Source organism: Nyctereutes procyonoides, unplaced genomic scaffold (genome assembly GCF_905146905.1).
Source record: "Nyctereutes procyonoides isolate TBG_1078 unplaced genomic scaffold, NYPRO_anot_genome, whole genome shotgun sequence".
Taxonomy (NCBI): domain Eukaryota; kingdom Metazoa; phylum Chordata; class Mammalia; order Carnivora; family Canidae; genus Nyctereutes; species Nyctereutes procyonoides.
Genome location: NW_026575019.1, coordinates 113,465 through 257,643, shown reverse-complemented (window position 1 = coordinate 257,643; position 144,179 = coordinate 113,465). Strand labels below are relative to the sequence as shown.

General features: G+C 41.6%; 2 protein-coding genes and 1 pseudogene across 2 annotated transcripts; 2 read left to right on the top strand and 1 right to left on the bottom strand.

The window, feature by feature from the left end:
* The first annotated feature begins 16,694 nt into the window (after positions 1 to 16,694).
* Positions 16,695 to 18,298, top strand: LOC129521219 (olfactory receptor 2H2-like; annotated as a pseudogene).
* A 6,415-nt stretch (positions 18,299 to 24,713) lies between these two features.
* Positions 24,714 to 27,276, top strand: LOC129521922 (nucleolar RNA helicase 2-like). The gene is given in 3 exon segments (XM_055343888.1): positions 24,714 to 24,783; positions 25,005 to 25,196; positions 25,199 to 27,276. Coding segments are annotated over 2 exon segments (2,154 nt in total). The 5' UTR covers positions 24,714 to 24,783; positions 25,005 to 25,120.
* Positions 27,277 to 39,298: 12,022 nt separating this feature from the next.
* NLRP3 (NLR family pyrin domain containing 3) lies at positions 39,299 to 117,334 on the bottom strand. Its single transcript, XM_055343376.1, has 10 exons — positions 117,172 to 117,334; positions 116,692 to 117,020; positions 113,277 to 113,375; positions 111,019 to 112,792; positions 108,803 to 108,976; positions 106,665 to 106,835; positions 105,154 to 105,324; positions 49,482 to 49,652; positions 48,851 to 49,021; positions 39,299 to 39,825 (listed from the first exon to the last, which is right to left on the bottom strand). The coding sequence occupies exons 2-10, from the start codon at positions 116,966 to 116,968 to the stop codon at positions 39,636 to 39,638; spliced, it is 3,198 nt and encodes a 1,065-aa protein (XP_055199351.1). The 5' UTR covers positions 116,969 to 117,020; positions 117,172 to 117,334; the 3' UTR covers positions 39,299 to 39,635.
* Between the last annotated feature and the right edge of the window lie 26,845 nt (positions 117,335 to 144,179).

Sequence of the window (144,179 nt, the reverse complement as noted above, 5' to 3'; positions counted from 1 at the left end):
ATTTCTTGCAGAGCTGGTTTGGAGGTCACATATTCTTTCAGTTCCTGCCTGTCTTGGAAGCTCTTTATCTCTCCTTCCATTCTGAATGAGAGCCTTGCTGGATAAAGAATTCTTGGTTGCATGTTTTCTCACTTAGGACCCTGAATATATCCTGCCAGCCCTTTCTGGCCTGCCAGGTCTCTGTGGAGAGGTCTGCTGTTACCCTAATACTCCTCCCCATAGAGTCAGGGATTTCTTGTCTCTTGCTGCTCTAAGGATCTTCTCTTTATCCTTGGAATTTGCAAGCTTCACTATTAAATGTCGAGGTGTTGAACTGTCTTTATTGATTTTAGGGGGGGGATCTCTCTATTTCCTGGATCTGAATGCCTGTTTCCCTTCCCAGATTGGGAAAGTTTTCAACTATGATTTGTTCAAATACATATTATGGACCTCTGTCCCTTTCGGCGCCCTCGGGAACCCCAATTAAACGTAGGTTTTTCTTCCTCAGTCTGTCTTTATTTCCCTTAATCTCTCCTCATGGTCTTTTAATTGTCTCTTTTTTCCTCAGTTTCCCTCTTTGCATCAACTTGTCTTCTATGTCACTCACTCGTTCTTCCACCTCGTTAACCCTCGTCGTTAGGACTTCTAGTTTGGATTGCATCTCATTCAATTGATTTTTAATTTCTGCCTGATTGGATCTAAATTCTGCAGTCATGAAGTCTCTTGAGTCCTTTATGCTTTTTTCTAGAGCCACCAGTAGCTGTATAATAGTGCTTCTGAATTGGCTTTCTGACATTGAATTGTAATCCAAATTTTGTAACTCTGTGGGAGAGAGGACTGTTTCTGAATCTTTCTTTTGAGGTGATGTTTTCCTTCTAGTCATTTTGCTCAGTGCAGAGTGGACAAAAACAAGTTGTATTGGGAAAAGGAGAAAGAGAGAGGAGAGAAAGAAGGAAAGAAAAGAGAAAAAAGAAAAAAAGGAAGAGAAAGAAAAAGAAAAAGAAAGAAAGGAGAAAAAAGGGTGGGGGAAGCAAACAGAAATCAAAAAGAAAAAGAAAAAAAAACACGGGGGAGTATCTTCTGATTCTGTATACTTTAAGTCCCTTGACTTCCCCTGGAACTTGTCCTCTAGCTGGTCTTCTGGGGAGGGGCCTGTTGTGCTGATTTTCAGGTGTTAGCACTTGGGGGAGCTGCTCTGCCCCTGCCTGGTGCAGGGCTCAGTGGGGGTTGTTTACCCCGTGAGGCCCCAGGAGGAACAACACAGTAGAGGCGGCAGCTCTGGAAGCCTGGATTCAGCCTCCTGCAGTAACTCTCGGAGCTCTCCTGTCTGCAGGGCCTGGAGGCTCCGGGGCGGGGCCGCTGATCTGCTCAGCTCGGGGCAGGAGCGTCCTTGCTGTCCTGGGCCCTCCCGGCCTCTGCCTGTCCCAGGGGGAGGCCGGATCCTGGGCTGTGTCCCGGCGCCCTGTGCTCCGGGGCCTGCGCTGTTGGATTTGCGCTCCCGGCCAAGCAGCCCCCTCCGCGGAGCCGCCGCCCGAGCCCCTCCAAGCTGCTCCCAGGTCAATGCGTGCGCGCTGCAGCCCTTAGGGAGCTCGGCGCACTCTCCCGGGGCGCAGGTGTCTGTTAGTGTCCCAGGGAGCCCGAGGGCATCCCCGCCCTCCTGGGTCCTGCTCTAACTCCCTGCGAGCGCCTTTCCACCCGGGAAGGTTGGTGCAGCTCCTGCTCCTCCGGGACGGGGCTCTCCTGTCCTGGGGACACTCGCCCCGGCCTCAGCCCGGCTCCTCGCGGGGCCCCTCCCCCTCGGAGGCCTTTTGTTTCTTTATTTCTTTTTCCCCGTCTTCCTACCTTGATAGAAGCGGGAACTCTTCTCACTGTAGCATTCCAGCTGGTCTCTCTTTAAATCTCAGGCCGAAATCGTAGATTTTCAGGATGATTTGAACGTTATCGAGGTAATTTGGTGGGGACAGGTGACTTGGGGACCCTACTCTTCCGCCATCTTGCCCCTCCTCGCAAACCTCATTCTCAATGGGGAAACACTGGGAGCCTTTCCCCTAACATCAGGAACAGGACAGGAATGTCCACTCTCACCACTGCTATTCAACATAGTAGAAGACGTCCTAGCCTCAGTATTGAGGCAACAAAAAGAAATAAAAGGCATTCAAATTGGCAAAGATGAAGTCAAGCTCTCCCTCTCTGTAGATGACATGATACTGTACCTAGAAAACCCAAAAGCCTACACCCCAGGATTGCTACAACTCATACAGCAATTCGGTAGTGTGGCAGGATACAAAATCAATGCCCAGAAATCAGTGGCATTTCTAGACACTAAGACTGAAGAAAGAGAAATTAAGGAGTCAATCCCATTTACAATTGTACCCAAAAACATAGAATAGCTAGGAATAAACCTAACCAAAGAGGTAAAGAATCTATGCCCTAAAAATTACAGAACACTTCTGAAAGAAATGGAGGAAGACACAAAGAGATGGAAAACCATTCCATGCTCATGGATTGGAAGAATTAATAATTTGAAAATGTCAATGCTATCCAGGGCAATTTACACTTTTAATGCAATCTCTATCAAAATACCATGGACTTTCTTTAGAGAGTCGGAACAAATCATCTTAAGGATTGTGTGGAATCAGAAAAGTCCCTGAAAGTCAGAGGAATATTGTAAAAGAAAACTGTGGAGGGTCCTCAAAGAGTAAAAAAAATAGCTACCCTATGACCCAGCAATTGCACTACTGGGTATTTACCCCAAAGATACAGATGTAGGTAAATGTTGAGATACTTGCACCCCGATGTTTATAGCAGCAATGTTCACAATAGCTAAATTGTGGAAGGATCCTCAATATACATCGAAAGATTAATGGATAAAGAAGATGTGGTTTATGTATACAATGGAATATTACTCAGCCTTTAGAAATGAAAAATACCCACCATTTGCTTTGGTGGATGGAACTGGAGTTAATTATGCTCAGTGAAATAAGTCAACCGGAGAAAGACAAACGTTATATGGTCTCATTCATTTGGGGAATATAAAAAATAGTGACAGGGAATAAAGGGGAAAGGAGAAAAAATCAGTGGGAAATATCAGAAAGGGAGACAGAACATGAGACACTCCTAACTCTGGGAAACTAACTAGGGGTGGTGGAAGGGGAGATGGGTGGGGGGTGGGGTGACTGGGTGTCAGGCACTGAGGGGGGCACTTGATGGGATGAGCACTGGGTGTTATTCTATATGTTGGCAAATTGAACACCAATAATAACAAGTTTTTAAGAAATACATAAAAATCCTTTCCCTTGGATCTCAGTGCCTTAAGGATTTTATCTATTTATTCATGAGAGGCACAGAGAGAGAGGCAGAGACACAGGCAGAGGGAGAAGCAGGCTTCATGCAGGGAGCCCAACGTGGAACTCGATTCTGGGTCTCCAGAATCACGCCCTGGTCGGAAGGCGGCACTAAACCGCTGAGCCTCCCGAGCTGCCCTCAGTGTCTTTTCTGAGCATCATTGTCTTTTGTCTATGGGGACGAAAGAACTACATTCTCAATGTAGACATGCAGCAAGAGGAAAGCACAAGGATGGGAGCCAGGCTGAGGACAAGACTCAAAAGAGCAATAGGATGTATTGAGCCTTCTTTTGCCAGAATGGGTTCGTGACAAAAAAGTCTGAATTAAGCAGCTTGTGAGAGAAGAAGGGCAGTCGTTCATAGTGAACCCCCAAAAGCACCCATCCTTAACCACTCAGAGTAGGCACAGATTAGCACCAGGATGATAGAGAGCTTGCCACAGAAGACACTCGGTGAAAGGCTAATTTTCACCTGGGAAGAGGTCCCAGTGGCCTCATCAGCAAGTAGAGTCTTCTTGGGATAGGCAGGAAATTTCCAGGGCACTTTGGTCTCCCTGATTCTGGCAACAAGATGCTAATAAAAGCAGATTCCTAACCCCAGCGCCTCTTCAACAACCACGGTGTTCTGGAGGTAAGTCCTTCACCCCACTGTTCACACTGGACCAAACCTGGGCCAAACACCATACAATAGATCCTATGAGGAGGAGGTGGGAACCTAGGTGATGCCTTTGGGAATGTCTATGATTTGATAGACTGAGGGAGAAAGGGGACAGGAAAACATTCCAGGCGCATACTCAAAAGGGACTGAGATTAGTATGTGTCTTTTCTGTGGCCAATAGTTCTCTGCATTTTCGGAAACTTCAGAAATCAATATCTGCAGTTAAGGGCAGAGTAATCCAGTATTTACTCAGAGTGGCCAATGCCAGGCTCTTGTCATAGCATGTCAAAATGTAGCTTAGCCATTGGTCGGAGGACATAGACTACTGTCACATATGAATGAAAATGGGGTCAGGCAGGAAATTAGATGAATATAAATGAAATGGTAAGATGTATTTGTTTTGTTATTAATATTCAATATCAATTTAATTAATATGCTAAAGTAATTAAGATATTAATAGTTTTAAATATTAATAAACAAAAAACTACATTAGATATATATTGACAATACAAACCGAAAACAGTTGCCGATTCAAGTATTTAGAGGTAGACAGGGAGAGAAATGTTAAGAATCACTAGGTAGCAGCTAAGGGAACATTTTCTTAAATTCCAAGTAGCTGTTGTAAAACCAACTTCTGTAAGTCCTACAAGTGACAGGAGCCATGTCTTGACCATCTGAGCTGCTGGACAGCATTGGGGGCAGGTGGGAGCACCTGGACGTGGACCGTCAGAGCTTCTGGAGGGCATTGGGGACAGGTGGGAGCCCCTGAACGTGGACCACCAGAGCTGCTGGAAGGCTGGGCGCAGGTGGGAGCACTTGCACATGCATGTGGACAGGCTCAATGAGGTCAGAAAGCATGTCTGAGGAATTGTCAGAAGTTAGGGAGCGTCCAAAGATCCCTGTGCAGGGGGCCCTGGGGGACTGAGTTGTATCATGAAGTCCATGATGTCCACCACAGAAATACTTGTTAGACCCCCCAAATGTGAACAAAGTCTACGTGAGACATTGCTCTTTCGTCAATCATCCTTCCATTGTAACTCTATTTTAGATTTGCCCAGCCTCCCCAAACATATACCCAGATCCTGTATTGTTCATAACCACCTATAACTACAATGAGGGTTTTACATGAATTACCAAGACTGGATAGGTAGAAAGATGGGGCAGGAAAGGCGAGCATCAGGACCAATTTCCTGAGGAGAAAGCACAAAGCCATTGCCTTGGGGTATTGGCAGAGATCCTGTCCAGAGCACAGTCAGCTGGACTACCCAGTGCTGGTTGCATAGGAAAGACTTGTGATGAATGGAGTGAGGTGTCCTTAGCCCCACTGTAACACCGCTCCCTCAAGCAAGACCATCAGGAAAGACACTGAAGTCGTGATAACACCTCATAGCAGCACAGAGTCTCACACAGGGTCACAGGACATCAAAGGCAGTGGTATAGTCAGCTCTGCCTTATAAACATTTTGAGAATGTCCCTGGGACGATTTTGATATTCAATCACACAAGAAGTTGCAACTTGCAAACAGGTATTATTAGGGAAAAAACACAGCCAACTCCGTGAAGTGAGGGCCAAATGGGACAAGCATGTCTAGTAAATCAACATGCTCCAAGATGAACTAGTCAGGCTAGATGTGGGAAGAGAGTAGCTAAGTGGCTGTTTGCTGCCAACCTCTGCCACCACATCAAATAGAAGAGCACTGAGCACGCACTGTCATAAAGTACATCATTAGTTCTCAAAATCATGGTGGCTTCATCAATGATCCATGGAAATACCACTCAGATTCACTTTAGATGTCAAATTCTGCTCTTTAGGAAAAAGGCAGATATGACTCAGGATGGGTACAAAAGTGAATTTGTTTGGGGTTCCCCCCGCCAGATAGAAAACACAAATTTTGACCTAAAATAACTTAAGCAGAAGCAAAAGGGTAGACTTAATTCTAAAGAAAAAGGTAGAAGAATAAAATGACTCTATTTTCCAAAGGATGACAAAGTAGGTGGGTTTTTGTTCAGTTTACCAAGATATAGTCAACATGCATCACAGTATATTACAGCTGTACAGCATAACGGTTTGACTTACATATATTATGAAATGATCACACCGATTTCTCATATGGATCCAATAATAAAAGGAAAAAAAAGAGAAAAAAATTTCTTGTTACAAGAACTCTTAGGATCCACTCTTTTAGCAAATTTCATTATACACCCTACAGCAGCACCAGAGACCATTATGTCTCCAGTGCTTAGTTATTTTATAACTGGAAATTTGTGACTTTTGACCACCTTCCTGCAATACCCCCAACCACAAGTCCAGAGTAACCACAAAACTTTTTCGAGTTTTTTCTGTTTCTTTTTACATTTCACATATAAGTGAGATCAACAGTATTTGTCTTTCCCTAATTTCACTTAATATAAGATCCTCAGGCCCCATCAATCTTGAAATAAATGACAAGATTTCCTCCTTTGATGGCTTAATAATATTCCATTCATGTCTACATATTGTAAATTCTATTTTTTTTAATTTTTATTTATTTATGATAGTCACACACAGAGAGAGAGAGGCAGAGACACAGGCAGAGGGAGAAGCAGGCTCCATGCACCGGGAGCCCGACGTGAGATTCGATCCCGGGTCTCCAGGATCGCGCCCTGGGCCAAAGGCAGGCGCTAAACTGCTGCACCACCCAGGGATCCCTGTAAATTCTATTTTTAAAAAATTATTTCACGTGAGTACAGTTGGCACATAATGTTACACTAGTTTCAAGTGTACAACTTGGTGATCTGACAAGTTTATGTGTTGTGTTGTCCTCACCACACGTGTGGCTACCCTCTGTCACTGCAGGATACCATTTCATTACCACTGACCATATTCCCTTCAGTTGTATCTTTCAGTCCCACTACTGGAGGCCTGTACCACCCACCCCCCCTTCTCCTACTGTGAACACCCTCACCCCACCCCACCCAGCAACCATCGCTGTGTTCTCTGAATTTATAGGTCAGATTCCGCTATTGTTTGTTTATTAGATTTTTCTTAATTCCACATGTGAGTAAAATCATATGATATTTGTCTTTCTCAGTTTGACTTACTTCACTTAGCATAATACCCTTTAGGTTCATCCATGTGGCTGCAAATGGCACAGTGTCTTTTTTTTGTCTGTGTAATATTCCATTACACACACACTCACACCTGCACATACCACCTCTTCCTTATTCATTCATCTATCAGTGGACATGGGCTGCTTCCATATTTTGGCTATTGTAAATAATTCTGCAATAAATATAGGGGTCATGTTTCCTTTCAAATAAGTGTTTTTGTTTTCCTTGGGTAAATACACAATAGTGGAATTATTGGATCATATGGTATTCCTATTTTTAATTTTTTGAGGTGACTCCTTACTGTTTTCCATGGTGGCTGCGCCAATTTACATTCCCACCAACAGTGTCTAAGGAGGGTTCCCCTTTCTCCACATCCTTGCCAACACTTGTTATTTCTTATGTTGTTGATTTTTGCCTTTCTGACAGGTGTAAAATGATGAGTGATATTGAGCATCTTTTCATGTGTCTGTTGGCCATTTATGTTTTCCACTTTTGAAAGAATGTCCATTCACTTTTTCTGCCCTTTTTTAATTGTATCTAATTGTTTTGACATTGAATGGTATAAGTTCTATATATATTTTGGATATTAACTCTTTATTGACTATACCACTTGCAAATATATTCTCCCATTTAGTAGGTTGCCTTTTAGTTTTATTGATTGTCTCCTTCATTATGCAGAAGCTTTTTATTTTGAGGAAGTACCAAGAGTTTATTTGTATTTTTTTTCCTCAGGAGACACATCTAGAAAAATGTTGTTATGGCTGATGTCAGAGAAGTTACTGCCCATGTTCTCTTCTAGGATTTTTATAGTTTCAGGTGTTACTTTTATTTTTATTTTTTTTTAAGATTTTATTTATTTAATTGAGAGGGCACAGATGGAAAGGGAGAATCAGACCCTCACTAAGCAGGGAGCCTGATGCTGGGCTCCATCCCAGGACCCTGGGATCAGGACCTGACCTGAAGGCAGACGCTTAATTGACAGAGCCACCCAGGTGACCCTCAGGTGTTACCTGTAGGTCTTTAACCCAATTTGAGTTTGTTTTTGTGTGTGGTATAAGAAAATGGTCCAGTTTCATTGCTTTGCATGTAGCTGTCTACTCCCAACACTAATTGTTGAAGAGACTGACTTTGTATATTCTTGCCTACTTTGTCAGAGATTAATTGATTATAAAAATTTGGGTTTATTTCTGGACCTTCTATTCTGTTCCATTGATCTATGGATCTAATGTGCCAGCATAGCACTGTTTATATTACCACAGCCTTGTATTACATCTTGAAATCTGAAATTGTGATACCTCCAGCTCTATTTTTTTCCTTCTCAAGATTCCTTTGGTTATATAGGATCCTTTTTAGTTCCATACAAATTTTAGGATTATTTGTTCTAGCTCTGTGAAAAATCCTGTTGGTATTTTGATAGGGATTGCATTAAATGTACAGATTGCTTTGAGGCATTTTAACAATATTAGTTCTTCTACTTCATGAGGATGGAAAAGTTTTCTGTTTGTGCCATCTTCAATACCTTTCATCAATTTTTTTGTATAGTTTTGAGAGTACAGGTCTTTCACTTCCTTGGTTATGTTTATTCCTAGATATTGTATTATTTTGGTGCAATCATATACGGAAATGTTTTCTTAATTTCTGTTTCTGGACTTCATTATCAGTATATAGAAATGCAACCTGTTTCTTTATGTTAATTTTATATCCAACAACTTTACTGAATTCATTTATTACTCCTAGTAGTTTTTGGTGGAGTCTTAAGGATTTTCTATGTATAGTATTATGTCATCTGCAAATAATGATTATTTATTTCCCTCTTTACTAGTATGGATGCCTCTCGTGTCTTTATCTTTTCCGATTTCTGTAGCTAGGATTTCCCATACTGTTGAGGAAAAGTGATAAGAATGGACATCCTTGTTTTCTCCTGATCTTAAAGGAAAAGCTGTTAGTTTTTCACCACTATGATGTTAGCTATAGACTTTTCATATATGGCTGTAATTATATTGAACTATGTTCCCTCTAAAACCACTTTGTTGAGAGTTTTCATTGTGAATGGCCATTGGATTTTGTAAACACTTTCTCTACATCTTTTGAGATGATCATATGATTTTTATCCTTGTTTTGTTGATGTGGTGTAGGACACTGATTCGAATACTGAACCATTTCTTCAGTTTCCTAATACTTTGTTGAGGATTTTTACATCTATGTTCATCAAGGATATTGATCTGTAGTTTACTTTGTGAAGTCTGTCTGATTTTGGTGTCACGGTTATACTGGCCTCAAAGAATGAATTTGGAAGTTTTTCTTCCTCATTTACTTCTTTGGAATAATTTGAGACAAATAGGCATTAACTCTTCTTTAAATGTTGGTAAAACTCACTGTGAAGCTATCTAGGACTTTTATTTTTTGGTCGTTTTTTTATTACCGATTCAATTTTGTTACTAGTGGTCTGCTCATATTTTCTATTTCTACTCAGTTTTGGAAAATTGCATGTTTCTAGGAATTTATCCATTTTTTTCTAGGTTGCCCAAACTGTTGGCATGCAATTTTGGATAGGTAATTTGTCGTTTTGACTTGTGTTTCTCTAACAACTAGTGAAGTGAGCATCTTTTCATGTACCTGTTGGTATTTTGTATATTTTTGTTGGAAAAAATTATATTCAAATCCTTTGCTCATCTTTTAGTTAAGTGTGTGTGTGTGTGTGTGTGTGTGTGTGTGTTGAGTTGTAGGAGTTCTTTCTATATTATGGATATTTACCCTTTATCAGATATAAGAATTGCCAATATTTTCTCCCATTTCATACATTTACTTTTCATTTTGTTACTATTTTTTTAGTTTTATGTGTGCTACTTATATTTTATTATGTTGCTTGTGCTTCATGTATCATATTCAAAAAACATTGCCACCCTATTCAAAAGAAACTATGACAAGGGATTTTTTTCTATTTTTTCCTTTTAAGATTTTTATGGTTTCTGACCTTACACTTAATTTTTTAAACCATTTTGAGTTAACTTTTGTGAGTGATACAAGACAAGGGTCTAGTTTCATGCTATTATATACAATCTTGCTAGCATGATTTATTGAAGAAACCATTTTTTGTTTATTAGTTTTTGGACTCCCTCATCAAATATTAGTTGACTACATATGTATGGGTTTATTCTGGGTTCTCTATACCATTCCACTGTATTAGTTAACTATTTTTAGGTTAATACCACACTATTTTGATTACTATGACTTTATAGTATAGCTTCAAATCAGGAATGTAATGTCTCTTGCTTTATTCTTCTTTTTCAAAATTACTTGGCAATTCAGGGTCATTTGTGGTTCCAATAAATCTTAAAATTGATTTTTCTACTCTTATAAAAACACCATTGAACTCTTGCTAGGATTCCATTGTACCTAAACATGGCTTTTTGTGTATTGACATTACAAGAATATTAATTCTTTTAATTCAAAAACACAAAATACCTATCCATTTATTTGTGTATTACACAATTTCTTACATCAAGGTGTTACAGTTTTTAGAGATTTTTCACCTCTTTGGTTAAGTTTTTCTTAAGTATTTTACTGTTTTGATGACATTGCCATTTATTATGTATATACAACAAAGGGTTAATATCCAAAATATTTGAAGAACTTCTACAACTCAACACCAAAAAAACAAATAACCAGTCTGATTTAAAAACGGAGAGAAAATGTGAACAGATATTTTTTAGCAATGAAGACATACAAATGGCCAACAAGCACATGAAAAGATGCTGAACAGAAGATGGCTGAAGAGTAGGGACCCCAAGTCACCCGTCCCCACCAAATTACCTAGATAACCTTCAAATAATCCTGAAAATCTACGAATTTGGCCTGAGATTTAAAGAGAGAACAGCTGGAATGCTACAGTGAGAAGAGTTCCCGCCTCTATCAAGGTAGGAAGACCAGGAAAAAAGAAATAAAGAAACAAAAGGCATCCAAGGGGGAGGGGCCCCGCGAGGAGCCGGGCTGAGGCCGGGGCGAGTGTCCCCAGGACAGGAGAGCCCCGTCCCGGAGAAGCAGGAGCTGCACCAACCTTCCCGGGTGGAAAGGCGCCCGCAGGGAGTTAGAGCAGGACCCAGGAGGGCGGGGATGCCCTCGGGCTCCCTGGGACACTAACAGACACCTGCGCCCCGGGAGAGTGCGCCGAGCTCCCTAAGGGCTGCAGCGCACACGGCGGGGCGGGAGCAGCTCAGAGGGGCTCGGGAGCGGCTCCGCGGAGGGGGCTGCGGGGCGGGAGCGCGAATCCAACAGTGCAGGCCCCGGAGCACAGGGCGCCGGGACACAGCCCAGGATCCGGCCTCCCCCGGGAAAGGCAGAGGCCGGGAGGGCCCAGGACACCGAGGACGCTCCTACCCCGAGCTGAGCAGATCAGCGGCCCCGCCCTGGAGCCTCCAGGCCCTGCAGACTGAGAGCTCCAGAGTTACTGCGGGGGCTGACTCCAGGGCTGCAGAGCTGGCACCGCCACTGGGGTTGTTCCTCCTGGGGCCTCACAGGGTAAACAACCCCACTGAGCCCTGCACCAGGCAGGGGCAGAGCAGCTCCCCCAAGTGCTAACACCTGAAAATCAGCACAGCAGGCCCCTCCTCCAGAAGACCAGCTAGACGGACAGGGAAAAAACAAATTATTGACCAAGCAGCACTGGAAAGTTCCAGGGGAAGTCAAAGGATTTACAGTATATAGAATCAGAGGATACTCCCCCTTATTTTATGTATTTTGATTTCTGTTTGATTCCCCCCTTTTTTTCTTCTCTTTCTTTTCTTCTTTTTTTTTCTTTTTTTTTTTTTATTCCTTCTTTCTCTTCTCTCTTTTTCTCCTTTTCCCAATACAACTTGTTTTTGGCCAATCTGCACTGAGCAAAATGACTAGAAGGAAAACCTCACGTCAAGAAAAGAATCAGAAAGTCCTCTCTCCCACAGTGTTACAAAATTTGGATTACAATTCAGTGTCAGAAAGCCATTTCAGAAGCACTATTATTAAGCTACTGGTGGCTCTACAAAAAAGCATAAAGGACTCAAGAGACTTCATGACGACAGAATTTAGATCTAATCAGGCAGAAATTAAAAATAAATTGAATGAGATGCAATCCAAACTAGAAGTCCTAACACCGAAGGTTAACGAGGTGGAAGAAGGAGTGAGTGACATACAAGACAAGTTGATGGCAAAGAGGGAAACTGAGGAAAAAAGAGACAAACAATCAAAAGACCATGAGGATAGATTAAGGGAAATAAAGGACAGCCTGAGGAAGAAAAACCTACATTTAATTGGGGTTCCCGAGGGCGCTGAAAAGGGACAGAGGTCTAGAATATGTATTTGAATAAATCATAGCTGAAAACTTTCCTAATCTGGGAAGGGAAACAGACATTCAGATCCAGGAAAAAGATCCCCCCTAAAATCAATAAAAACCGTTCAACACCTCGACATCTAATAGTAAACCTTGCAAATTCCAAAGGTAAAGAGAAGATCCTTAAAGCAGCAAGAGACAAGAAATCCCTGACTTTTATGGGGAGGAGTATTAGGGTAACAGCAGACCTCTCCACAGAGACCTGGCAGGCCAGAAAGGGCTGGCAGGATATATTCACGGTCCTAAATGAGAAAAACATGCAACCACGAATACTTTATACAGCAAGGCTCTCATTCAAAATTGAAGGAGAGATAAAGAGCTTCCAAGTCAGGCAGGAACTAAAAGAATATGTGACCTCCAAACCAGCTCTGCAAGAAATTTTAAGGGGGACTCTCAAAATTCCCCTTTAAGAAGAAGTTCAGTGGAACAATCCACAAAAACAGGGACTGAATAGGTATCATGATGACACTAAACTCATATCTCTCAACAGTAACTCTGAACGTGAATGGGCTTAATGACCCCATCTAAAGGCGCAGGGTGTCAGACTGGATAAAAAAGCAAGACCCATCTATTTGCTGTCTACAAGAGACTCATTTTAGACAGAAGGACACCTACAGCATGAAAATAAAAGGTTGGAGAACAATTTACCATTCAAATGGTCCTCAAAAGAAAGCAGGGGTAGCCATCCTTATATCAGATAAACTAAAATTTACCCCGAAGAATGTAATGAGAGATGAAGAGGGACACTATATCATACTTAAAGGATCTATCCAAGAAGAGGACTCAACAATCATCAATATATATGCCCGAAATGTGGGAGTTGCCAAATACATTAATCAATTAATAACCAAAGTTAAGACATACTTAGATAATAATACATTTATACTTGGTGACTTCAATCTAGCACTTTCTACACTCGATAGGTCTTCTAAACAGAACATCTCCAAAGAAACAAGTGCTTTAAATGATACACTGGACCAGATGGATTTCACAGATATCTACAGAACTTTACATCCAAACTCAACTGAATACATATTCTTCTCAAGTGCACATGGAACTTTCTCCAGAATAGACCACATACTGGGTCACAAATCGGGTCTGAACCAATACCAAAAGATTGGGATCGACCCCTGCATATTCTCAGACCATAACACCTTGAAATTAGAACTCAATCACAACAATAAGTTTGGAAAGACTTCAAACACGTGGACGTTAAGGACCGTCCTGCTAAAAGATGAAAGGGTCAACCAGGAAATTAAGGAAAAATTAAAAAGATTCATAGAAACTAATGAGAATGAAGATACAACCGTTCAAAATCCAGTCCTGAGGGGGAAGTTCATCACAATACAAGCATCCATCCAAAAACTGGAAAGAACTCAAATACAAAAGTTAACCTTACACCTAAAGGAGCTAGGGAAAAAACAGCAAATAGATCCTACACCCAGCAGAAGAAGAGAGTTAATAAAGATTCGAGCAGAACTCAATGAAATCTGGACCAGAAGAACTGTGGAACAGATCAACCAAACCAGGAGTTGGTTCCTTGAAAGAATTAATAAGATAGATAAACCATTAGCCAGCCTTATTCAAAAGAAGAGAGAGAAGACTCAAATTAATAAAATCATGAATGAGAAAGGAGAGATCACTACCAACACCAATGAAAAACAAACGTTTTTAAAAGCATATTATGAACAGCTATACGCCAATAAATTAGGCAATCTAGAAGAAATGGACGATGCCAGATTTCAGGTCGTACTACAAAGCTGTGGTCATCAAGACAGTGTGGTACTGGCACAAAAACAGACACATAGATCAATGGAACAGAATAGAGAATCTAGAAGTGGACCCTCAACTTTATGGTCAACTAATATTCTATAAAGGAGGAAAGACTATCCACTGGAAGAAAGACAGTCTCTTCAATAAATTGTGCTGGGAAAATTCGACATCCACATGCAGACGAAGGAAACTAGACCACTCTCTTGCACCATACACAAAGATAAACTCAAAATGGATGAAAGATCTAAATGTGAGACAAGATCCATCAAAATCCTAGAGGAGAACACAGGCAACACCCTTTTTGAACTCAGCCACAGTAACTTCTTGCAAGATACATCCACGAAAGCAAAAGAAACAAAAGAAAAAATGAACTATTGGGACTTCATCAAGATAAGAAGCTTTTGCACAGCAAAGGATACAGTTAACAAAACTCAAAGACAACCTACAGAATGGGAGAAGATATTTGCAAATGACCTATCAGATAAAGGGCTAGTATCCAAGATCCATAAAGAACTTATTAAACTCAGCAGCATAGAATCAAACAATCCAATCATGAAATGGGCAAAAGACATGAACAGAAATCTCACAGAGGAAGGTACAGTTATGGCCAACAAGCACATGAGAAAATGCTCCCACCACTTGCCATCAGGGAAATACAAATCAAAACCACAATGAGATACCACCTCACACCAGTCAGAATGGGGAAAATTAACAAGCAGGAAGCCACAAATGTTGGAGAGGATGCGGAGAAAAGAGAACCCTCTTACACTGTTGGTGGGAATGTGAACTGGTGCAGCCACTCTGGAAAACTGTGTGGGGGTTTCTCAAATAGTTAAAAATAGACCTGCCCTACAACCCCGCAATTGCACTGTTGGGGATTTACCCCAAAGATACAGATGCAAAGAAACGCTGGGACACCTGCACCCCGATGTTTCTAGGAGCAATATCCACAATAGCCAAACTGTGGAAGGAGCCTCGGTGTCCATCGAAAGATGAATGGATAAAGAAGATGTGGTTTATGTATAGAAATGACAAATACCCACCATCTGCTTCAACGTGGATGGAACTGGAGGGTATTATGCTGCGTGAAATAAGTCAATCAGAGAAGGACAAACATTATATGTTCTCATTCATTTGGGGAATATGAATAATATTGAAAGGGAATAGAAGGGAAGGGAGAATAAATGAGTAGGAAATATCAGAAAGGGAGACAGAACATGAAAGACTCCTAACTCTAGGAAACAAACTAGTTGTGGTGGAAGGGGAGGAGGGCTGGAGGTTGGGGTGACTGGGTGATGGACACTGAGGTGAGCATTTGACGGGATGAGCAGTGGGTGTTATTCTGTATGTTGGCAAATTGAACAGCAATAAAGATAAATTTATTAAAAACAAATAAATTAATTAAGTATTAAAAATGCAGAGAAAAAAGTAAAGATGCTGAACACCTCTAATCATCAAAGAAATGCAAATTAAAGCCACAGTGAGGTATCACCTCACATCTATCAGAATGACAAAAATCAAAATATAAGAAATAACAAGTTTTATTGAAGATGTGAAGAAGAAGGAACTGTTATACACTACTGGTGGGAATACAAACTGTTATAGCCACTGTGGAAAGCAGTATGGAGGTTCCTTAAATATTAAAAATATAATTACCATATGATCCGATAATTCCACAACTGGGTATTTACTCAAAGGGCGGGGGAGGGAAGCACTAATTCGAAAATATATGTGTAAGAGCCTCTACACTTATCAGTTTATTATTTAGATTAGCCAAGATATGGAAGAAACCCAGGTGTCCATGGATTAGGTGAATGGATAAGGAAGATATAATACATATACAGTGGAATACTATGCAGACATAAAAAACATTGAGTAGTGCCATTTGAGACAACATGGATGGACCTGGAATATACCATGCTAAGTGAAATAAGTCAGACTGAGAAAGAAAAATACCAATGATTTTACTCACGTGTAGAATCTTAAAAATAAAAAAAAAAGGAACAAACAAATAAAAAGCAGAATCCGACCTATAAGTACACAGAACCAACTGATGGTTGCTAGAGGGAGGCAGGTAGGGGAATGGGTAAAATGGGTAAAAGAGAGTGGGTAGTACATGCTTCCTGTTAAGGACTGAATAAGTCATGGACATAAAAGGCAGAGATAGGGAATACTGTCAATGATATTATAATAGTGATGTATGGGGACAGGTTGGAGCTGCACTTGTGCTGAGCACAGCATAATGTTTGTAAACTTGTTAAATGACTATGTTGTACAGTCTGAAACTAATGTAACATTGTCAACTATACTCAAAATTTTTAAAAAGGGATTTTCATCATTAACAGATATTGAATTTTGTCAAATATTTATTCCATTTGTAGTGAAATTATTGTATAATTTTTTTTCATTGTATTAATGTAATGGGTCACACAGGTTGATTTGCATATAATAAACCACCATTGCATCAGGGATAAGCTCTCCTTGACCATGGGGCAAGATCCTTTACTGTGCTGCTGGATTCGGTGTGCCGGCATTTTACTAAGAATTACTTCTATATTACTCAGGGATATTGGTCTGTCGTTCTCTTTCCTAGTGGTGTCCTTATCTGGAGTTTGTATTAACGTAATACTGCCATTGTTAAATGAGTTTATGGGTGTTCCTTCCTACGATTTCTTTTGGAAGAATTTGAGGAGGTTTGGTGTCATTTTTTTATAAATGTTTGGTAAAATTCACCAGTGAAGACCTCTAGTCCTAGGCTTTTCTTTGTTGGGAGATTTTGTTTTTATATTGCTGATTCACTCTCTAAAATAGTAATTGATCTATTCAGATTTTCTGTCACCTTGATTCAATTTTGGTAGTTTGTATGTTTCTAAAATTTGTCTCCATTTTACCTAAGCTGTCCAGTTTGTTGGCATAGCTTATTCATAGTGACAAGGGTTAGTTTTAATAGTAACCTACCAAGATCTCCTGTTCTAGGAGTTTGCTAGAATCATCTAAATTTAAAGAAAGTAAAAGATGAAAATGTCCAAAGGGGGACAGAGATGAAAGAAAAGCCAATAAATGCTTAGAGAAAACATTAACGAAGAAAGGGCAATTTTCTAGGTGGTATTCTAATTGACATGCTGCTCCTTTAGTTCCAGGTGGACGTTGGACAGATGCGCCAATGGCACCGTCCCAGATGGCTTCATCCTCTTGGGTTTCTTGGGTAACCCCAGGCTGGAAATGACCCTGTTTGTGGTTGTGTCTGTGTTTTACACAGTCACCCTCATGGGCAACAGCACCGTCATACTCCTGTCACCTGGATCTCCACCTCCACACCCCCATGTACTTCTTCCTCACCCACCTCTCCATCCTGGACCTCTGCTTTACCACCAGCTGCATCCCTCAGATGCTGGTCAATTTCTGGGGTTCAGACAAGACCATAAGCTAGCTGGGATGCGCAGCCCAGCTCTACATCTTCCTGGGACTGGGAGCTGCAGAGTGCGTGCTGCTGCTGGTCATGGCCTTTGATCACTACTTGGTGGTGTGCCGCCCTCTTCACTATGCAGTTATTGTGCACCCACCTCTGTCACAAGTTGGCATCTCTGGTCTGGGTCAGTGGGGTTTTTGGCACATTGGTGCAGTCTCCCACTACCACAAAACTCCCCTTTTGCCTTCATCGCCAGGTTGGCGACTTTGTCTGTGAGGTTCCTGCGCTGATACGCCTGGCCTGTGGAGACACCCACGTCAATGAGCTCCAGATCTCGGTGATTGGTGTCACCTTCCTGATGGGGCCACTGCTGCTCATCCTTGTTTCATACAGCCACATTGCCCAGGCAGTGCTGGCCATCCAGTCCCAGGAAGGCAGGAGCAAGGCCTTCCACACCTGCTCTTCCCACCTGGCAGTCATCTTTCTCTTCTACTGCAGGGTCACTGCTGTCTACATCCAACCTCAGAGTCACTTTTCACAGAAGGGAGGGAAGTTCCTAAATCTTTTCTACACCATGGTGACCCCCACTCTCAACCCCCTCATCTATACTTTGAGGAACAAGGACATGAAGGAAGCTTTCAAGAGGCTCTTTGGGAAAGACAGAAGGGCCAGTGAAGAATGAGGGAGAGGCTCAGCCTCACGTGGAGGTCAGCTTCTGTGCAGCTTGTTGGCTCACAGGTATGTGGTATCTCATGCATGAGGACTCTCCACTGTCACCTCTAGTGGAGGGACCAATAGCCTGCTTTGTACACATGGTGGACTGACGAAAAGTATATTTGATGCACCCAGCAATGTTATTCTTACATTGAAATGTAGGAGTAGCAGTGGTCCTAGTCAGGCTATCATCAGGAAATAGACACTACTTCCATTATTTTTTTTTAAAAAAAGGCATTTGTTACAAGAATTGCTAGATAGATATTGAAGGAAGGAAAAGGCAAAAAGAAGCACCCCTAGCACTAGGGGGACACCAAAAAAGAACAGGAATTCTACAAATGATTGCCCAGGGAAGAGAGTTCTGAGAGCAAGTATTTTCAGACCTCCTACTTCTGAGTCAGGAGCATTACTGTCTCGGCTGATGTCACTGAGGAAATGCTGGTTTTCCTCACCACCCAATGGAGAATATTCATTCAATTGTTTTTACCTAATATACTGCCCTGAGGATGAAATGAACATGAAAGAAACCAAACAAGAATCAAAGAAGGAAGAACTAGCCTCCTTCCCAACACCAGCCCACATGCAGCCCACCTGCCTGTATTACACCGTATTCATGAGGCCTAATAGGAAATGAGGGAGCAAAGCAGAAATATGACCCACATACATGCTCCCAGCACCAACCTCACAATGCACCCGGGTCAGCTGGGTGTGGGTTCAGAGCTGTAAGACACTTGCTCCACAATTGGCACATCTCATCACCCTGGACACCACGGAAGGAATCCACAAAACAAATCTAATCAAGAGGAAGGCACAACCATGGTCATCTTACAGATTACACTCTTGCTTTGAGCAAGAGTCTGTGTATGACCAGAATAACGACAAGAAGCAAGTATAGGAGTTCTCATTCTTGAAATATTCTAAAGAAAACAATAATCTCAAAACTGTTACAATCTCACAACTCTAAAGGCATTCTTACTGCACCTGCTGCTGGATTTATTTTAAATGAAAGATTGTATTTTGAGGTAATTGTAGATGTTTTGCAGCTGTAAGAATTAACAGGTAATCCATAGACCCATTACCCATGGTCCACTAATGGTAACATCTTGCAAAACTATACTGCAATATAATAAGCATATTGACATTGGTATAAGAAGATACAGAGTATTTCCCTCCCCCAAGGGCCCTTCCCTTTGTCTGGGACAGCCACACTTGCTTCTCTCACAGCCCCATCACACCTGCTTAAATCTTGGCATCAACCCATCTATGCTGTGTTTCTACATTCTGGTTAATTTGAGAATTTTATCCAAATGGAATTACATAGAAACTACCCTTTTGGGATTGGCATTTATCATTCAGCCTAATTCTTCTGAAATTCATCCAAGTTGTTGTGCGCATCAATAGTTTTTTTCCCCCTTATTGCCAAATACTATTCCAGGGCATTGATACAGCAGTTTGTCTAATCATTCACCCATTGAAAAATTCTGAGCTGTCTCCAGGTCAAGGCTACCAGAATAAAGCTGCAATGAACATTTATGAACGGGCTTTGTGTGATCATGAGAATTGTGTTTCTCTGGGATAAATGCCTAAAAGTGCAACTGCTGAGTCATATAGTAAACACCCATCTAATTTTGTAAGAAACTTCCATAAACTTCCCCAGGGCAGGTATACAACTTTCCATTTCCACCAACAGCATGTGAGCAGTCCGGTTTCTCTGCATCCTTGCAAGCATTTGGTATTATCATAATTTTTTAAAATTTTACCCATTCTGATAGATGTTTAAGGATATCTCACTATGATTTTAACTTGAAATTTTCTAATGGTATCAATGATGAACATTCTTCATCATTCATCAGTGCATCTTCCTCAATTCATCTGGCCTTATGAGTCTTTTCTAATTGTTTTCTCTCATTAAATTTGAGATTTCCTTAAATATTCTACATGGAAGTTTTTTGTGAGACAAAGGATTTCGAAATACCCCCCTGTAGCTTCTTTTTTTTTTCAACATTTCAACAAAATCTTTCATGCAGCGAACACTTTTAAACTGTTTTTTTAAAAAGATTTTATTTATTTATTCATGAGAGACACAGAGAGAGGCAGAGACATAGGCAGAGGAAGAAGCAGGCTCCCTGCAGGGAACCTGATATGGGACTCAATCCTGGGACCCCAGGGTCATGACCTGAGCCAAAGGCAAATGCTCAACCACTGAGCCACCCAACCGTCACCACTTTAAACTTTTTAAAAGATTTATGTACCTTAGGGAGAGAGTAGGAGAGAGGGGAGGGGCAGAGGGAGAGAATCTCAAGTAGATTCCACAATGAGCCGAGTCTGATGCAAGATTTGATCTCATGACCCTGATATCACAACCTGAACGGAAACCAAGAGTCTGATGCCCAACTGACTGATCCACCCAGGCACCTCTAAACAATTCAATATGAATGAAATTCAATTTGCCAATTTTTCCTTTAATGGATCATGCATTTGGTATCATTTCCCAAATCTCACCATGCTGAGGTCCAAGCTGTAGAAATTTTCTCCTATGTTGTTTTTTTAAAGCTTTGTGGTTTTTCATTTTACATAAAGTCTACAATCCATTTTTAAAATATATTATTTTTAAGTAATTTGTACACCCAACATGGGGCTTGAAAGTAAACCCTCAGAACAGGAGTTGCATGTGCACTGATTGAGCCAGCCAGCTATCCCATTTTGAGTCGACTTTTACACAAAATGTTAAGGTTGAGCCAAGGTTTATTTACTTATTTAGCCTGTGGATAGCCAATTGCTCCAGAACCATTTGTTGGAAAGAGTTTCTTCAAGCTCCAAGTCTGTGACAGAAGAATAAAAAACAAGCAAAGAAACAAAGAACCCAGAGACCTCACCACAGTGTCATTCCTTGTGTCCCAAGGACTCCAGCTAGTCTCTTTTCTCTTCCTCTAGTTGCTTTATATAGAATTTGCTTTATATAGAATTTGTTTTATATGCAATGTGAAAGGTTTCAGTTGGAAAATCTGATCCACCTTCAGAGACATGGCATTCCACAGAACGATTTTTAAGCTAAGTGTTGTTATAAAAAGTCGACAAAAGCATAATCTGCTAATGCAGGCCCCTCTGTCCAGCAGTAAACAAGAACCATGTACTTACCTGCACACAGCCGATCTATCCTTGATTCACAGACAAACGCATGTGTCTCTGGGCCTGGAGACCCCCGGCTCCAGGGTGGGATAAGCCATGCCAGAATCACCCAGGTCATGACAGAAATGCAGAATCCCAGGTTCTAACCCAGACCCACTGGGCCTGAATCTGTGTCTCTCCCAATTCCTAGGTGACATACATGTGCAGAACAACTGAGAAGCACAGTTCCACACACGGTCACCCTGACAGGGATCCTCCTCACTGGAACACATCCTGTAAACACTTGGCATTGCCTCAGGGCCTACTGATCATGCTCCCTGACTGCTCAATCTCTGTGCCTGGTCTGCTTCAGTCCTGGGAACTGCTGGTTTGGCTCAGGAGACTTGAGAGGTGGCCAATCACTCCCCTTATGGAATGCATGACATTTCTGATGACCTATAATCTTTATAGGTACAACTATTAGGAGCCCTTCCTTTTGCATTCTTCATCCCACTTTTTCCTCTGCCAACTATCCTTGTCTTTCTTTCTTCTTAAACAGTTCATCAATTTATTGTATAACTTTGTTTCTGATGTTTGTTTCATGGCTTGGTTTTGGAAAGGTTGTGTGTGGAATTCAATACAGTAAAATTGAATTAACAGTAAAACATTCCACTGATAAAGCAAAGATTTTTCCCATTTTAGTTTAATAAGGAACCACTTGGGGCATCTAGGTGACTCAGTGGGTGGAGCATCTGCCTTCAGCTCAGGTCATGATCTCAGGGTCCTGGGATCAAGCCCCCAGGGGACTCCCTGCTCAGTGGGGAGTCTGCTTCTCCCTCTCCCTCTGCTGCTCCCCCTGCTTGTTTTCTCTCTCTTTCTCTCTCTCTCTCTCTCAAATAAATAAGATCTTTAAATATATATCTGCTGGTGAAAACAGAAGAGAATTACAGAAAGTTAAGTAGCAAAGTCAAAGGGACTCATGGGTTAGAAAAAGACACAGGCATAGAAGACCATCACTGTCCTTTTACACAAAATTATCACTAAAGAAAGCAGACTAAAACAAAACACCTGGAAATTACTGAAACATAAGATGTTCCTGAAATAAAAGAGAATTGAATCTTGACAAAGTTACTTAGCTTCAAAGATAAAAAAAATAGAATCTAAAGTTACCCAGTCAGGAAAGTCAGAACAGCTTCAATCTCAGCATAAAGTGGTGAGATCTCTACCAAGCTTTACAGCCTTGACATGCCACCAAACCATACTGTCACTGTACAACCTAGAGGGAAATTTCAGACAAAAACAACCATGAATAAATCTTAAAATGCATTTACTGTCCTTGAATTTTTGTGTCATTATTTTGAAATTATTTATATAGAGTGATAGATAATGGGATAAAGTAAATATATAAGGATGTAAATGTGCTTAGGAACCAAGATTTTTTATATAAAATAAAGATATAAAGCCAAGGAAGTTAAGTAAAAACGCTTTAATCTTAGTTTGGAACAAGAAATATCACTATCAAGTACTGACTTCTTTATTTTTTTAAGATTTTATTATTTATTCATGAGAGACACAGGGAGAGGCAGAGACACAGGCAGAGGGAGAAGCAGGCTCCCTGAAGGAAGCCCAATGTGGGACTCCATCCCAGAACCCCAGGTTCACACCTTGAGCTGAAGGCAAACTGCTGAGCCACCCAGGGGTCCCCTGACTTCCTTATTTATAAAAATAACCCAGTAGGAACCCGGGAACCACAGTCCTAATCATAAACTATAAATAGCATTTCACTCTAAAAGAAACCAAAAATTGTGAATCTTAGGTCGATTCCTACTAAATCATGGAGCATTACAGAGATTCCACTACCAAGTAGCAAAAACTATACAATGTAACAAAGTAAGAAGGAAAAATAAGATATAGGAGAATGAGAAAGGAAGATGCAACATTATTATTTAAAGGTGTTAGCTGCACAGGAAAAATGCACAGATCCACTAGGTGAATCCACTAGAGAAACCACTAGAATATTAAGACATCTCAGTATAACTGACTATAGACAAATAGTAAATATTTATTTTTTTAGTTCTTTAAGGATATTTATTTATTTATTTATTTATTCATGAGAGACCCAGAGAGAGAGGCAGAGACACAGGCAGAGGGAGAAGCAGGCTCCCTGTGGGGAGCCCGATGCAGGACTCAATCCCAGGACCCCAGGATTATGCTCTGAGCCAAAGGCAGATGCTCAACCTCTGAGCCACCTGAACATCCCTAAATAGTAAATATTTAAATAGTAGCTGACTAGTTTATATTTACAAATATATATATATATATATATATATATATATATATATATATATATATATATATAAACACCTTCACAATCCATCAGTAACATTACTCAGTCACCCATCTCAGCAGAAGCCAGGAACACAGATGTGGTGACATGGTAAAAAATCTAGGAAGGACTCTCCTCTTTTGATGGTTTGGGCCCTTATGAACTGCACAAGAGACCAACAAAATTTTTGTGAATGTTCTATCAGCAGAAACACAGACAGTTGGGAAATGTAAAAAGATAGGTACAGAATGAAGTGAGGACTGTCAGTATAAGATTCCATAGGCAGGAAAAGGGCCAACTGAGCTATATACTGGAAATACACATTATGCTTAGGAAAAGGAAAGAATGCTGGAGATGGTCAAGGTTTGACAAGGCTGCCTTTGGCATGAGGACCCAGCAGGCATAGATCCAGGAGTGGACTGTCTCTTCCTCAGTTCCAGGGGGTGGACAAGGGGGCGGAGCACAGCTCTTGCTTGGGACCAATGACTCCCATCTTCCTTGATTTCTCTCCCTTAGAATGGGAGTGTCTGTCCTAGGCCTGACCCACCATTGTATTTGGGAAGGACATGGCACAAATGGAGAGGATGAAGCATCCCTCATCTCACCTAGACCTAATTTAAAGGATATGCAGAGGAAATTGGATGTTGAAATGCGTTAAGACTTTGGGGATGTTGGGAGACAGTGGACATATTTCACATGTGAGAAGAACATGAATTTGGGGAGAGAGCACATTTATAAGTTTAATTGTGTTTTCCAGAATTCATATATTGAAATCCAAATCCCTATGACCTCATAAAGATGAAAGTTTTGGAACATAGGTGAAGCCCAGAGCCGACAACCAAGAAAGAATTCTTAAAACATCTTTGGTGGAGTCTTCCTCTCTATGCGGTGGACCTGACCGGTCGGCCAGAATTGCTTGAGGTGAACACTGCCGGGGAAACTCCTTAGTGACGCGGGTTTGGACTCTGAGACCGCCACAGAAAAAGTGGAGACACCACGGAAGCAGAATGAGAAGAAAGGTAGAGGGATCCCTGGGTGGCGCAGCGGTTTGGTGCCTGCCTTTGGCCCAGGGCGCGATCCTGGAGACTCAGGATCGAATCCCACATCGGGCTCCCGGTGCATGGAGCCTGCTTCTCCCTCTGCCTATGTCTCTGTGCCTCTCTCTCTCTCTCTCTCTCTCTCTCTCTCTCTCTCTCTGACTATCATAAATAAATAAAAATTAAAAAAAAATAGAAGAAAGGTAGAAAGGAGAAACCAAAATCTATTAAGACTGAAGAGGCAACAGAAGTAAAAGAAGAAATTCCTTCCCCTAAAGCTAAAAAAGTTAAAAAGAAAGCCGAGTCTAATGAGGCTGACATGAATTCTCCTAAATCTAAAAAGGCAAAAAAGAAAGAGGAGCCATCTCAGGATGACATAATTTCTCCTAAAACCAAAGTGTGAAAAAAACAAAGGAGTCCTTTGAAAAGAAAGTTGTTTCTCCTAAAACAAAAAAAAAAAAAGTAATAAAAAGTGAAGAACCTTCTGAAGAAGAGATAAGTGTTCCTAAGCCCAAGAAGATGAAGAAAGAAAAGGAAATGAATGAAGAAATTGGAGAGAAAAGCTCCAAACTGAAGAATGGATTCCCTTATTCTGGACTTGTCTCTAACACCAGTGAAACCCTAGGGGAAGAAAGTAACAGTGAGTTAGAGCAGGAAATACCTGTGGAACAGAAAGAAGGAGCTTTCTCTAATTTTCCCATACCTGAAGAGACTATTAAACTTCTCAAAGCCTGTGGGGTGACCTTCCTGTTTCCTATACAAGCAAAGACATTTTACCATGTCTATACTGGAAAGGACTTAATTGCACAGGCGGGGACAGGAACTGGGAAGACGTTCTCCTTTGCCATCCCTTTGATTGTGAAGCTCTAGGGAGAACTGCAAGACAGGAAAAGAGGTCGTGCCCCTCAGGTACTGGTTCTTGCACCCACAAGGGAGTTGGCAAATCAAGTAAGCAGAGACTTCAGTGACATCACAAGAAAGCTGGCGGTGGCTTGTTTTTATGGTGGAACTCCCTATGGAGGTCAAATTGAACGCATGCAGATTGGGATTGATATCCTGGTTCGGACCCCAGGTCGTATCAAAGACCACCTTCAGAATGGCAAGCTAGATCTCACCAAACTTAAGCATGTTGTCCTGGATGAAGTTGACCAGATGTTAGATATGGGGTTTGCTGATCAAGTGGAAGAGATTTTAAGTGTGGCATACAAAAAAGATTCAGAAGACAATCCCCAAACATTGCTTTTTTCTGCAACTTGCCCTCATTGGGTATATGATGTTGCTAAGAAATACATGAAATCTACATATGAACAGGTGGACCTGATTGGTAAAAAGATCCAGAAAACGGCAATAACCGTGGAGCACCTGGCTATCAAGTGCCACTGGACTCAAAGGGCAGCAGTTATTGGGGATGTGATCCGAGTATACAGTGGTTTTCACGGGCGTACCATCATCTTCTGCGAAACCAAGAAAGAAGCCCAGGAGTTGTCACAGAATATGTCCATAAGGCAGGATGCCCAGTCATTGCATGGAGATATTCCTCAGAAGCAGAGAGCAATCACTCTGAAAGGTTTTAGAAATGGTGATTTGGGAGTTTTGGTTGCAACTAATGTTGCTGCTCGTGGGTTAGACATCCCTGAGGTTGATCAGGTGATACAGAGTTCTCCACCAAAGGATGTGGAGTCCTATATTCATCGCTCTGGGAGGGCGGGCAGAGCTGGAAGGACAGGGATTTGCATCTGCTTTTATCAGCACATGGAGGAGTTTCAGTTAGCACAAGTGGAGCAAAAAGCGGGAATTAAATTTAAACGAATAGGTGTTCCTTCTGCAACAGAGATCATAAAGGCTTCCAGCAAAGATGCCATCAGGCTTTTGGATTCTGTGCCTCCCACTGCCATTAGTCATTTCAAGCAGTCAGCGGAGAAACTAATAGAGGAGAAAGGAGCCGTGGAAGCCCTGGCAGCAGCCTTGGCCCATATTTCAGGTGCCACATCAGTAGACCAGCGCTCTCTGATCAACTCAGATGCGGGCTTTGTGACCATGATCTTACGATGCTCAATTGAAATGCCAAACATTAGTTATGCTTGGAAAGAACTTAAAGAGCAGCTGGGAGAGGATATTGATTCCAAAGTGAAAGGAATGGTGTTTCTCAAAGGAAAGCAGGGAGTTTGCTTCGATGTCCCTACTGCAGCAGTAACAGAAATACAGGAAAAATGGCATGATGCACGTCGCTGGCAGCTCTCTGTGGCCACGGAGCAACCAGAGCTGGAAGGACCTCGGGAAGGATATCGAAACTTCCGTGGACAGCAGGAAGGCAGTCGAGGCTTCCGGGGACAACGGGAAGGCAGTCTAGGCTTTAGAGGACAGCAGGAGGGAAATCGAAGCTTCAGAGGACAGCGATCAGGAGGTGGCAACAAAAATAACAGATTCCAAAACAAAGGCCAGAAGCGGAGTTTCAGTAAAGCATTTGGGGAGTAATTTGAAGTGGAGAGTTTATGCAGTAACATGGAACTGAGCACTGATTTTCCTGCAAGGTTAAAAGCACACTGTTTCCTTCCTGACCACTTGCCTTGTCCCCATCTCTTCCAGACAGACAAGCTTCATGGAAATTATTTCATCCGATGATTATGATTTGTAACTATTGCTACTTCTGTATCAGGTTTACCTTTTGAAAATATGTATGAATTTATTAAATTATGTTCTGATATACTGTGGGTTGTAAGATAAAATCAAGCATGATTTTGCCCATACTTTTTAAGTTGATCTGTCTTTATACTTAAATAGTGTCCTTCCCTCAATACCTATGGGGAAGATAGCGTTCTCTGGAGAGGCACTCTGCACAGTCCAGGCTGGGGTCTGTAATTAGCATTCCTCAGCCATCTGCCTAACAGTCACTCACATGGTCCTATAACATGTCTTCTGAGAATTAGTACTGAGCAATGTTTTGAAGCAAGGTTTCAAACTTAGCTGGGAGGTAATACATTTTATGGCAGCATATGCTCTAGGTTTGGAGGATGGTGACACAAATGGAGACATTATATAGATTTGCCATTGTTATGTACATTTTGATACATTTTTAACTTTTTAAGGTGATGGATGCTTCCGTGAATTCTTCACAGATTTTATCTATTTATGTATAAAGAAGTATTTTAATAGAAAGCAAGTGTCTTTAAGGAATTGCAAATGTGTAAGATGTCCCCATAACTTTCTTTGTAAGTAAGGAGGCTGAAAATGGGTGCTTGACGATGATGTACTCCACTTCCTATTGGAAGATTAACATTGGAGGAGGGGCAAGATGGCGGAAGAGTAGGGTCCCCAAATCACCTGTCCCCACCAAATTACCTAGATAACCTTCAAATCATCCTGAAAATTTACGAATTCGGCCTGAGATTTAAAGAGAGACCAGCTGGAATGCTACAGTGAGAGGAGTTCGCGCTTCTATCAAGGTAGGAAGACGGGGAAAAAGAAATAAAGGAACAAAAGGCCTCCAAGGGGGAGGGGCCCCGCGAGGAGCCGGGCTGAGGCCGGGGCGAGTGTCCCCAGGACAGGAGAGCCCCGTCCCGGAGGAGCAGGAGCTGCACCAACCTTCCCGGGGGAAAGGGACTCGCAGGGAGTTAGAGCAGGACCCAGGAGGGCGGGGATGCCCTCGGGCTCCCTGGGACACTAACAGACACCTGCGAGCCCAGGGGAGTGCTCCGAGCTCCCTAAGGGCTGCAGCGCGCACCGGAGCAGTTCGGAGGGTCTCCGGAGCGGCTCCAGGGAGGGAGCTGCGGGGCGGGAGCGCAAATCCAACAGCGCAGGCCCCGGAGCACAGGGCGCCAGGACACAGCCCAGGATCCGGCCTCCCCCCGGGACAGGCAGAGGCCGGGAGGGCCCAGGACAGCAAGGACGCTCCTGCCCCGAGCTGAGCACATCAGCGGCCCCGCCCGGGAGCCTCCAGGCCCTGCAGACGGAGAGCCGAGAGCCCGAGCCCCTAGTTCCTGCGGAGGCTGAATCCAGGCTTCCAGAGTTGCCATAGCAACTGCAACTGTTCCTCCTGACACCTCACGGGGTAAACAACCCCGCTGAGCCCTCCGGCAGGCAGGGGCAGAGCAGCTCCCCCAAGTGCTAACACCTGAAAATCAGCACAGCAGGCCCCTCCCCCGGAAGACCAGCTGGACGGACCAGTTCCAGGGGAAGTCAAGGGACTTAAAGTCTACAGAAATACTCCCCCGTGGTTTTTTTTTTCTTTTTGTTTCTTTGTTCTTTTCTTTTTGATTTCTGATTGCTTCCCCCACCCCCGTTTTTTCACCTTTCTTTCTTTTTCTTTCCCTTTTTCTTCTCTTCTTTCCTTTTTCTTTTCTTTTTCTTTTTTCTTTTTCTCTTTTCTTTCCTTCTCTCTCTTTCTCTCCTTTTCCCAATACAACTTGTTTTTGGCCACTCCGCACTGAGCAAAAGGACTAGAAGGAAAACCTCACCTCAAAAGAAAGAATCAGAAACAGCCCTCTCTCCCACAGAGCTACAAAATCTGGATTACAATTCAATGTCAGAAAGCCAATTCAGAAGCACTATTATACAGCTACTGGTGGCTCTAGAAAAGAGCATTAAGGACTCACGAGACTTCATGACTGCAGAATTTAGATCCAATCAGGCAGAAATTAAAAATCAACTGAATGAGATGCAATCCAAACTAGAAGTCCTAACGACGAGGGTTAACGAGGTGGAAGAACGAGTGAGTGACATAGAAGACAAGTTAATGGCAAAGAGGGAAACTGAGGAAAAAAGAGACAAACAATTAAAGGACCATGAAGACAGATTAAGGGAAATAAATGACAATCTAAGGAAGAAAAACCTACGTTTAATTGGGGTTCCCGAGGGCGCCAAAAGGGACAGAGGGCCAGAATATGTATTTGAACAAATACTAGCTGAAAACTTTCCCAATCTGGGAAGGGAAACAGGCATTCAGATCCAGGAAATAGAGAGATCCCCCCCTAAAATCAATAAAAACCGTTCAACACCTCGACATCTAATAGTGAAGCTTGCAAATTCCAAAGATAAAGAGAAGATCCTTAAAGCAGCAAGAGACAAGAAGTCCCTGACTTTCATGGGGAGGAATATTAGGGTAACAGCAGACCTCTCCACAGAGACCTGGCAGGCCAGAAAGGGCTGGCAGGATATATTCAGGGTCCTAAATGAGAAAAACATGCAACCAAGAATACTTTATCCAGCAAGGCTCTCATTCAAAATGGAAGGAGAGATAAAGAGCTTCCAAGACAGGCAGGAACTGAAAGAATATGTGACCTCCAAACCAGCTCTGCAAGAAATTTTAAGGGGGACTCTTAAAATTCCCCTTTAAGAAGAAGTTCAGTGGAACAATCCACAAAAACAAGGACTAAATAGAAATCATGATGACACTAAACTCATATCTGTCAATAGTAACTCTGAACGTGAACGGGCTTAATGACCCATCAAAAGGCGCAGGGTTTCAGACTGGATAAAAAAGCAGGACCCATCTATTTGCTGTCTACAAGAGACTCATTTTAGACAGAAGGACACCTACAACCTGAAAATAAAAGGTTGGAGAACCATTTACCATTCAAATGGTTCTCAAAAGAAAGCAGGGGTAGCCATCCTTATATCAGATAAACTAAAATTCACTCCGAAGACAGTAGTGAGAGACGAAGAGGGACACTATATCATACTTAAAGGATCTATCCAACAAGAGGACTTAACAATCCTCAATATATATGCCCCGAATGTGGGAGCTGCCAAATACTTAAACGAATTATTAACCAAAGTAAAGAAATAGTTAGATAATAATACACTTATACTTGGTGACTTCAATCTAGCTCTCTCTACCCTTGATAGGTCTTCTAAACACAACATCTCCAAAGAAACGAGAGCTTTAAATGATACACTGGACCAGATAGATTTCACAGATATCTACAGAACTTTACATCCAAACTCAACTGAATACACATTCTTCTCAAGTGCACATGGAACTTTTTCCAGAATAGACCACATACTGGGTCACAAATCGGGTCTGAACCGATACCAAAAGATTGGGATTGTCCCCTGCATATTCTCAAACCATAACGCCTTGAAATTAGAACTCAATCACAAGAAGAAGTTTGGAAGGACCTCAAACACGTGGAGGTTAAGGACCATCCTGCTAAAAGATAAAAGGGTCAACCAGGAAATTAAGGAAGAATTAAAAAGATTCATGGAAACTAATGAGAATGAAGATACAACTGTTCAAAATCTTTGGGATGCAGCAAAAGCAGTCCTGAGGGGGAAATACATCGCAATACAAGCATCCATTCAAAAACTGGAAAGAACTCAAATACAAAAGCTAACCTTACACATAAAGGAGCTAGAGAAGAAGCAGCAAATCTACCCGACGCCCAGCAGAAGAAGAGAGTTAATTAAAATTCGAGCAGAAATCAACGAAATTGAGACCAGAAGAACTGTGGAACAGATCAATAGAACCAGGAGTTGGTTCTTTGAAAGAATTAATAAGATAGATAAACCATTAGCCAACCTTATTAAAAAGAAGAGAGAGAAGACTCAAATTAATAAAATCATGAATGAGAAAGGAGAGATCACTACCAACACCAAGGAAATACAAACGATTTTAAAAACATATTATGAACAGCTCTACGCCAATAAATTAGGCAATCTAGAAGAAATGGACGCATTCCTGGAAAGCCACAAACTACCAAAACTGGAGCAGGAAGAAATAGAAAACCTGAACAGGCCAATAACCAGGGAGAAAATTGAAGAAGTCATTAAATACTTCCCAAGACACAAGAGTCCAGGGCCAGATGGCTTCCCAGGGGAATTCTATCAAACGTTTAAAGAAGAAATCATACCTATTCTACTAAAGCTGTTTGGAAAGATAGAAAGAGATGGAGTACTTCCAAATTCATTCTATGAGGCCAGCATCACCTTAATTCCAAAACCAGACAAAGACCCCACCAAAAAGGAGAATTACAGACCAATATCCCTGATGAACATGGATGCAAAAATTCTCAACAAGATACTAGCCAATAGGATCCAACAACACATTAAGAAAATTATTCACCATGACCAAGTAGGATTTATCCCCGGGGCACAAGGCTGGTTCAACACTCGTAAAACAATCAATGTGATTCATCATATCAGCAAGAGAAAAACCAAGAACCATATGATCCTCTCATTAGATGCAGAGAAAGCATTTGACAAAATACAGCATCCATTCCTGATCAAAACTCTTCAGAGTGTAGGGATAGAGGGAACTTTCCTCGATATCTTAAAAGCCATCTACGAAAAGCCCACAGCAAATATCATTCTCAATGGGGAAGCACTGGGAGCCTTTCCCCTAAGATCAGGAACCAGACAGGGATGTCCACTCTCACCACTGCTATTCAACATAGTATTGGAAGTCCTAGCCTCAGCAATCAGACAACAAAAAGACATTGAAGGCATTCAAATTGGCAAAGAAGAAGTCAAACTCTCCCTCTTCGCCGATGACATGATACTCTACATAGAAAACCCAAAAGCCTCCACCCCAAGATTGCTAGAACTCATACAGCAATTTGGTAGCGTGGCAGGATACAAAATCAATGCCCAGAAATCAATGGCATTCCTATACACTAACAATGAGACTGAAGAAAGAGAATTTAAGGAGTCAATCCCATTTACAATTGCACCCAAAAGCATAAGATACCTAGGAATAAACCTAACCAAAGAGGTAAAGGATCTATACCCTAAAAACTACAGAACACTTCTGAAAGAAATTGAGGAAGACACAAAGAGATGGAAAAATATTCCATGCTCATGGATTGGCAGAATTAATATTGTGAAAATGTCAATGCTACCCAGGGCAATTTACACGTTCAATGCAATCCCTATCAAAATACCATGGACTTTCTTCAGAGACTTAGAACAAATTATTTTAAGATTTGTGTGGAATCAGAAAAGACCTCGAATAGCCAGGGGAATTTTAAAAAAGAAAACCATATCTGGGGGCATCACAATGCCAGATTTCAGGTTGTACTACAAAGCTGTGGTCATCAAGACAGTGTGGTACTGGCACAAAAACAGACACATAGACCAATGGAACAGAATAGAGAACCCAGAAATGGACCCTGAACTTTATGGTCAACTAATATTCGACAAAGGAGGAAAGACGATCCACTGGAAGAAAGACAGTCTCTTCAATAAATGGTGCTGGGAAAATTGGTCATCCACATGCAGAAGAATGAAACTAGACCACTCTCTTGCACCATACACAAAGATAAACTCAAAATGGATGAAAGATTTAAATGTGAGACAAGACTCCATCAAAATCCTAGAGGAGAACACAGGCAACACCCTTTTTGAACTTGGCCACAGTAACTTCTTGCAAGATACATCCACGAAAACAAAAGAAACAAAAGCAAAAATGAACTATTGGGACTTCACCAAGATAAGAAGCTTTTGCACAGCAAAGGATACAGTCAACAGAACTCAAAGACAACCTACAGAATGGGAGAAGATATTTGCAAATGACATATCAGATAAAGGGCTAGTTTCCAAAATCTATAAAGAACTTCTTAAACTCAACACCAAAGAAACAAACAATCCAATCATGAAATGGGCAAAAGACATGAAGAGAAATCTCACAGAGGAAGACATAGACATGGCCAACATGCACATGAGAAAATGCTCTGCATCACTTGCCATCAGGGAAATACAAATCAAAACCACAATGAGATACCACCTCACACCAGTGAGAATGGGGAAAATTAACAAGGCAGGAAACAACAAATGTTGGAGAGGATGCGGAGAAAAGGGAACACTCTTACACTGTTGGTGGGAATGTGAACTGGTGCAGCCACTCTGGAAAACTGTGTGGAGGTTCCTCAAAGAATTAAAAATAGACCTGCCCTACGACCCAGCAATTGCACTGTTAGGGATTTACCCCGAAGATTCAGATGCAATGAAACGCCGGGACACCTGCACCCCGATGTTTCTAGCAGCAATGTCCACAATAGCCAAACTGTGGAAGGAGCCTCGGTGCCCATCGAAAGATGAATGGATAAAGAAGATGTGGCCTATGTATACAATGGAATATTCCTCAGCCATTAGAAACGACAAATACCCACCATTTGCTTCAACGTGGATGGAACTGGAGGGTATTATGCTGAGTGAAGTAAGTCAATCGGAGAAGGACAAACAGTGTATGTTCTCACTCATTTGGGGAATATGAATAATAGTGAAGGGGAATATAAGGGAAGGGAGAAGAAATGTGTGGGAGATATCAGAAAGGGACACAGAACATAACTTAGATAATTTGCTCTATTTTCTTCTAAATGGTTTATGCCTTTATTTTCCCCCATAGGAAACATTATGCTTTTGTTGTAATTCTATTCTGTTAATTTAGTGATCTTTGTCGATATGCTTACATGACATGCGATGAAATTTGTCTTTCTTATCTAGATTTATATATGGTATATAATGTGATCCTACAGAACACAGGTAACAACCTCTGTGATGGCAGCCCCAGCAACTTCTTGCAAGACACGTCTCCAAAGGCAAGGGATACAAAAGCAAAAATGAATTATTGGGACTTCATCAAGATAAAAAGCCTCTTCAGGGTGCCTGGGGACTCAGTTAAGTGTCTACCTTCACCTCAAATCATGATTCTGGAGCCCTGGGATCAGGATTGAGCCCCACAAGCGGCTCCGTGGAGAGTTTGCTTCTCCATCTCCCTCTAAACCCCCACCCTACTCATGTTCTCTTTCTCTTGCCTCAAATAAATAAATAATTTTAAATAAATAAATAAATAAATAAATAAATAAATAAATAAATAGCTTATGCCCAGTGAAGGAAACTAAAAGACAACCTACAAAATAGGAGAAGATATTTGTAAATGACATATCAGATAAAGGGCTAGTATCCAAGATCTATAAAGAACTTATTAAACTTAACACTCTCTCCAAAGTAGTCAAGTTAAGAAATGGGTAGCAGGCATGAACAGAAATTTCTCCATAGAAGACACATGAATGGCCAACATCATCATCAGGGAAATACAGATGAAAACCACAATGAGATACCACCTCACACCAGTGAGAATGGTAAGAACTAACAAGACAGGAAACAACAAATGTTGGAGAGGATGTGGAGAAAGGGGAACTCTCTTGCACTGTTGGTGGGAATGTGAACTGGTACAGTCACTCTGGAAAACTGTGTGAAGGTCAAAGAGTTAAAAATAGAACTACTCTATGACCCAACAATTGCACTGCTGGGGATTTACCCCAAAGATACAGATGCAGGGAAACAGCAAGACACCTGCACCTCAATGTTTATAGCAGCAATGTCCACAATAACCAAACTGTGGAAGGAGCCTTGAAAGACAAATGGATAAAGAAGATGTGGTCTATATAAACAGTGGAAAATTACTCAGCCATTAGAAAAGGAAATCTTGGGCAGTCCAGGCGGCTCAGTAGTTTAGCGTCACCTTCAGCTCAGGGCGTGATCCTGGAGACCCAAGATCAAGTCCCATGTCCGGCTCCCTGCATGGAGCCTGCTTCTCCCTCTGCCTGTGTCTGCCTCTCTCTCTCTCTCTCTCATAAATAAATAAATAAATAAATAAATAAATAAATAAATAAATCTTTAAAAAAGAAGAAGAAAAGGAAATATTGGCATATGCAATGACATGAATGAAGCTAGAGTCAAATAAGTCCATCAGAGGAAGACAACATCTGATTTTACTCATGGAATTTAAGAAATGAAACAGATGAACATATGGAGGGAAAAGAGCAAAGCATAAAACAGACTGTTAACTTTGGAGAACAAACTGAGGGTTGATGGATGTCAGTGAGCAGGAGGGTGAGCTTAATGGGTGATGGGCTTTAAGGAGAGCACTTATCATGAGCACTGGGTTTTGTATGTTCGTGTTGCAGCACTAAATTCTACTCCTGAAACTAATATTACAAGGCATGTTCACTAACAGAAATTTAAATAAAAACTTGAAATGAAAACTTTAAAAAAAGGAAAAAACAATAAAATCAAAATTATTGAAAAAAAAGTGTCTTTATCACTCCTGGAAGTTATTTGTATGAGAAATAGTGTTCCTGCGTGTATGGCAATTCATCAAAGCCAGGTTCCTGGACTAGACCTTCCTTTCTTCATCATTTTCAGTGCCACAGATTGCATTTCCATGCATTTCTACACCTGCACATGAACTCTATCCTGCCTCTAATACGTAGACCAATTATAGCACCAGAATATGTGGTGAAGCAGATCCTTAGGTTGTCAAATTTCCCTCAATACTCTGCCCCACTATTTCCCAGATACATTTTCAAAATCATCTTGCTCAATTTTATTAAAATCCCCATTAGTATGTTAATTGCAATTGCACTGCATTTTTGTTGATGGAAAGGCAGTGGAGCTCGGAACCTTCCCATCCATGAATAGTTCTCCATTCATTTAGGTCTCTTTTGTATAACTTTTGTACAGTTTTTGATATATTTATTCCAGGTATCTGATAGTTTTTATTGCTATAATTAATAGGATTTTATTACATTTTAAATTGCAGGTGCTTAGGAGTGCTATTAAGCATTTTTATTTTTTATTGTTTTATTACTTTTAATTAGGAAATAATGCCATATGTACAGAAAAGATACAAGAATAAGAATGATAAGGGTGCCTGGGTGGTTCACTTGGGTGACAGGATGACTCTTGATTTGACTCGGGTGTGCTCTGCACACAGTCTAAGTGAGATTCTCTCTCCCTCTCCCCACTCTCCTGAGTTCTGTCTCTCAAATAAATAAATCTAAAAAAAAAAAGAATATGAATAGCATATAGTGCAATCCCATAACCACCCCCTGCCAAGAATTACCTGTTATCAATACTGACATGGATGTTCTTTATATATATATATATATATATATATATATATATATATATATATATAAATATATTTTTTATTGTTGTTCAATTTGCCAACATATAGAATAACACTAAGTGCTCATCCCATCAAGTGCCCCCCTCAGTGCCCGTCGCCCAGTCACCCCCACCCCCCGACCACCTCCCCTTCCACCATCCCTAGTTCATTTCCCAGAGTTAGAAGTCTTCATGTTCTGTCTCCCTTTCTGATATTTCCTACCCATTTCTTCTCCCTTCCCTTCTATTCCTTTTCACTATTATTTATATTTCCCAAATGAATGAGAACATACAATGTTTGTCCTTCTCCAATTGACTTACTTCACTCAGCATAATACCCTCCAGTTCCATCCACGTTGAAGCAAATGGTGGGTATTTGTCATTTCTAATGGCTGAGTAATATTCCATTGTATACATAAACCACATCTTCTTTATCCATTCGTCTTTCGATGGACACCGAGGCTCCTTCCACAGTTTGGCTATTGTGGACATGGCTGCTAGGAACATCGGGGTGCAGGTGTCCCGGCGTTTCACTGCATCTGTATCTTTGAGGTAAATCCCCAGCAGTGTAATTGCTGGGTCGTAGGGCAGATCTATTTTTAACTCTTTGAGGAACCTCCACACAGTTTCCCAGAGTGGCTGCACCAGTTCACATTCCCACCAACAGTGCAAGAGGGTTCCCCTTTCTCCACATCCTCTCCAACATTTGTGGTTTCCTGCCTTGTTAATTTTCCCCATTCTCACTGGAGTGAGGTGGTATCTCATTGTAGTTTTGATTTGTATTTCCCTGATGGCAAGTGATGCAGAGCATTTTCTCATGACATGGATGTTCTTGAAGATGACAGTCCCCTCTTCAGATAGAATTCCTCTTTTCAATTGTACTGCCTCATCTGGAATTAGTGCAGTGTTTCCCAATGACAAGATTCTGCGTATACATCCTGTGCTGCAATTATTCACCAGGGATAGCAATCCCTTCTCAAGTCATCTCACCAGAAAGGAAACATCCATTTGCCTCCATTGTTACCTTTTATAAGATGGTTAGGATGCTATCTAATTTCTGTTCTTTACATAGTTAATATTTTTCTTTCACAACTGATTAGCCAAATGTGGAGACTCCCCAAATATGTAAGTACCTGCTCTTCTTTCACATCTCTAAAGAGAGTTTAGCACTCATGCATTTGCTTCATACTTGATACAATCTTTACTATGATAGTTGGAAAGAATTATTTTTTTCTAGTTGCATGCTGTTGATGTTTGTATATTAATCTTCTATCCAGCAACTTTACTTATTTTTTTTAGTTCTACTGGTGTAGGAAGCCTCATGGATTTCTTCCAAATTAATAGTCTTATTGTTGCATTTTTATTTATCCAGATATTCCTCTGGGTGGGTGATTGGTAAACTCTCAATTCAGTTTTAAGTTCCTGGTGCCCAGAAGTTTTTCTCTTTCCAGAATAACTGTGTTTTAATTACACTTTACCCTGTATGTCAATGCGTGTGTGGCCGGAGACAGTGTGTAATAGTTCACTTCACCAAGATGCAGAAAACAAAAATCTAGATCAGAGTTACACCCAAGTGCTGGTCCTAGACAAGAAGAAAAGCTTGCAATAAAATATAAATCACACACTGTTTCCTTTATTGAGGCATTCTTACCAAGAAAAAAAATCAGCTTATCTAAAAAGCATGCTTAGTAATGTGATTGATCTACATTCTTGCACAAGTTTCTTATATCAACAGTTGGCAGGCAGTGCTTTGAGCAGCAGAACTCTGGATGCCTCATTTAACAGAGGAAACAGTGTTTCCATCCTGAACAATCCCATGTGGTTCAAGAGTTGTCCCATGCATAGAAAAGCAATTAATCAGTATGAAGTATGGCAGATGAACTGCTCCTGAAGTCAGATAAACCCAAGATAAACTCTTACAATTGAAGGTAAAATGCATTTTCTACATAATACTTCTATTTATTAGTATAGGCTCCATGTACTCTAAAACCTTCTTTTGCATGATTTTCAATTTTCTATCCCAGCAGAGCTGCAATTTCAACCCCTAGAGTCAGGGTAAGATGATTTTTTTTTTCTTCATCTATTACTATTAAATCATTTGGCAAAGAGATTTTTTTATTTATTTTTTTAGGATTATCTTTTTTTATTTTTATAAATTTATTTTTTATTGGTGTTCAATTTGCCAACATATAAAATAACACCCAGTGCTCATCCCGTCAAGTGCCCCCCTCAGTGCCTGTCACCCATTCACCCCCACCCCCCACACTCCTCCCCTGCCACCCCCACCCCCAGTTCGTTTCCCAGAGTTAGGAGACTTTCATGTTCCGTCTCCCTTTCTGATATTTCCCACTCATTTTTTTAAATGCATAAAGCAATTTAATTTATCTACAGTAGCTTATAGTAAAAAAGATTTCTAGCCAACTTCTTTTAAAATTAAGGGAAAAAAACAATTTGAATCAATAAATACCAAAAGGTCTTATATTTTCTGAATTTTCAACTATCTACAATAAACATGAATTCTTTTATTAGAAAATAAAACTGTTACAAAAACCAAAAATAAATAAGTCATTGTCACAAAATTGCAACATAATATATAGTTTACTTGTTCTGTTATAGTCAGTTAAGGGAAAGATAGTAGGAGTGGTGATGGGTGAAAGTGAACAGAACAAAGATGGGTAAAAAAGATATGAGGGAAAGGAGATTTAGAGAGAGTAAGAAGCGAAAAAGAAACAGAAAAAGTGCTTTATTAAATGAGTTAGTTACATGAGGTCACCAAAAGGAACATATCTGACTAAGGTTCTATACTGAGAACCACCTCATTTGGATGATGTGATTGTCCTGTGTCTTCAAACCGGGACAAAGGGGGTGCTCACATTCTCTGTACAAAGGTACCATCAGCAGGATTCGGCATCCCACCCTGGACCAGGGGAGTTGTCGAGAGATGGTCTTCACCCTGGATGGAGGAGTGCTCGCTCCCACTTGTGGACACCTAGATGGCAGGGAGCCCAAACGCTGGCATCTGGCAGCCTGCTTCTGTCACTACCAAAAGGCTCAAAGACAATGGTCAGCTCAGGCTTTTCTTCTTGAAGTGTTTCTAATGCACATTTTGTATCATAATTGAAATACATTTCACACAACCTGCAAGAGGAAATCAAGAGCCTTGCATTATGTTCTTGGAAGAACACTCTCAGAGTGTTTGCCTTAAAAATCTCATTTCCTTACTTCCCTTAACCTAACACATTCCTAAACTCTCCAGTGCTATAATTCATGGCTCATGTTTTCCGGTTATATTTTTAACCTTCAAGTTTGGAAATGTTTAAATATATGTACATTCACAGAGAATAGTAATGAACCCCCAGGCCTGTTACCCAGACTCGACAATTAATAACTCATGGCCAATCCTGTTTCATCTCTCACCCACCTACTCCTCACATCAGTGGATTATTACAAACACAACATTGCATGCATCTGTAAATATTTCACTATATGACACTAAATGAACGCTTTTTAAAAATACAACCACAATTCCATTATCACACTTTAAAAAGTTAACAGTGATTCTTTAATATCAACATATATGTTTAATCAGTGTTTAAATTTCCTCAACTGAGGAGGAGGGCAAGATGGTGGAAGAGTAGGGTCCCCAAATCACCTGTCCCCAACAAATTACCTAGATAACCTTCAAATAATCCTGAAAATCTACGAATTCAGCCTGAGATTTAAAGAGAGAACAGCTGGAACGTGAGGCCGGGGCGAGTGTCCCCAGGACAGGAGAACCCCGTCCCGGAGAAGCAGGAGCTGCACCAACCTTCCCGGGCGGAAAGGGGCTCGCAGGGAGTTAGAGCAGGACCCAGGAGGGCGGGGATGCCCTCGGGCTCCCGGGGACACTAACAGACACCTGCGCCCCGGGAGAGTGCGCCGAGCTCCCTAAGGGCTGCAGCACGCACGGCCGGGACGGAGCAGCTCGGAGGGGCTCGGGCGGCGGCTCCGCGGAGGGGGCTGCGGGGCGGGAGCGCGAATCCAACAGCGCAGGCCCCGGAGCACAGGGCGCCGGGACACAGCCCAGGATCCGGCCTCCCCCGGACAGGCAGAGGCCGGGAGGGCCCAGGACAGCAAGGACGCTCCTGCCCCGAGCTGAGCAGATCAGCGGCCCCGCCCCGGAGCCTCCAGGCCATGCAGACGGAGAGCCCCGTAGTTCCTGCGGAGGCTGAATCCAGGCTTCCAGAGTTGCCATAGCAACTGCGGCTGTTCCTCCTGGGGCCTCACGGGGTAAACAACCCCCACTGAGCCCTGCAGCAGGCAGGGGCAGAGCAGCTCCCCCAAGTGCTAACACCTGAAAATCAGCACAGCAGGCCCCTCCCCCAGAAGACCAGCTGGACGGACCAGTTCCAGGGGAAGTCAAGGGACTTAAAGTCTACAGAATCAGAAGATACTCCCCCGTGTTTTTTGTTTTTTTTTTCTTTTTTCTTTTCTTTTTGATTTCTGATTTCTTCCCCCACCCCCCTTTTTTTCACCTTTCTTTCTTTTTCTTCTTTTTTTCCTTTTTCTTTTTCTTTTTTTCTTTCTCTTTCCTTTTCTTCTCTCTCTATCTCTCCTTTTCCCAATACAACTTGTTTTTGGCCACTCTGCACTGAGCAAAAGGACTAGAAGGAAAACCTCACCTCAAAAGAAAAAATCAGAAACAGTCCTCTCTCCCACAGAGTTACAAAATCTGGATTACAATTCAATGTCAGAAAGCCAATTCAGAAGCACTATTATACAGCTACTGGTGGCTCTAGAAAAAAGCATTAAGGACTCACGAGACTTCATGACTGCAGAATTTAGATCCAATCAGGCAGAAATTAAAAATCAACTGAATGAGATGCAATCCAAACTAGAAGTCCTAACGACGAGGGTTAACGAGGTGGAAGAACGAGTGAGTGACATAGAAGACAAGTTAATGGCAAAGAGGGAAACTGAGGAAAAAAGAGACAGACAATTGAAGGACCATGAAGACAGATTAAGGGAAATAAATGACAGCCTAAGGAAGAAAAACCTACGCTTAATTGGGGTTCCCGAGGGCGCCAAAAGGGACAGAGGGCCAGAATATGTATTTGAATAAATCCTAGCTGAAAACTTTCCCAATCTGGGAAGGGAAACAGGCATTCAGATCCAGGAAATAGACAGATCACCCCCTAAAATCAATAAAAACTGTTCAACACCTCGACATCTAATAGTGAAGCTTGCAAATTCCAAAGATAAAGAGAAGATCCTTAAAGCAGCAAGAGACAAGAAGTCCCTGACTTTCATGGGGAGGAATATTAGGGTAACAGCAGACCTCTCCACAGAGACGTGGCAGGCCAGAAAGGGCTGGCAGGATATATTCAGGGTCCTAAATGAGAAGAACATGCAACCAAGAATACTTTATCCAGCAAGGCTCTCATTCAAAATGGAAGGGGAGATAAAGAGCTTCCAAGACAGGCAGGAACTGAAAGAATATGTGACCTCCAAACCAGCTCTGCAAGAAATTTTAAGGGGGACTCTTAAAATTCCCCTTTAAGAAGAAGTTCAGTGGAACAATCCACAAAAACAAGGACTAAATAGATATCATGATGACACTAAACTCATATCTGTCAATAGTAACTCTGAACGTGAACGGGCTTAATGACCCATCAAAAGGCGCAGGGTTTCAGACTGGATAAAAAAGCAGGACCCATCTATTTGCTGTCTACAAGAGACTCATTTTAGACAGAAGGACACCTACAACCTGAAAATAAAAGGTTGGAGAACCATTTACCATTCAAATGGTCGTCAGAAGAAAGCAGGGGTAGCCATCCTTATATCAGATAAACTAAAATTTACCCCGAAGACAGTAGTGAGAGACGAAGAGGGACACCACATCATACTTAAAGGATCTATCCAGCAAGAGGACTTAACAATCCTCAATATATATGCCCCGAATGTGGAAGCTGCCAAATACTTAAACGAATTATAACCAAAGAGAAGAAATACTTAGATAATAATACACTTATACTTGGTGACTTCAATCTAGCTCTTTCTACACTCGATAGGTCTTCTAAACACAACATCTCCAAAGAAACGAGAGCTTTAAATGATACACTGGACCAGATAGATTTCACAGATATCTACAGAACTTGACATCCAAACTCAACTGAATACACATTCTTCTCAAGTGCACATGGAACTTTCTCCAGAATAGACCACATAATGGGTCACAAATCGGGTCTGAACCGATACCAAAAGATTGGGATTGTCCCCTGCATATTCTCAAACCATAACGCCTTGAAATTAGAACTCAATCACAAGAAGAAGTTTGGAAGGACCTCAAACACGTGGAGGTTAAGGACCATCCTGCTAAAAGATAAAAGGGTCAACCAGGAAATTAAGGAAGAATTAAAAAGATTCATGGAAACTAATGAGAATGAAGATACAACTGTTCAAAATCTTTGGGATGCAGCAAAAGCAGTCCTGAGGGGGAAATACATCGCAATACAAGCATCCATTCAAAAACTGGAAAGAACTCAAATACAAAAGCTAACCTTACACATAAAGGAGCTAGAAAAGAAGCAGCAAATCGACCCGACACCCAGGAGAAGAAGAGAGTTAATTAAAATTCAAGCAGAAATCAACGAAATTGAGACCAGAAGAACTGTGGAACAGATCAATAGAACCAGGAGTTGGTTCTTTGAAAGAATTAATAAGATAGATAAACCATTAGTCAACCTTATTAAAAAGAAGAGAGAGAAGACTCAAATTAATAAAATCATGAATGAGAAAGGAGAGATCACTACCAACACCAAGGAAATACAAACTATTTTAAAAACATATTATGAACAGCTCTACGCCAATAAATTAGGCAATCTAGAAGAAATGGACGCATTCCTGGAAAGCCACAAACTACCAAAACTGGAGCAGGAAGAAATAGAAAACCTGAACAGGCCAATAACCAGGGAGGAAATTGAAGAAGTCATCAAAAACCTCCCAAGACACAAGAGTCCAGGGCCAGATGGCTTCCCAGGGGAATTCTATCAAACGTTTAAAGAAGAAACCATACCTATTCTACTAAAGCTGTTTGGAAAGATAGAAAGAGATGGAGTACTTCCAAATTCATTCTATGAGGCCAGCATCACCTTAATTCCAAAACCACACAAAAAACCCACCAAAAAGAATTATAGACCAATATCCCTGATGAACATGGATGCAAAAATTCTCAACAAGATACTAGCCAATAGGATCCAACAACACATTAAGAAAATTATTCACCATGACCAAGTAGGATTTCTCCCCGGGACACAAGGCTGGTTCAACACTCGTAAAACAATCAATGTGATTCATCATATCAGCAAGAGAAAAACCAAGAACCATATGATCCTCTCATTAGATGCAGAGAAAGCATTTGACAAAATACAGCATCCATTCCTGATCAAAACTCTTCAGAGTGTAGGGATAGAGGGAACTTTCCTCGACATCTTAAAAGCCATCTATGAAAAGCCCACAGCAAATATCATTCTCAATGGGGAAGCACTGGGAGCCTTTCCCCTAAGATCAGGAACAAGACAGGGATGTCCACTCTCACCACTGCTATTCAACATAGTATTGGAAGTCCTAGCCTCAGCAATCAGACAACAAAAAGACATTAAAGGCATTCAAATTGGCAAAGAAGAAGTCAAACTCTCCCTCTTCGCCGATGACATGATACTCTACATAGAAAACCCAAAAGCCTCCACCCCAAGATTGCTAGAACTCATACAGCAATTTGGTAGCGTGGCAGGATACAAAATCAATGCCCAGAAATCAATGGCATTCCTATACACTAACAATGAGACTGAAGAAAGTGAAATTAAGGAGTCAATCCCATTTACAATTGCACCCAAAAGCATAAGATACCTAGGAATAAAACTAACCAAAGAGGTAAAGGATCTATACCCTAAAAACTATAGAACACTTCTGAAAGAAATTGAGGAAGACACAGAGATGGAAAAATATTCCATGCTCATGGATTGGCAGAATTAATATTGTGAAAATGTCAATGTTACCCAGGGCAATTTACACGTTCAATGCAATCCCTATCAAAATACCATGGACTTTCTTCAGAGACTTACAACAAATTATTTTAAGATTTGTGTGGAATCAGAAAAGACCCCGAATAGCCAGGGGAATTTTAAAAAAGAAAACCATATCTGGGGGCATCACAATGCCAGATTTCAGGTTGTACTACAAAGCTGTGGTCATCAAGACAGTGTGGTACTGGCACAAAAACAGACACATAGATCAATGGAACAGAATAGAGAACCCAGAAGTGGACCCTGAACTTTATGGTCAACTAATATTCAACAAAGGAGGAAAGACGATCCACTGGAAGAAAGACAGTCTCTTCAATAAATGGTGCTGGGAAAATTGGACATCCACATGCAGAAGAATGAAACTAGACCACTCTCTTGCACCATACACAAAGATAAACTCAAAATGGATGAAAGATCTAAGTGTGAGACAAGATTCCATCAAAATCCTAGAGGAGAACACAGGCAACACCCTTTTTGAACTCGGCCACAGTAACTTCTTGCAAGATACATCCACGAAAACAAAAGAAACAAAAGCAAAAATGAACTATTGGGACTTCATCAAGATAAGAAGCTTTTGCACAGCAAAGGATACAGTCAACAAAACTCAAAGAAAACCTACAGAATGGGAGAAGATATTTGCAAATTTCATATCAGATAAAGGGCTAGTTTCCAAAATCTATAAAGAACTTATCAAACTCAACAGCAAAGAAACAAACAATCCAATCATGAAATGGGCAAAAGACATGAACAGAAATTTCACGAGGAAGACATAGACATGGCCAACATGCACATGAGAAAATGCTCTGCATCACTTGCCATCAGGGAAATACAAATCAAAACCACAATGAGATACCACCTCACACCAGTGAGAATGGGGAAAATTAACAAGGCAGGAAACAACAAATGTTGGAGAGGATGCGGAGAAAAGGGAACCCTCTTACACTGTTGGTGGGAATGTGAACTGGTGCAGCCACTCTGGAAAACTGTGTGGAGGTTCCTCAAAGAGTTAAAAATAGACCTGCCCTACGACCCAGCAATTGCACTGTTAGGGATTTACCCCAAAGATTCAGATGCAATGAAACGCCGGGACACCTGCACCCCGATGTTTCTAGCAGCAATGTCCACAGTAGCCAAACTGTGGAAGGAGCCTCGGTGCCCATCGAAAGATGAATGGATACAGAAGATGTGGTTTATGTATACAATGGAATATTCCTCAGCCATTAGAAACGACAAATACCCACCATTTGCTTCAACGTGGATGGAACTGGAGGGTATTATGCTGAGTGAAGTAAGTCAATCGGAGAAGGACAATGTATGTTCTCATTCATTTGGGGAATATGAATAATAGTGAAAGGGAATATAAGGGAAGGGAGAGGAAATGTGTGGGAAATATCAGAAAGGGAGACAGAACATAAAGACTTCTAACTCTGGGAAATGAACTAGGGGTGGTGGAGGGGGAGGAGGGCGGGGGTGGGGGTGAATGGGTGACGGGCACTGAGGGGGACACTTGTCAGGATGAGCACTGGCTGTTATTCTGTATGTTGGTAAATTGAACACCAATAAAAATTAATTTATTAAAAAAATAAATTTCCTCAACTGGCTGATACACTTTTTATATTATGTTGATTTAATCAGAAGCCATGTAAGTTCACACACTGCAATTATTCGGTATGTCTCTCAAATCTTCTTTGATACACAATTTCTTCCCTATTGTCTCTCTCTCTCTCTCTTTTTTTTTAAGTTTCCCTTACAACTTAGCTAAGAAATCATTCCACTTGTCCTGCATCATTTCTAATAATCTTGATTTGCTTGTGTGACGGACTGATTGTGTTTCTCCAAAATTCATACATCAAAGCCCTAATCCTCCATGTGATGGAATTTGGAAAGAAGCCTTTGAAATAAATTAGGGTTAGATGAGATCATGGGGCGGGTCATCATGATGGGGTCAGTCCCTATGATAAGAGAAGCCACAGCACACACTCTGTCTCCCTGTCCTTGTCTCTGTCTCTCTCTGCCATGTAGGGACACAGGGAGAAGGCAGCCATCTGCAAGCCTGGAAGAAAGCTCTCCCCAGAATCTGAATCTCTTGGCACTGTGATCCTAGACATTCCGTATTGAAAACTGTGAGAAATGAATGTGTGTTGAGCTGATAAGACATGTTGACTGCATAGAGGTTCCTCAGTCTATTTGAAGCCTGTCCCTCATCTCCAGAGAGTCCTTCAGGACTGGGTGAGCAACTCCACATACAGAAATGTCCCAGCTTCATCCTGGCCTATCCTTCCCTTTGTCCCTCTATTTTCTTAGCTCTGAGAATTTTGGCTTTTCCTGCAGCACGTGTGCTCCACTGTGTCTGCTTAATGATGCAATGCTGATGCATACTTCTGCTTAAGCGAACATGCATTCCAGTTGGTTCTCAGGACTAATAGAATTTATATTGTTTGAGTAAGATATAGATAATAAATAAACAAGAAAATGATATTGCATGTTTGTACAATGGTGATCAACACTATGGAAGAAAATAAGCAAAGAAAAGGGGATGAGGATATGCTGGACTGCTGTTTTCAGTAGGATGATCAGAGACAGATATCTAGAAAACCTTTCAGCAGAGAATTTAAAGACACATGGGAACAAGACACCAATGCCAAAGGGGAGAGAGGTCCAGCAGAGGGAACAGGAAGTGCAAAGTTCTGGGGGTGACAGTAATTTTGCAAAACTACAAGGAGATCAGTATGAGTGGAGCAGAAGGAACATGAATTAGGAGAAAATGAATTTGCAGAAGAAGCAGGGGCCAGATCACAGGGGGCCGTGCGCACTGCCATGAGTTTGTGCAATTTGCTTTAAATGTGACAGGAAGTCACTAGACCATTTTGGTAGGAACGATATGATTACTTGTTCATGTTTTAGCTGCACCCTCCATCTGCCATGGTAATAATAATAATAGATGCAGAATACCACCAGAACATTCCAGACAAGAGGGCACAATGGCTCGAACCAGGGTAGGAGTCACAAAACTGGCAAGAAGAGGTCAATAACAGGTATGTTATGAAACCTATCAGGGCACGTCAATGAGTTGGACGTGTGCATAACAAAAAAGAGGTGTCAAAGATGACACAGGTTTTCTTTTTTCTTTTTTTTTTTTTTTTAGCTTGAGAAATTCACAGTGAGTAACCATTGACTGAGATGGGGACAAAGCAGTTTTTTGGCAGAAGGGGTAATGCGGATTGGATTTGGACATGTAAAGTTTAGAAGGTTTATTAGACATACAAACAGAAAGGTCAGACTAGCACTTGAACATGGAATTCATGCAGGTATAAGTTGGGTAGCACAACATATATATGGTAAAGCCAGAAGACTAGACGATGTCAACATGGGATGAAGTATAGAGAAGAAAAATTAGCCCAATGATTGAATCCTGAGGATTCAGCATGTGCAGGTCAGGAGGATAAAGAGAATCCACAAAGGAGACTGAGAAGAAACAGCAAATAAAGTGGAAGAAATCCACTGTGAAGAAGGTGTGACCCCCTAACACTAAGTAAGGGGAGTGTCTTCTGTGGAGAATATGATCGTCAGGGCTGACAAACGTACAGGACTCATTAGGAAGCTCTTACTGGAGAGGTAATGAATATCTGGTGGTATCACTAATAATGAAACCCAACACAATGCACATAAGCTGGTTCATGGAACTTCTAAACTTCATGTTTCTGGAACTCTCTTTTCCCACTTAGAAATCCTCAGAACACCCCACTGTGCAAAGACCTTTGTGATTAAGATGAACCATGGATGCTCTCGTTCTCAAAGTACATATGGTCACTTAAAGAGCCATATAGCCCTAGTCCTCCACTTTCATTGGGACTTGTGTTTTGGGGGGAACATGAATGGAAGCTTTTCACACCCAACTGAATATTAATTATTCTGACTATCCAGATAAAGTTCAATATTGGTTCATAACTCATATACCCTATAAAAAAAAGTCTGGGACAACAGGCTCAGGTTCAATCTCAGTCTGAGTACAGATGAAACCATCTGGGGTTTTGATAACTGATCAACTTGTCCTTGGGACTCTGAATGCTGCCACGTGAGTCTGTGTAGAGCACACTTACTTCAGGCTTCGTAGGATGCAGCCCTGCTGTTTTAGCACTTCACAGAGCAGCATGACCCCTAGATCTCCCAGGTCATTGCTGCCCAGGCTTAGCTCCCGGAGGCTCTTGCTGGAGGTCAGAAGCGTGGACAGATCCCAGCAACAGTGTGAGGTGAGGTTACAGCCATCCAATCTGCAAGGAAGAGGGTGATTTAGAAAAAATTCCCTGTTCACCATCCCCCCAACTCCACAAGCTCTCAGCTTGTAATGTTTCAAATGCACAAAAAGCGCAGGATTAACTAACTTGGAATAACTTTTTGTGCCCATGGTTATTTTTCTCCCCTTTTTCAGATGAAAGTATTCTTTCCAGTCTACTAGATTGTGAAGATCAAATTAGTAATTGTGAATTGATCTTTGCCAAATTCTATGCCTCTCTTCAAGTTTCCTTAAAACACAGTGCCAATCACCCTATTCTTTTGTGGTGAGGGAAATCCAGTATTTACAAGAAGTAGAAGTCCTCTCAGTCTCAGGATCCTGAAATAAGCTGAACCTCAAGAAGACACCATCACTTCTCAGATACAAGTCATCCCATTATCATCCCCCCACCTTAGCCACCATGCATCCCCATCATTGTAATTAGCTATGAGACCTACTCTAATATCTGAAGCTTGCAGTTGGGGTGCAAGAGGCCCTCACAGAGTAGCTTCACCCCTGTGTCTCCAAGAGCATTGCCCCGTAGGTAAAGGTGTGTGAGCTTCTGGTTAGTGCTGAGCATGGAGGCCAGAGCTGGACAGCAACCTGGTGTGAGGCCAGAATTCACCAACCTGGAGAAGGAACAAGAACAAGCCTTCAATGTTCAGCCTTCCTTGAACATGGTTCAGCTATCTTGCCACAGGAATCTCATCTTATCTAAAAAGGTGCATCCTTGCGTCACCTGGGGGGCTCAGGTTGTGATCCTGGGGTTCTGGGATCAAGCCCTGAGTCAGGTTCTCTGTTCAGTGGGGAGTCTGCATCTCCCTCTGTCTTCCTACACTGCCCACTGGTGCTCTCTCTCACTCACTCTTTCTCTCTCTCAAATAAATGAAATCTTTAAAAAAAAAAAAGCTGCATCCTTCAACTTCAAAGTCAGGAGCCAGCATCTTGCACACAATCTGAAGAGAGCATGACTCTGCCTGTGGACCCATAAGAGAGACAAGTAATGGTCACAGCAGATGTCTTGCTGGGATCATTAGAAGAGACAGAGCAAAAGCAAACTGATCCAGATTCCTTCCACATTCTTCTTCTTTCTTACACATATTCCCTCTCCTATGCATGCTCCTTACCACCACATCTTAATACAAAAAAAAAAAATCCCAGATTATTCTCCACTGTTAATTCCTATAACAATGCAGGCACTTGCCTTATTTGATTCTCACACTAACTGAGCGAGGTGGCAGTGCAGCTGTAACTATTATATATCTTTTACAGATTACACATCTGAGGTTATCAAATCACATGTTTCTCTTAAGGTCAAAGAGCAAGTGTTTAGTGGAGAGGGGACCTGGACTTAAGCCTTATAGGGTCATTGCTCCTCTGTGTCCCTTCTATCCATATCACTCTTCCTTCTTCACTGGAAGGGGTCTCTTGGAGCAGAGATCTAGATTTGCATTACACTCATTAATTACACTCAGGGATTAAGATGTTTGGTGTGCTGCACTTGGGTCAAGGTGAATATATCCTATCACCCAACAGGAGCACGATGCTCTGAGGTAGAGAGCTGCATCATTCTAGCATAGAAGCTCAGAAGGTGGTACACATACACAGAAAGCCACATATGCTAGACCTTCAACAAAACTTTAACTTAACAACATCTCATGCAATCAAATTCTTCCTGCCAGAATCCTTAACAATGTTATGTTTTTAAGCTCTAAGATGTTTTAGAATCAGGAAAAACAGACACATAGAAAGTAGTACCAGCAGGTGATCAAAAGAAAGCAGAAGTACTTATCTACACAGTGCTTTCCATCTCCCCAGTCAAGGATGAATCATAATTAAAAAAAAAAAAGAATAAGCAAGACAAAGAGGAGAATAAAGCCCAAGATGGATGAGTTTTTTTTAAAAGGCAAGTTTTAAAGGGCTTCTAGTAATAACTTTATTTCCAGCTAGTAATAATTTCATCAGGTGGTCCTTAATTAGGATACAGAAGGTATTTGCAAGATTATCAGCTGTTATGAACCAAACATTTGTGTCCTCTCAAAATCATGTTGAAATATTAATACTTATTGTGATGGTAGGCAGGTGCAGCCTTTGAGAGGTAATCAGATCTTGAACATAGAGTATTCATTATGGAATTAGGGCCATGATAAAACAGACCCTAGAGAGTTCCCTTGCCCCTACTGCCATGTGAGGACACAATAAGATGGGTGTCTGAAAGCCAGGAAGAGAGTTCTCACCAGGAACAAGATGATCTACAGACACCTTGATCTTCAGCTTTCCACCTCCAGAACTGTGAGACATAACTGTTTGTTTTTTGAGTCACTCAGACTATGGTACTTGTGTTACAGCAGCCTGAACAGACTAAGACACCAGCAAAGATAAAGATCATTCCAGAAGACTGAACATGTCATTCTAAAGGAAAGGAAAAAATATTTTGCAGGATACAAAATGGAAACCTCTGCCATCATTTCCATAAAAGGACTGGAAATTATTATGAAACAAGTATTTGAGGAACAGTGCACCATGAAATGCAGCAGTTACAAGCTTACAAGCACAAGGTGGTTTTGTTAAGAATAAGTCACATCTGAATTATCAAAATGTTAATAACCATTGAGACTGAGTGATGGATGCATGGGGTGCATGATGAAATATTTAGGCAACCAAACAACCACTTGATTAGAGGGCTGTAACCATCATTTCTCTTGGTCTCAACCAATCCATTCGACTCAGTTCTACATTCACTGAGCACAGATATCTTGCCATGTACTCTATTGTCAAATTATTGTGTTTTTTAAATGTACTGATATACTTTACATTATAAAAATGTGTCACAAAAGAAAACTGAGGAAGAATATTTAACATTTTTAAGTGTTTACTATATGCTTGGCTGAAATAATGACTTTAAGTAAGATTATCTCATAGATTTACTATAAAACCAAGATGGAGCTGTTGTTTTGTTTTGATTGTTTTATTTTATTTTTCAGCTTAAAGTGTCCTTTAATAAGTGAAAATGTTGTTCATAAAATTCCCTAATGCTAATTCCTTTTTTATTTAATTTAAATTCAATTAGCCAATATATACGCAGGATTGTTTTCATCCTTATTTTTAAATGGAAAAGCTGAGACTCAAGGAAATTACTTGAAAAAAAGAAGGAGCTTCCTAGATGGACTGTGAGGATGGGAGAGTATTTTGCATACCAAGCAAAAAGAAGGTGATAAGCAAGGGAAGGAAGGATGAAAGAGGTCAACTTTTTAGAACTAAGACTTATTCAATATGACTTAAAATGGAGTAAAGGGTATGGCAAAAGCAGTGATCTAGAGCTGATCAGGGACAGCTCTGCGTAATATGCTAAGACACAGCAAGTACACTCTGACTTCAAAGAACTTTTGAAGTTTTTTAAGAAATACCTCAATATTACCAAATCTACACTTTATTATTTTTTTAAAGACTTTATTTATTTATTCATGAGAGACAAAGAAAGAGAGGCGGGCATTAGAAATGACAAATACCCACCATTTGCTTCAACATGGATGGAACCGGAGGGTATTATGCTGAGTGAAGTAAGTCAATCGGAGAAGGACAAACATTATATGTTCTCATTCATTTGGGGAATATAAATAATAGTGAAAGGGAATAGAGGGGAAGGGAGAAGAAATGGGTAGGAAATATCAGAAAGGGAGACATCACATGGAAGACCCCTAACTCTGGGAAACGAACTAGGGGTGGTGGAAGGGGAGGAGGGCGGGAGGTGGGAGTGACTGGGTGGTGGGCACTGAGGGGGGGCACTTGACGGGATGAGCACTGGGTGTTATTCTGTATGTTGGCAAATTGAACACCAATAAAAAATAAATTTATTATTAAAAAAAAAAGAAAGAGAGGCAGGGACATAGGCAAAGGGAGAAGCAAGATCCCTGCAGGGAGCCTGAGGTAGGACTTAATCCTAGGACCCAGGAATCATGGCCTGAGCTAAAGGCAGACACTCAACCACTGAGCCACACAAGAATCCCTCAAATCAACATTTTAGAAAACTCCTCTGGTGTTGTGTAAAAGAAAGAAGGGGGTAGAGGGAACTGAAAGTAAAGAAAACCTAGTATTTTCCTGTTTACTGGCTAATCAGCCCCCTGGAAAGTCCCACTGTTCAACAAGGCAGTAAAGAAAGGAAAAGAAGGGAACAAAAGATGAGGGTGGGCAGCACCCTTTAATTCTTTTAATTCAGCACCCTTTAATTCTTACAAGAATTAAAGAATTTTACAAATGCCCACCATGTGGCATTTATGTAATATTGGTGTGTGGGGAGAGTGGTGCAAAATGCCACCAGAGATAAAGGCCTAAATTCAAGACATTTAGCCATATTTAGCAAAATGTAAAATACCTAAAAGTGTTATCTCATTAATTATACTTGTAGGCATCTACCTCAAAAGAAAGAAAGAATTTTATGCACACATAAATATAGTTATATATATATACTTTGTTTTTTCATACTTATAATTGTAAAAAAAGAACTTCATCCAAAGATTTATCATTCAATGAGAACCTAAATAAAATACTATAATGCATACTATGTAATACTAAATCCAAATATGTAGATCTGTATATACCAGCATGACAACAAATTCATAATAAATTTAAGAAGAAATCATAAGAAAGACTCCACCAAAAAATTGTAAGAATTGATGAACAAATTTAGTAAAGTCACAGTATACAAAATCAATGTACGGAAATCCATTGCATTTCTGTACACTAACATTGAAGTAGCAGAAAAAGAAATCAAGGAATCGGTCCCACCTTATAATTGCACCAAAACCAATTAGATACCTAGGAATAAACCTAACCAAAAAAGGTAAAAGATCTGTACTCTGAAAACTATAGAACATATACAAAAGAAATTGAGAGGACACAAAGAAATAGGGTAGAAATTCTATGCTCATGGACCAGAACAAACATTGTTTAAAATATCTATACTACCCAAAGCAATCTACACGTTTAATGCAATCCCTATCAAAATACCACCAGCATTTTTCACAGAGCTAGAGCAAACAATCCTAAAATTTGTATGGAACCACAAAAGACAATGGGTAACAAAGCAATCCTGAAAGAGAAAACCAATGCTGGGGGCATCATGATTCCAACTTCAAGCTATATTACAAAGCAGTAATGACCAAGACAGCATAGTCCTGGCACAAAAACAGACACATAGATCAACGGACCAGAACAGAGAACCCAGAAATGGGCTCTCAACTCTATGGTCAACTCATCTCAACAAAGCAGGAAAGAATATCCAATGGAAAAACAACAAATGCTGTTGGGATAACTGGACAGCCACTGATAGAATGCAGCTGGACTATTCTCGTACACCATACACAAAAATAAACTCAAAATGGTTGAAAGACATAAATGTGAGACAGGAATCTATCAAAATGCTAGAAAAGAAAATAGGCAGCAATTCCTTTGACTTCAGCCACAGCAACTTCTTACTAAGTGTATCTCCAGAAACAAGGGAAACAAAAGCAAAAATGAACTATTGGGTCTTCATCAAGATAAAAAGCTTCTGCACTGTGAAGGAAACAATCTACAAAACTAAACAGCAACTTATAGAATGGGAGAAGATGTTTGCAAATGACATATCAGATAAAGGGCTAGTATCCAAGAGCTATAAAGAATTTATCAAACTTAACACCCCCAAAAACAAATAATCCAGTTAAGGAATGGGCAGAAGACATGAATAGACTTTTTTTTTTTCAAAGAAGATATCCAGGTGGCTAACAGACACATGAAAAGATGCTCAATATTATTCATTATCAGGGAAATGCAAATCAAAATCACAATGTGATATCACTTCACACCAGTCAGAATGGCTAAAAACAGGAAACAACAGATGTTGATGAGGATATGGAGAAAGGCAAATCTTATTATATATCCACTGGTAGGTATGCAAACTGGAGGTTCTTCAAAAAGTTAAAAATAGAACTACCCTACAATCCAGCAATTGCACTACTAGGTATTTGCCCAGAGGATACAAAAATACTGATTTGAAGGGGCACATGCACCCTAATGTTTCTAGGATCATTACCAACAATAGCCAACAATTATAGAAAAAGCCCAACTATCCACTGACTGACGAATGGAAAAAGATGTGACATATATATGTGTGTGGAGGTTCCTCAAAGAGTTAAAAATAGACCTGCCCTACGACCCAGCCATTGCACTGTTGGGGATTTACCTCAAAGATACAGATACAATGAAACGCCGGGACACCTGCACCCCGATGTTTCCAGCAGCAATGTCCACAATAGCCAAACTGTGGAAGGAGCCTCGGTGTCCATCGAAAGATCAATGGATAAAAAAGGTGTGGTTTATGTATACAATGGAATATTCCTCAGCCATTAGAAATGACAAATACCCACCATTTGCTTCAGCGTGGATGGAACTTGAGGGTGTTATGCTGAGTGAAATGAGTCAATCGGAGAAGGACAAACATTATATGTTCTCATTCATTTGGGGAATATAAATAATAGTGAAAGGGAATAGAAGGGAAGGGAGAAGAAATGTGTGGGAAATATCAGAAAGGGAGACAGAACATAAAGACTCCTAACTCTGGGAAATGAACTAGGGGTGGTGGAAGGGGAGGAGGGTGGGGGGTAGGGATGAATGGGTGAGGGGCACTAAGGGGGGCACTTGACAGGATAAACAGTGGGTGTTATTCTGTATGTTGGCAAATTGAACACCAATAAAAAATAAATTTATTATTAAAAAATTAACAGCAATCTTTCTCAAATTCTTCCAAAAAATCAGAGAAAGGAACATTTCTAAACTTATTTTTAGATTAGCATTATCCTAAGACCAAAATTGATAGGACACTACAAGAAAACCACAAGCCAATATTCTTCATGAATTTAGAACAAAAATTCCCAACAAAATAATAGTAAACTGAATTCAGCAACACATTTAAAGGGTTATTCACCATGTCATGTGGGATTTATCCCTGATGCCAGGATGGTTTCACATATGCAAATCAATTAATGTGATAAATAACAATAATAAAATGAAATATAAAATTCATTTGATCCTCTCAGTAGAAGCAGAATAAACACTTAACAAAATTCAAAGAAGATGGTGGAAGACTAGGGTCCCCAAGCCACCTGTCCCCACCAACTTACCTAGATAACTTTCAAATCATCCTGAAAACCAACAAATTCGGCCTGAGATTTAAAGAGAGAACAACTGGAATGCTACAGTGAGAAGAGTTCGCGCTTCTATCAAGGTAGGAAGATGGAAAAAATAAATGAATAAAAAGCACCAAAGGGGGAGGGGGCCCCGCAAGAAGCTGGGGTAAGGCGCACATGGAGTGCCCCCAGGACAGGAAAGCCCCATCCTGGAGAAACAAGAACTTTACCAATCTTCCCAGATGGAAAGGTGCTCTCAGGGAACTCGGACAGGATCCCAGGAGGGGAGTGATGCTCCCAGGTTCCCGGGGTCACTAACAGAGGAAGTGCATCCCAGGGGACAGTGCCACACACGGCAGGCCGAGCTCCCTAAAGGGCTGGAGCCTGCGCCCAGTCGGGACTCAGGAGCAGCTCAGGTGGCTACTCCATGCAGAGGGGGCTTCACAGCCCAAGAGTGTGATTCCAGAGAGTGTGATTCCAGCGACACAGGCCCCGGAGCCCAGAGTGCCGGGGAACACAGCCCAGGATCTGGTGCTCCTCCAGGACAGGCGGAGGCTGGAAGGAAACAGGGCAGCAAGGATGCTACTGCCACCGAGCAGCCCTGAGCTGTGCAAATCAGTGCCCCCCAGCCCCGGAGCATCCAGGCCCTTGCAGACTGAGAGCTGCAGTAGTTACTGCGGGAGCTGACTCTAGGGCTGGAGAGCTGGCCGCCAGCACTGTTGTTGTTCCTTCTGGTGTCATCTTGTGCCTGGGACTGAACGGCCACCAGGGAGCAGGGTCCTCACAGGAAAAACAGCTCACACTGAGCCAGGTACCTGGCAGGGGTGCGGCAGCTCAGCTGGGGGCACACACCTGAGAATCAGCACAGCAGGCCCCTTCCCCAGAAGACCAGATGGAAGGACAGGGAAAGAGCAAGTTCTTGATAAAGCAGTGCTGGAAAGTTCCAGGGGAAGTCTAGGGACTTACACTATATAGATTCAGAGGATACCCCACCTTTTTTTTTCTTTTTTGTTGTTTTCCCCCTTTTTTGTTCCCCCCTTTTATTTTCTTTTTTTCCTTCCCTTTTTCCAGTACAACTCGTTTTTAGTCACTGTGCACTAAGTGCACTAAAATGACTAGAAGGAAGAAATCACCACAAAAGAAAGAATCAGAAACAGTACTGTCTCCCACAGAGTTACAGAATTTGGATGACAATTCAATGTCAGAAAGCCAATTCAGAAGCACTATTATAAAGCTACTGGTGGCTCTAGAGAAAAGCAATATCCTTAATGCTTTATCCCCACTAAAGCAAAAAGAAAAAAAAGTTCAACACCTCGACGTTTAATAGTGAAACTTGCAAATTGCAAAGCTAAGGAGCAAACCCTTAAAGTGGTAAGTGACAAGAGATCCCTAACTTCTATGGGGAGAAATATCAGATTAACAACAGACCTCTCCACAGAGACCTGGCAGGCCAGAAAGGGCTGGTGGGATATATTCAGGGTCCTAAATAAGAAGAACATGCAGCCAAGAATACTTTATCCAGCAAGGCTATTATTCAGAATAGCAGGAGAGATAAAGAGCTTCCAAGATAGGCAGAAACTGAAAGAATATGTGACCACCAACCCAGCTCTGAAAGAAATACTAAGGGTGATTCTGTAATAGAAGAGGATGTCCAAGGTAACAATCCACCGAAAGAGGGACTGAATAGGTATCATGATGATACTAAATTCATATCTTTCAATAGTAACTCTAAACGTGAATGGGCTTAATGACCCCATAAAAAGGTGCAGGGTTTCAGACTGGATAAAAAAGCAAGAACCATCTATTTTCTGTCTACAAGAGACCCATTTTAGACCTAAGGACACCTACAGCCTGAAAATAAAAGGTTGGAAAACCATTTACCATTCAAATGATCCTCAAAAGAAAGCAGGGGTAGCCATCCTCATAGCAGATAAATTAAAGTTCCTCCCAAAGACTGTAGTAAGAGATGAAGAGGGTCACTGTATCATACATAAAGAGTCTGTCCAACAAGAGGACCTAACAACCATGAATATTTATGCCCCAAATGCGGGAGCTGCCAAATATATCAATCAATCAATAACCAAAGTTAAGACATACTTAGATAATAATACACTTATACTTGGAGACTTGAATATGGTGCTTTCTACAATTGAAAGATCTTCTAGCACAACATCTCCAAAAATAAGAGCTTTAAATGATACACTGGACCAGATGAATTTCACAGATATTTACAGAACTTTCCATCAAAATGCAACTGAACACACATTCTTCTCAAGTGCACATGGAACTTTCTCCAGAATAGACCACATACTGGGTCACAAATCAGGTCTTAACTGATACCAAAAGAGTGGGATCATGCCCTGCATATTTTCAGACCATAAGGCTTTGAAACTAGAAATACACCACAAGAAGAAGTTTGGAAGGATTTCAAACATGTGGATGTTAAAGACCATCCTGCTAAAAGATGAAAGGGTCAACCATGAAATTAGAGAAGAATTACAAAAAAAAAAAATCATGGAAACTAGTGAGAATGAAGATACAACCATTCAAAAGCCTTGGGATACAGTAAAAGCAGTCCTGAGGGGGAAATATATCACAATACAAGCATCCATCCAAAAACTGGAACGCACTCAAATACAAAAGCTAACCTTGCACCTAAAGGAGCTGGAGAAGGAACAGCAAATAAAACCATCACCCAGCAGAAGAGAGTTAATAAAGATTCTAGCAAAACTCAATGCAATAGAGACCAAAAGAACTGTGGAACAGATCAACAAAACCAGGAGCTTGTTCTTTGAAAGAATTAATAAGATAGATAAACCATTAGCCAGCCTTATTAAAAAGAAGAGAGAAAAGACTCAAATTAATAAAATCACGAATGAAAAAGGAGAGATCACCACTAATACCAAGGAAATACAAATGATTTTTAAAACTTATTAAGAGCAGCTATATGCCAATACATTAAGCAATCTAGAAGAAATGGACGCATTTCTCAAAAACCACAAACTACCACAATTGGAACAGGAAGAAATAGAAAACCTGAACAGGTCAATAACCAGGGAGGAAATTGAAACAGTCATCAAAAACCTCCCAAGACACAAAAGTCCAGGGCCAGATGGCTTCCCTGGGGAATTCCATCAAACGTTTAAAATTTTTTAAAATTATTTATTTATGATAGTCACAGAGAGAGAGAGAGAGGCAGAGACAAGGCAGAGACATAGGCAGAGGGAGAAGCAGGCTCTATGCACCAGGAGCCCGACGTGGGATTCGATCCCGGGTCTCTAGGATCACGCCCTGGGCCAAAGGCAGGCGCCAAACCACTGCGCCACCCAGGGATTCCCCCATCAAACGTTTAAAGAAGAAACCATACCTATACTACTAAAGCTGTTCGGAAAGATAGAAAGAGATGGAGTACTTCCAAATTCCTTTCATGAGACCAACATCACCTTAATTCCAAAACCAGACAAAGACTCCACCAAAAAGGAGAATTATAGACCAATATCCCTGATGAACACCAATGCAAAATTCTCAACAAGATACTACCCAGTAGGATCCAACAATACATTAAGAAGATTATTCACCATGACCAAGTGGGATTTATTAAAAAAGAGGATCTCATTTCTAAAAATATCAAAAACAATAAAATATTTAGGAATAAATTTAAAGAAGGAATGTAGAGATCTTCATTGAAAACTATGAGATTGAATAAGACACAAATAAATGGATTTTTCTTGGATTAGAAATCCTTGTTCATGGATTAGAAATATTAATATTATCAGAGCACGTGGGTAGTATACTCAGTTATATGCCTGACTCTTGGTTTTGGCTCAGGTCATGATCTCAGGGTCATAAGATCAAGCTCTATGTCAGGCTCCACACTCAGCATGGTGTGGGCTTGAGATTCTCCTTCCTTCTCCCTCTGCCCCTCCCACTTATGCTCTCTTTCTGTCTCTAAAAATTAAATAAATCATTAAAAAGGGAACTATATTTTAAAAAGAAAAATTAATATTGTTAAAATGTCCATACTACCCAAAGCCATCTATAGATTCAATACAATCCATATCAAAACTCCATTTTTTTATAAATTTATTTTTTATTGGTGTTCAATTTGCCAACATATAGAGTAACACGCAGTGCTCATCCCATCAAGTGCCCCCCTCAGTGCCCGTCACCCAGTCACCCCCACCCCCCAACCACCTCCCCTTCCACCACCCCTAGTTCGTTTCCCAGATTTAGGAGTCTCTCATGTTCTGTCTCCCTTTCTGATATTTCCCACTCATTTTTTCTCATTTCCCCTTTATTCCCTTTCACTATTTTTTTATATTCCCCAAATGAATGAGACCATATAATGTTTGTCCTTCTCCGATTGACTTATTTCACTCAGCATAATACCCTCCAGTTCCATCCACATCGAAGCAAATGGTGGGTACTTGTCGTTTCTAATGGCTGAAAACTCCATTTTTAATTGGGAAAAAACAAATCCTAAAATTTGTTTGAAACACAAAAGATCCCAAATAGCCAAAGCAGTCCTGAGAGAGAAGAACAAAGCTAGAAGCATCACACTTCCTGATTTCAAACTATATATAAAGATGTAGTGATCAAAACAGAATGGTACTAAATATCTGAAAGTTCCATTGACCTAGGTGTCTGTTTTTATGCTAGGACCATTCTGTTTTTGTTTTTTTTAATTGAAAATTTTATTTTTTTAACGTTCCTAAGTCTTTAGATATTTTTAAGTATACATCAAAATGTTATGAGCACACTAAAAAATACATAAAGAATTTTATGGACCTGAAGTAACAAAATATATTTAGCTCTATAAAAAGTACACAGTGTAAAACAAACAAACAAACAAAAACCCATAAATTTTCCTTTTTACCAAATATAATTTGATTCCCCCCAGAAGTTTGTTTTATTTTTTTCAGGCACTTTCTTTAGTGTTTTATTGTTACATCTATAGATGAGAGAAGGGGCGCACTAAAATGCAGACACACATATACATACTCATGTCAATTTACAGTGTGTATACACCGAACCCAGATGCCTTTCAGGTAGAAGAAGTGGAAGAACCATCATCCCATTATATTTTATTATATTATATTTTATTTTCATTTTTTTTAAATAAGAGCCCAGATATAAAGCCATGTATATATGGTCAACTAACACTTAGCAAAGAAGCCTAGATTACTCAGGAATAAAAAGACAGTTTCTTCAATAAATGTTATTTGGAAAACTAGATATTAACATGTAAAAAAGAAAAAACAAAGCTAGATACCATTCACAAAAATTAACTCAAAATGAACTAAAGATTTAAATATAAGACCTGAAACCATAAAACACCTAGAAGAAAACACAAGGGGAAAAAGCTCCTTGATGTAAGTCTTAGGAATTTTTTTTTAATATGATGTCTGATGCACAAGCAACAAAATAAAAAACAAACAAGTGGGACTCCAACGAACTAAAAAGCTTCTGCACAGGGACTCCTGGGTGAGTCAGTAGTTGCACGTCTGCCTTTGGCTCAGGTCGTGATCCTGGACTTCCTGCATGGAGCCTGCTTCTCCCTCTGCCTATGTCTCTTCCTCTCTCCTTGTGTCTCTCGTGAATAAATAAATAAAATATTTTTTTAAAAAAAAGAAACTTCTGCACAGCAAGGGAAGTGATCAACAAAATGAAAAGGCAATCTACAGAATGTAGAATAAACTGTGAATGATATATCTGATAAGAGGTTAATATCTAAAACATGTAAACATTAAAAATATCAACATCATTAATCATTAGTGAAAGGCAAATCACAAATACCATGAGATTGCCACGTCACCTCTGCTAAAATGACTATCATTACAGAGACAAAAAGGTAACAAATGCTGGGAGGATGTGAAATAAAGGAAGTCCTTTTGCATTGCTGGTGGGAATGAAAATTGGTACAATCAGTGGAGGCCAAAAATTAAAAATACAACTACCATGATTTACTAATTTCTCAAATGAAATCTGTATATCAAAGAGGTACCTGCACCCCATGTTCATTGCAGTATTATCTACAACAGCCAAAACAAGGAAACAATGTAATTGTCCATCAAAAGATGAATGTAAGGAAGATATGATTATGCATGCAACTGAACACTACTCAACCATAAAGAAGAAAGAAATTCTGCAATTTGCTACAAGATGGATGGACCTTGGGGGACACTACACAGAGTGAAACTAGTCATGATCTCTCTTATATATAAAATTGTAAAAAAATAAAATAAAACTCAAACCAAACTTACAGAAAAAGAGATTAGATTTGTGATTATCAGATGTGTGGGGAAATGATGAAGGTGGTGGAAGAGACAAAATTCTATTTATAAATAAGTGCTGGACCTGTAATGTACAACATGATGACTATAGTTAATACTGCTGTATGATATCTTTCAAAGTTACTAAGAAAGTAAATCCTAAATGTTCTCTTGACAAGGGAAAAAACATATTTTTGTAACTAAATGAGGTGATGGATGCTAACCTAACTCATTATGATGATCCTTTCATAATATAGGTACATCAAGTTATTATTTTGTAGACCATAAATTCATACACTGCTATGTGTCAGTGGTAGCTCAATAAAGCTGGAGGAAAATAAATGAGTATTGTTTAGATAACCCTTTTGTGGTCCTTTGTTACATCAGCCCTAGAAAACCAATTCACAGGGTGTATTAAGGTGGGTGGTGGATGGACAGACAGACAGGTAAATGTTAATGCATAGTAAAATGTCTGGAAGCTTTGCTCATCAGCTCCTTGTAAATGGTTCTGTCAGAAGTGGGCCGAGTAAGAACTTTTGCTTCTTACTTCATGCATTTATATTATTTGATATTTACACACTAAGCATGTCTTACTTTTGTAATAAAAGACCCACATGCAGAACTTCCAGTTTCAGTCCAGCATGTAGAAAGCTGAGAACCCACCACTCATCTTAACAGCAAGTTAAAAGCTGAATGAGCTACTAAACAACTCATCCTTAGGTCCACAAGAGAGATGTGGTCACAGGGCAATCTGCTGCCCCCAAAATTGGAGAGACAGAAGGGAACCATAACTGCCTGGATCAGAGCCCCACAAGCTGAAACCACCATGGGAATCAGTACACAGATAAGGAAGCCTGACTACAATTGATAAATCATTGGATGTTGGGTATAGACAAGTCTGAGAGATAAAAACACCAGAGGAACCCAGTCATAGGAGAGTCCCCTTACTTCTCTAAGTTTTATCTCTAGGGGCTCAACCATATTCTCACAGTATCAGAGAAAAATCACTTTGTGCTTCATGAGGAGGAGAGAGAAGACCACTTTAAAATATCGCCAGTTGCTCTGCTTTTCTTAATAAAGCTAATTCTTAATGAGAAAAACTAGTTAAACCGGGTCTAACCTGATAAGATATTATTAGAGCCTAATTGGCCTTAGAAAAGAAAAATACCCAACCCCAGCTGAATTTAGCTCTCTTGGAAGGCCTGGGTGGCTCAGTGGTTGAGCTTCTGCCTTCCGCTCAGGGCATGATCCCAGGGTTCTGGGATTGAGTCCAACATAGGGCTCCCCACAGGGAAACTGCTTCTCCCTCTGACTCTCTCTGTGTGTCTCTCATGAATAAATAAATAAAATCTTTTTCTTAAAAAAAGGACCCAGAATTATCTACATAATTATAAAGGAAAAGAATCAGAGAACTGGCACCACTGAATTCCAAGAGTCGCTATAAAACAATAATAATGAGGACAGTGCAGTACTGGCAAAGTAACAGACAAATTGATCAACAGAACAGAATGGAAAGCTCAGAAATAGACCCACATAAACATAGTCAACTGATCTTTGACAAAGGAGCAAGGCCAAGACAATGGACAAAAGTTAGCCTTTCAACGCATGGTGCTAGAACAACTAGACATTCACATGCTAAAAAAGAAAAAGAAAAAAATACTCTAGACCCTGACTTTAATGCACTGCACATGTAAAAATATTTTTAATTAACTCAAAACATATCTAAATGTAATATGCAAAATTATAAAATATCTAGGAGATAACATAGGAGAAAATCCAGATTATTTGGTGTTCAACAATGACTTTTTAGATACAATACAAGAGGCATGATGCAGGAAAAAAATAATTGCTAATTGGACTTTATAAAAATTAAAATTATCTTCTCTGAGATGCTACCAAGAGAATAAAAAGACAAGCCATATTGGGAGAAAATATTTCCAAAGACATATCTGATAAAGGACTGCAATTTAGAATACACAAAGGACCCATAAAATCCAATAAGAAAATAAACAACATGATTTAAAAATGGGCCAAAGACTTTGACACTTACCAAAGAATACACACAGGTGACCAAAAAGTTTATGAAAATACGCTCTACATCATAAGTCACAAAAGAAATGCAAATTAAAATAAAAATGAGATATGACTACACACATATTACCATTGCCACAATGGGAAACTGACAATGCTGAATGCTGGTGAGGATACGGAGCAACAAGAGTGCTCACTCATGGTGTCAGGGATGCAAGATGCTATTACAGTACACCCTCTTTGGAAGGCATGTTTGAGTTTCTTACAAAACTAAACATCCTTTAATATATGATGCAGCAATAGCACTCCTTGATATACTTTTTAAAGGTTTTATTTATTTATTCATGAGACACACACATAGAGGCAGAGACACAGGAAGAGGGAGAAGCAGGCTCCCTGTGGGGAAACCAATGTAGGACTCAATTCCAGGACCCCCGGATCACACCCTGAGCTGAAGGCAGACACTCGACCACCCAGGTGCTCTCACTCCTTGGTATTTACTCTAAGGAGCTGAAAACTTATTTCCATGCAAAAACCGCCACAGAGATGTGTATCCCACCTTTATTCATAAATATGAAAACCTGAAAGCAAGAGGTTTAATAAGATGACAGAGTAGGAGAAATTCAGAAACTGGCTGCAGAGTAAGAGGACAGTAGGCTCCTCTCTTCCTATGAACATAATTAGATAACTATCAAATCATCCTAAATACCCCAGAAGCCAACCTGAAGACTGGAAGACCACACTACACAACTAAAGAGACAGAAGAGACCACTTTGAAGAAGGTAGGAAGATCAGAGATGTGGTTTAGGGGAGAAACAGATCACAGATGCCATGGTGGGGAGGGATTCATGGTCACAGAGAAGGGTGAGAAAGAGAGGAGTACATAAGGAAATACACAAAGAGGACACCTCCACCGCATTCATTTGGCTTGAAAAATGAGAAAGGCTGAAGTTGTGGGTTCTTGAAACCAGCAGAGCTTAAATCCTGGAGTTTTAAGGTCAGCAGGCTTGGCTGGAATAGAACCTGGAGGGTGCTACCTACTTCTGGAGCAAAGATAGGCAAAAAACACAGGAGCAGAGGGCATTGAAACAGTGATCTGAACACACCTGGGGCACACAGTGGGGGAGATCATTCCTCTTTTTGGAGGGCTTCCCTGACAGACAGCATTCAAGGAGACACCTCTCCAGGAACAAAGAGCTGGCTGGTGCCATTTCCCCCTCCATCCCTCAGCACAAACACAGAGCCACCTGCAGAAAGTGCAACACCTACACTTGTTTCCCAACCTGCTTACTGCAAGCCCCACACCCTTGTGGTCTGATGTGACTTGCCCTTCTCAGGAAAGATTGCCTCATTCTTAGCATGGTGGGCCCCTCCCCTCTTCAAATCCCTGTCCACACCATCTCCTGACCAGAGAGTTCTGCAGGGCCCCCTGAACTCATGGAAGTGGTGTCAGGTCTCATAACACAAGCAGACCAGAGCACACCTAGTTACAATTCACCACATGCAAGCAAGGGACCAAATATGTCCACAGAGGGCAAGGAGAGCCTCTGCAGATGACTGGCCTGGAGGACAGAGAGGTCAAAACACAGCAGAAGAGTACACAACACACATCAGAGACACTCCCTGGAGGACCAGGTACTGGACAGTACATGACTCTTCTTCATAAAGCCATGACTCCCAGGAGGAGAAAACAAAACAGTCTTTTCTAACATGGAGAAAAAGGCAGTCTTAGGCAAAATGCCAAGGTGGAGGAATTTATCCCAAATGAAAGACAAGATAAGAGATGGCCAGAGATCTATTCAAAATCGATTTAAGTAATATCTGTGGTGAAAAATTGAAAGAAACAATTATAAGGATACTCACTGGGCTTGAGAAAAGAAGACATTAGTGAGACCCTTACCACAGAGATAAAAACAAATCAATCAGAGATAAAAAATGCAACAAATGAGATTAAAAACAGGCTTGGTGAAATGAGTAGCTGGCTGGAAGAAGCAGAGGAATGAATTAGTGGCACAGAAGACAAAATAGTGGAAAATAATGAAGCTGAACAAAAGAGAGAATGAAGAACTCTGTAAAATAAGAATAGACTTAGGGAACTCAGTTGCTGCCATCAATCATAATAACGTCTGTATTATCAAAGTCCTTGAAGAAGAAGAGAGAAAAATGGACAGAAAATTAATTTGAGAAAATAATAGGTGAAAACTTCCCTAATCTGGGGAAGGGAACAGACATCGAGATCCAGGAGACAAGAGAATTCCCATCGAAATCAACAAAAGCAGGCCAACACCAAGATATATTGTAATTAAATCTGCAAAATATGTTTAAAAATCTTAAAAGCAGCAAGAAAAAAGAAGTTCGTAACTTACAAGGAAAGAACCATAAGTTTAGCAGCAGATGTTCTCAACAGAAACTTAGCAAGTTAGAAGAGTGACATGATATACTCAATGTGCTAAATGGGAAAAATCAGCAGCCAAGAAAAATTTGTCCACAAGGCTATAATTCAGAACAGAAGGAGAGATAAAGAGTTTCCCAAAGAAAAATGAAAGTAATTTGTAACCACTGAACCAGCACTGCAAGAAATATTAAAGGGGATTCTTTGAGGACAAAGGAGAAACCAAAAGTGGCAAAGAAAAGAAAAGCTCAGAGAAATTTTCCAAAAATAATAATGAAGCCAGTAATAAAATGGCTATAAATATGTATCCATCAATAATTACATGGAAGAGGGGGGAGGGGCAAGATGTAGGAAGAGTAGGGTCCCCAAGTCACCTGTCCCAAACAAATCACCTAGATAACCTTCAAATCATCCGGAAAACCTACGAATTCGGCCTGAGATGTAAAGAGAGACCAGCTGGAATGCTACAGTGAGAAGAGTTCGCGCTTCTATCAAGGTAGGAAGACGGGGAAAAAGAAATAAAGAAACAAAAGGCCTCCGAGGGGGAGGGGCCCCGCGAGGAGCCGGGCTGAGGCCGGGGCGAGTGTCCCCAGGACAGGAGAGCCCCGTCCCGGAGAAGCAGGAGCTGCACCAACCTTCCTGGGCGGAAAGGGGCCCGCAGGGAGTTAGAGCAGGACCCAGGAGGGCGGGGATGCCCTCGGGCTCCCGGGGACACTAACAGACACCTGCGCCCCGGGAGTGTGCGCCGAGCTCCCTAAGGGCTGCAGCGCGCACGGCGGGGCCGGAGCAGCTCGGAGGGACTCGGGAGCGTCTCCGCGGAGGGGGCTGCGCGGCCGGGAGCAGCTCGGAGGGGCTCGGGCAGAGGCTCGCAGCACTGGAAAGTTCCAGGGGAAGTCAAGGGACTTACAGTATAAAGAATCAGAGGATACTCCCCCTTGTTTTTCTTTCTTTCTTTCTTTCTTTCTTTTTTTTTCGTTTCTTCTTTTTTTTTTTTTTTGCTTTTTGATGCCTGTTTGCTTCCCCCACCCCTATTATTTCCTTTCTCTCTTTTTTCTTTTTCTTCTCTTTTTTTTCTTTTTTTCCTCCTTTTTTCTTTTTTCTTTTCTTTCCTTCTTTCTCTTCTCTTTCTCTCCTTTTCCCAATACAACTTGTTTTGTACACTCTGCACTGAGAAAAATGACTAGAAGGAAAATATCACCTCAAAAGAAAAAACCAGAAACAGTCCTCTCTCCCACAGAGTTACAAAATTTGGATGACAATTCAATGTCAGAAAGCCACTTCACAAGCACTATTATAAAGCTACTGGTGGCTCTAGAAAAAAGCATTAAGGCCTCACGAGACTTCATGACTGCAGAATTTAGATCCAGTCAGGCAGAAATTAAAAATCAATTGAATGAGATGCAATCCAAACTAGAAGTCTTAACGACGAGGGTTAACGAGGGGGAAGAACGAGTGAGTGACATAGAAGACAAGTTAATGGCAAAGAGGGAAACTGAGGAAAAAAGAGACAAACAATTAAAAGACCATGAGGATGGATTAAGGGAAATAAATGACAGCCTGAGGAAGAAAAACCTACATTTAATTGGAGTTCTCAAGGGCGGCGATAGGGACAGAGGTCTAGAATATGTATTTGAACAAAACATAGCTGAAAACTTTCCTAATCTGGGAAGGTAAACAGGCATTCAGATCCAGGAAATAGAGAGATCCCCCCTAAAATCAATAAAAACTGTTCAACACCTCGACATTTAATATTAAGCTTCCAAATTCCAAAGATAAACAGAAGGTCCTTAAAGCAGCAAGAGACAAGAAATCCCTGATTTTTATGGGGAGGAGCATTAGGGTAACAGCAGACCTCTCCACAGAGACCTGGCAGGACAGAAAGGACTGATGGGATATATTCAGGGTCGTAAATGAGAAAAACATGCAACCAAGAATACTTTATCCAGCAAGGCTCTCATTCAGCATGAAAGGGAAGATAAAGAGCCTCCAAGACAGGCAGGAACTGAAAGAATATGTGACCTCCAAACCAGCTCTGCAAGAAATTTTAAGGGGGACTCTTAAAATTCCCCTTTAAGAAGAAGTTCAGTGCAACAATCCACAAAACAGGAACTTCAGTTCATGATGACACTAACCTCATATCTTTCAATAGTAACTCTGAATGTGAATGGGCTTAATGACGCCATCAAAAGGCACAGGCTGTCAGACTAGATAAAAAAGCAAGACCCATCTACTTGCTGTCTACAAGAGACTCATTTTAGACAGAAGGACACCTATACCCTGAAAATAAAAGGACGGAGAAACTTTGACCATTCAAATGGTCCTCAAAAGAAAGCAGAGGTAGCCATCCATATATCAGATAAACCAAAATTTACCCGGAAGACTGTAGGAAGAGATGAAGAGGGACACTATATCATACTTAAAGGATCTATCCAACAAAAGGACTTAACTATCCTCAATATATATGCCCCGAATGTGGGAGCTGCCAAATACTTAAACGAATTATTAACCAAAGTTAAGATATACTTAGATAATAATACACTTATACTTGGTGACATCAATCTAGCTCTTTCTACCCTCGATAGGTCTTCTAAGCACAACATCTCCAAAGAAATGAGAGCTTTAAATGATACACTGGACCAGATAGATTTCACAGATATCTACAGAACTTGACATCCAAACTCAACTGAATACACATTCTTCTCAAGTGCACATGGAACTTTCTCCAGAATAGACCACATAATGGGTCACAAATCGGGTCTGAACCGATACCAAAAGATTGGGATCGTCCCCTGCATATTCTCAGACCATAATACCTTGAAATTAGAACTCAATCACAAGAAGAAGTTTGGAAGGACCTCAAACACGTGGAGGTTAAGGACCATCATGCTAAAAGATAAAAGGGTCAACCAGGAAATTAAGGAAGAATTAAAAAGATTCCTGGAAACTAATGAGAATGAAGATACAACTGTTCAAAATCTTTGGGATGCAGCAAAAGCAGTCCTCAGGGGGAAATACATCGCAATACAAGCATCCATTCAAAAACTGGAAAGAACTCAAATACAAAAGCTAACCTTACACATAAAGGAGCTAGAGAAAAAACAGCAAATGGACCCGACGCCCAGCAGAAGAAGTTAATTAAAATTCGAGCAGAACTCAACGAAATTGAGACAAGAAGAACTGTGGAATCAATAGAACCAGGAGTTGGTTCTTTGAAAGAATTAATAAGATAGATAAACCATTAGCCAACCTTATTAAAAAGAAGAGAGAGAAGACTCAAATTAATAAAATCATGAATGAGAAAGGAGAGATCACTACCAACACCAAGGAAATACAAACGATTTTAAAAACATATTATGAACAGCTCTACGCCAATAAATTAGGCAATCTAGAAGAAATGGACGCATTCCTGGAAAGCCACAAACTACCAAAACTGGAACAGGAAGAAATAGAAAACCTGAACAGACCAATAACCAGGGAGAAAATTGAAGAAGTCGTCAAAAACCTCCCAAGACACAAGAGTCCAGGGCCAGATGGCTTCCCAGGGGAATTCTATCAAACGTTTAAAGAAGAAATCATACCTAATCTACTAAAGCTGTTTGGAAAGATAGAAAGAGATGGAGTACTTCCAAATTCGTTCTATGAGGCCAGCATCACCTTAATTCCAAAACCAGACAAAGACCCCACCACAAAGGAGAATTACAGACAAATATCCCTGATGAACATGGATGCAAAAATTCTCAACAAGATACTAGCCAATAGGATCCAACAACACATTAAGAAAATTATTCACCATGACCAAGTAGGATTTCTCCCCGGGACACAAGGCTGGTTCAACACTCGTAAAACAATCATTGTGATTCATCATATCAGCAAGAGAAAAACCAAGAACCATAGGATCCTCTCATAAGATGCAGAGAAAGCATTTGACAAAATACAGCATCCATTCCTGATCAAAACTCTTCAGAGTGTAGGGATAGAGGGTACTTTCCTCGACATCTTAAAAGCCATCTACGTAAAGCCCACAGCAAATATCATTCTCAATGGGGAAGCACTGGGAGCCTTTCCCCTAAGATCAGGAACAAGACAGGGATGTCCACTCTCACCACTGCTATTCAACATAGTATTGGAAGTCCTAGCCTCAGCAATCAGACAACAAAAATACATTAAAGGCATTCAAATTGGCAAAGAAGACGTCAAACTCTCCCTCTTCGCAGATGACATGACACTCTACATAGAAAACCCAAAAGCCTCCACCCCAAGATTGCTAGAACTCATACAGCAATTTGGTAGCGTGGCAGGATACAAAATCAAGGCCCAGAAACCAATGGCATTTCTATACACTAACAATGAGACTGAAGAAAGAGAAATTAAGGAGTCAATCCCATTTACAATTGCACCCAAAAGAATACGATACCTAGGAATAAACCTAACCAAAGAGGTAAAGGATCTATACCCTAAAAACTATAGAACACTTCTGAAAGAAATTGAGGAAGACACAAAGAGATGGAAAAATATTCCATGCTCATGGATTGGCAGAATTAATATTGTGAAAATGTCAGTGTTACCCGGGGCAATTTACACGTTTAATGCAATCCCTATCAAAATACCATGGACTTTCTTCAGAGAGTTAGAACAAATTATTTTCAGATTTGTGTGGAATCAGAAAAGATCCCGAATAGCCAGGGGAATTTTAAAAAAGAAAACCATATCTGGGGGCATCACAATGCCAGATATCAGGTTGTACTACAAAGCTGTGGTCATCAAGACAGTGTGGTACTGGCACAAAAACAGACACATAGATCAATGGAACAGAATAGAGAACCCAGAAGTGGACCCTGAACTTTATGGTCAACTAATATTCGACAAAGGAGGATAGACTATCCACTGGAAGAAAGACAGTCTCTTCAATAAATGGTGCTGGGAAAATTGGACATCCACATGCAGAAGAATGAAACTAGTCCACTCTCTTGCACCATTCACAAAGATAAACTCAAAATGGATGAAAGATCTAAATGTGAGACAAGATCCATCAAAATCCTAGAGGAGAACACAGGCAACACCCTTTTTGAACTTGGCCACAGTAACTTCTTGCAAGATACATCCACGAAAGCAAAAGAAACAAAAGCAAAAAAGAACTATTGGGACTTCATCAAGATAAGAAACTTTTGCACAGCAAAGGATACAGTCAACAAAACTCAAAGACAACCTACAGAATGGGAGAAGATATTTGCAAATGACATATCAGATAAAGGGCTAGTTTCCAAAATCTATAAAGAACTTATTAAACTCAACAGCAAAGAAACAAACAATCCAATCATGAAATGGGCAAAAGACATGAAGAGAAATCTCACAGAGGAAGACATAGACATGGCCAACATGCACATGAGAAAATGCTCTGCATCACTTGCCATCAGGGAAATACAAATCAAAACCACAATGAGATACCACCTCACACCAGTGAGAATGGGGAAAATTAACAAGGCAGGAAACAACAAATGTTGGAGAGGATGTGGAGAAAAGGGAACCCTCCTGCACTGTTGGTGGGAATGTGAACTGGTGCAGCCACTCTGGAAAACTGTGTGGAGGTTCCTCAAAGAGTTAAAAATAGACCTGCCCTACGACCCAGCCATTGCACTGTTAGGGATTTACCCCAAAGATTCAGATGCAATGAAACGCCGGGACACCTGCACCCCGATGTTTCTAGCAGCCATGTCCACAGTAGCCAAACTGTGGAAGGAGCCTCGGTGTCCATCGAAAGATGAATGGATAAAGAAGATGTGGTTTATGTATACAATGGAATATTCCTCAGCCATTAGAAACGACAAATACCCACCATTTGCTTCAACGTGGATGGAACTGGAGGGTATTATGCTGAGTGAAGTAAGTCAATCGGAGAAGGACAAACAGTGTATGTTCTCATTCATTTGGGGAATATGAATAATAGTGAAGGGGAATATAAGGGAAGGGAGAAGAAATGTGTGGGAAATATCAGAAAGGGAGACAGAACATAAAGACTCCTAACTCTGGGAAACGAACTAGGGGTGGTGGAAGGAGGAGGAGGGTGGGGGGTGGGGGTGAATGGGTGACGGGCACTGAGGGGGACACTTGACGGGATGAGCACTGGGTGTTATTCTGTATGTTGGTAAATTGAACACCCATAAAAATTAATTTATTTAAAAAAAAGAAACCATAGCTGGGGGCATCACAATGCCAGATATCAGGTTGTACTACAAAGCTGTGGTCATCAAGACAGTGTGGTACTGGCACAAAAACAGACACATAGATCAATGGAACAGAATAGAGAACCCAGAAGTGGACCCTGAACTTTATGGTCAACTAATATTCGACAAAGGAGGATAGACTATCCACTGGAAGAAAGACAGTCTCTTCAATAAATGGTGCTGGGAAAATTGGACATCCACATGCAGAAGAATGAAACTAGTCCACTCTCTTGCACCATTCACAAAGATAAACTCAAAATGGATGAAAGATCTAAATGTGAGACAAGATCCATCAAAATCCTAGAGGAGAACACAGGCAACACCCTTTTTGAACTTGGCCACAGTAACTTCTTGCAAGATACATCCACGAAAGCAAAAGAAACAAAAGCAAAAAAGAACTATTGGGACTTCATCAAGATAAGAAACTTTTGCACAGCAAAGGATACAGTCAACAAAACTCAAAGACAACCTACAGAATGGGAGAAGATATTTGCAAATGACATATCAGATAAAGGGCTAGTTTCCAAGATCTATAAAGAACTTATTAAACTCAACAGCAAAGAAACAAACAATCCAATCATGAAATGGGCAAAAGACATGAACAGAAATCTCACAGAGGAAGACATAGACATGGCCAACACGCATATGAGAAAATGCTCTGCATCACTTGCCATCAGGGAAATACAAATCAAAACCACAATGAGATACCACCTCACACCAGTGAGAATGGGGAAAATTAACAAGGCAGGAAACAACAAATGTTGGAGAGGAGGTGGAGAAAAGGGAACCCTCCTGCACTGTTGGTGGGAATGTGAACTGGTGCAGCCACTCTGGAAAACTGTGTGGAGGTTCCTCAAAGAGTTAAAAATAGACCTGCCCTACGACCCAGCCATTGCACTGCTGTAAATTTACCCCAAAGATTCAGATGCAATGAAACGCCGGGACACCCTGCACCCCGATGTTTCTAGCAGCAATGTCCACAGTAGCCAATCTGTAGAAGGAGCCTCGGTGTCCATCGAAAGATGAATGGATAAAGAAATGTGGTTTATGTATACAATGGAATATTCCTCAGCCATTAGAAATGAGAAATACCCACCATTAGCTTCAATGTGGATGGAACTGGAGGGTATTATGCTGAGTGAAATAAGTCAATCGGAGAAGGACAAACATTATATGTTCTCATTCATTTGGGGAATATGAATAATAGTGAAGGGGAATATAAGAGAAGGAAGAAGAAATGGGTAGGAAATATCAGAAAGGGAGACAGAACATGAAGTCTCCTAACTCTGGGAAATGAACTCGGGGTGTTGGAAGGGGAGGAGGGCGGGGAGTGGGAGTGATTGGGTGGCGGGCACTGAGGGGGACACGTGACGGGATGAGCAGTGGGTGTTATTATGTATGTTGGCAAATTGAACACCAATAAAAAATAAATTTATTATTAAAAAATAATAATAATTACATAGAATGTAAGTGACTAAATACTCCTATCAAAACACAAAGATTTTCAGAAAGGATAAACACACAGACAGTCAGATACACACACACATACACACAAACAAGATCCATCTTTGTAGTGCCTACAAGAGACACATTTTATTTTTTTTTCGAATTTTTCTTATTCCCATTAAATTTTTTTAATTCAAGTTAGTTAACATATAGTGTAATATTGGCTTCAGGAATAGAATTTAGTGATTTAGCACTTACATCCAACAGCCAATACTCATTCCAACAAGTGTTCTCTTTAATATCCATCACCCATTTAGTCCCATCCACTGCCCACCTCCCCTCTAGTAACTGTCAGTTTGTTCTAGAGTCCAAGGGACTCATTTTAGCCCTAAAGACAGCTGCCAAGTGAAGGTGAGGGGATAGAGAAACATTTACTACTCAAATGGTTGCCAAATGGGATCCCTGGGTGGCGCAGCGGTTTGGCGCCTGCCTTTGGCCCAGAGCACGATCCTGGAGACCCGGGATCGAATCCCACGTCAGGCTCCCGGTGCATGGAGCCTGCTTCTCCCTCTGCCTATGTCTCTGCCTCTCTCTCTCTCTCTCTGTATGACTATCATAAATAAATTTAAAAAAATGGTTGCCAAAGAAAACTGGCCTAGCAATATTTATATTGGACACCTGGATTTTAAAACAAAGACTGTAACAAGAAATAATGAAGGGCACTAAGTCATAATGAAGGGGGACAATCATTCAATATCTAAAAACTATAAATATTATGCACCCAACATGGGGGCACCTGAACATAAATACAATCTATAACATAGATTAATGTTTTTTAATTAATAAAGAAACTAATTGCTAATAATACAATAACAGTATGGGACTTTAACACACGACTTACTGCAATGGACACATCACTTAAGCAGAAATTCAACAAGGAAACAATGGCTTTGAATGACACACTGGACTAGATGAACTTCACAGATCTAGTCAGACATTGCATCCTCAGCACAACACACAAGTTTAAATTCAAATGGGATATTCTCCAGAATAGATCACATATTAGATCCCAAATCAGATGTCAAAAAATACAAAAAGATTGAAATTATACCATGTACCTTTCCCAACCCAATGCTATGAAACCAAAAGCCAATCACAAGAAAAAAGCCTGGAAAGATCACAATATGGAGGTTAAACAACATGTTTAAAAAATAAATAGGTCAAATGGAAAAATCAAAGATGAAATCTAAAAAATACATGGAAACAAATGAAAATGAAAACACAAGTATCCAAAACCTTTGGGATAAAGCAAAAGAGGTTCTAAGAGGAAAGTTTACAATAATGCAGACCTATCTCAAGAAGCAAGAAAAATCTCAAATAAACAACTTAACCTCACACCTAAAGGAGCTAGAAAAAAACAACAAACAAAGCCCAAAGCCAGCTGAGGGAGGGAAAGCATAAAGTTGGAGCCAAAATAAATTATACAGAAACTTAAAAGAAACAATAATACAGATCAATGAAACCAGAACCTGGTTCTTTAAAAAATAATAATAATCAGAAAATAAAGGACCCAAATAAATAATCTCATACACAAGAGAGGAGAAATTACAACCAACACCACAAAAATACAATCATAAGAGAATATTATGAAAAACTTTATGCCAACCACTCGGACAAGCTGGAAGAAATGGATAAATTCCTAAACTACCCAAACTGAACAGGAAGAAATAGAAAACTTGAACAGACTGATATCCAACAAAGAAATTGAATCAGTAATCAAAAAATTACCAACAAACAAAAAGTCCAGAGTCAGATTACATCACAGGTGAATTCTGCCAAACATTTAAATAATTAGCACCTCTTCTTCTCAAAGTATTCCAAAAATATAAATGGAAGGAAAATTTCCAAACTCATTTTATGAGGCCAGCATTATCCTGATACCAAATCAGATAAATATTCCACTAGAAAAGAGAACTATAAGCCAATATCCCTGATGAGCATGGATGTAAAAATTCTCAATAAAATGATAGCAAACCAAATTCAACAGCACATTTTAAAATATCAATCTCACCATTATCAAGTAGGATTTGATTCTGGGTTGCAAGAGTGCCTCAATATTTGCAAATTAACCAATGTGATACATCACATTGATAAAAGAAAGAATAAAAAACATGATCCTTTCAATGGATGCTGAAAAAGCATTTGACAACATACAACATCCATTCATGATAAAATCACTTAACAAAATGGATTTAGAGGAAACCTACCTCAACATATTAAAGGTCATATATGAAAAACCTACAGATAATATCATCATCGATGGGGAAACATTGAGAGCTTTTCCTCCACAGTCAAGATAGGACAGGTCTGTCCAATTTCACCACTGTTACTTAATGTAGTACTTGAAGTCAGCCACAGCAATCAAGGAAAGAAGAAAGAAGAAAGAAGAAAGAAAGGAAGGAAGGAAGGAAGGAAGGAAGGAAGGAAGGAAGGAAGGAAGGAAGGAAGGAAGGAAGGAAGAAAGAGAAAGAAAGAAGAAAGAAAAAAGAAAGAAGGAAGGAAGGAAGGAAGGAAGGAAGGAAGGAAGGAAGTAAGTTAGTTTCCAAATTGTCAAGGAGATAGCAAAATCTTCCCTAAAAGCAGGTGACATTACACTCTATTAAGAAAACCCAAAAGACTACACCAAAATATTGCTAGAATTGATACATGAATTCAGTAAAGTTGCATAATACAAAATCAATGTACAGAAATCTGTTTAATTTCTATATATCAATAATGAATCATCAGAAAGACAAATTAAGGAATCAATACACTTATAACTGCATCCAAAAGGTAAAAGTTCTGTACTCTGAAAACTATAAAAAAAAAAACTTACAAAAGAAATTGAGGAAGACACAAAGAAATGGAAAGATAGTCCATACTCATAGATTAGAAGAGTAGATATTGTGAAAATGTCTATACTACCCAAAGGAGTGCACACATTTAATGCAATCCCTAACAAAATACCACCAGCTTTTTTTTTAAAGAGATAGAACAAGCAATCAAAAGAACAACAAACAAAAGATCCTGAATAACCAAAGCATCCTTGAAAAAGAAAAGCAAAGCTGGAGACATCACAATTCTGGGCTTCAAGCTGTATTACAAACCTGTAATCATCAAGACTGTGTGGTACTGGCACAAAAAAAAATGACACATAGATCAATGGAACAGACTAGAAACCCCAGAGACAACTCTATGGTCAACTAATCTTCAACAAAGCAGGAAAGAATAACTACTGGGGAAAAACATTGGGAAAACTGGACAACATCATGCAAAAGAATGAAAGTGGACCACTTTCTTACACCATACACAAAAATAAATTCATAATGGGTAAAAGACCTAAATGTGAGATTTGAAACTATCCAGATCCTAGAGAACACAGGCAGTAACCTCTTTGACATCAGGCACAGCAACTTCATTCTAGATATGTCTCCTGAGCCAAAGGAAATAGAAGCAAAAATGAATTATTGGGACTTCATCAAAATAAAAAGTTTCTACATAGCAAAAGAGATAATCAACAAAACTAAAAAGCAACCTACAGAATGGGAGAAGTTGTTTGCAAATGACATATCAGATACAGGGTTATTATCCAAAATCTATAAAGAATTTATCAAACTTAACACCTATAAAACAAATAATCCAGTTAAAAATGGGCAGAAGGGCAGCCCTGACGGCCCAGCAGTTTAGTGCCACCTTCAGCCCAGGGCGTGATCCTGGAGTCCTGGGATCGAGTCCCACGTCGAGTTCCCTGCATGGAGCCTGCTTTTCCCTCTGCCTCTGTCTCTCTCTCTGTGTGTGTGTGCCTCTCATGAATAAATAAAATAAAATAAAATAAAATCTTTAAAAAATGGGCAGAAGATGTGAATCAACATTTTTTTTCCTAAAAAGACATACAGATGGCTAACAGACTTGGCATTAGGGAAAAACAAATCAAAATGAGATATCACCTCGCACCTGTCAGAATGGCTCAAATGAACAAAAGGAAAAAAAGTTGTTGGTGAAGATGTGGAGGATTATACTGTTGGTGGGAATGCAAACTGGTGCACCCACTGTGGAAAACAGTGTGGAGGTTCCCCCAAAAAGTCAAAAATAGGGCTACCCTATGACCTAGCAATTTCACTATTAAGTATTTACCTAAAGGATACAAAAAAAAACTAATTCAAAGGGACACATGCACCTCAATGTTTATAGCAGCATTATCTACAATAGCCAAATAATGGAAACAGTCCAAATGTCCATTAACTGATGTGTGGATAAACAAGATGTGGTGTGTGTGTGTGAATGTGTATATATATACATATACATATACATATATATGTATACATTCAGCCATCAAAAAGAAAAAATCTTGCCATTTGCAACAATATGGATGGACCTAGAGCATATCATATTAAGTGAAATAAGTCAGTCAGAGAAGGACAAATACCATGTGATTTTACTCATGTGTGGAATTTAAGAAACAAAATAAATGAGCAAAGGGATAAAAGAGAGACAAAGAGAAACCAAGAAACAGACTCTTAACTATAGAGAACACACTGATGGTCACGGGGGGGGGGGTGAAGCGATGAGTGAAATAGGTGATGGGAATGAGAGAGAGCAATTGTTATGTGGAGCACTGACTGCTGTATGGAAGTGGTGAATCACTATTACTGCACACTTAAAACTAATATTATACTGTATGTTAACTAACTGGAATTGAAATAAAAACTTTTTTAAAAGGGGATCCCTGGGTGGCGCAGCAGTTTAGCACCTGCCTTTGGCCCAGGGCGCGATCCTGGAGACCCGGGATCGAATCCCACGTCAGGCTCCCGGTGCATGGAGCCTGCTTCTCCCTCTGCCTGTGTCTCTGCCTCTCTCTCTCTCTCTCTCTCTCTGTCTCTCTCTCTCTCTCTCTCTCATAAATAAATAAAATAAAAAAATAAAAAATAATAAAATAAAAACTTTTTTAAAAGATCATGGTGTAGGAGGATCCTGAGTTCATCTTGTCCCACAGCACAGCAATAGCTACATCTATGCAATTGAAGCTCTGAAAACAATTGGGAAACACAGGAAAGACAATCCATAGGGAGGAGGCCACATGAATTAGATAGCAGGTGTGGGGGCACAATGAAGAACCACATGCCTGGCAAGTCCTACCCCATGTGAGAGGCATACCACAAGCATGGAAACCCAAACTGGGAAGAAAAGCCCCCATAACATCTGACTTGAAAGACAGTGGAACTTAGCTCTGGGCACTTTAAAAATTAGCAGATTCCACCTTTTTTAAGATTTTATATATTTATTCATGAGAGACACAGAAAGAGAGGCAGAGAGAGGAGCAGGCTCCATGCAGGTAGCCCGATGTGGGACTCGATCCCAGGAACCTGGGATGATGACTTGAGCTGAAGAGTATCAACCACTGAGCTACCCAGGTGCCCCAGCAGACTCAATTTTAGGAGATCCGGGGTAATAAAAAATTTAATCCTTGCCCTAAAATAGCCAGCATAACAGAGGCACCTGGCTGGCTCAATCAGAAGAGTGTGTGATTCTTGATCTCAGGTTCATGAGTTTGAGCCTTGTGTTGGGTGTACAGATTACTTAAAAAAAAACTTAAAAAATTTTTTAAGATTGTATTTATTTATTTGAGAGAAAGAGAAGGAGTGCAAGTGGGAGAAGGGGCAGAGGAGGATGGAGAGAAAATCCCAAGTGGACGACCCACTAAGTGGAAAGCCCAATGCAGGGTCCAATCCCACAACTAATAAGATCATAACCTGAGCAGAAATCAAGAGTCAGAGCAGCCCAGGGGTTCAGCGGTTTAGCACTGCCTTCAGCCCAGGGCCTGATCCTGGAGACCCAAGATCAAGTCGCATGTCTCGCTCCCTGCATGGGGCCTGCTTTTCCCTCTGCCTGTTTCTGCCTCTCTCTGTGTGTGTCTCTCATGAATAAATAAACAAAATCTTTAAAAAAAAGAAAGAAATCAAGAGTCAGACACTTATCTGACTGAGCAAGCCAGGTGCCCCAACTAAAAAATATTTTTAGAAATAGCCAGCATAATAAATAATTTAGCCCAAGAAACAGCACAAAAGCAACCACTGAAAAGTGCCTGAAGGGGAGGGGCCTGGATGACTCAGTAGGTTAAGCATCAAGCTCTTGGTTTCAGCTCAGGTCATGGTCTCACGGTTGTGAGGCTGAGCCCCATGTCAGGCTCCACACTCAGTGGGGAGTCTCTACCTCTCCTGGGCCTCACCTCTTTTTAACATAAATTAATTAATTAAATATCCCTAAAAATAGAAAAGAACATGCCTGGGGGTTATGTGCAAGAGATTTGTTTCCTGATCTCAGATCACATGCTGGAAAGGTGGTAGTCTTCAGAAGATGTCTCTGAGAATCAAAGTGTTAGTGGGAATCATTTCTCTTTTCCTCCCTGAGCCTACATAGCTGGAAGTTTGCTGGAGCCAGCATTAACATCCCCCACCTCTCTTGCCAATGCTCCATGTCCTGCTCTCTGTTCCCCTGCAGAACCACCACAGCTAAATCATCCATCTCAGCAAGTGACCATCCAATGTGACTCCCACCCCAGCACAACCAGCAAGCAGCCCCAGGAGGGACCTGCACTACTCCAGGGGGACTCCTGCCCCAGGAAGATAGGGAGGTAACCCCACATACCAGTGTGCCCACATTTTTGGCAGCTTAGCCTTTTAGTTGCATACACATGAAGAATGCCTTACCATTCCATGCAGCAACATCTGTGGCAGAGAGGCTACATCCAGACAACTAGCCTGGTTGTGGCCCCCACCTACCTATGAGCCTGCAGCAGCCTCAAAAGCCCCTTTAAAGAGCAGGAACTAAACTCCACCCCCTGCCCATAGCAGCCACAAAAGAAGTGCATGCAGCCCACATAGGACAATACCCCAGGACTGTCTGATTTTGTTGACCAGGAGCATTGTGTCAGGGATAACCGAAATCTTTTCTGTACAAAGGCACTATTTTTATGAGGAGGAGATGTAGCCAATCTCTTTAATACTTGGAAACAAACAGAGAGTCTGACAAAATGAAGAGATAGAGGAATAGGTCCTACATGAAAGAACAAGAAAAGGCCCTTTTAGCCTTTTACAGGAAAAGGACTAAATAAAACATTGATGAGCAATATATCTGATAAATATTCAAAGTAATGGTCACAAAGATACACAAATTAAGAAAAGATGAAGCTAAAGGTTCATACAAGGATATACAATAATTTAAATGATAAAAAAAAGTAATGAGAAGAGGAATAGGCAAGATGAAGGAAGGGTAAGAGTCCTTGTTTCATCTAGTGCCCCATATTTAGCTGGATAACTTTCAAACCATCTTGAACACCTATGAATTCAACCTGAAATGTAAAGAAAGAGCAGCTGGAACACTACAGAGAAAAAAGTGATCGCTTCTGGCACGGTAGGAGTGCGAAAAAAAGAAAGGAGGGGATATATCAGAAGATAAATTGAGGGGGGGGGGCTTTTGTAAACCACTGCAGAAAGTGATACAGCCCTAGGGCGTACAATCAGAACTCTTAGAAATCTGCTCCTGAGAGAGGCTTCCAGGCCTGAAAAGTGCTCAGGTGTGAAATAGGGCAGAATCATAGGAGGAGCAGTGAGGTCTCAATATTCCCAGAGGCACAGAAAGTTCACAGGTGCTTAAGCTGCAAAATTCCTGAACATTTCAGTGGGAAACAGATTTGGGTCAATGAGGCTGGGAGAGAACTCAGCTTTCACCAAAAACCACAAACCATGGCCGGATTGGGGGATGGCTGCCAAGGTCCTGGTGAAGGACTAGAATGCATCAACCCTCTGATTGCATCTGGGAGAGGTGGAGAGGGTGCACACTCTAGCAGGTGAATGCTCTCTGCCCCAGGGCCCAGCGGTGGAGAGAAGCAGGCTATCCTCCACTTCCTCCAGGAGAGAAGGAGCTGGTGAGAGCACAAGAGGTAAAAGCTGTCCCGCCACCCAGCACCTTCAAATTGTGGGAAGCAGTACTACCAGGCCCTCCCCCAGGAAGATCTGAGCCAGTGTGCACAGAGAGACTGCAGTTCTGCACATGCAGGGAGCTCTTGGCTCTGGGACTGGAGGTCTGGCTGCTGGCATTTTTTTTTCTCCTCTCACCCTGGAGAGGTGAGGCCTCCAGGGAACAAAGACTTCAGAGGAAAAACAGCTGATATGGAGCCCGGAAACCTGACAGGGAACGTGGCATCGCTGCCCAGGTTCAGACACCTGAGAATCAGCAATCAGCACAGCAGACCCCTCCCAGAAGACCAGCTGAAAGAACAAGGGAAGAGCAAATTTACTGACCAGGCCACTCTGGAAAGCTCCAGGACTGAGGGAAAATAGTATATAGAACTAGGGATTTTGTTTTTGTTTTTTTTTAAGATTTCTTTATCTTTCGAATTAAAAATTTCCAACATTCTTTCTTTTTTCCTGTCTTAACTACAATATTTTATCAACTGTTTTTAATTTTTTCCTTTTTGACTTTCATATTCTTACAATTATATGTCATAGATATATTCTTCATTTGTTGCTTCCTTTCAACATATTCAATTTAATTTTTTGTAGATATTTAAGTTTGGGGTGGGTGAGCGTTTTTTTTTTTGTTTTGTTTTGTTGTGTTGTGTTTTATAAATCTGGAATTTAGTACCTCCTAACATACAGACAAAAATACACTCAGAGTCAGTGGAGCACTGTGTTGGTCAATTCTGTGAGATTTTATCCTCTTTCCATTCTGCTCCCCTCTTTTTCCTTCATGGTTTTTTTTTTGTTGTTGTTGTTGTTGCTGCTCCTGTTATTTCCCCATATAAGTTTTGCTTTTTATAGGAGGAATTTTTATAGGAAGGAATTTAATACCTTCTAACATACAGACCAAAATACACTCAGAACCAGGAAGATCACCATGATAGTCCACTCTGTGAGCTTATATTCTCTCTCCCTCACCACTTCCTTCCTCATCTTTTTAAATTGTTACTATTTTTTATTAGTTTTTCACTTTTGCTGTCTTTCTTTCTCTTTTTCTTTTATTCTCTGGTCTCTTACCTCTTCAGATTTGTCTAGGTTGTATTTTACTTAGGTCATGGTCGATATTTTTGACTCTGCTTACTCAAACATCCACTCTGCACTAGACAAAATGACTAGAAGAAAGAATTCATCACAACAGAACTGGAAGTAATTCTCTGCCACAGACTTAATGGATATTTTTTTTATTATTTATGATAGTCATCACAGAAAGAGAGAGAGAGGCAGAGACACAGGCAGAGGGAGAAGCAGGCTCCATGCACCCGGAGCCCAACGTGGGATCCGATCCCGGGTCTCCAGGATCGCGACCCGGGCCAAATGCAGGCGCCAAACCGCTGCACCACCCAGGGATCCCAGACTTAATGGATATTGATTTAAGGAAGATGGCAGAGATACAATTTAGGGTTATAAATATAAAATTACTGGTGGCTTTTGAAAAAAGCATAAAAGACTAGAGATTCTCTTACTGCAGAAATGAGGTCTAACCATGCCATAATAAAAAATACTTTAACTGAGATGCAGTCTAAACTGGATGCTATAACAGCTAGGGTTAATGAGGCAGAAGGGAGACTGAGTGACATAGAAGACAAGTTGATGAAAAGGAAGGAAGATAAGGAAAACACAGAAAACAAATTAAGAGCCCATGAAGAGAGGCTCCAGGAAATATGTCATAGTTTGAGAAAGAATAATATCATCTTAGGGGATTCCAGAAGGTGTGGAGGGAGAGGAAGAGAAAGTATGTTTGGAGATATATATATATATATATGGCTGAGAATTTACCTAATCTAGGGAAGGAATCAGGCATCCATATCCAAGATGTATAAAGGACCCGGCACACACCAAACCAACAAAAATTGATCAACACCCGGTATATAAGAGTGAAACATGCAAATTTCAGAGATAAAGAGAAAATCGTGAAAGTAGCTCAAGACAAGAGATTCCTGGGATCCCTGGGTGGCGCAGCGGTTTAACGCCTGCCTTTGGCCCAGGGCACGATCCTGGAGACCTGGGATTGAATCCTACGTCGGGCTCCCGGTGCATGGAGCCTGCTTCTCCCTCTGCCTGTGTCTCTGCCTCTCTCTCTCTCTCTCTCTCTCTCTCTCTCTCTCTCTCTCTCACTAGCATAAATAAATAAAAATTAAAAAAATTACAAGAGATTCCTGAATTATACGGAGAGAAATATTAGATCAATAGCAGACCTTGGAACAGAGACCTGGCAGGCCAGAAGTTGGCATAATCTTTTCAGGTACTAAACAAGAAAAACGTGAAGCCAAGAATACTTTTTCCAGCCAGACTATCAGAATAGAAGGATAGATAAAGATTCCAGGACAGACAGAAACTGAAAGAATATGTGACTGGGGGGACAGGGCAAGAGGGCAGAAGAGTAGGGTCCCTAAGTCACCTGTACCCAACAAATTACCTAGATAACTTTCAAATCATCCTGAAAACCGACAAATTCGGCCTGAGATTTAAAGAGACAACAGCTAGAATGCTACAGTGAGAAGAGTTTGCCTTCTAACAAGGTAGGAAAACGGGGGGAAAAAATAAATAAAAAGCATCCAAGGGGAAGGGGCCCCCGCGAGGAGCCAGGCTAAGACCACGGGGGGGGGGGAGTGCCGCGAGGACAGGAGACCCCAGTCCCAGAGAAGCAGGAGCTTTACCAATCTTCCCAGATGGAAAGGTGCTCACAGGGAGCTCAGGCAGGATCCCAGGGGGACAGGGATGCCCTCAGGATCCCAGGGGCACTAACAGAGGATTTTGGCCCCAGGGGAGAGCACTCCACACACTGCCGGCCCAGCTCCCTAAAGTGCTGCAGCACATGCCCTGCAGGCCCCCGGGACCAGCTCAGGCAGCAGCCCCAAGCAGCGGCTCAACACGGAAGCTCCACTCAGATGGGGCTGCCTGGCCTGGGAGCAGCTCAGGTGGCGGCTCAGGTGGGGGCTCTGGGCGGAGGGGGCTGTGTGGACGGGGAGGGAGGGAGCGATTCCAGCCGAGGAGGCCTGGGAGCCCAGGGTGCTGGGAGACACAGCACAAGATCTGCCGCTCCCCCGGGACAGGGAGAGACCAGGAGGACAAAGGACAGCAAGGATGCTCCTACCACTGGGCGGCCCCAAGCTGTGCAGATAGGCGCTCCCTGCCCCGGAACATCCAGGACCCTGCCTACTAGGAGCTGCAGTAGTTACTGCAGGAGGTGACTCTAGGGCTGAAGAGCTGGCCGCCACCACTATTGTTTTTCCTCCTCCTACTGTTGCCTTGTACCTGGGACTAAGCAGGGGAGTCACAGGATAAACAGCTAACACTGAGCCCTACATCTGGCAAGGGGCTGTGCAGCTCCCCCAGAGGCACACACTTGAGAATCAGCACAGCAGGCCCCTCCCCTAGAAGACCAGCTAGATGGACAGTGGAAAAGCAAGTTATTGAACAAACAGCACTGGAAAGTTCCAGTGGAAATAGAGGGATTTACAGTATATAAAATCAGAGGGTACTCCTCATTGTTTTTTGTTTTCTATTTGTTTCCCCCCACCAACCCTTTTTTTTTTCTTTTTTTTCTCTCTTTTCGAGTACAACTTGTTTTTGGCCACTCTGCACTGAGCAAAATAACTAAAAGGAAAACTCACCACAAAGAAGGAATCAGAAACAGTCCTCTCTCCCACACAGTTACAACATTTGGATTAAAATTCAAATGTCAGGGATCCCTGGGTGGCGCAACGGTTTGGCGCCTGCCTTTGGCCCAGGGCGCGATCCTGGAGACCCGGGATCGAATCCCATATCGGGCTCCCGGTGCATGGACCCTGCTTCTCCCTGTGCCTATGTCTCTGCCTCTCTCTCTTTCTCTCTCTGTGACTATCATAAATAAATAAAAATTTAAAAAATAAAATAAAATAAAATTCAAATGTCAGAAAGCCAATTCAGAAGCACAATTATAAAGCTACTGGGGGATGGAGAAAAAAAAGCATAAAGGATTCAAGAGACTTCATGAATGCAGAATTTAGATCTAATCAGACAGAAATTAAAAATCAATTAAATGAGATGCAATTCAGACTGGAGGTCCTAACAACGAGGGTTAATGAGATAGAAGAAGAAGTGAGTGACATAGAAGCCAAGTTGATGGAAACAAGGAAACTGAGAAGAAAAGAGAAAAACGACTAAAAGATCATGAGGATAAGTTAAGGGAAATAAATGACAGTCTCAGAAGGAAAAATCTACATTTAATTGGGGTTCCCAGGGACGCCAAAAGGAACAGAGGTCCAGAAATGTATTTGAACATCAGAGCTGAGAACTTCCCTAACGTGGGAAGGGAAACAGGCACTCAGATCCAGACGATAGAGAGTTCCCCCCTAAAATCATAAAATCACTCAACACCTCGACATTTAATAGTGAAACTTGCAAATTCCAAAGAAAAAGAGATGATCCTTAAAGCAGCAAGAGACAAGAAATCCGTAACCTTTATGGGGAGAAGTATTAGGATAACTGCAGACCTCTCTACAGAGACATGGCAGGCAGAAAGTGCTGGCAAGATATATTCAGGGTCCTAAATGAGAAGAACAAGCAGCCAAAAATACTGTATCCAGCAAGGCACTCATTCAGAATAGAAAGAGTGATAAAGAGCTTCCAAGATAGGCAGGAAGTGAAAGAATATGTGACCACCAAACCACCTCTGCAAGAAATATTAAGGGGGACTCTTTAAAAGAAAAAGGAAGTCAAAGGAAACAATCCAGAAACCAGGAACTGAATAGGTATCATGATGACACTAAATTCATATCTTTCAATAGTAACTCTGAATGTGAATGGGTTTAATGACCCCATCAAAAGTCGCAGGGATTCAGACTGGATAAAAGCACAAGACCCATCTATTTGCAGTCTACAGGAGACTCATTTTAGACTTAAGGACACCTCCAGCCTGAAAATAAAAGGTTGGAGAACCATTTACCATTCACATGGTCCTCAAAAGAAAGCAGGGGTAGCCATCCTTGTATCAGATAAATTAAAGTTTCTCCCAAACACTGTAATAAGAGATGAAGAGGGATACTATGTCATACTTAAAGGATCTATCCAACAAGAGGACTTAATAATCATGATTATTTATGCCTCGAATGTGGGAGCTGCAAGTATATCAATTAATAACCAAAGTTAAGACATACTTCGATAATAATAAACTTATACTTGATGACTTGAACACAATGCTTTCTATAATCGACAGATCTTTTAAGCACAATATCTCAAAAGACCAAAAGCTTTAAATGATACACCGGACCAGATGGATTTTACAGATATTTACAGAACTTTACATCCAAATGCAATTGAATACGTATTCTTATCCAGTGCACATGGAACTTTCTCCAGAATAGACCACATACTGGGTCGCAAATCAGGTCTTAACCAATACCAAGAGATTGTGATTGGCCCATTCATATATTCAGACCATAATGCCTTGAAATTAGAACTAAATCACAAGAAGAAGTTGGATGGATTTCAAAGAAGGGTAGGTAAAGGACCATCCTGCTAAAAGATGAAAAGGTCAACAAGGAAATCAGGGAAGAATTAAAAAGATTCCTGGAAACTAAAGAGAATGAAGATACAATCATTCAAAATCTATTGGATACAGCAAAAGCAGTCCTGAGGGGGAAATACATCGCAATACAAGCATCCATCCAAAAACTGGAAAGAACTCAAATACAAAAGTGAACGTTTGACATAAAGGAGCTGGAGAAAAAACAGCAAATAGATCCTACACCCAGCATAAGAAGAGAGTTAATAAAGATTTGAGCAGAACTCAATGGAATAGAAACCAAAAGAACTGTGGAACAGATCAACAAAACCAGGAGTTAGTTCTTTGAAAGTTCTTTGAATTAATAAGACAGATAAATCATTAGCGAGCCTTACTAAAAAGAAGAGAGAAAGACTCAAATTAATAAAATCATGAATGACAAATTGGCAAAGAAGAAGTCAAACTCTCCCTCTTCGCAGATGACATGATACTCTACATAGAAAACCCAAAAGAGGGGAGGGGCAAGATGGCGGAAGAGCAGGGTCCCCAAATCACCTGTCCCCACCAAATTACCTAGATAACCTTCAAACCATCCTGAAAATTTACGAATTCGGCCTGAGATGTAAAGAGAGACCAGCTGGAATGCTACAGTGAGAAGAGTCCGCGCTTCTATCAAGGTAGGAAGACGGGGAAAAAGAAATAAAGGAACAAAAGGCCTCCGAGGGGGAGGGGCCCCGCGAGGAGCCGGGCTGAGGCCGGGGCGAGTGTCCCCAGGACAGGAGAGCCCCGTCCCGGAGGAGCAGGAGCTGCACCAACCTTCCCGGGCGGGCGGAAAGGGGCTCGCAGGGAGTTGGAGCAGGACCCAGGAGAGCGGGGATGCCCTCGGGCTCCCGGGGACACTAACAGACACCTGCGCCCCGGGGGAGTGCGCCGAGCTCCCTAAGGGCTGCAGCGCGCACGGCGGGACCGACCGGAGCAGCTCGGAGGGGCTCGGGCGGCGGCTCCGCGGAGGGGGCTGCGGGGCGGGAGCGCGAATCCACCAGCGCAGGCCCCGGAGCACAGGGCGCCGGGACACAGCCCAGGATCCGGCCTCCCCCGGGACAGGCAGAGGCCGGGAGGGCCCGAGACAGCGAAGACGCTCCTGCCCCGAGCTGAGCAGATCAGCGGCCCCGCCCCGGAGCCTCCAGGCCCTGCGGACGGAGAGCCGAGAGCCCCGAGCCCCGTAGTTCCTGCGGAGGCTGAATCCAGGCTTCCAGAGCTGCCATAGCCACTGGGGCTGTTCCTCCTGGGGCCCGACGGGGTAAACAACCCCCGCTGAGCCCTGCAGCAGGCAGGGGCAGAGCAGCTCCCCCAAGTGCTAACACCTGAAAATCATCGCAGCAGGCCCCTCCCCCAGAAGACCAGCTAGAGGGACCAGTGATACTCCCCTGTGTTCCAATACAGCTTGTTTTTGGCCACTCTGCACTGAGCAAAATGACTAGAAGGAAAACCTCACTTCAAAAGAAAGAATCAGAAACAGCCCTCGCTCCCACAGAGTTACAAAATCTGGATTACACTTCAATGTCAGAAAGCCAATTCAGAAGCACTATTATACAGCTACTGGTGGCTCTAGAAAAAAGCATTAAGGCCTCACGAGACTTCATGACTGCAGAATTTAGATCCAATCAGGCAGAAATTAAAAATCAATTGAATGAGATGCAATCCAAACTAGAAGTCCTAACGACGAGGGTTAACGAGGTGGAAGAACGAGTGAGTGACATAGAAGACAAGTTAATGGCAAAGAGGGAAACTGAGGAAAAAAGAGACAATCAATTAAGGGACCATGAAGACAGATTAAGGCAAATAAATGACACTCTAAGGAAGAAAAACCTACGTTTAATTGGGGTTCCCGAGGGCGCCGAAAGGGACAGAGGGCCAGAATATGTATTTGAACAAATCCTAGCTGAAAACTTTCCCAATCTGGGAAGGGAAACAGGCATTCAGATCCAGGAAATAGAGAGATCCCCCCCTAAAATCAATAAAAACCGTTCAACACCTCGACATCTAATAGTGAAGCTTGCAAATTCCAAAGATAAAGAGAAGATCCTTAAAGCAGCAAGAGACAAGAAGTCCCTGACTTTCATGGGGAGGAATATTAGGGTAACAGCAGACCTCTCCACAGAGACCTGGCAGGCCAGAAAGGGCTGGCAGGATATATTCAGGGTCCTAAATGAGAAGAACATGCAACCAAGAATACTTTATCCAGCAAGGCTCTCATTCAAAATAGAAGGAGAGATAAAGAGCTTCCAAGACAGGCAGGAACTGAAAGAATATGTGACCTCCAAACCAGCTCTGCAAGAAATTTTAAGGGGGACTCTTAAAACTCCCCTTTAAGAAGAAGTTCAAGTAACTCTGAACGTGAATGGGCTTAATGACCCCATCAAAAGGCGCAGAGTTTCAGACTGGATAAAAAAACAGGACCCATCTATTTGCTGTCTACAAGAGACTCATTTTAGACAGAAGGACACCTACAACCTGAAAATAAAAGGTTGGAGAACCATTTACCATTCAAATGGGTCTCAAAATATACCCTAAAAACTACAGAACACTTCTGAAAGAAATTGAGGAAGACACAAAGAGATGGAAAAATATTCCATGCTCATGGATTGACAGAATTAATATTGTGAAAATGTCAATGTTACCCAGGGCAATTTACACATATAATGCAATCCCTATCAAAATACCATGGACTTTCTTCAGAGACTTAGAACAAATTATTTTAAGATTTGTGTGGAATCAGAAAAGACCCCAAACAGCCAGGGGAATTTTAAAAAAAGAAAACCATATCTGGGGGCATCACAATGCCAGATTTCAGGTTGTACTACAAAGCTGTGTTCATCAAGACAGTGTGGTACTGGCACAAAAACAAACATATAGATCAATGGAACAGAACAGAGAACCCAGAAGTGGACCCTGAACTTTATGCTCAACTAATATACGATAAAGGAGGAAAGACGATCCACTAAAAGAAAGACAGTCTCTTCAATAAATGGTGCTGGGAAAATTGGAGATCCACATGCAGAAGAATGAAACTGGACCACTCTCTTGCACCATACACAAAGATAAACTCAAAATGGATGAAAGATCTAAATGTGAGACAAGATTCCATCAAAATCCCAGAGAAGAACTCAGGCAACACCCTTTTTGAACTTGGCCACAGTAACCGGAGAAGGACAAACAGTGTATGTTCTCATTCATTTGGGGAATATGAATAATAGCGAAAGGGAATATATGGGAAGGGAGAAGAAATGTGTGAGAAATATCAGAAAGGGAGACAGAACATAAAGACTTCTAACTCTGGGAAATGAACTAGGGGTGGTGGAGGGGGAGGAGGGTGGGGGGTGGGGGTGAATGGGTGACGGGCACTGAGGGGTACACTTGACGTGATGAGCACTGGGTGTTATTCTGTATGTTGGTAAATTGAACACCAATAAAAATTAATTTATAAAAAAAAAAAGAAAACCCAAAAGACTCCACCCCAAGATTGCTACAACTCATACAGTAATTTGACAGTGTGGCAGGATACAAAATAAATGCCCAGAAGTCAGTGGCATTTCTATACACTCACAATGAGACTGAAGAAACAGAAATTAACGAGTCAATCCCATTTAGAATTGCACCCAGGGATCCCTGGGTGGCGCAGCGGTTTGGCGCCTGCCTTTGGCCCAGGGTGCGATCCTGGAGACCCAGGATAGAATCCCACATCAGGCTCCCGGTGCATGGAGCCTGCTTCTCCCTCTGCCTGTGTCTCTGCCTCTCTCTCTCTTTCTCTGTGACTATCATAAATAAATAAAGAAAGAAAGAAAAATTAGAATTGCACCCAAAAGCATAAGATACCTAGGAATAAACCTAACCAAAGAGGTAAAGGAGAATCTATACCCGAAAAACTACAGAACACTTCTGAAAGAAATTGAGGAAGACACAAAGAGATGGAAAAATATTCCATGCTCATGGATTGGAAGAATTAATATTGTGAAAATGTCAATGTTACCCAGGGCAATTTACACGTTTACAGCAATCCCTATCAAAATACCGTGGACATTCTTCAGAGAGATGGAACAAATTATTTTCAGATTTGTGTGGAATCAGAAAAGACCCCGAATAGCCAGGGGAATTTTAAAAAAGAAAACCATATCTGGGGGACATCACAATGCCAAATTTCAGGTTGTACTACAAAGCAGTGGTCATCAAGACAGTGTGGTCCTGGCACAAAAACAGACACATAGATCAATGGAACAGAATAGAGAACCCAGAAGTGGACCCTGAACTTTATGGTCAACTAATATTCGATAAAGGAGGAAAGACTATCCACTGGAAGAAAGACAGTCTCTTCAATAAATGGTGCTGGGAAAATTGGACATCTACATGCAGAAGAATGAAACTAGACCACTCTCTTGCATCAGACACAAAGATAAACTCAAAATGGATGAAAGATCTAAATGTGAGACAAGATTCCATCAAAATCCTACGGGAGAAAAAAAAAATCCTACGGGAGAACACAGGCAACACCCTTTTTGAACTTGGCCACAGTAACTTCTTGCAAGATACATCCATGAAGGCAAGAGAAACAAAAGCAAAAATGAACTATTGGGACTTCATCAAGATAAGAAGCTCTTGCACAGCAAAGGATACAGTCAACAAAACTCAAAGACAACCTACAGAATGGGAGAAGATATTTGCAAATGACCTATCAGATAAAGGGCTAGTTTCCAAAATCTATAAAGAACTTATTAAACTCAACAGCAAAGAAACAAACAATCCAATCATGAAATGGGAAAAGGACATGAACAGAAATATCAGAGGAAGACATAGACATGGTCAACAAGCACATGAGAAAATGCTCTGCATCACTTGCCATCAGGGAAATACAAATCAAAACCACAATGAGATACCACCTCACACCAGTGAGAATGGGGAAAATTAACAAGGCAGGAAACAACAAATGTTGGAGAGGAGGTGGAGAAAGGGGAACCCTCCTGCACTGTAGGTGGGAATATGAACTGGTGGAGGAAAACTGTGTGGAGGTTCCTCAAAGAGTTAAAAATAGATCTTCCCTATGACCCAGCAATTGCAGTGTTGGGGATTCACCCCAAAGATACAAATGAATGAAACGCCGGGTCACCTACACCCCGATGTTTATAGCAGCACTCTCTACAGTAGCCAAACTGTGAAAGGAGCCTCGGTGTCCATCGAAAGATGAACACATTAAGAAGATGTGGTTTATGCATACAATGAAATAGTACTCAGCCATTAGAAATGACAAATAGGGATCCCTGGGTGGCGCAGCGGTTTGGCGCCTGTCTTTGGCCCAGGGCGCGATCCTGGAGATCCGGAATCGAATCCCACGTCGGGCTTCCGGCGCATGGAGCCTGCTTCTCCCTCTGCCTCTGTCTCTGCCACTCTCACTCTCTCTGTGACTATCATAAATAAATAAATAAATTTAAAAAAAAGAAATGACAAATACCCACCATTTGCTTCAGCGTGGATGGAACTGGAGGGTATTATGCTGAGTGAAATAAGTCAATCGTAGAAGGACAAACATTATATGTTTTCAATCATTTGGGGAATATAAATAATAGTGAAAGGGAATAGAAGGGAAGGGAGAAGAAATGGGTGGGAAATATCAGAAAGGGAGACAGAACATAAAGACTCTTAACTCTGGGAAATGAACAAGGGGTGGTGGAAGGGGAGGTGGGTGGGGGGTGGGGGTGAGTGGGTGACGGGCACTGAGGGGGGCACTTGACGGGATGAGCACTGGGTGTTATTCTGTATGTTGGCAAATTGAACACCAATAATAAATAAATTTATTATTAAAAAAATAAAATAAAATAAAAATAAAATAATTTTCAATCATTTCAAAAAAAAAGGAAAGATGAATGGATAATGAAGATGTGGTTTATGTATACAATGGAATATTAGTCATTAGAAACTACAAATACCCACCATTTGCTTAGACGTGGATGGAACCGGAGGTTATTACACTGAGTGAAATAAGTCAATCAGGGAAGAACAAACATTATATGGTCTCATTCATTTAGGGAATATAAAAAAAAGTGAAAGGGAATAAAGCAGAAAGGAGAAAGAATGAGCGGGAAATATCAGAAAGGAGACAGAATATGGGAAACTCCTAAGTCTGGGAAAGGAACTAAGGGGTGTGGAACGGGAGGTGGGCAGGGGGGGGTACTGGGTGACGGGCACTGAGGGGGGCACTTGATGGGATAAGCACTTGGTCTTATTCTATATGTCGGTGAATTGAACACCAATAAAAAATAAATTTATATAAAAAAAGAAAGCATGGGTAGAAATCCTCATATCAGATACATTACATTTTCTAATAAAGGATGGCGAATGACACTATATCATACTTAAAGGGTATATGCGACAAGAAGACATAACAATCATGAATACTGATGCCCCTAATGTGGGAGCTGCCATGTATATCAATCAATTAATAACCAACATAAAGAGATATTTACATAGTAATACATCAATAGTAAGAGACATCAACACCGCATTTGCAGCAAAAGACAGATCCTCTAAGCAGAACATCACCGAAGAAACAAAGGCCTTAAATAATATACTGGACCAGATGTATTTAACAGATATATACAGAACTTTCCATCCAAGCACAAGTGAATGCACATTCTTCTCAAGTGCCTATGGAACCATCTCCAGAATAGACCACATGCTGGGTCATAAATCAGGTCTCAACCAGTACCAAAAGACTGGGGTTGTCCCTTGCATATTTTCAGACTACAATGCTTTGAAACTAGAACTCAGTCACAAGAAGAAATTTGGAAGAAACTCAAACAGATGGAGCTAAAGAGCATCCTGATAAGGATGAATGGGTCAAATATAAAATTAGAGAAGAATTAAGAAGATTCATTCAAACTAAGAAAATGAAGGCACAACTGATAAAAATCTCTGGGATACAGCAAAGGTGGTCTGAAGAGGGAAATACATTGCAATACAAGCCTCCCTCAAAAAAACGGGGGCAGGTGGATCTCAAATACACAAGCTAACCTTGCACGTAAAGGAGCTGGAGAAGTAAAGCAAGTATAGACTAAACCAAGCAGAAGAAGAGAAATAATAAAGATTAGAGCAGAACTCAATGAAATAGAGACCAGAAGAACTGTAGAAAAGATCAACAAAATCATGAGCTGGTTCTTTGAAAGAATTAATAAGATAGAGAAACCCGTGGCCTGACTTATTTAAAAGAAAAGAGAAAACACACAAATTAATAATATCATGACTGAAAGTGGAGAGATCATAAACAATCCCAAATAAATAAAAATGATTTTTAAAACGCATTATGAGCAACTATACGCCAACAAATTAGGCAATCTGGAAGAAATGGATGTGTTACTGGAAACCTACAAATTACCAAAACTGAAACGGGAAGTAACAGAAAATCTGAGCAGATGAACAACCATCAAGGAAATGGAAGCAGCAATGAGAAATCTCCCAAGAAACTAGTCCAGAGAGAGATGGCTTCCCAGGGGAATTCTATCAAACATTTAAAGAAGAAATAATACCTATTCTACTAAAGTGTTTCAAAGGATGGAAATGGAAGAAAAACTTCCAAACTCTTTCTATGTGACCAGCATTACCCTGATCCCAAAACCAGACAAAAAGGTGAATTACAGACCAATATCCCTGATGAACATGGATGCAAAAGTTCTCACCAAGATACTAGCCAATAGGACCAACAGTACATTAAGAAGATTAATCATCACGAGCAAGGAGGATTTATCCCTGGGATGCCAGGCTGGTTCTACATTGATAAAACAATCACTGTAATAAATCACACCAAAAAAAAGAAACGACAAGAACCATATGATCCTCTCAAGAGATGCAGAGAAAGCATTTCACAAAATACAGCATCCTGATCAAAACCATTCCTGATCAAAACTCTTCAGAGTGTAGGTATAGAGGGAACATTCCTCAGCATCTTAAAAGCCATCCAGGAAAAGCCCACAGCAAAAATCATTCTCAATGGGGGAAAACCTGAGAGTCTTTCCCCTAAGATCAGGAACACGACAGGGATGTCCACTCTCACCTCTGCTATTCAACATAGTATTAGAAGTCCTAGCCTCAGCAATCAGGCAACAAAGAGAAATAAAAGGCATTCAAGTTGGCAAAGAAGAAGTCAAACTCCCTCTTCACAGATGACATGATACTGAATATAGAAAACCCAAGAGACTCCTCCCCAAGATTGCTACAACTCATACAGCCATTTGGCAGTGTGGCAGGATACAGAATCAATGCCCAGAAGTCAGTGGCATTTCTAGACACTAACAATGAGACTGAAGAAAGAGAAATTAAGGAGTCAATCCCATTTAGAATTGCACCCAAAAGCATAAGATACCTAGGAATAAACCTAACCAAAGAGGTAAAGGATCTATACCCTAAAAACTATAGAACACTTCTGAAAGAAATTGAGGAAGACACAAAGAGATGGGAAAATATTCCATGCTCATGGATTGGCAGAATTAATATTGTGAAAATGTCAATGTTACCCAGGGCAATTTACACGATTAATGCAATCCCTATCAAAATACCATGGACTTTCTTCAGAGAGTTAGAACAAACAATTTTAAGATTTGTGTGGAATCACAAAAGACCCCGAATAGCCAGGGGAATTTTAAAAAAGAAAACCATAGCTGGGGGCATCACAATGCCAAATTTCAGGTTGTACTACAAAGCTGTGGTCATCAAGACAGTGTGGTACTGGCACAGAAACAGACACATAGATCAATGGAACAGAATAGAGAACCCAGAAGTGGACCTTCAACTCTATGGTCAACTAATATTCGATAAAGGAGGAAAGACGATCCACTGGAAGAAAGACAGTCTCTTCAATAAGGGGTGCTGGGAAAATTGGACATCCACATGCAGAAGAATGAAACTAGACCACTCTCTTGCACCAGACACAAAGATAAACTCAAAATGGATGAAAGATCTAAATGAGAGACAAGATTCCATCAAAATCCTAGAGGAGAACACAGGCAACACCCTTTTTGAACTCAGTCACAGCAACTTCTTGCAAGATACATCCATTAAGGCAAGGGAAACAAAAGCAAAAATGAACTATTGGGACTTCATCAAGATAAAAAGCTCCTGCACATCAAAGAAAACTGTCAACAAAACTAAAAGACAACCTACAGAATGGGAGAAGATATTTGCAAATGACATATCAGATAAAGGGCTAGTTTCCAAAATCTATAAAGAACTTATTAAACTCAACAGCAAAGAAACAAACAATCCAATCATGAAATGGGCAAAAGACATGGACAGAAATCTCACAGAGGAAGACATAGACATGGCCAACATGCACATGAGAAAATACTCTGCATCACTTGCCATCAGGGAAATACAAATCAAAACCACAATGAGATACCACCACACACCAGTGAGAATGGGGAAAATTAACAAGGCAGGAAACAACAAATGTTGGAGAGGATGCGGAGAAAGGGGAACCCTCCTGCACTGTTGGTGGGAATGTGAACTGGTGCAGCCACTCTGGAAAACTGTGTGGAGGTTCCTCAAAGTGTTAAAAATAGACCTGCCCTACGACCCATCAATTGCACTGTTGGGGATTTACCCCAAAGATTCAGATGCAATGAAACGCCGGGACACCTGCATCCCGATGTTTCTAGCAGCCATGTCCACAATAGCCAAACTGTGGAAGGAGCCTCGGTGTCCATCGAAAGATGAATGGATAAAGAAGATGTGGTTCATGTATACAATGGAATATTACTCAGCCATTAGAAATGACAAATACCCACCATTTGCTTCAACGTGGATGGAACTGGAGGGTATTATGCTGAGTGAAGTAAGTCAATCGGAGAAGGACAAACATTATATGGTCTCATTCATTTGGGGAATATAAATAATAGCGAAAGGGAATAGAAGGGAAGGGAGAAGAAATGTGTGGGAAATATCAGAAAGGGAGACAGAACATAAAGACTCCTAACTCTGGGAAACGAACTAGGGGTGGTGGAAGGGGAGGAGGGCGGGGGGTGGGGGTGAATGGGTGACAGGCACTGAGTGGGGCACTTGACGGGATGAGCACTGGGTGTTATTCTGTATGCTGGCAAATTGAACACCAATAAAAAATAAATTTATTATAAAACAAAAGAAAGGATGAATACCCACCATTTGCTTTGATGTGGATGGAACTGGAGGGTATGATCCTGAATGAAGTAAGTCAATCAGAGAAGGACAATCATCATATGGTTTCACTCATAGCAGGGAATATAATAAATAGTGAGAGGGACTATAAGGGAAAGGAGGGAAACTGAGAGGCAAAAAATTACAGAGGTAGACAAACCATGAGAGTCTCTGAACTCTAGGAAAGAACCTGAGAGTTTTGGAGGGACGTTGATGGGGTAGTGTGGTAATGGGTGACAAGCATTAAGATAAGTACTGGGTGTAATAGTATATGTTGTCAAATTGAATTTAAACTAAAAATATTTTTTAAGTATGATCAAGAGAATTTTACATTTTTTAGCAAAAGCATTGCAGACCAGAAGATAATGGCATGATACATTCAAAATGCTGGAAGGGAAAACTTTGTAACCAGTAACAGTCTGCTTGGCAAGATTATCATTCAGAATAGGACAGATACAGTATTTCCCAGATGAATAAAAGTTAAAGGTGTCCATCACCATTACACCAACCTTACGAGAAATGTTAAAGAGGATGCTTTCAGTGGAAAGAAAAACCCATAACTAGAAGTAAGAAAATTATAAAAGGGAAATAGTCACAGATAAAACCAAACATTCAGTAAAGGAAGTAGATTAATCTCTTATAAAGACAGTATGGAGGTTAAAATCCAAAGCAGTAAAGTCAATTACATCTACAAACACCAGTCAAGAGATACACAAGAAAGAATAGAGATAAAATATGACATCCTATACATATCACATGCAAGCAGAGTGAAAATATAGTGCTTTTAGAATGTGTTCAAATTCAAGCAACCAAAAACTTAATATTAACTGCTATATACATAAAATGCTATATATGAATCACATGATAACCACAAATAAAAAACCTATAATAAATACACAAGAAATAAAGAGAAATTAATTCAAGCATAACACTAAAGAATGCCATCAAACCACAAGGGAAGAGAGCAAGAGGACAAGAAAGGAACTACAAAAACAACCAGAAAACAAAATGTTGTTAACCAGGTTAACAAAATGGAAGTAAATACATGCTAACCAATAACTACTTTCTTTTTTTAAGATTTTATTTATTTATTCATGAGAGGCACACAGAGAGAGAGGCAGAAATATAGACAGAGGGAGAAGCAGGCTCCTTGAGGGGAGCCCGATGTGGGACTAGATCCTGAGACTCCAGGATCATGCTCTGGGCCAAAGGCAGACGCTCTACCACTGAGGCACCCAGCGTCCCACCAATAACTACTTTAAATGTAAAAGGACTACACTCCAGTCAAAAGACATAGGTTGACTGAATGAATAAAACGAAATAGACCCATCTAATATGCTGCCTGCAAGAGAATCACTTCAGACCTAAGGATATCAACAGACAAAAAGTGAAAGGATGGAAAAACATATACCATGGAAATAGAAAAAGAAAAATAAAAGCCAGGGAAAGAATACTTATATCTGGCAAAATAAACTTTAAAGCGAAGTTATAACAACAGACAAAGAAAGACACTATATAATGATAAAGGGAGTAATCTAATTATAGGATACAATTATTGTCAATATCTATGCGCCCAACATAGGAATACCTAAAATGCAATGCCATTATTAACAGACATAGAGGGAGAAAATGACAGTGATACAATAATAATAGGGGATTTTAACACCCCAATTACATTAATGGATGGATCATCCACACAGAAATCAATGAGAAAACAGTGACTTTGAACAATACATTGGACCAGGCGGACCTAATGGATATATACAGAACATTCTATCCAGAAACAGCAGAATATACATTCTTTCAAATACATAGAAAACATTCTCTACAAGACAGGTTTCAATAAATTCAGGAAGTTTGAAGTTAGATGAAGCATCTGTTCTGACCACAACAGTATGAAACTAGAAATGAATTACAAGAAAAAATCTGGGAAGAACATCAATACATGGGGGTTAAACAACATTCTCCTAAACAACTAATGGGTCATCCATAAAATCAAAGAGGAAATTTTTAAAAACATGGAGACAAATGCAGATGGAAATACAACAACCCAAAATCTTTGGTATGCAGTAAAAGCTGTTCCAAGAGAAAGCTTACTGCCAATACACACTTACCTCAAGAAACAAGAAAAATCTCAAATAAACTGCCTAACCTAACACCTGAAAGAGCAAAAAAAGATGAACTAACAAAGCCAAAACTAGTAGAAATAAGGAAATAATAAAGATCAGCACATGAGTAAATTAAATAGAGACTAAAGAAACAATGGAAAGGATCATTGAAATCAGGAGCTGGTTCTTTGAAAGTATAAAGAAAATTGATAAACCATTAGCCAGACTTACCAAGAAATAAAGAGGAGTCAGATAAATAAAATCAGATATGAAAGAGAAGAAATAACAATTAACATCACAGAAGCACAAATAAAGATAAGAGAATTTTATGAAAATGTATATGCCAACAAGTTGGACAACCTATAAGAAATGGATAAATTCTTAGAAACATACTTCTCCAAAATTGAATCAGGAAGAAATAGAAAATATGAAAAGATCAATTAATGAAATTTTGTCAGTAATCAAAAAATTACCAATAAACAAAGCCCAGGTCCAGACACAGGTGAATTCTACCAAACATTTATTTATTTTTTTTTTAATTTTTTACTTATGATAGTCATACGGAGAGAGAGGGGTAGAGACACAGGCAGAGGGGGAAGCAGGCTCCATGCACCAGGAGCCTGACGTGGGATTCGATCCTGGGTCTCCAGGATCGTGCCCTGGGCCAAAGGCAGGCGCCAAACCACTGCACCACCCAGGGATCCCCTCTACCAAACATTTAAAGAAACATTAATACCTATTCTTCTCACACTATTACAAAACCTCCAGATTCATTCACTACCCTGATACCAAAACCAGAAAAATACACTACTAAAAGAGAGAGAGAGAGAGAGAGAGAGAGAGAGAGAGAGAAGCCTAGGCCAATATCACTGATGAACATAGATGAAAAAATTCTCAACAAAATATTCAACAATACATTAAATCATTCATCATGGTCAAGTAGGATTTATTCAGAGGTGCAAGAGTACTTCAATATTTGCAAACCCATCAATGTGATACATCACATTACTAAGAGAAAGGACAAAAACCATAGGATCATCTCAATACATGCAGAAAAATCACTTAACAAAATACAACATCCATTCATGATAAAAACTCCCAACAATATGGGTTTGTAGGGAACATACCTCAACATAATAAAAGCCTTATGTGAAAAACCCACAGATAACATCATATTCAATGGTGAAAAACTAAAAATTTTTCTTCTAAGGTCAGGAACAAGACAAGAATGTCCACTCTCACAACTTTTATTCAACATAGTTCTGGAAATCCTAGTTGTAGCATTCAGACAAAAAGGAAAAAAAAGGAATCCAAAGTGGTAAGGAAAAAGAAAAGGGGGAGGGAAACTACTTTCTGTATTACTACAGTAGTAGATACATGCGGTCATACACTGATCCAAACTCACACGATGTGCATAAGCAAGAGTGAATTCCAATGTAAACTGTGCACTTTGTGTGATTATGATGTGTCATCAACTCCTCAATTATAACGAATGTAGCACCCTGTTAGTGATGTTGATGACAGGGGAATCTATGCATGAGTGGGGAAAGAGTATGTAGAAATTCCCATACTTTCCTCCCCATCCTGCTGTGAATCTAAAACTGCTCCAAGACATCTAAATCTATTTGAGAAAAGAAGAAGAAGAAGAAGAAGAAGAAGAAGAAGAAGAAGAAGAAGAAGAAGAAAGAAAGAAAAGAAAAGCTAATGAATCATATGTGGGTTTAAGACTTGTTTTCAGAGCTATCTCTATCCACATTGTTTTTGAAGCTAAGGGGCACAGGAGTGGTCCCAGAGAGGGTACAAACATCAGTAAGAAAAGAAAACCAGCGGTGAAATCCCCATACCACAGGAAGAGAAGTCAGTGCAGGACCCAGAGAAACAGAAGCTGTAGAAATAGCAGGAAAGACTGAGTAATTCTCCAAAAACAAGAGGAAGGTGATGAGTAAATGAAAAGCAACAGATGTTAAGTAAAGACTGGGGAGGCTGTTCAAGTCAGAACCGGAACCACTGAGGGCCCTCTGAGAGTCTGTGCTCTGGGTCTCTCCACTTCTCTTTTTTCCCTGGAGTATTCCTTTTCCCCTGGCTCCTTCAGAGCTCACAATTCCCCTGCAGTTAGTACCTGATCCTAGGCCACTCGGGAGACATTTGCTGCCCACCTGGCCAAGAAAGCAGCCCTCACCATCAACTCCAGGTTTTATGATACCCCATAGATATATTACACATTGTTTGCCTGCTGTCTGGGGTGCACTGCCCCCTGTAAGCTGTGACTCTTGGTCTGCCTCACTCACTGCTACTGTCGACACCTACAGGCAAACCCCCAGAGTGCTCACAAGTAAAGGAGCCCAAGGACGCCTTTGAACAAACCAAGAGTTGCAGAAGCCAAATTGCTGAGGTTGAGTCATGCTGAGAGGATGTGGAGGTGTTGGATACAGTGTTCTTTGAGGACAGAGGCACAGTGACATGTGTGGGTGGGTTGATGGGACAGGTGGAAGGATAACACAGTGGTGTAACCACATGTGGCTTGTAAGGATGAATTAAGGGATTATTTCTCAGTGAAGACCCTCCCTGCTCTATTATGTCTTGGTGCTGACGTGGATTCGTATTCATATCAGTAATGGGAACAAAGACATTTACGGTTTGCTTGTTGTAGATAGATAACATTGTAGATAGATAACATTGACAGAACCACAATTCAAAAATGCCTAAACAATTCATCAAAAGAAAGGTAAGAGGACACCTAGCAGAGCGGAAAGTGAGGCCCATGCAGGTTGACGAAGCAGGACATGGAAGCCCCCTAGACAAACACATCATGAGGCAGTACACTGCACTGGGCTGTGTTTGCACATGCTCCACTGCCTCCGATCTGGGTGTCCTTGGGCAAATGTCTTATGCTCTCTGAGCCTCATTTTTTCCTATTGAAGTTGGAGACACTGATATCTACTTGGCATAATCTTTATGAGGCCACCTGAGATAACCCATATAAAGATCATGTTTAGGTACATGATTATCAGTTGTTATTTTTGTGTCGTAATGAGAAATATGTATAGTTTGCAGCTTAGTTTGCAGAAATATGTATATAAGCAGTTTCTGGCACAGGGCTTCTAACACCTTTGGAATGTCCAAAGTGGAGCAGTCTCTTTTGCAACTCAAAGGAGCCCCCTCTGAGCACACCTGAGTTTATACTAATGGGGTGACTGAAGGTGAGACCCATAGATGCCCTTAGGATGGGGCTGGTCACCAGAATGACCAAGTGATTAGCGAATTGGAACCTCCAGCCCCACCCACCAAACTCAAGGAAGGAGAAACGAGGAAGGCCAGAGATTAAACTCTGTAAACTCTCTGAATAATGAGATTCAGAGACCTTCTAGGTTGAAGAAAGCATCTGTGTGCTGGGAGTGTGGCCCACCACAACTACATGGGGACAGAGTCCCTGCGCTCCAGATCTCAGCCTATATGACTCTTCATCTGGCTGTTTATTTACATTCTTTATATTTTATAATAAATGTAAGTTGTGTTTCTCTGATTTCTGTGAGCTGTTCTAGCAAATTTTCAAACCTGAGACGGGATTGTGGAAGTCCCCAGTTCATAGCTGAGTCAGAGAGATGTGCAAGTGAACTGTGCCCACTACCTGCATTGGTATCTGACATTGCCAGCATGGGGAGCATATAGGACTAGGCTCTTGACCTGTGGGGTCTGTGCCAAGTCTGAGTATATAGTGTCAGATCTGAACTGACATGTGAGACACGCAGTTGGGTTCTGTAGAGATTTGGTTGTTAGTGTTAGAAAACATGCCAGAGGGGTGCTGGGGTGCTCAATCAGTGAAGCATCTGCCTTTGGCTTAGGTCATGATCCCAGGGTTCTGGGATGGAGCCCCATGGCTGGCACCTTGCTCATGCTCGCTCTCTCTGTCTCTCTCAAATAAATAGATAAATATTTTAAAAATAATGAAAGGAAGGAAGGAAGGAAGAAGGAAGGAAGGAAACACCCCAGAATTTCACATTATTATTTACTACAGAATTCCAATATGAAGTTGTGATGCAATGTGCCTGCCAGAAGCAAAAGGAAACCACAGGCCCCCTGTGACAACACAGTGCCCTGCCACAGGGGGTGAAAAAACCACCACATATCTTTAGGAGTATCAGGCTCAGGTCTCAGCAGTATACTTCTCAGAGGGACATGAACATAGCAGCCCTTCTTGGGACAGCATGACTACATAGGCGAAGGTGGGAAGCCGCATCCTTCTTGAGAATTCAGAGACGTCCAGGCAAGAGAAGAGAAGCCTAGAGTTCGAGTGTGGTCTCTGGGGAATTGAGATCAACATCTCTCAGCAGAGCCCTGGGGGGTGAAACAAGGACCAACCCCAGAAACCAAAGAAGGTGCTGCATAGACACAACTCTGTCCTCCTGCTGTGGCTTCACTGGGCAGCAATGACTGGTGTGCTTCGAAGTGTTCACACGTGAAGCCAGTAACTATCCGTGTGAGTGTCTGAGGAGCAAGTGGGGGCCTGGGCTCAACAACCCTTACAGTTTCCTTCAATTCTAAGAATCTCCAGTTCGGGGTCATAAATACCTTACAGTAGAAATTAGTATCTAGCACCTGCAACCACCTCACATACTGGCTCCTCCGTTCCCTACCCTCCATTCCATCTGACCAACTTTCACAGAGCAAACCCCATCATGTTTCCCATTACATCCCTAAGGAGGGGGTGTTTGCTTCTCCACTGAGACACCCACAATGACTTACCCCAGTCTCTGAAGTTTACATTGTGGGTGCTTTGCTTTTTCACATAGAACTCCAACTCCTGCATCTTCCAGGGCATTTTCCCCCAGGTAGAGTCTGGTCAGGGACTGGTTGGTGCTCAGCATGGATGCAAGGTCCTCACAACATGCTGGTGTGAGACAGCAACTGACCAACCTTCCACAGAGATGGCAGAGTGTCATTCACTTCTCTCATCTCACGCTGTGAATCGCGGAAGCGCTGGCTCTGACGCTGCCTCTAGTCCAGTCCGCACGTGGAAAGCACATCCAAACTACTCAAACTTTCTATTTCCTTTCCTTTGGCATAATACCAAGGAAACACCTTCCAGCCCATGCCCAATCTACATCTCTTCGAGGCCCTGCACTAATCCATATAGTGTAAAATATACATGGCATAACATTCACCATTGCAACCCAATTTAAGTGTACAGTTCACGAGCATTTAAGTGTCTTCTCTGTGTAACTGTGACCCCCATCCATCTCCAGAAGTTTTTCATCTTTTCCAAACTGGAAATCAGTGTCCACTAAACACTAACTCCCCATACCTCCCTCCCCCAGCCCCTGGGACCCACTATTCTACTACTTGTCTCTGTGAATTTGACTATTTTAGGTGCTTCCTGTGAGTGAAATTGTACATATCTACTCTTCTATGTATGGCTTATTTTAATTAGTTTAATGTCTTTCAGGTTCATCCACATTGCAGGATGTGTCCAAATTCCTGTTAAGGATGGATGCATGTCTGTACCACATTCCCTGACTCCCAACCGCAATTCCACCCACATTTATTCATCAATAGATATTTGAGGTATTTCCACTTTCTGGCTATTGTAAATAATGCTGTTGTTGACACAGATGTGCAAATACACATTTGGGTGCCTGATTTCACTCTCTTTATATGTACCCAGAAGTAAAATTGCTGGGTCATGTTTCTGAGGAACTGACATTCTATTTCCCACACTGGCCATACCCTTTACATTCCCATCAGCAATGCTTTATAGTTCCAATTTCTCCACATGCTCATCTATCCTTGTGGTTTGGTTTTGTTTTATAACAGTCCTCCTAATGGGTGTGAATCATCACTACCATTTTCAAGTGTTTTCTCTTCTTCAAAATTCAAGTCTCCCAGAAGCAGTAAATGAAAGGCTGCGTAAAATACCAGGTGTCTGTATTGTGTTAGCACCTCTCTTCTTGCTTAGCATGGAGACCAAGAACTTGTCATCAACTCCCAAAACTCTTCCAGAGCAATGCTTTACACTGGTTTTACTTTCTTAGCTAGACTGTAAATATCTTAAAAGCGAGCATGATTTGATTTTTTAAGTTCCTTCCCTAAGGCTTAGTATGTGGCTCTTCCCACAATAAACATAACTGACTGCATTATTGATCAACATCTGGAAATCTTCTGAACAGTGATGGCCATTCTCATGCGAAAACTGTAGCCCATCATGACTCATCGAAGCCACAGCTCACGCTTTGCGAAGGAAAATAGTTCAGACTCACCAAAGCTTGTTCAGATTGCAGAACAGATGCTTCAGCCCCACACAAAGAAGTCTAATTCCAAAGTCTCCCAGGGCGTTGTGGCTGAGATCCAATTCCTCCAGCTTCTGGTTGTTGCTCAGGACTGAGGAGATGTTGAAGCAGCACCGATAGGAAAGGCAGCACTGCCCCAACCTTCATGCCAAGCACAGAAGCAGAAGCATCAGAACACAGGCTGTTTCTCTGTCACTGCCTTCTGGTCTGTGCTTGTTTTCAGCACCAAACAGGGGCATTTGCATTCTCACATTACAAAAGGAAAATTTTAATCAGAACACCTGTATGCAGCCTGAGTTTTAGTGTGACTTTGGCTCCCAGGCTCAGTGAACTCTCTATGTAAATAATGGTCAGCTCTGCAATGTGTACATGGCATGTCCCTGTCTTATAAATGGAAAAGGTGGTGAACCTGTGTGTTCCACCTCATCATCACACATTCCTCACTGTGAAAATCCCTCAGGTGGATATAGGTCTCTCTAGGGTTTTACCCATCTACTTCTCTTTGTCAATCCTGTTCCCATTGTTCTGTTTAAAGATCAATTACCAGCCCCCCACCTACACTGAAACAGCAGGAATCTCTAGTTCTTGACTTGTTTTACAATGACACACACATACACACACACACACACACACCATTATCACCATCACCACCAATAACAACACTTTGTGTCCCTGTCAGAGGAGCAAGAACAACATTCTCCTTTCTAGGTGAATAATTCATCATCCTAGAGCCTGTTAAACAATCTTCCAGGGGTACCTGGGTGGCTCCATCAGTGAAGCTGGGTCACCATCCCAGGATCCTGGAATGGAGCCCGTGTTGGGCTCCCTGCTCAGTGGGAACCTGCTTCTCCCTCTCCCTCTGCCCCTCCCCCTGCTTGTGATCTCTCTCTCTCTCTCTCTCTCTCTCTGTCAAATAAATAAAAACATAAATAAATAAATAGATAGATAAATAAATAAATAAATAACAATCTTCCTTTCTGCTACTATCTTCACACCAACCAGAAGTAAATGCATAACTAAACCCCTGTTTACCTCCAAAATATCTCAGAATCACCCATGTCTCCCTCATTGTGTCTCCCTCTCTGGAATCACACAGGGGCACCCACCAGGGCAGTTGAGGAGACTGGTGTGGGATGGAGATAGAGAGGCAGGTAAAGAGCCAAAACCAGCCAGAGCCTTGAAGGTACGAAAAGGATTTGTAATTTATCCTGCATTATACCATTCCCTTACCTAAATGCCCTGGTGGGTGCCCTAGTGTGATTAGATGCTTAAATAAGACACAGAGGGAGAGTCAGAGTCACAGGCAGAGAAAGAAGCAGGCTCCCTCCAGAGAGCCCAATGCGGGACTTGATCTCAGGACCCCAGGATCACGACCTCAGCCAAAGGCAGATGCTCAACCACTGAGCCATCCAAGTACCCTTATACAAAATATTTTCATGAGGTCCAGCCCAAGTAGCCATTGTATATGACAAAACTCTCCAATTCTCATCTATGAGGATGGCCAGTGAGGAAATGGAAGATCATGAAGGTCATGCGCTTTTTGTTGTATCACCAACACAGGCCTTTCACTTCCCCTACCTTCTTCCCCATTTGAAACTTCCCAAACAACTGGCCTCTGATCCATTCTTCCTTCTCACTTGTTATGGACTGAACTGTGTCCACCTCTCCAAAAAAATCATATGTTGAAGTCTTAATCCCTAGGATTTCAGAATTGTGACTTTATTTGGAAATCAGGCTTTAAATGAGGTCATCAGGACAGGCCCCAGTTCAACACAACTGGTATCCTTGAGGAGAGCCAACATGAACACAGAGACCATGTGAAGACACAGGAAGAAGACCATCATCTACAAGTCTGTAAGAAAGGCCTCAGGAGAAACCAGCCCTGCTGACACCTTCATCTTGAACATCCAGCCACCAGGACTATGAAATAATGAATTTCTATTGTTTGAGCCTCTTGGTTTGTGGTACTTTGTTATATAGCAGCCCTAGAAGACTTTATTAAACCACTGATCTGGGGTCTTCCTCTTTCTGTCTCACTCATAAATACATGCAACAGGTGCGCACACACACACACACACACACACACACACACACACACAGGTTCTTACCACAATCTCCGAATATTACAGCCAGGATGCTGGAGCATTTCACATAACACATTTACCCCTTGGTCCCCCAGAGCATTGTCACTGAGATTCAGTTCAGTGAGGCTCAGTGAGTTACTGCTCAGGACTGAGAAGAGACCCTGCCAAAGGCTGACAGTGAACTGGCAATTCACCAACCTAGAAATTGTAAACAAGGAAGAAAAAAAAGAAAAATCAGTTCAGACAAAGACCTCCTGAGGATTAAGAGCTGACTCACAGAACCACAAATGGCCTACTGAGGAATAACAAAGGCCAGGGGTGGGAGGGGAGGGGGTGGCCTGGTAAGACTATCCTGCACACTCTATTATGGAAATAGCATGAGTCTGTGACTTGCTGCCTTTGCACACCCTCCGGAGCCTCCCCCAGGTGTCTTTCTCTTCCCTCTCTCATCAGTCAGCCGTCCTGCCCATGGCCTTGGTCACTCTAAGTGACCCAGAGACCAGTTCTCACACGGGGTGCATAATAGCATCAGCTATGCTGCCAAAAATCCCTAGGCCAGGTGACACCATGAGACTAATATCAGAATCTCTGAGATGGGACCACATACATCAATATTCTTAAGACTTGCAGTGGTTCCAATGTGCAGGTCTTGTTAAAATGCAGATTCTGACTTTGTGTGTCTAGAATTAGACATGCAGCTTTGCACTTCTAACAAGCATGGGATGGATGCCCAATGCTGCTGGTCTTTAGAAGGTTATGGAACACACAAAGCAAGCTCTTGCCCTCAGAGGAAGGTAACTATCATCTAATGAGATGTGTCAGGCTTTTCATCAGGAGTTTTAGTCTGAGTCTCTGCAAGCCTTCTTCACAGCTCTGTGTGATCTTGGTCAGGTTTCTCCTCAGCATAGTTTTTAGGGCCCTATAGAGCAGATATGCTTCCTTCCCTCACTTTCTCTTTCTCACCCTCTACAGCTACCCTAAACTATTTGCCATTATAGGGACACACCTGCTTCACCACCTCTGCCCTCTGAACCCACTATTCCCTCTGTTCAAGCCACCCTTTGCCCACACTTGGGTTTCTCATGCTCCGTCTCTCAGAGGCCAGCTGGTCAAGGGCTTCCCACCATGTGTTTCTGGTACATCCTATAGATGTTCTTGCCATAGTCCATCTCTCTCTACTGTCCATCGTTGTTTTCCAACTGTCTCCACAACTGAACCTTAAGTTGCTGTGAGCAGGGCCAGGTCTTAGCTAATGCTGAAGCCCTAGCAGGTGGTCCTTGATGACTGAATGATAAATAAAAAGGTTGTCCTGGTAGCAGTGCCAAGCATGAGAGAGGGAGTTGAAAAGTCATGATCCCTGGTGGAAGGACCAGTCCCCTTTCTCCTTAATTTTGTCCCATGTCAAGTGTTTTCTAGGCAGGTTAAACCCAAGTATTCACAGAGCATCCACCTTCCCACCATAGCTGTGGCAGTTCCCAAGCAGGGACTTCAGAGGTCAGGCAACTGAACTGTTTTGCTGTTCAGACACAGCAACTGGCTTCTGATCTCCTACAATATTGATGAACAGACCCTGAAGAGGGTGCTGTTGGTGACTTCCTGGTTATAAACATAATGTGGGACTTAAAATCACCCTCTCCTTCCCAGCTCTATTACCCTCAATTTTCCCTCATTATAACTTCCAATGAAACCATGTCCCTCCCCATAGTGTCCTACATAATCTGTTCCTCAGACACCAGACCCCACTGCCAAAATCCCCTTACCTTCTCCTGCACTCACCCATATCCTACCAAACCTTCAAGGCAGGCTCAAACCTCACTCCTCTGAGAAGCCTCCCTTCAGCACCCAGCACTAAAGGCCTTCTGTCTTCTGTGCTCGTGAGACAGTCACTGGGGTTGTTTTGCTCCTTGGGTATTAACTGAATACTAAGCACTAGAGCCCCAAGTAGATTACAAGCAATTTGAGTTTACAACATTTTTATTCAACTCTCTACCCCACAGAATACCTTGCACTGAGTTGGCATCCACCAATCATTTGCTTATTTTCTTCATTGCCTTTTTCCTCTCCCATTTGTCCACTTTCCTTTCCCCTACTAGTCAACCTCTGTCATTGAAGGTGTCTGGCAGCCACATTTTAAAGACAGTTGAGAAGCAGGGAGAGACAGCAAGTGCCCAGAGAAAGGTGGCTAGAAAATGGATACCAGCACTACTATTCTACACCTGCCGGAAGCCAAATCTCCTTACCGATAAGCATAGGTGGTATGAGGATCTAGGGGGACACAGTGATCCACATCACAGTGTTGCATTTCCTTCTCATTCTCCTCTTCCTCCTCCTCCTCTTCCTCCTTTGGGGAGTTATGAAGCAGCCTCAGGGAAAGTGATTCCACCCTGCAACAGTTCTCAATACAAAAGGAAGAAACCACATGGTCCATTCTGGTGGAAAGACTGATCTCAATTTTGGGAAAATGGCCCATGGCCTTTCGCACAAAATCCTCCTCTTGCATCTCATACAAACAGTAGAACAACTCCAGCTGGCTGGGCTGGATCTGCAGATTTTTGGCCTTGGCTTTCTCTTCAATCCATTTGAGCAGCTCCAGTCTGATTTGTTGAGAGATCTTGCAACTCAATTTTTTCTCCAAGTAGGAGGTTCTCTCCTGGTTTACAAGGCCAAAGAGGAAACGGACAACAAAAATCAGATACCCCTTTTCAAATTTGCCATAGTTTTCAAGAAGAACCTTCACATCTCGGTTGGGAAGCTTGGAACTACTCCATGGCAGGTTCCTCATCCTTCCCTGTTCCTCCTCTTCCAGAAGGTAGTACATGGCAGCAAAGAACTCCTGGAAAGTCATGTGGATGAAGCTGTAGAATTTCTCACAGTCCACTTCCTTTTGGAATAGGTTCATTCTCAAGAAAGCAGACACATCTGCCTTCTGAAGGCCGTGATTCCTAAGGTCACACTCATCAAACAGGATTTTCTGGTTCCAGATTCCATCTGCTGCCAACGAGCAGAGACCCCGGAGGCTGGCAGAGACTTGGTGCTTCTGGGTCTCTCTGTGGGATTGCAACAAACTGGAGAGGAAGAAGATATACACCGAAGTGGTAGTCTTGGATGTCTGGGCAAGATTCTTGCCACTGTCCATTTGCTGCTTCAACCCAGTGCACACAATCCAGCAGACCAAGGGGATAAAGCACATGGTAAAGAGGATCTCATTCTCCTGAATCAGCCTGAAAGCTTCTGTGGCTTGTTGCTCATCTGAGAAATACTTGAAGAAATATTCCTTTCTTTTGGCCTCTGAGAAACCCAGGATCTCCACATGACGGGGACGGTCCAGCAAATGCTGCAGTTTCTCCAGAGCCACAGGTCTTGTGGTGATGAGTAAAGAGGCCTCAGGAAGCAGCCTCTTCCTGATGAGGCTGCTCAGGAGAATGTCTCCCCGCTCCACCTTCTGCCAGTTTGTGCAGAGAGCCTCTGTATGCTCATCAAAGGCACCCTGCAGCTCATCGAAGCCATCCATAAGGAAGAGAATCCTGGAAGGCTTGCTCACAATCTTACATATGGGTGGGTATGGGTCAGGGCAGCAGCTGACAATCAGGTCCCCAAGGCTCCTCCGTGTCCCGAGGCTCACCTCCCGACAGTGGATATAAAACAAGTAGTCAAACCTGTCTTGGTAAATTTTGTCTGATGCCCAGTCCAACATGATCTTCCTGGCCAGTATAGTTTTCCCAATGCCTGCCGATCCCTGGAATACCACTGTGTGAACGGGCTCCAAGTGTTGGTCATCAGGCTCAAACAGCAATTCCACATTCAGGGAACTCATGGGGCTATCCAGCGTCTTGGCTGAAGTCCTGCCAATGGCCAGGAGCTCATGCTCCCTCTCCTGCTGGCTCTGGTGTTCCTTGACAAGACGCAGCCTAGTGTAGCGTTTGTTGAGGTTCACAGTCTCACCCAAACGGGCATTCCTGTCTTTAATACACTGGAATCTGCTCCTCACGTGCTTTTTGTACTTCTTGCAGTAATCTGGGGCAAAGACAGAAAGATAAACTTTGGGAGAACTCCAAGTACATATGAGCTATTGACAATGGTCTGTGGTCCACAGGGAATGATGACCAGAGTTAAGAAAAAGGAGGTGCAGACTCTCTTCACTGTGTCGGTATGGACGGTCCCAGAAAATCTAGGCCATCAAAATCTTCAACAAAATACACAGTTGAGCAGAAGAACAGCAAAGTACCAGAGGCCCTGTTACCTGCCAGAAAATCCTTTTTATTCAGTTGTATTCCTCTAGGTAGTCCACAGCCCATACCTTTTACAACCTGAGACACTTAATCACCTCCCCTTGGTTCTGGAACTGCAAGGAGCCATGTGAACACTGATTTTTTTCTTCAGCTAAAGTGGATTTCCTGAAATGGGCCTTTGCTCCCCAAGGAGCAGGAACATATAGAATGACCAAGCTTTCAAAAGTGGATTTCCAAACCCGATAGGAAGCACTAACCCCACTGTTTACCTTTCTTTTTTTTACAAATAGAGATTCTGGATAGGTACCCCAATAAACCCATCCACTCCTCTTCAAGGCTTTCTTCTCGGCATTCCAGATGTGAATTATCTGGGGGAAAAAAAAGGCAGGGAGGAGGGAGAAATACAAAGTTAAAAACCAGGACTCCTGACTAAGGTGATGTAATTGAGACTCAGTACTCAGCACATGGCACAGTGCAGTCACTTATCTCAGACATCTCCCAAACAAAAACATAGCTCAGGGTTGCAGATGATAGGGGTACAGTTGAACATCCAGTTCGTGGCACTCATGCACGCCTACTTTCAAAGCAATGGGTGTCACTCACCCACCTAGCATTGTGCCCCCACTGTATCCAGTCTCAGGATCTCTCCCAGGCCAATAAATCAATCAGCAAACACATGAGACAGGCAACGTTTCTCTTACCCTTGTTTGTCTTTGGCAAACTTCCCCTGGTGTCCTTGTTTTGAGGCCACTCCCACGCTAAATGTCTAAATACCCCCAAGGAGGCTATGAGACAACAGGATTGTCCTCCCTTGCCCCCAAATGCCTGAAATTAATCGTACCCACATTCTGGGTCTTCAAGACTGAGAATTATCAAGCTGGTTTGTCTAAAAGTGAATCCCTGACTTGAGATTCACCTAGGAAGCTTTAAAAAAAAAAAAATCCACTCCCAGTGATTATTTTTCATTCTATCTGAGGTAGGGACCTGCACCATTATATTTTGAAAGCTCCAACATGCATCTACATTTGACATTCATAGACCTAAACAGTCACGAAATTACACATCCCAAAGAGGCACTTCATTGGAGAAATACAGGCACAACAGAACAAGTGCTGAGCACCAGGGGAAATATTTGGGAGATAACTTTAGATGAGCATGATCCCAAGAGCAAAATAAAAGATTCCTGGCAGGTGTCTACTTATTCTGAATGCAAATGCTATTGGCAACTTGATCACAAAACAAAATCTGAACAGTAACTCAAACCAAAACCATGACTTCATTCATATCTGAAGCCTAACCCTACAACCTGGTCCTCCTCGGAAAAAGAACAAACAAAAAAACACACACACACACACACACAAAAAAAAAAAAAAAAAAGAAAAGAAAAGAAAAGAAAAGAAAAAAAAAACCACAGAAAAAGCTTCTAACCCCAGATACCATTTTTCTATCTCAGCCCAAGCCAAGGTAGCACATAGAGATGAAGAGCCAGGTTCTAGCCAAAGACACATCCAGCGTTGAATTCATGCCTTGGCTCTGATTGAAACAGAGCCTTGGGCAACCAGAACCTCTTTCAGGCTCACTTCGCTTTGTTGGTCAATCTCCAGAATTATCTCTTATTTGTAAAACTAAAACTCAACATCCATTAAACAACTCCCCAATCCCCACTGCCTACAGCTCCTGGCTACCACTTTCTGTCTTTACAAATTTATCTGCTCTAGTACCTCTTACAAATGCTGTCTTAAGGCATTTGTCTTTCTGTGACTAAAGTATTTCATTGAGTAATGAAATTGAAAGTTCTTTCGAAAGTGTCAGCCTCAAGGTGTGTGGCTGGTGCAGTTGGTAAAGTATACAACTCTTGATCTAGGGGTTGTGAGTTCAAGCCCTCTGTTGAGGTGTAGAGCCTACAAAAAAAAAAAAAGCCAGTCTCATAGAGTTTTTATGAGGAATGACCAAAATCCATAAAAACTACCTAATGAATGACTTGTGTAGCTGTGATCATTATACTTTAATTGGGTTAGTGAGTATATAATTACTGACACAATTACAATTCTGTTATTATATGCAATTTGTTTATAACATCCTGCTGCTATGCACCCCTGCCTCATGCCGGCATCTCATTTTCTCTCCCTCATTGTGCCCTTATTGCTGCCCTACTCGCTGTGCTTCTCCTGATCTGCTGATTCATTTTTATTCCCCTTTCCCACTAGCTCAACAGCATCATCCTATTATTTTCTAGATTCCTCTGAGCCCTTGCTTGCGCTCTTCCCTTGATCAGAACACCAAGCCAGAAAGCAAAAAACTTCACCCCCAACATGTCCACAGGTCCTAGGGGTAAATGAGCCCTAAATTCCATTTTTAAAGGAGGTTAAAAAAAAAGCAAACTGCTTTCCTCCAACTTCTCATGGCCCTCTTACGAGAGGAAGGCCGAATAAAGCCAAGATGATAAAAGGAATTATTTTAAAAAACAAAATACTAACTTCATTGCATCAAAGAATACCATGGAATGGGAGGAATATTTGCAAATCATATATCTGATAAAGTGTTAGTATCCAAGACATATAAAGAACCCTTATAAGTCAACAACAACAACAAAACAAAAACAAATAACCCAACTGAAATATGGAAAAAAGTTGAGTGGACATTTCTCCAAAGATAGACAAATGGTGAAAAAGCACATGAAACGTCATTCAATATCACTAGTCAATAGGAAAATGCAAATCAAAACCATACTAAGATATCCCCTCACACCCATCAGAGTAACTACTATCAAACAAAATAAAATATGCATTGATGGGGATGAGGAAAAATTAGAACCCTTGTACACGGGCAGCCCCTGTGGCCTAGCGGTTTAGTGTCGCCTTCAGCCCGGGGTATGATCCTGGAGACCTGGGATCGAGTCCCACATCAGGTTCCCTGCATGGAGCCTGCTTCTCCCTCTGCCTGTCTCTGCCTCTCTCTCTCTCTCTCTCTCTCTCTCTCTCTCTCGGTGTGTGTCTGCCATGAATAAATAAATAAAATCTTAAAAAAAAAAAAAGGAACCCTCGTACTGTTAATAGGAGTGCAAAATGAGGCAGCCACTATGGAAAACATCATGGTGGCTCCTCAAAGAATGAAACTTAGAGTCATCATAAAATACAATAATTCCACTTCTGAACACATCCTGCAAAGAATTGAAAGCAGGGTCTCAAAGAGGTTTGTACCCTTGTGTTCTTAGCAGCATTGTTCAAAATAATCAAAAGCTAACAGCAATCTAAATGTCCACTAATGGGTGAATAGATGAACAAAATTTGGCATACACATACCCTGGAATATTATTCCACCTTGAAAAAGAACGAAATAATGTTGTATGCGACCACATGGATGAGGCTCGAGGACATTATGCTTCATAAAGTAAGCCAGCCAGAAACAGACAAATACTTTATGAAGCTGTTCATAAGCCGTACTAAGAGTAGCCAAATTCTTAAGGATAGAAGGTGGTAGTTCCAGGTGCTTAGGGGAGGGAGACAGGAATTGTTGTCTAATGGGTACAGAGTTTTGCAAGACAAAGAAAAGTTGTGGAGATTGATTGCGCAATGTGAATGTGTTTAATGCTGCTGAACCATAACTTTGAAATGGCTGAGACGGTAATTGTATGTCATGTGTATCTTATCACGATTTTTTAAATGCTGTCTATCTTCCACTCACCCCACTCCAGCTCATCCCTCTTAGCTTTCTCATAAAGGTCTCTTCTGTTGATTGCAGCAAAAATCCACACTGCCATGGCCCATGCCTTCTCCTCACCATTGAAGTCGATCATCAGAGTAGCCAGATCCATGTGGTCAGCTTTCTCTGTCTGACTCCGAGGGAGAGGGCTGAACCCTTTCTGAGAAGGATAGTCTTGTAAGTGCATCTTGAATTTCTTAAAGTCTGCATCTTCCAGGTCCTCCAGGTAACGAGCCAGCTTGCAGCGGACGCTTGCCATGCTCCTCTGCAGCTCGGCTCAGGGCCCTTGAGCATAGGTCCACTCCAGGAAGCTGGATGATGAAAACAGCACATGGGTAAGCAGAATCTTCCTAAAAGTCTGCCCTTTGAAAGAGAATGAACCCACGAAAAACCCAGAACATAAGGAGAAAAAATAGAGAATCGAACCATAATGAGGTTTTGAAAAATGACCCAAATACTCACCAGAATGTTTTCCTGTTGGTTCGACTCAGGAGTCTGTCCTGAGCCATGGAAGAACAGTGTCCCTCTGGAGAGAAACAGAGGTTAAACCCGCACAGGGAACCATGTCGATAATACTGTGAGCCCAACCTGCAGCCTTAAGCCACCACAGTGCACCACAGGGAGAACTTTGTTCTCACTGGTTACTGAGGAATGGCCTGGGGCAAAGTCTTCCTCAGCGTCTGTTTCTTCATCTATAAAATGACAGAATGGAAAATATGGCTTTTAAGTTCCTTCCATTGGAAAGGCTCTGGTTCCCTATTTCTGTTTTGACCCCGGAAATGAGTAAGTACGGTAGTAACAGCAGCACACGGCTGGACGGAGGAAGAAGACAGGCGTGCCTGGACAGGGGAGGTCTCCAATTGTGCATCCATCCATCTATTGATTGATAGCGATGAGTGGGTGACGCTCGAGGTGCGTAGGGGGAGGTGATGACCACATACATCTCCCTGAGGTGTCCTTGCAACATTCACAATTGTGATCATCATTAGAGCCCACGGGGACTGAGAGCCTCTCGCAGCCTAGGCGCCGCACTCCTGTGCTGTGCATCTAACTCTCCCGAAACCCTAGGAGGTGCACATATGCCTAGACCCGTTTTACAGAAGAGGAACTGAATCTTAGCAGAAACTAAGTGACTTGCCCAGGGTTTCGCAGGAAAAAAGAAAAGGGTTCAAAGCCAGGATTTAGGTCAGGGGCACTGATTTCTGAATTCATGTCCCTAAATACTACTTTTCATAGCAAGGAAACGCATGTGATTCTTTCTTCCATCACTTAACGAGGTATCTCAGAAAAACACAGAAAAGAACAAAGACAATAAAACAGGTGGTTAAAAGGCAAAAAAACAAAAACAAACCACTTTCCCAGCATTTTCCACGCACAGCCCACCATTTTTTAGAGCTCAGGGTCTCAGCTTTTCTACAGGGATGCAGAGTTCCACATAGAGCAAAGGTCAGCTGCTGTGTCCTTGCTCTTCTGCATCTCCAAGATTTGGGCTGATGAGCATGTTGGCTTTGTTTAGGATCCATCCCGCCACATGACTGAGTTTGGGAAAGCACAACATCAACCCAAGGCCATGAATGAGGGACGCTAACAGGAGGGAGAGGAAGGCTGGGACTGCAGGAGAGAGTGTGTGTGCACAATGCCTGAAGCATGCTTGCCTCCCCTGTGCCTTCATCTTCCCCTGCACTCCTGGCTCCATGCACCCACCAAATCTGTTCCTCGTGCGTTTGGCGGTGGGCTGGGGCATGTCCAGGTAGACCCACCTGTTTTGTGGACCATCCCAGGACCCCCGTCAGCCTTGCCATCCACACCAGGACTCTACGGCTCCTCTGTGCCCCCCAGCCTCTAAGCCCCGTGCGCTCTACCCTGACCTTTGCCTTCTGTGTCCTGCGGTGTCCAGGACGTCCACATCCCCACCACATCCCCTCCATCCACTTCCTGGGGGGATGCTGGGCAAATCCGCCCCAGGGGTGGGTGTGAGCTGTGGTGGCTGTCCCTACCCCCCCCCCCACTCCCCAGTCCCTACGCACACACTTGCACACAAGCCTAGGACCCAGTAATGAAAACCAAAAAAGGGTTTTCCAGAATCGTGGAAGGGCAGGGTTGGAAGCTGGGCAGAGAATCCCTAGTGTGCTAACCAGGACACCCCCGGCTCTCCATGGCCCCTCCTCATTCTCCCCACACTCTTGCAGCCATGCGGCTCCACAGAGTTGGACTCACCCGGACACCAGCCTCAGAAACAACCCAAGAGGAAACTTGATGAATTTATAGTGGTCACAGCCCAGCAGGAGCAGGAAGGATGTGGCCTCAGCATGGAGTGAACAAGCTTGCATCACCAGGTTGGAGACTAACAGTTACTCATATTGTGGATTTTCCACACCAGTGAGCAGCGTGCTTATCTCCGGCCATAGCCAGAGACGTCTGCCGTGCTCTCGGGGGCCCCTGAGGCAGGGTGTCCCCCTGGGCCTCCCAGCAGCCATGAGAGGGCTGTGAAGGTAGTGAGCACAGTGGGGCAGGGGACCCCCGGGGCTGGCAAGTAGAGCATCAGGAGCATGCCTGGCCCTCCAGCCATCAGGCACAGTCTGCTGGCCGGCAAAGGCTCTGTGCACCACCTGTCAACGTCCTCAACTGCTTTTCTGGATTGAGGATACGCCTGTGAGAACCTCACCTCTGCCGAGGCCATGCTCATCACCTCCCAACGTCTCCTCCCACCCCTTTATTATTGTTGCTGTTTTAATGCTCTTCTGTGTGTATGGTGAGAACCCTTAATACAAGACCTGCCCTTTGGCAAGTATTCCAAGCACAGCAGAGAATGACCAGCTGTGGGCACAGCGCCATATGCCCATCTCCAGGACTTAGTCCTCTGGCGTCACATAGCCTGCGTGCCCCCAACCGGTACCTCCCACTGCCCCCTCCCTGCCCCGGGCCCCTGACTCTGCACTCTCTGTCTCTGTGACTCTGACGAACTTGGAGTCTACGTACAGTGATATTACACACTTCACGTCCTCCAGCTCCACCCACGTTGTTGCAAATGGCAGCATGTCCTTTTTCCCCATGGCTGAATAATCCCCATGGCATGTGGTGTAGACGTGTACCTACCGTCTTCACCCTTTCTTCCACTTGTGGACACTTAACCTCTCTCCCTATCTGACCTTTTTGAATAACACCACAGCGGACATGGAAGTGTGGACATCTCTCCGAGATCCTAAGTTCAATTCCTTGGGGCAGACACAAACCCTGCTCCTAGACTCATGGACTCACTTAGTCTGTGAGCACTTACAGAGTGCCCAGTGGGTGCCAGGCAAGAATGCCAGCCTAGAGGGACACCTTGCTTTGCCCCAGAGGAGCCAGAGGACCAAGCAGCACCCGGAACGTGTTTCCAGGCACGTGTGGCGGCTGCAGGACCACAGTGTGATGATGGCCCGCGTACATAGAGCAAGCGTGGTGAGGGAGAGGAGGTCAGCTCTTCGGGCCAGCATGGGGCCTAGAGCAAGAGGGATGAGAGTCCACGTCCAGGGGGCAGCACTGGAAGCGAGTCCGTTTCTCTGTGCAGATAGCATCCATTGCAGAAGGTTCTTGCAAGGACTGAACAAATGAACTGATGACAGGGACCTGAGTCAGAGACGCTGGTGTCAGTGGTTAGATCCCGACACCTGCACTGTTACTGGATGGTGTGCAGAGGCCGTGATGGAGGAGACAGAGGTACCTCCTGCAGCCGCAGCCACTGCAGGACAGCATATGTGAGTGCCCTGGTCCGCCACCGCGAGGAGTCTCAGGGCCCTCAGGGCCCTGCCACACACACAAACACCAGTCACGCCCAGAAGGAAACAGTGCACCAGCAGCCAGGGACTTTAACTTTTCTCTTAAGGATGACAGTGCATTTCTTCTTTTTATTTAAATCTTTCTGGGGTATTTGAATTTTATTTTGTTGCAATAAATACATATTACTCATATGAGTTAGAAACAAATTAAACAGGCCACCTGGGGGACTCAGTGGTTGATCATCTGCCTTCGGCCCAGAGTGTGATCCCAGGATCGAGCCCTGCATCCGGTTCCCTGCAGGGACCCTGCTTCTCCCTTTGCCTGTGTCTCTGCCTCTCCCTGTGTCTCCATGAATAAATAAATAAAATGTGTTGTTTTTTTAAGTCTATCCTTCAAATCTATTAGCTGAGTATTTTTTCCTTGTTTTTCTTTGTGTTAATTTAGTGAGTGGATTGGCTGAATTTCTACACAGGATAACTTCCTGCCCTCTTCCTGTATAGACGGAGGACTTCTCAGCAGGACCTAGGGCATCAAACCACCAGGACCTCTGACATTCAAGGCACTTCCAATACCCCCGACTTCTTGTCCCTCTTGGTAGCCATGCTGTGTCCTCACCCACCAGAATGGGCCTCACTGACCTGGGCACCCGCCTACCTGGGCCCCACCAACCTGGGCACCCACTGGCCTGGGCACCTGCCTACCTGGGCACCCACCGACCTGGGCACCCACCGACCTGGTTTCTGCAGCTAAAGCTGTGCTTCTCCAGAGTGTCACAGAAACAGTATTCTCCGGCAGCAGGCTTGTCAGGCACTCCCACCTGCTGGAGCCTCACCGCAGCATCTCCACCCCTCCCCGCAGGGATGTACTGACCACTGTGCACAGAGCATGGTGACTTTGTCCGTTTTCCACACTAACCATGCGTGGGTTGTGTCTAGGTTCTGGCAACTGTTAACAAAGCCATAGTAAACACTCACATCAGCTTCTTATGCAGGCTTCTGTCTCCTGGGAGAAAATACCTGGGCACGGAGTGGCTGGGCTGTGTCAGGAGAAACTACCACCACACTGTCTTCCCAACCGGTCCTGCCAGCGGCTGCACGTGATGGCTCCAGGCCCTTTGCCTCCTTCCTGGCACTTGGGAGAATCGGTGCTGGACGTGTTAAGCCACTGTAACTGGTTTGTAGGGAAATTAAGGAAATAATTTGAAAATCCATGAAGTTGAACTAGATGCAATGACTTAGAGACATTAATCCTTGGGATACTGGAGAGGAGCAGGTGATTTCCAGCCTTCAGGGCATCTACACCTGTTTCCTCCTTGCAGTCAGCTGCTCGTGCTCCCGGCTGTGGGCTACCCGATGGAATGCAAGACACATTGTTCAAAGTTCAGTCCAGAACTTTGGAAAGATACTCTAATCACACGTGAAAACTAGACAAGAACACAATCACGATGCTTTGCATGTTCTCCTGAGTCCTGACACAAGTTCTCTTTCCGGTTTGGGAATATGAGAGTCGACAAAAATAATAAGCAAGGATGGTCTCAGGAGTAAAACCTTACGATGTCTTCTTCCTTTGAGTTCAAGCTTCATCCAAAAGCAGCATGGAGAACCACGGTTTTACGCTGTGCACCAAAGAAAAGCCCACTAAACACTCAAAGCTCACGCCAGAAGGCAAACCCAAAGTTGTCACAAATTCCTTCTCATTGAACAAACTACAGGAAACCAAAACAGAACCAAAGGAAACCCAGTCTGGGACTCCAATGACTGATGGAAGCTACAGGGACCACAACCAGCCGAAGGTGACAGGGAAACACAGAAGGCCAGAGCAGACAGCCGCGCTCCCAAACTGCTGCTGTGCGAGGAGGGCAAGCCCTGGTTCTGCAGGTGGGAGCAGAGCCAGGAAATGCCAGATGGATTTTTCTGACCCAAAAATCCAGACACCAGACATGAGGACAAAGACCCAAAACAATGAAAGTCAGATTATATTGGAAATCCCAAGCCAAGCAGTAACGACAAAGCAGGACACCCCAAATCCTGCTCCGCTCCGGGTGTGTATACCTCCAAGTCCTCACCCAGCTCCTGCCTCCTTCTACCCGCAGGGCACAACATGATGCATTAATCATCACCTCTGGGTAGCAGTTTCGCTACTCCTCCCCACCCCACCCCACCCCACCCCCAGCAGTGAGAAGCCACATTGCTTTCCTGGAAGAGAGATTCTTAGTCTACAGGGATGCCTGCCACTTGGCATCTGTCAGCCTTCCACGATCCCTCCAGAAGCCACTACCACCTGTGTCTAATGAAATTCTAATTTATTTTCCCCCCACTTTTCTAAGGATTTTTTTTTATTTTAAACTTTTATGTAAATTCCAGTTAGTTAACATATAGTGAGATACTAGCTTCAGGTACAATGCAGTCATTCAACAATTACTGAGTGTTCATCACAACAGGTACACAACTAGTTCACCCATCGCCCCACTCACCTCCCCTCTGGTAACGTTCAATTTCTTCTCTAGAGTTAAGAGTCTGTTTCTTGTTTTCTTTCCCTCCCTCTTATTTTTTTTAATTTTCCTTGTTTGTTTTGTTTCTTAAATTCCACATATGAGTGAAATCATTTGGTGTTTCTCTTTCTCTGATTGACTTCTTCACTTAGCATAATACACTCCAGCTCCATCCATATTACTGTAATTGGCAAGATTTCATCCTGTCTGATGACTGAGCAATATCCCATTGTGTATATAGACATCTTCTTTATCCATTCATCTGCTGAAGGATATAGAGGCTCCTCCCACAGTTTGGCTATTGTGGACATTGCTGCTAGAAACACTGGGGTGCAGGTGTCTCTTTGGATCACTGCATTTGTATTTTTGAGATAAATACCCAGTAGTGCAATTGTTGAATCATAGGTTAGCTCTACTTTTAACTTTTTTTTAATTTTTATTTATTTATGATAGTCATACAGAGAGAGAGAGAGAGAGAGAGAGAGAGAGAGAGCAGAGACACAGGCAGAGGGAGAAGCAGGCTCCATGCACCGGGAACCCGACATGGGACTCGATCCCGGGTCTCCAGGATCGCGCCCTGGGCCAAAGGCAGGTGCTAAACCGCAGCGCCACCCAGGGATCCCTACTTTTGACTTTTTGAGGAAACTCCACACTGTTCTCCAGAGTGGCTGTACCACCTTGTTAATTTTAGCCATTCTGATAAGTATGAGGCAGTATCTCATTGTGATTGTGATTTGTATTTCCCTCATGCTGAGTGATGTTGAGCATCTTTTCATTTGTCTGTTGGCCATCTGGTTGTCTTTTTTGGAGTAGTGTCTATTCATGATTTTTCCCCATGCTTTAACTGGATTATTTGCTTTTTGAGTGTTGACTTTGATAAGTTCTTTATAGATCTTGAATACTAGCCCTTTATCTGATATGTAATTTGCAAATATCTTCTCCTGTTTGTAGCTTGTTTTTTAGTTTTGTTGACTGTTTACTGTGCAAAAGCTTTTTATCCTTGATGAAGTCCCAGTAATTCATTTTTGCTTTTGTCTCCCTTGTCTTTGTAGACATGTCTTATAAGAAGTTTCTCCCTGTATTCTCCTCTAAGATTGTCATAGAGTCCTGTCTCACATTTAGGTCTTTCATCCATTTTGAGTTTAATCTTTGCGTATGGTGTAAGAAAATGGACCATTCTCATTCTTCTGCACATGTCTGTCCAATTTTCCCAGCAACATTTATTGAAGAGTCTTCATTCCAGTGGATATTCTTTCCTTCTTTGTCGAAGATGAGTTGACCATAGAGTTGATGGCCCATTTCTGGGTTCTCTACTCTGTTCCCTCGATCTAGGTGTCTGTTTTTGCCAGTACCATACTGTCTGCATGATCACAGCTTTGTAATACAGCTTGAAGTCAGGCATTGTGATGCCACCATATTTGCTTTTCTTTCTCAAGATTGCTTTGTTATTTGGGGTCTTTTCTGGGTCCATACAAATTTTAGGATTGTTTGTTCTAGCTCTGAAAAAATGGTGATATTTTGATAGGAATTGCATTGAACGTGTACATTGCCCTGGGTAGCACAGACATTTTCACAATATTGATTCTTCCAATCCATGAGCATGGAATGTTTTTCCATTCCTTTGTTTCATCTTCAATTTCTTTCAGAAGTGTTTCATAGTTTTCAGAGTACAGATCTCTTCTTTAGTTAGGCTTATTCCTAGGTATGTTATTGTTTTCAGTGCAGTTGCAAAGGGAATCAATTCCTTGATTTCTCTTTCTGCTTCTTCATTGTTGGTGTTAGAAATGCAACAGATTTCTGTTCTTTGATTTTATATCTTGTGATTTTATGGAATTCCTGTATGAGTTCTAGCAGTTCTCTGCTGGAGTCTTCCAGGTTTTCTAGAGTACCATGTCATCTGTGAAGAAAGAAAGTTTGACTTCTTCTTTGCCAATTTGAATGCCTTTTATTTCTATTTGTTGCCTGATTGCTGAGGCTAGGACTTCTAGTACTATGTTGAACAACATTGATGAGACTGGGCATCTCTGCTGTGTTCCTGACTTTAGGGGAAAAGCTCTCAGTTTTTCCTCCATTGAAGATGATGTCAGCTGTGGGTTTTTCATATGTGGCTTTAACTACGTTTAGGTACATTCCCTCTAAAACTACTTTGTTAAGGGTTTTTATCATCAATAAATGTTATGGTTCATATCCTTTCTCTTATTGCTGTGCTCTATCACGTTGATTGATTTGTGAATATCGAATCACCCTTGCAGCCCAGTAATAAATCCCATGTGATCGTGGTGAATAATTCTTGTACTGTTAGATTCAGTTTGCTAGCATTTTGTCAGAAATTTTGCACTCATGTTCACCAGGAATATTGGCTTATAGTTCTGTTTTTCAGTGGGGTCTTTATCTGGTTTTGGTACCAGGGTAATGATGGCCTCATAGAATGTATTTGGAAGTTTCCTTTCTTTTTCTATTTTTTCGAATAGTTTGAGAAGAGGTACTAACTCTTCTTTAAATGTTTGGTAGAATTCCCCTGTGAATCCATCTGGCCCCAGACTTTTGTTTCTTGGAGTTTATTATTATTATTATTATATTATTATTATTATTATTACTGATTCCATTTCTTTGTTGGTTTATTGGTCTATTCAAATTTTTCTATTTTTTTTCTTGTTTTAATATCAATAGTTTGTATGTTTCTAGAAATTGGTTCATTTCTTCCAAATTGTTCCATTTGTTAACATATCATTTTCTTAATATTTCCTCATGATTGTCTATATTTCTGTGGTTTTTTTTCAAATTTAAGTTAATTAAAATGAATGGTTCAGTTTGAGCTATACTAGTGGCATTTTCAAGGTTCCACAGCCACATGTTGAGAGAGCACCACATAGGACATGTGTATCAATTGTAGAATTTTATTTGTTAGCTCTGGTCTAACTCTTCTCATTATCTGGAATGGCTGCCTGAAGCTTAACTTCTATTGCTTGGGAACCTAAAAAATTTCCTGCAGAGCTATTATTCTATTAGAAATTTGGCAATTTGTTGAAGGTATATATGATACTACTTATTTTTTAAAAAATATATATGCACTTACTAATACATATGTTGACAAACCTGGAAAAACTATATTTGAAACTACAAATATGAGGTTAAAGCATGCAGAGGACATTTATTTTGTATAGTAATAGAGAATGCTGTTATCTTGTACATTTCTTTATTAATTGACTTTTTTCCCAATAAGTATATGTAACTTTGTAATTGAAAAAAAGAGAGAGAGAGAATGTTACCTAAACCATGTAGCAAGTTAGTAGAATTTTGGTCACCTCAAAATAGGATGTACAGACAGCTGGGTTTCTCTATTCTTCCAGCCTTCATCAGTATAACAATCCTCTAAATAATAATGGTCCTTTTCCTTTACCCAGAAGGTGCTAGTAATTTCTCTCCCACCTTCCAATTCATGTCAAAGCATGAAATGCAAAAGGCCAAGTACATACTCTACCCTAGAATGAGGGGAGAATTCCACAGGAGTGGAGCAGATACCTTAGTAGTCAGACCAGCATCTCTTGGCTGTCTTCTTCCTTGGTAATAGGACTCTAATTATGTACAAGTATCCATCTTCTCCCTACAAGACTCAGGAAAAGTTAACTCTTTCCTCCAATTTCAGGGGTGTATTCTAATTTATACAAGCCAATCATTGGATCCTGTTCTCCTAATATTGATTTATTTAAGGAGTGAGTTAGTGAGTAAGCCCTGTGGAGACCAAGACTCCACAGGCAGGGAAAAAAAAAAAGATCTATGCTCCTAAGAAAGAATTTTGATGGGAAAAAACTGACAGCTTTTCCCCTAAGGTCAGGAACATGACAGGGATGTTCACTCTCACCATTGTTGTTCAACATAGTACTAGAAGTCCTAGCCTCAGCAATCAGACAACAAAAAGAAATAAAAGGCATTCAAATTGGCAAAGAAGAAGTCAAACTCTCCCTCTTTGCAGATGACATGATACTGTACGTAGAAAACCCAAAAGCCTCCACCCCAAGATTGTGAGAACACATACAGCAATTTGGCAGTGTGGCAGGATACAAAATCAATGCCTAGAAATCAGTGGCATTTCTATACACTAACAGTGAAACAGAAGAAAGAGAAATTAAGGAATCAATCCCATTTACAATTGCACTGAAAACCATAAGATACCTAGAAATAAACCTAACCAGAGAGGTAAAGGATCTGTACTCAGAAAACTACAGAACACTCATGAAAGAAATTGAGGAAGACACAAAGAGATAGAAAAATGTTCCATGCTCTTGGATTGGAAGAAGAAATATTGTGAAAATGTCTATGCTACCCAGAGCAAGTTATACATTCTATGCAATCTCTACTAAGACATCAACTTTTTTCACAGAGTTGGGACATGTCATCCTAAGATGTGTATGGAACCAGTAAAGATCTCAAATAGCCAAAGGATTGTTGAAGAAGGGAACCAAAACTGGTGGCACCAGAATTCCAGACTTCAAGCTGTATTACAAAGCTGTAATCATCAAGACAGCGTGGTACCACTGAATCCAGAAATGGGCCTGCAACTCTATGGTCAACTAATCTTCAACAAAGCAGGAAAGAAAATCCAATGGAAAAAAGACAATCTCTTCAATAAATGGTGTTGAAGCCACACCAGAAGAATGACCTCAGCTGCAGCCACTTCTTGCAAGACGTGTCTCCAAAGGCCAATGAAACAAAGGCAAAAATGAACTATTCGGATTTCATCAAGATAAAAAGCTTTTGCACAGCAAAGGAAAGAGTCGACAAAACCAACAGACACATAACAAAATGCTCCACATCACTTGCCATCAGGGAAATACAAATCAAAACCATGGTAAGTTACCACCTCACACCTGTCAGAATGTCTGAAATTAATAAGTCAGGAAAAAACAAATGTTGGCAAGGATGTTGGAGAAGGGGGAACCCTCTTACACTGTTGGTGGGAATGAAAACTGGAGCAGCCACTCTGGAGAACAGTGTGGATGTAACTCAAGAAGTTGAAAATAGAGCTATCCTATGACCCAGCAATCGTACTGCTGGGTACTTACCCCAAAGATACAGATGCAGTGAAACGCCGAGACACCTGCACCCCAATGTTCACAGCAGCAGTGAGTGTCCACAATAGGCGGGGCTGCAGCTTCTCTGGGTGCCAAATGCTGGCAACCTGTGGACGCTACTGGGCTGTGTGGCCTGCATTGGTTACAGAAAAGTGAGATTAAACTTTCTGACATCCAAATTCACAGAGCCATAAATAAATAAATAAATAAATAAATAAATAAATAAATAAATAAATAAAGCAAACAAACAAACAAACAAATTCACAGAGCCACAGGATCATCAGGGATGTGTGTGTGCTAGCTAGGCCAGGAAAAATCCTGTCTTTTTTTTAAAAAAAAATTTATTTTATTTTTAGGAAACCATCATGAAAACTGTGCAAACATAATTCAGGAGGAGGAAACAGAGTGAGGAAAGGCATCTGGCCAATGGAAGATAACGGAGAGCAACCCAATGCAATAGCGTAGAACAAAGCATGTGGAGAGAGGTGGCAGGCAAATGATGCCCCCTCCCCATATCCACACGCCAATCCTCAGGGACCAGGAGTGTCACAGGTAAGGGCCGTCAAGGCAGCAGATGGCATCACTTGTGCTTGTCAGCTGGCAGCCAGTTAGAGAGAGGACCCTGGACGGTTCAGGTGTGGAGGGAGGAGTTCAGATCCCATGTGAGGAGGACTCTGGAAGCTGAAACACACAGGGAAAGAACTCCCCGCTAGAGCCTCCATGAAGGGGCACAGCCATTAAAAAGCTTTAGCACAAAAATATGAAAGGCAACTTACAGAATGGGGAAGATATTTCCAAACCGTGCATCTAACAAGGGGTTAATATCTAAGCATATAAAGAGGTCGTAATTCAACCCCAAAAGTAAAGAAAATAAAAAGAATCTGATCAAACAGGGGGCACGGGACCTGAATGAACATTTTTCTCCAAGACACATGAAGAGATACTCCACATCCCTCATCATCAGAGGAACACAAATGAAAACCACAGGAAGATACCACCTCACACGGGTCAGAATCAACCACGCAAGATGCAAGTGCTGGTGAGGATGCAGAGAAAAAGGAGATCCAACGTGTACATCAATCTTGTCCCCGAAGACAAGAGCAGATGCAATAGGAAAGAGGGAAAATAAAAGCAAAGACTTAAAGAAAACTTTCCTAAAATAAAGGAACGTTTGAATCTACGAAATGAAATGGCTCGGTGTGTCTCAAGGACGCACAACTTTTGCATGTATCTTTCAAAGACTGAGAATAATCCTGTGGGCAAAAGTAAACAGATGGAGGCATCTGTAGAGCATTGCAACCAAGCTGCCCACGGACATGACTGACATGTTGGCATCATTTAATCAGAATCTTAAAGTTTGGCTTAAGAATTGTCAATACAGTACCTTCATTGAGCAAATAGTCAAGGAAAACATTTTTACATAGATAAAAACCTGAAAAACACCGTCGCAGCACCTGCTTTTTGGAAAAAAAAGAAAGCAAAAGAACAACCCTGCTACATTGCAAACTTCAGCCAATCCGTAACAGAAGGAGAAAACACTGCAAAACGATGTGCTAAGGACCTGAGCATGTTTTCCTATTTTTTTCTGTTTTTATTTTTATTTTTTAATTTTTTTCTGAGCCTGTTTTCCTATTTTGAAATTAACTTCTGTAATGATTCACACACATGCTTTTAAAGTGGAAGCCTCCTACAGCCGGCAAACTCGCTAAGCCATTCTCTCTCCTCCACATGTAGGTATGCACATCCCTGGGGAGGCTGCTCATGCTCAGCCTCCCTAAGGGAATGGACCAGCTGTGTGCCACGGCCTTGGCCCAATGACATCTTAGGAGACATGACCAAGTGGCCCTTTTTAGAAAGCTCTTAGCAAGTGCCACTTCAGAGAAGTTCCTGCACTCGGCATCGCTGGGCCTCACTGCGAGGGCCTCCTCACCTGGATGCTAACCTGTGACCTTTACAAGAAGCTACTTGATGACACTGGAGTTGGAAGAGCACTGGGAGTGTGCTCCCCGAGGAGCTGAGATGCTGCACAAGGGCTGGCCTGTGAGGACGCCAGGCTCCTAGCCCCATGCTGTTCGGCCTCCTGCACCACCCCCCAAGGAGGAAAGTGACTGAGACTGCTGGTGCATTTCACGGTGACTCCTTCTGGCCAGGGTCTCAGCCCCGTGGGCTCACCTGCCCTGGCCACCTGCCCTCACACAGCTGCATGTCTCCAGGTCAAGCTTGCACACTCACTTCTGCTGCATGGCTTTGTGTGATACTTGCTGGTAATCGAAGCCAGAAGCAGACATTCTTGCTTTACGCTGAGACTTGATGTTTCAGTACAAGGGGTTTGGAGACTATGATTTAAAAATAAATGGCCTACAGCACCACCTTAATTCCAAAACCAGACAAAAACCCACCAAAAAGGAGAATTACAGACCAATATCCCTGATGAACATGGATGCAAAAATTCTCAACAAGATACTAGCCAATAGGATCCAACAACACATTAAGAAAATTATTCACCATGACCAAGTAGGATTTCTCCCCGGGACACAAGGCTGGTTCAACACTCGTAAAACAATCAATGTGATTCATCATATCAGCAACAGAAAAAACAAGAACCATAGGATCCTCTCATTAGATGCAGAGAAAGCATTTGACAAAATACAGCATCCATTCCTGATCAAAACTCTTCAGAGTGTAGGGATAGAGGGAACTTTCCTCGACATCTTAAAAGCCATCTACAAAAAGCCCACAGCAAATATCATTCTCAATGGGGAAGCACTGGGAGCCTTTCCCCTAAGATCAGGAACAAGACAGGGATGTCCACTCTCACCACTGCTATTCAACATAGTATTGGAAGTCCTAGCCTCAGCAATCAGACAACAAAAAGACATTAAAGGCATTCAAATTGGCAAAGAAGAAGTCAAACTCTCCCTCTTCGCCGATGACATGATACTCTACATAGAAAACCCAAAAGCCTCCACCCCAAGATTGCTAGAACTCATACAGCAATTTGGTAGCGTGGCAGGATACAAAATCAATGCCCAGAAATCAATGGCATTCCTATACACTAACAATGAGACTGAAGAAAGAGAAATTAAGGAGTCAATCCCATTTACAATTGCACCCAAAAGCATAAGATACCTAGGAATAAACCTAACCAAAGAGGTAAAGGATCTATACCCTAAAAACTATAGAACACTTCTGAAAGAAATTGAGGAAGACACAAAGAGATGGAAAAATATCCCATGCTCATGGATTGGCAGAATTAATATTGTGAAAATGTCAATGTTACCCGGGGCAATGTACACGTTTAATGCAATCCCTATCAAAATACCATGGACTTTCTTCAGAGAGTTAGAACAAATTATTTTAAGATTTGTGTGGAATCAGAAAAGACCCCGAATAGCCAGGGGAATTTTAAAAAAGAAAACCATATCTGGGGGCATCACAATGCCAGATTTCAGGTTGTACTACAAAGCTGTGGTCATCAAGACAGTGTGGTACTGGCACAAAAACAGACACATAGATCAATGGAACAGAATAGAGAACCCAGAAGTGGACCCTGAACTTTATGGTCAACTAATATTCGATAAAGGAGGAAAGACTATCCACTGGAAGAAAGACAGTCTCTTCAATAAATGGTGCTGGGAAAATTGGACATCCACATGCAGAAGAATGAAGCTAGACCACTCTCTTGCACCAGACACAAAGATAAACTCAAAATGGATGAAAGATCTAAATGTGAGACAAGATCCATCAAAAGATCTAAATGTGAGACAAGATCCATCAAAATCCTAGAGGAGAAGACAGGCAACACCCTTTTTGAACTTGGCCACAGTAACTTCTTGCAAGATACATCCACGAAAGCAAAAGAAACAAAAGCAAAAATGAACTATTGGGACTTCATCAAGATAAGAAGCTTTTGCACAGCAAAGGATACAGTCAACAAAACTCAAAGACGACCTACAGAATGGGAGAGGATATTTGCAAATAACATATCAGATAAAGGGCTAGTATCCAGATCTATAAAGAACTTATTAAACTCAACAGCAAAGAAACAAACCAATCATGAAATGGGCAAAAGACATGAAGAGAAATCTCACAGAGGAAGACATAGACATGGCCAACACACACATGAGAAAATGCTCTGCATCACTTGCCATCAGGGAAATACAAATCAAAACCACAATGAGATCCCACCTCACACCAGTGAGAATGGGGAAATGGGGAAAATTAACAAGGCAGGAAACAACAAATGTTGGAGAGGATGCACTGTTGGTGGGAATGTGAACTGGTGCAGCCACTCTGGAAAACTGTGTGGAGGTTCCTCAAAGAGTTAAAAATAGACCTGCCCTACGACCCAGCTATTGCACTGTTAGGGATTTACCCCAAAGATTCAGATGCAGTGAAACGCCGGGACACCTGCACCCCGATGTTTCTAGCAGCCATGTCCACAATTACCAAACTGTGGAAGGAGCCTCGGTGTCCATCGAAAGATGAATGGATAAAGAAGATATGGTTCATGTATACAATGGAATATTCCTCAGCCATTAGAGACGACAAATACCCACCATTTGCTTCGATGTGGATGGAACTGGAGGGTATTATGCTGAGTGAAGTAAGTCAATCAGAGAAGGACAAACAGTGTATGTTCTCATTCACTTGGGGAATATGAATAATAGTGAAAGGGAATATAAGGGAAGGGAGAAGAAATGTGTGGGAAATATCAGAAAGGGAGACAGAACATAAAGACTCCTAACTCTGGGAAACGAACTAGGGGTGGTGGAAGGGGAGGAGGGCGGGGGGTGGGGGGTGAGCGGGTGACGGGCACTGAGGGGGGCACTTGAGGGGATGAGCACTGAGTGTTATTCTGTATGTTGGTAAATTGAACACCAATAAAAATTAATTTATTAAAAAAAATAAAAATAAAAAAATAAAAATAAAAATAAATGGCCTAATAAAGTATCATGAGTGTTACAAGGCGAGGAAGGTGTTCCATCTCTGGAATGGTAGCATAAGGGGCCCCACAGACCTATTCCCAAGCGAAACCACCACCAGGGGTGAAATGTGGAAAAATAACAACCATTTGAAAGTTTCTGGAGGGACGCCTGGCTGGCTCAGTCAGACCCGTGTGTGACTCCTGATCTTGGGGTCGGGGGCCCAAGCCCCCAGTGCAGAAATCAGTTTCTGGAAATTGTCCTAAAGTTAGACAGAAAATGAAGATGCGTTTACCCAAGAAAATCTACTAAGCCTTGCAGAAACGGTGAAGAGCTGTGGCCCCGAGCAGGAGTGGCTGCTTCCTTCCCCTCCTATCTGCCCTGCTCCCTTCCTGGCAGGATGGAAGTTCCAGTCTGGGTGAATGAGGCCAAGAAAATACAGCCTCGTCTGCCTGCATGTCTCCATAGTGGGATGCATTGTCTCGGCAAGCCGGTACTTCTCACCCCCTCAAGTCCAAGTGGCAAAGGACAAGGTCCTGCCTCTGCCTTGGCATGGCAAGCTGCGCCCGTGAGTCCCGCGCATCTGCGCCCAGCTCACCCAAGGCAGGACTTCCACGCTGGCGATTTCTACACGGATGTTCGCGGTATTCCTAACAGCCTAACGTGGAAGCAGCCCAACGTTCATCGATGGCTGCATGGCTGAACACGACAAGTGGAATATTATTCAGTAATGAAAACTAACCACTCAACGACAGGCATGATTCTTCAGCACAGAGGAAGAGAAGGAAGCTCCTCACAGCTGACCACAGTGATTCCAATTACACACACTGTCCCCAGGGGCCAAGTTGACAGAAACAGAAAGCGTGCTCGTGGTTTCCCAGGATGAAGGATTCGGGAGGAAACGGGGACTGATTGTGAGTGCGGACAGGACGTTCCCCACAAGAACATCTGTGGTGAAGACAGTGTTCCGAAATTAGTTGTGGTGATGTTTGCACAACTGCACAAATATATTAAAAACTTCTGAACTGTGTCCTACAACTAGCAACAACGACAATGAAGCCAGTGCGATTCAGACTTTTCATCATGTGCACCTGGGTGAAAACCCCATCCCATCCCACTCTCAGGGGCACCTTCTATGATTGATGTGGGCACTTCTTTCCCTTCATATCTTTGCTTTTAAATTTGCTTGTACTGTGATATCTTGATCCTTCAATTTCAGATATTGTCCACTTCTCTTTACGACAGATGTACATGTCAATTTTCCACACCTATTTTTCCCTTCCCTCCTGTCTGCTCTCCCAAAATATTCCACCGTAGAGTAAGGCAAGCCACTCAATGTCTACGAACCCATGGCTTTGCTCACACTCTTCACTGCAAAGCCAGGGACTGGGCCAAGCTCATGTGCTTATACTTCTTATTTTTCATGATTGATAAGCACCTTCATTTTTTCATGATTTTGTTTTGTTTTGTTTGAAGCATCTGGACATTCTATTATATGTGCTATCAAACCATGAATCCTATGAGTGCTTCTCTCTCTTTCTCTCTCTGTCTGATTTTCCTAAAAACTGTCATCCAGGTCCTCGTTTCTTCTCATATAGCTTGGACAGGTTTCTCTCTAGGCCTACGACTCTTCCTTGAGTGACCGGACGCAGTGCCCTCATTCTCAGGGTCCCATAGCTTTCTCTTTCTTGATTCACTTCCTTGCAGAAGCTCCTGGAGAAAATGATCATCAGGTAAATATCCTGAGTCCTTCATGCTGGACAGTGTTTATGTTGATACTTTATCCAGGTTGAAAAATTTAAGTTGATAATCCTTACAGCATCCAATGTTGCTTTTGAGAAACACAATGATGTCTGAATCCTTGTCAGTTTAAATGTGACTTCTTTCTCTTTGCTCATTTCCTCCTCTTCTCTGCATGCTTATGGGATCATTTCTTTGTTGGTCCTGAAATTTCAAAACAATGTGCATTGCATCTTTTATGCATTGATACTCAATGAGCCCTCTTAAAGTGAAAATGAATGCCACTCAGTAATGGAAACCCTCCTACGTAATTTCTTTGATGGTGCCGCCCTCCCCCATCTCCTCTGCTTTGTTTTCCTAAAAATCTCAATGACTGACTCTGTAGTTGGCAAATTGAACACCAATAAAAAATAAATTTATAAAAAAAAATGATTGACTCTGTAGGTCTTTCTGGGTTGATCCACGCAGGCTCTTTCATCTGTTCATCATTTATATCTACCTTCTAATAGATTCTATTTACTTTAGCTTTTATCCCTTCCATTTTCTTATTAATTCTATGAGCATTTCAACTTGTAAAAGTTTTATTTATCCAGTGATTCTAACTTCATAACATCCTGTTTCTGTTTAGCTATCTCTACACATGTATTGTTCACTGTTTTCCCTTAGTGTGATTTTGTCTCTCACTTTTTTCTTCTGTCATCTTGCAGGTTTTCTTCAAATGTCTCTAGATCCTTGATTGTCATTATATCCAACAGTGAGGCACTGAAATAATAGATTACAGCTCTGAGGGTCTGAGGGTATGGGTGAGCCTTATAAACTAGGGATGAGGAGCTTCTCTTGTGGAGCTGGGTATGGGACTATGCATTTTATTGAAAATACTCCAAATTTAAGGATAAGTTATTTCACGGGGCGCCTGGGGGACTCAGTCAGTCAAGCAGCTAACTCTTGGTCTCAGGGTCAAGAGTTCAAGCCCCACACTGGGGCTTAATTTAAATTTTTTTTAATAAGGGTAAGTTATTTCCTTTACTGGATGTATCCAGTTTCTCCAGAAAGCTATGGACAGATCTTCTTCAGGAGCTGCTGACCTTAGGCAGCTGATGTTCTGTGGAGAAATAGGGTTGACATCTAACCTCTTTTGTCCTGCTGTGCTCTTATCCCATCTCATTTTGTGCACACTAGGGGTAGTAGTTTCTTTCTTTTTCTTCTTATTATTTTTTTGACAGTGAAAGATTTTATTTTATTTTTTATACTATTATGCAAACATTCCTTTTTTTTGAAAACATAAAAGCAGACACATTGATGGCATTCTAATAAAGAAAACCTAAGTAATAACTAAGTTGTAAATTGATAATAATAACACAAAGGCTTAAATGATATGATGTGAAAAGATTTACAGGTAGATCCAGGGCTCTTAATTTTTGAAAATAATAACTCAAGTCATATCAACACATGTTAAAAAGAAGCTTCTAATTTTCCAAGTATTTTGATAAAAAAATTTTAAACAAATACTTCATAGAACTTTTGTGAAAATATACATATCATAAGAAACATGATGCTTAAAGTGATCTTTTGTAGGTCACGGAGATTTCTTAAAATCGGCTGTGATCGATATAATTCCAATGGTATTTCTTCTTAAAACTTAAAGTTAGAGCATATCCATGATATTCAATGTAAGCTACATAGTTTACACTCATGCTATTCTAATTAGAAAAGGTTCTAACTTTAGGATCGTTTAAAGAAAAAAGCATTAATAGGGGTGCCCGGCTGACTCAGTTGGAAGAGTGTGTGACTCTTGATCTCAGGGTATTAGGGTCAGAGATGACTTAAAAAAATAAGAAAGTTGTAAAAAAAAATTAATACAGACTATTAATACAGATTGATTTGAATTTCACTTTATAGGAAAGAGAAAATTACAATTAGAAACAAGAACACTTTCTAAAGTTTTATGTACACCCCTGTTCATAGTTGACCACTGGTATCCTGGGGAAGTGTGTGTACACAGTTGTGTGTACAGGTGCACACACTGACGTATGCAAACCAGTTCATAATACCCAGCTCGCATAGCTGCTGTCGGATATGGCCCACTGGGTCTGGGGAATCAGCCAAACGACATTTCCTTTATTTATTACTTTTATTTTGTTCCTCATGATTCAGTTTGTGAGTTTCATCTGGGGGCACTGATACTATTTTACAACAAAAATATTATCTTATGGTCACCTGTCTGGCTCCATTGGTGAAGCATCTGCCTTGGGCTCAGATAGTGATCTCAGGGTCCTGGGATCAGCCCTAAGTTGGGCTCCCTGCTCAGCGAGCAGTCTGCTTCTCCCTCTGCCTCACCTCTCCCTGCTTGTATTCTCTCACTCTCACTCTCTCTAATAAATAATAAATAATCTTTTAAAAATAAAAAAATAAAATGAAACTAGACATTTTTCATAGCCATAAAAAAGACAAAATTAGAATATACTATCAGCAACAGAGTGACTTTTTACTTTTTTTTCTTTTTAAGTAGACTTTACCCTCAATGTGGGGCTCGAACTCACAACCCTGAGATCCAGAGTTGACCACTCTACCAACTAAGCCAGCAGGTGCCCCAAGAGTCACTTTTTAAATACATAAAACGTTCTTTCAGTTCAACCCAATAAAGATTAACATTTCAATAGGAAATAAAGAATTTAAACATGCAGTGCATGTTTGAAAAGACAAATATATAAATGCCTTATAAAATTATTTTTAAATATGCAGATGTCTGTGTGGCTCAGTGGTTGAGCACCTGCCTTCAGCCCGGGTTGTGATCCCGTACTCCCAGGATCGAGTCCCACATCGGGCTCCCTGTCTGGGGCCTGTTTCTCCCTTTGCCTGTGTCTCTGCCTCTCTATGTGTTTCACATGAATAAATAAGCAAAATTTTTTTAAAGTATTTTTAAATATGCTTAAACAATTACAAATTGAAAAAAGAAATTGCCTTTTTACATTTCAGAAAAAATTATGACATTTTGTAAAACATGGTGTTGACAAGAATATGGGCAAACAGCCACCACGACCCTTTGGGAGTATTAATAGTCATGAGTGTTGTCACACTTTGACCAATTGTTGTATCACTGAACCAGTATATCTATTTCTATGACTACCCTACAGCTCTATTTGTACACACCTTGTATACAAAAGGTGTGCCATGGGGATCCCTGGGTAGCTCAGCGGTTTAAACCCTGCCTTTGGCCCAGGGTGTGATCCTAGAGTCCCGGGATCAAGTCCCACATCAGGCTCCCTGCCTGGAGCCTGCTTGTCCCTCTGCCTGTGTCTCTGCCTCTCTCGCTCTATGTCTGTCATGAATAAATAAATAAAATCTTAAAAAAAAAAAGTGTGCCACGTATGCAAAAATGTTTGTTGAAATATTGCCTGTGCTTTTTTAAGGCTTGAGGCAACATGAGATGAGGGTAGAGGTCGCACAGGTGAGGTTTGGGAATGATTCTGGGATGAGATGAGACGCTCTTGCCAGCAGCCGCGTTAACCGCATGACTCTGCATACTGCAAGGCTGCCCCTGAGAAGAGGTAAGACGCTACTTGACATTTTGAAGAGCCTCCTTATTTCATGGGCTGGCTCAAGTCAGCCTTTGTATGACCAAAAAATACTCAGTCTTGAAAAAGAATGAGAAATTCTATTGAATTATTTTTACATTTACGAAAGAAATGTGACCCTGTGTGTGTCCAAGATTAATGGTTTTAGGTGTGTTTGTGTATATGTGCTGCCGAAGCGAGCACAAGGTGTGTTTGTGTAAAAACAAGGAAAGGTATATTTAATCACATCCACTTCTGGAAAGAGCTATAAGGACTGGGCAACAGTGTTTGTCTCTGGGGAAAAAGACCAGGGAATTTAGGGAACGAGAAATCCGAATGCTTCCCACTGTATTCCATTTATAGCATTTTAATTATTTGACCACGTGCATGCACACATAAGAGCAAAATATCTTAACACTTACATGTAGTAAACATTAGAAACACCAAAAAGAACAAACTTAGCCATTCTACCTCTAGAGGAAAATGGATGATATAAGTTTGGAGGTAAAAGAAGACTTGTGGAAAATAATGAACTGGCTAAAAATAAATTACACATTTTAAATGTCTACATAATCCAGGACAAGAACATGGCGTGTCTGTGGATGTGGATACAGGCTCAGTCCTGCAGGAGGGAGTGCGCTTTCCTCCGCAGGCAGCAACCCAGCCACACTTCAAACTCCTGGTTTCCTCCAGTGCACCTTTAGCTCATTTACCGCTTCTCTCCCTAAAACAGCCTGACTTTCCTTTTTCTCAGAAATGCCCCGTCCAGCAGCTTGTTTGGGCCACGTTGCAATTCTCTTTTATTCCCAAATAAACCCACCTTTTGCTGATAATAAATAAGTAAGTAAGTAAATAAATAAATAAATAAATCTGCAAAGAGTATACATATAAGGCAAATGAAATTTTTCAGTTATATGAATCAGAAGCCTTTTTAATAATGTTAACCCCAAAACTGATGATGGAAACTTGAAAATTCATCAGTGCATATCTGCCGGGTTTTTTTGTTTTGTTTCATTTCTTTTGTTTGTTTGTTTTGGGGTTTTGTTGTTGCTGTTGTTAACATATAGTGTAATAGTAGTTTCAGGAGTAGAATTCAGTGGTTTATCACTTAGAGCAACACGCAGTGCTCATCACAAGTGCCCTCTTTGATATCCATCCCCCATCTAGCCCATCTCCCACTCACCTGCCTGCATCAATCCTGTTTGTTCTCTATTAAGAGTCTCTTATGGTCTGTTTCCCTCTCTTATTCTCTTTTCTATGTTCATCTGTTTTGTTTCTTAAATTCCACACGAGTGAAATCATGTGGTATTTGTTTTTCTCTCACTGACATACTTTGCTTAGCATAATACACTCTAGGTCCATCCACATCATTGGAATGACAAGATTTCACCCTTTCTGATGGCTGATGAATATTCCATTGTATATACACCACATCTTCTTTATCCATTCATCTGTCAAAGGATAGATGGGTTTTCTCCATAGTTTGGCTGTTGTTGATAATGTTGCTATGAACATCGGGGTGCATGTGCCCTTTAGATTCTGTATTAAGGATAAATACCTACTAGTGCAATTGCTGGGCCATAGGGTAGCTCTATTTTTAACTCTTTGAGGAACCTCCTCACAGTTTTCCAGAGTGGCTGCACCAGTTCACATCCCCACCAACAGTGCAGGAGGGTTCCCCTTTCTCCACATCCTCTCCAACGTTTGTGGTTTCCTGCCTTGTTAATTTTCCCCATTCTCACTGGTGTGAGGTGGTACCTCTTTGTGGTTTTGATTTGTATTTCCCTGATGGCAAGTGATGCAGAGTATTTTCTCATGTGCATGTTGTCGGTGTATATGTCTTCTTTGCAGAAATGTCTGTTCATGTCTTCTGCCCATTTCTTAACTGGATTATTTGGTTTTTGGGTGTTGAGTTTCATAAGTTCTTTATAGATCTTGGATACTAGCCCTTTATCTGATATGTAATTTGCAAATATCTTCTCCCATTCTGTAGGTTGTCTTTTAATTTTGTTGACTGCTTCCTTTGCTCTTCAGAAGCTTTTTATCTTAAGTCCCAATAGTTCATTTTTGCTTTTGTTTCCCTTGCCTTCATAGATGTATCTTGCAAGAAGTTGCTACAACCAAGATCAAAGTAGTTACTACCTGTGTTCTCTTCTAGGATTTGATGGATTCCTGTCCCACATTTAAGTCTGTCATCCATTTTTAACTTATTTTTGTATATGGTATAAGAGAACAGTCCAGTTTCATTCTTCTGCATGTGGCTGTCCAATTTTCTCAACACCATTTATTGAAGAGTCTTTTCTCCAGCAGATATTCTTTCCTGCTTTGTTGAAGATGAGTTGACCATTTCTGGGTTCTCTATTCTGTTCTATTAATCGATGTGTCTGGTGGTTTTTTTTTTTTGGAATTTTTTTAATAAATTAATTTTTATTGGTGTTCAATTTACCAACATACAGAATAACACCCAGTGCTCATCCTGTCACGTGTCCCCCTCAGTGCCCGTCACCCAGTCACCCCCACCCACTGCCCTCCTCCCCTTCCACCACCCCTAGTTCATTTCCCAGAGTTAGGAGTCTTTATGTTCTGTCTCCCTTTCTGATATTTCCCACACATTTCTTCTCCCTTCCCTTATATTCCCTTTCACTATTATTCATATTCCCCAAATGAATGAGAACATGCACTGTTTGTCCTTCTCCGACTGACTTACTTCACTCAGCATAATACCCTCCAGTTCCATCCACGTCAAAGCAAATGGTGGGTATTTGTCGTTTCTAATGGCTGAGTAATATTCCATTGTATACATAGACCACATCTTCTTTATCCATTCATCTTTCGAGGCTCCCTGCGGAGGAGGCTGCGCGGCCTGGAGCAGCTCGGAGGGGCTCGAGCGGCTCCGCAGAGCGATGTGTCTGTTTTTGTGCCAGGACCATACTGTCTTGATGATCACAGCTTTGAAGTACAACTTGAAGTACAGGATTGTGAAGTCCAGCTTTTCTTTTCTTTTTTTCTTTTTTAAAAGATTTTATTTATTTATTCATAAGAGATGCAAAGAGAGACAGAGACACAGGTAGAAGGAGACACAGGCTCCGCACCGGGAGCCCAATGTGGGACTCGATCCCCAGAGGGGGGATCATGCTCTGAGTTGAAGACACTCAACTGCTGAGCCACCAGGCACCTCGCTTTTCTTTTTCAAGATTCCTTTGGCTATTCAGGGTCTTTTCTGCTTCCATACAAATTTTAGGATTATTTAGCTCTGTAAAAAATGGTGGTATTTTGGTAGGGATTACAGTGAATGTATAGATTGCTTTGGGACCTGTTGGTGTTCCTAAAAGAAAGTGAGTGATAGAAGTCCCACTGGAAGTTACAGAGTTTATTTTCAATAAAAAGCTATTCTACAATTTAAATAAAATCTGATACATACTATGGAATGCTGCACAGCTGCTAAAAAGAATGAAGTGGCTTATACTGTAATAAACAGGTTATTTTTAAACCTGAAGTGGGTCCTGTGGTTCAACCAAGATAAAGTAACTCCATCCCAAGTCTTCCTTTATACAATAAAGAATCCTAATAAAAAAAAAGCATAGGAAGTCTCTGAAAGTTCTACAGAAGGTGGACCACCCTGAGATATCATGAGTACAGGACAGTGAGGGCCCTGGGTTTCTTCACTGCCTTCCTTCTATCCTGGATAGAGCATTAAAGAATCTTCTGTTGGAGTTCAGGACACCCTGCACCAAAATGTGGCATCTTAGCATAAATGTATAAGTCAGCTGATGGAATTAAGAAACAGCAGGTGCACAAAGGACTTTCTGACCTTTCCCTAAAGCAAGTCATAAAACCCTCATGGGACAGGTGCATTCACTGTCCCCAGAGAAGAGGAGCATTCTCATCTTGGAGGAGAAAAGGCACATAGGGAAGAATTGATGAACTGGCCCTTGTGGAGTTTTACCCAATGTCTTGCCCTCGGCTGTGAACATTAATAAAGGGAAACATGAGAAAAACAGAGTCACAAGGTTCAGTGGGGTGGATATTCCTGTGCTGTGCAGCCCAACAGGAGGAACAATCACTTCCCTCCTTCCCCAACAGGGGCCCAGCCAACCAGAGACTGTCTCAGCTCAGCCAAAAACAAGCCACTGTGCTTCAAAGTGCCAGTTAATCCAATGCACAACCTCCCCTTTCCCCTGTGAATGAGGGCTTCTCTGCTCTGGCAGACGTAGCTGTGCTTTTGCTGTAGCTCATTTGTACCAAGTGCAATTCTCTGCTACTCCTGAACGAACCTATTTTTGCTAGAGAAATAACTGTCAGTCTTATCTTTAACGTTACCCAAGCTTATACCCTTTTGTTATCCTCTCACATCTTTCCATGACTTCCCACTCTGCATCAAACCTCTTATAAAAATGTTCAGATGTAACTTCTTCCTCAGACCTCAATTTCCTCGTAAAGGTTTCCAGGCCATATAAAACTCATATTAAATAAACCTGTAATATTTTCTCTTGTTAATCCGTCTTTTGTTACAGGAGCCCCCAACGAGAACTTTAAAAGGTAGAAGAAAAAGATTTCCCCACATCTGCAACTCAGAACCACCAACAGCAGACCAAAAAAAAAAAAAAAAAAAAGTTGCAAGAAAAGTCTCTTGCCCTTCGTCAAAGCACCAGGAAGAGAGTGACCGAAAAATGGAAATTTGGGAAGGCAATATCCATTCAAATAGCACTACAAGACACAGACACCCCTAGGTTCCAGTGGGGCCACCCCACCTACCACCCTGTCATACTCCAATTCCACGGCTGTCTACAACAAAGTAGTTCCAAATACAATGAGAGGTAGATTGAAAAGCTAAAATAGGAAAAAAAAAAAGATAGAGCATACAAAAATTAATACTTAAAAAAACCCTCCAAACAAGAAAATGCAAAAACTGATAGAACTGAAAGAAGAAAAAAAAAGAAATATACAGATGTACAATTGCAATTGGGACTTTGACTCTCAAGAGTCAATAGAATAAACAGCAATTCAGCAAGGTCATAAAAGAACTGAACACCAAAATTAACCATTTAGATTGAATTGATATATATACAACACTCCACCCGAAAATAGCACATTTTTTTCAAGGATTCTTGGAACATTGGGATATTTATCAAAGTAGACCTTGCTCTGGACAATTAAAAAAAAAAACTCAGTAAATGTAAAAGAATTTAAATCACACGGAAAATTCTCTTACAATAATGCACTGACACTAGAGAACAGTAACAGAAAGCAGGAAAATCTGAGCCCTTTCCAGGATCTGAACCCAGGTGTAAACAAGCACTAGTTGAAAAAGAATGTGGCCTCCTGCAGGCAAGCCCTAGGCAGTCCTACAATTCATCCTAATAGGTAAACCCAAACACTGATTAATGCCCATTTAAGAAGAGCAAAACCCCAAGGAGAAGGGTCAAATAGGAACATAAAGTGAGCCACATATTAAGTATTGAAAAGTGTGTTTCTTTATTAGTAACCTGAGAATAAAGCAGGTAATGTATTGAATATGTTTTTTTTAATGATAAATTGCAAATAGGAAATGACATCGATTAGACAAAATCACAAAAAGTGCTGAAACTATCCTAAAATATGTGAAAGCTAAGTCTGAGTTATTCAATTTCAGGGCAAATGTGACCAAGCATTGGACAAACTGGTGTCAGGTGAACGAACTCTGGGGCAAGTGGCCTGCTTTGGACAGCAGGGGAATTAGGGAGGGACTCTTGCCCTAAACTAGACTTCCCCAGCTTGCCAGTTAGTCTAGGATTGTCTTTTCAGACGACAAATTCTTCTGTCCCATGTGAAGAACGCAAAGGCTCAAATCCACAGAACATAAACAGGTCCCACCTCTGAGGACAGGTGCTGGTAAGAAGCAGCACAGTTTGTATTTGGAAAAAGGATCAGGATGGATGGAGGGATGATA

Excerpts from the sequence above, each read along its gene's own strand:
- NLRP3 (XM_055343376.1), bottom strand. The coding sequence starts at position 116,968 with ATGGCAAGCGTCCGCTGCAAGCTGGCTCGTTACCTGGAGGACCTGGAA. Across the intron at positions 105,325-106,664 it reads TGCAATCTGAACAAGCTTTG|GTTGGTCAGTTGCTGTCTCA; the intron begins GTGAGTCTGAAC and ends TCTCTGTGGAAG. Across the intron at positions 49,653-105,153 it reads TGTAAACTTCAGAGACTGGG|GTTGGTGAATTCTGGCCTCA; the intron begins GTAAGTCATTGT and ends TTCCTTCTCCAG.